General features: G+C 52.8%; 1 protein-coding gene across 5 annotated transcripts; it reads left to right on the top strand.

The window, feature by feature from the left end:
- The first annotated feature begins 8,880 nt into the window (after nucleotides 1-8,880).
- On the top strand, nucleotides 8,881-107,835 carry LOC133340799 (phosphatase and actin regulator 1-like). Of its 5 annotated transcripts, XM_061549206.1 has the most exons (17): nucleotides 8,881-9,142; nucleotides 10,637-10,684; nucleotides 19,556-19,647; nucleotides 19,678-20,005; nucleotides 61,131-61,307; nucleotides 68,036-68,116; nucleotides 73,823-73,975; nucleotides 75,574-75,801; nucleotides 77,407-77,543; nucleotides 79,572-79,858; nucleotides 80,740-80,939; nucleotides 84,998-85,154; nucleotides 97,331-97,386; nucleotides 99,096-99,157; nucleotides 99,589-99,729; nucleotides 101,975-102,051; nucleotides 103,849-107,835. In XM_061549206.1, the coding sequence occupies exons 1-17, from the start codon at nucleotides 9,088-9,090 to the stop codon at nucleotides 103,862-103,864; spliced, it is 2,295 nt and encodes a 764-aa protein (XP_061405190.1). In that variant the 5' UTR covers nucleotides 8,881-9,087; the 3' UTR covers nucleotides 103,865-107,835. The 5 variants fall into 5 exon arrangements, 3 of the variants coding, with proteins under 3 accessions (XP_061405190.1, XP_061405189.1, XP_061405188.1); XR_009754942.1 differs by lacking the exons at nucleotides 8,881-9,142; nucleotides 10,637-10,684; nucleotides 19,556-19,647; nucleotides 19,678-20,005 and adding an exon at nucleotides 42,919-43,172 and having other exon boundaries at nucleotides 103,849-107,654; nucleotides 107,693-107,835; XR_009754943.1 differs by lacking the exons at nucleotides 8,881-9,142; nucleotides 10,637-10,684; nucleotides 19,556-19,647; nucleotides 19,678-20,005 and adding an exon at nucleotides 42,919-43,172 and having other exon boundaries at nucleotides 103,849-107,654; nucleotides 107,731-107,835.
- The last annotated feature ends 9,624 nt before the right edge of the window (nucleotides 107,836-117,459 follow it).

Genomic DNA, 117,459 nt, shown 5'->3' on the forward strand with positions numbered 1-117,459 from the left:
GAATTCGTCCCAAACGCCTCTCAAAGTGTCTTCTTCCACTGAAGTCACCGCTGCCGTGATTCTGTTTTTGAGGTCATCCAGATTAGTCGCTGACGGTGGCACAAAACATGGTCTTTGACGTATCCCCACAAGAAAAAGTCGCAGGGTGAGATGTCTGGGGATGTTGGGGGCCAAGAGTGTAGCGCCAAGTCTTGGGGTCCCGTGCGACCTATCAAAGGTCCTACTCGTCAACAGCACTTGCCCCAGCAGTCTGTTGAAGGCTATACTGTAGGGGGCACCTTTGTCTTTGTAACACGGAGTGAGCAGTGTGGAGCGTGGAGGAGGATCTTACCTGGTTTAAAACAAAAACTGTTTTATTAGTTTAGTTTATGCATACATGTGGATTGAATGCACATATTCTCTCAGCCTTATGCAGACCACCAGCTCACAGGAACTGCAGGCGTGGCTATTTTGTGATTTTAAGACCACCCACCAACTCGTGTCATGGTGTATGCAAAGTTCCCCAGCATTGAATCAAGTCAAGCAAGCGTGGCCCTGTTGATGAAACATCGTATGCCGAAACCGGTCCATAGTTTTGTTCATGTTGGGTTCATGCTGATGGAATGATGCACGCCCAAAAAGGCCACGTGGTGGTGGTGGCTGATGGGATGTAACACACTGGGCTGTTAGAGATGGCAGCAGTGGATTGCTCATGGCCGGTGACTGCCGTTTTAACCGCCCCTCCTAGAGGAGGAGGCCGTGTTGATGCCGTATTGCAATCATCACCAATAATCAGCAACGTTATCGCCGATAACGCGATCACGAAAGTCTCCGTCGTGAGTTAAACCGCCGTGGTGTGAATCTCTCTGCCTCGCAGTAGATGAGGTGGCACTCGTCTCGAAGGGCGGGCGGGCGGTCGCACTCATGACGCACAAAGCGCTCGCCCCGTAACGAACCACACAAGCACCCCGCCGCTCATCTCGACAGGGAGCATCGACCATCATCACGCGACACTCCGGGCATCATCCTCACTGCTGCAGCAGCAGCAGCCGCGGCTTTTGGCGAGCCATCGAAAAACGACAGCGGTGGTTGTGGCGATCTCCGCAAATCGCGCGGCGCATTTCAGATGCGGCCGTCTGGAACGTTCTCCCTTCCCATAGTAGGAGGCCACTGGAACATTGCACTTTTACACCTTCATCATCATCATCGTCGAGATTGACAAACTCGTTTCTTCAGAACTGCTTTTCGTGTTCCGGTTGTTGTCCTTCCCCCCCACCGCCCCCCTGCACCTCCGACTAGCACGGTCGGCTACGTGCGGTGCGAAAGAAGTTCGACACGGGCAACGCGCGGGGAGGGAGACGCGGCGGCGCACGGCGACCCCCCCCGCCCCGCCCCTCCCTGCCCCGCCCCTCCATGCCCCGCCCCGCCCCCCCCCCGCCCCTCCCTGCCCCGCCCCTCCCTGCCCCGCCCCTCCACGCCCCGCCTCTCCATGCCCCGCCCCGCCCCTCCCCGCCCCCCCCCCGCCCCGCCCCTCCCTGCCCCGCCCCTCCCTGCCCCGCCCCGCCCCTCCACGCCCCGCCCCTCCCTGCCCCGCCCCTCCCCTCCACGCTCCTCCCTGCCCCGCCCCTCCATGCCCCGCCCCGCCCCTCCCCGCCCCGCCCCCCCCCGCCCCGCCCCTCCCTGCCCCGCCCCTCCCTGCCCCGCCTCCTGCCGCCTCGCGCCCTGCTGGGGGGGGGGCGCTGGGAGGGGGCCTCTGTAGGGGGCGGGGCTCTGAGGGGGGAGGGGCGCTGTGGGGGGCGGGAATCTGAGGGGAGGGGGCTATCGGGGGCGGGGGGCGCTGGGGGGGGAGTGCTGTGGGGGGTGGGGGGCGCTGGGAGGAGGTGTGGGGGGCGGGGCTCTGAGGGGGGGCGTTGGGGGGGGGTTCTGTGGGGGCGGGGGGCGCTGGGTGGAGGGGGCGCTGGAGAGGGGGTCACTGCGGGGGGCTCTGTGGGGGGGGGGGGGCCTTGGAGGGGGGGGGGGGCACGTCCCCCCGCTCGCCGTCGTCACGAGGCTTGTAATTGCAGCGGGCGGCAGAGCGGCAGCGGGCTGGGATTATTGTTATTATATGCGAGTCCACATTTAGATTGTCTTTGTTAATTACATATTACTTTTAATGAGACGTTATAAATGTAGCTGAGTGAGAGCATCTCTGTGTGTGTGTGGCACGCATCTTGGGACATTGAGTAAAATGTGTGTGGCGTGAGAGTGTATGGGGTGAGGACGTGAGGAGTGAGGGGTGAGGGGGTGAGGGGGTGGGGGGTGAGGGGGTGAGGGGGTGGGGGGTGAGGGGGTGGGGGGTGGAGGGTGAGGGGGTGGGGGGTGAAGGGTGAGGGGGTGAGGGGGTGAGGGGTGGGGGTGAGGGGGTGGGGGGTGAGGGTGTGAGGGGTGAGGTGGTGAGGGGGTGAGGGGTGGGGGGTGAGGGGGTGGGGGGTGGGGGGTGAGGGGGTGGGGGGTGGGGGGTGAGGGGGTGAGGGGTGAGGGGGTGAGGGGTGAGGGGGTGAGGGGGTGAGGGGTGGGGGGTGAGGGGGTGGGGGGTGGGGGTGAGGGGGTGAAGGGTGAGGGGGCGAGAGTGTGAGGTGGTGAGGGGGTGAGGGGTGGGGGGTGAGGGGTGAGGGGTGGGGGGTGAGGGGGTGGGGGGTGGGGGGTGAGGGGGTGAGGGGTGGGGGGTGAGGGGTGGGGGTGAGGGGGTGAGGGGGTGAGGGGGCGAGAGTGTGAGGGGGTGGGGGGTGGGGGTGAGGGGGTGGGGGGTGAGGGGGCGAGAGTGTGAGGGGGTGGGGGGTGAGGGGGTGAAGGGGTGGGGGGTGAGGGGGCGAGAGTGTGAGGGGGTGGGGGGTGAGGGGGTGAGGGGGTGGGGGGTGAGGGGTGGGGGGTGAGGGGGTGGGGGGTGGGGGGTGAGGGGGTGGGGGGTGAGGGGGCGAGAGTGTGAGGGGGTGGGGGGTGTCTGTCTCCACGTGTGGCAGCTCGCTTTGCCACCCCCGCGGTCACGTGATCACGATGCTAATTGCTCAGTTCCCATGGCGACCCCCCGTGCAGGGATGTCGTGCGCGCGCGTGATTGTGTGTGATTGTGTGTGTGATTGTGTGTGTGTGTGATTGTGTGTGATTGTGTGTGTGATTGTGTGATTGTGTGTGATTGTGTGTGTGATTGTGTGTGTGTGTGATTGTGTGTGATTGTGTGTGTGATTGTGTGTGTGATTGTGTGTGATTGTGTGTGTGTGTGATTGTTTAATTCGTGGTTTAGTGGTAATGAATTGGCCTGGCACAAGCATCGTGGTGACGTCACCGCCACTTAGTGGCGAATGGCGGTTGTTGTTGTTGTTGTTGTGTGATTGTGTGTGTGTGATTGTGTGTGTGATTGTGTGTGTGTGATTGTGTGTGTGATTGTGTGTGTGTGATTGTGTGTGTGTGTGATTGTGTGTGATTGTGTGTGTGATTGTGTGTGTGATTGTGTGTGGTTTAGTGGTAATGAATTGAAGGTGGAGGGGTTACCAGCCCCTCACACCCGTCCAGAGCCCCCGTTTAGCCACTGTGGTGGTCACAGACGCCATGAGGGGAGAGGCCAATGGGCATTGGCCCTCCCCCCACAGCACTGCCCACGACAGTGTTGCCCGTCCGGCACCGCGAGGAGGTAGGAGGTTGTTTTGCCGGACCTCCTGTCACAGGTGCTGGCTAAAGTGGCCACTCGGGACAGAGTCATCTTGTTGGGTGACTTCAATGCCCGAGTTGGTCATGATGCTGACACCTGGTCTGGAGTGATTGGAAGGCATGGGCCAGATCAGCTCAATAATAACGGTAGGAGGCTGCTAGATTTTTGTGCAGCCCATGGGCTTGTAATTACCAACACGCTCTTCCGGCATCGGCGCATCCACACAACATCATGGATACATGCCGGGTCCAAGCAAGAACATCTGCTGGACTACATAGTGACGGACCAGCGGATGCGAACCCATGTCCTTGACACCAGGACCTACCGTGGAGCTGATCTGTCCTCTGACCATCGACTAGTCATCTGTAAGATGCGCCTGCCTTTCTTCCACTCCGGTGGTGGGTGTACACCCAGGATCCCATTCCAACCAAAAGTGGCCTGGTCTCAGTTAGCTGATGAAAGTTGCAAGCGAGAATTTCATCATCGCTTGCAGCTGGGGTTGGCATCGTCCCCCACTCCACCTGATGTCGAGGGTAAATGGGCGAGGTTTAGGACTGTGACTCATGCAGCTGCAATGGCTGCTTTGGGTACGCGGTCCAGACCTCCCCAGAAACCCTGGCTGACAGAGGAGGTGTTCAGGTTAATTGAGAAAAAGCGACAGGCCCACTCTCATCGCCTACAGCATCCCACGTCAGAGAATGAGGAGGTTTACCGCAGCCTTCGCTCGGAAGTTCGGAGAGCCGTAAGGCGTTGTAAGGATGGGTGGTGGTCGCGGGTTGCTGAGGAGATGGAGTCTGCCTCAGTGGCCCGTGATCACAAATCACTATTTAACTCCATCAAAAAAGTAACCTGCAGCGCCACACCTATTACCATCATTAGAGGAAAAAACGGTGATCCAATCTCCGACCCCCAGGAACAGGTTTGCAGATTTGCTGAGCATTTCTGTGAGGTCCTGGGGGAGGGAAATTCTCTCAGCCAGGAAAACATCATGGCACAAAGTGGGGATAACCCTGCTGAGGCTGCGGTGCCTCAAATATTGGAAGAGGTCATCCCCTGTGAGTGGCTGGCTGAGGTTCCAGCTGTTGAGGAAGTACTGAGGGCGATCCGGAGTCTGAGACCAGGGAAGGCACCGGGCAGAGATGATCTCCCAAGCGAAATGCTGAGGGAGGGTGGCGTTTGTGCACAGACTGCCCTATATGACATCATAACAACAGTCTGGACCACTGGACGGGTTCCGCAGGACTGGAAGGATGCCCTGGTGGTCCCCCTCTTTAAGAAGGGGGACCGCACAGACTGTAACAACTACAGGGGCATCTCACTCCTCAGTGTGCCGGGTAAGGTCCTGGCAAGGATTATTCAACATCGCCTTGCTAGGCACGCTGAGGAGGGGCTTGCGGAGCCACAATGCGGTTTCAGGAAAGGGCGGTCCTGCACAGATGCCATATTTTCTGTCCGTCTGCTACAGCAGAGGTGTAGGGAATTCCAAAAAGACCTACATCTCTGCTTTATTGACCTGGTCAAGGCCTATGATACCATCAGTAGGACTGGACTCTGGGTTGTTCTTCGTGCTTTCGGAGTCCCTGACCCTCTGCTCACGATCATTAAGGACCTTCATGATGGTGAGCGGGCCCGGGTAAAACTACGTGGCCGGGAGTCGGAGCCTTTCCCTGTACACCTTGGGGTGCGACAGGGATGTCCTCTGGCTCCCACATTATTTAACATCTATTTTGACCGCGTAGTTCGTGAAGCCTTCAATAGCTGTACCGGGGGAATTTCCGTTTGGTACAGATATAATGGGAGGCTGATCGACGCCCGGGTGCGATCAAGGGATGGCTCCCTATTGGTCAACCACGTTATGTATGCCGATGATTTGGTAATAGCTGCTCATTCAGAAGAGGAGTTGGAGGCGCTGCTGCTGAGACTGGAGCGTGCCACTAAGAGGTGGGGCCTTACCATCAGCCCCACCAAAACCAAGCACCTGCCTGGGTATTTTGTACCATCGGACACTCCACCCCCACAACTCCCAATTGGTGATGGGGCAGTTGTGGAGAGAGTGGAGAGTTTCCCATACCTGGGCAGTGTGCTTATGACCGGCTCCAGTCTATCAGCAGAGGTCTCACTCCGAATCAGTCGAGCGGCAATATCTTTTCATCGGTTGCGTAACGCTGTGTGGAAGCTACCTGGTCTGTCGCTCCGCACGAAGCTTCAGGTCTTCTCGGCCACGGTCATTCCCTCCCTTCTCTACGCTTGCGAGACGTGGACCCCCCTGGTGGAGCATCTTCGCCGGTTGGAAACATTTAGGCTGGCCTGCCTACGATCCATCCTGGGTTTAACCAGGCTGGATTGTGTGAGGAGCTCACAAATCCTTGAAAGATCTGGGCAAAGTCCCATCAGTGAGCTCCTCCGGCAGGCAAGGCTGCGTTGGCTGGGTCATGTAGCCCGCATGCCCAGCCACCGCATGCCTAAACAGCTTTTGTTCGGCCGGATCGAGGGGGCTAGACGGGCGCGGCACGGGCTGGAGAAGAGATGGAGTGATGTGGTACAGGAGGACGTGGAGCTGAGTGGACTTGCCGATGACTGGTACCAGCGGTGTCAAGATCGGCCTCAGTGGAGGAGGCTCGTGAAGGACGCTACTGGGCAGTTGGAGGCAGTCGCCCTCCAACAACAACGGAGGGCGGAGGAGCGACGCTCACAACAACGAGCGGAGCGCCGGGTGGCTAAAGCACAGCAAGTTGGCACAGTAGGGGGCACAGGTGGTGCATCAGCCAGTCATCTCGGTCATCTCGGTCAGTCGACCAGTGGCACCTGGGTCTGCCCCGTGACCTCCTGCCAGCGGGCTTTCGACACTTCACGTGGCCTCAAGGTGCACTTGGCCTGGCACAAGCATCGTGGTGACGTCACCGCCACTTAGTGGCGAATGGCGGTTGTTGTTGTTGTTGTGATTGTGTGTGATTGTGTGTGTGTGTGATTGTGTGTGTGATTGTGTGTGTGTGATTGTGTGTCATTGTGTGTGATTGTGTGATTGTGTGTGATTGTGTGTGTGTGATTGTGTGTGTGATTGTGTGTGTGATTGTGTGTGATTGTGTGTGTGTGTGATTGTGTGTGTGATTGTGTGTGTGATTGTGTGTGATTGTGTGTGTGTGATTGTGTGTGATTGTGTGTGATTGTGTGTGTGTGTGATTGTGTGTGTGTGATTGTGTGTGTGATTGTGTGTGATTGTGTGTGTGATTGTGTGTGATTGTGTGTGTGTGATTGTGTGTGTGATTGTGTGTGTGTGATTGTGTGTGTGTGTGATTGTGTGTGTGTGTGATTGTGTGTGTGTGATTGTGTGTGATTGTGTGTGATTGTGTGTGTGTGATTGTGTGTGTGATTGTGTGTGATTGTGTGTGATTGTGTGTGTGATTGTGTGATTGTGTGTGATTGTGTGATTGTGTGTGTGATTGTGTGATTGTGTGTGATTATGTGTGTGTGATTGTGTGTGATTGTGTGTGTGATTGCGTGTGTGTGATTGTGTGTGATTGTGTGTGTGTGATTGTGTGTGTGATTGTGTTCGTGATTGTGTGTGTGATTGTGTGTGTGATTGATTGTGTGATTGTATGTGTGTGATTGTGTGTGTGATTGTGTGTGTGATTGCGTGTGTGTGATTGTGTGTGTGATTGTGTGTGTGTGAGTGCGTGTGTGTGATTGTGTGTGTCTGATTGTATGTGTGTGTGTGATTGTGTGATTGTATGTGTGTGATTGTGTGTGTGTGATTGTGTGTGTGATCTTCTCCGGTTGGAAACATTCAGGCTGGCCTGCCTACGATCCATTCTGGGTTTAACCAGGCTGGATTGTGTGAGGAGCTCACAAATCCTTGAAAGATCTGGGCAAAGTCCCATCGGTGAGCTCCTCCGGCAGGCAAGGTTGCATTTGCTGGGTCATGTAGCCCGCATGCCCAGCCACCGCATGCCTAAACAGCTTTTGTTCGGCCGGATCGAGGGGGCTAAACGGGCACGGCACGGGCTAGAGAAGAGATGGAGTGATGTGGTACAGGAGGACGTGGGGATGAGTGGACTTGCCGATGACTGGTACCAGCGGTGTCAAGATCGGCCTCTGTGGAGGAGGCTCGTGAAGGACGCTACTGGGCAGTTGGAGGCAGTCGCCCTCCAACAACAACGGAGGGCGGAGGAGCGACGCTCACAACAACGAGCGGAGCGCCGGGTGGCTAAAGCACAGCAAGTTGGTACAGTAGGGGGCACAGGTGGTGCATCAGCCAGTCATCTCGGTCATATCGGTCAGTCGACCCGTGGTACCTGCTGGGTCTGCCCCGTGACCTCCTGCCAGCGGGCGTTCGACACTTCACGTGGCCTCAAGGTGCACTTGGCCTGGCACAAGCGTCGTGGTGACGTCACCGCCACTTAGTGGTGAATGGCGGTTGTTGTTGTTGTTGTGTGTGATTGTGTGTGTGTGATTGTGTAGGTGCTCGCTACAGCACTTGCCCCTCCAGCCTGTTGCAGGCTATACAGGGGATCTTTGTAAGTGTGTGTATGTGCGCGTATGTGTTTGTGTGTTTGTGGAGCGGTCGTGTAGTGGTGAGCGCTACGCCAGTCACGATTATTTGAACCGGTCCGCTAGGTCGACTCAGCCGTAAATGAGCACCTGGTGCGCGCGTGTAAAACATCGCCACTCGGGAGACAAAGGCGGCCGGGCGGGGCCCTGGCCACCCACCCCCCCTTGTCCATAGGTGCTCGTTGCCAGCACCTGCCACAACAGGCTGTCATGGTTATACGGGCATCTTTATCATTGTGGTGAGTGCCCGCGTGTGTGTGCGTGTGTGTGTGCGTGTGTGTGCGTGCGTGTGTGTGCGCGTGTGTCTACGTGTTTGCGTGTTTGCGTGCGTGTGTGCGTGTGTGTGTGCGTGTGTGTGCGTGTGTGTGTGCGTGTGTCTACGTGTGTGCGTGCGTGTGTGCGTGTGTGTGCGTGTGTGTGTGTGTCTGTGCGTGTGTGTGCCACACTGCCCTGGGGAATATGGCAGGTCGCCGTCAAAGTTCCTTCGTTTATAGACGTCTCCGCGCGCCCCCCGTGTCTGCCCCCCCCCCCCGGTGCCTCTGAGTCACCGCATTCAAAGCGACTCCGAGTTCACCATCGGCAGCATCAGTCGCTCGTGCCGGCAGCGTCTCGAGCAGCGAGCGGCAACCACGCGCCCTGTATTTCTTGTTGAGATAACAACAATCATCATCATCGCTACATCATCATTATTGCTGCATGATCATCATTTTCATCATCGCTTCATCATCACCGCTGCATGATCATTATCATCATCGCTGCATGATCATCATCATCATCATCGCTGCATCGTCATCATCATCACTGCATCATGATCACCATCGTTGCATGATCACCATCGCATTGAGGAACTGAGCGTCAGCGAAAGGCACCGTGGAGATGGAGCCGAGGAATCGCCCTGAACCTGACGACGTCGAGACGACTCGCGCTGCAGGTACTGGCGCCGTGACGCTAAACGATCCTCCCCCGGCACTCCGGCGAGCGGCGACATCACGCCGCCCGCACCTCTCGCTTGCAAGGAATCGCTTGCCCGCCGCGTCTGAATGTATCAGGCTGGGCACATGGCAGGGCACGGTCGGCGCGCGCTGCGCTCTGCGTCACGCTCCGTGCGCACATTGTCAGGGAGATCACATTGTCAGGGAGATCACATTGTCAGGGAGATCACATTGTCAGGGAGATCACATTGTCAGGGAGATCACATTGTCAGGGAGATCACATTGTCAGGGAGATCGCATTGTCAGGGAGATCGCATTGTCAGGGAGATCGCATTGTCAGGGAGATCACATTGTCAGGGAGATCGCATTGTCAGGGAGATCACATTGTCAGGGAGATCACATTGTCAGGGAGATCGCATTGTCAGGGAGATCACATTGTCAGGGAGATCACATTGTCAGGGAGATCACATTGTCAGGGAGATCACATTGTCAGGGAGATCACATTGTCAGGGAGATCACATTGTCAGGGAGATCGCATTGTCAGGGAGATCACATTGTCAGGGAGATCGCATTGTCAGGGAGATCACATTGTCAGGGAGATCGCATTGTCAGGGAGATCACATTGTCAGGGAGATCACATTGTCAGGGAGATCACATTGTCAGGGAGATCACATTGTCAGGGAGATCACATTGTCAGGGAGATCGCATTGTCAGGGAGATCACATTGTCAGGGAGATCGCATTGTCAGGGAGATCACATTGTCAGGGAGATCACATTGTCAGGGAGATCGCATTGTCAGGGAGATCACATTGTCAGGGAGATCGCACATTGTCAGGGAGATCACATTGTCAGGGAGATCGGACACCGTCAAAGGAGTTGTGGATTTTTTTATTTAAAGTTTTCGTGACTGCAGGGATTCATCTTCTTGGTTCTTTCATTCAGACGCTGTCTTTCCGACAGACCTGTTCTTCACCTGAGGACGGCTGCTTGCGTTGTGGCCGAAACGTCGTGAGAATTGTATTTTATTGTGTTTTATTTTTATTATTTTATTATTTCCCTTCTACGTGACTTTACCGAAAGAACCAAGAAGAGTTGTGGAATGTCCACTCACGGCCAGACGGAGATTGGCATCGCTCCAAGTTGCGACGTCACAGCTCTTGTCAATCCACTGCTGGATGGGATATTCAGCCATACTTCACCACGCCGGTCCTCGAGATTTGCTGGAGGCGGGCAGCGTAGACGCAGGTGATGTTTCTATTTTATTTTATGGAGGAGCTCAGCCGCTTGTGCTGCTCGCCACGTCCGCCCCCGGAGCCTGACGACGGCTGCTCTTACTCAAGCTGCTCGCCCAGCCGAGCACCATCCAGACTCGAGGCCGCTTAGCTTCGGAGATCGGCGACGGCGTCTGCCCGACACGTGGCGCGCGAGGTGCCGTCTCACGGTGTCCACATGCTGCCGGCAAACATGTCCCCCCCCTCTCATCTCCCTTGCAGCAGACACGACGGACGAATTCCTCCAGCGCTTCGGACTGCGCCTGCAAGGTGAGCTTGCGCCCGCTTAACGCGACACCACAACCGTCGGCCGTGGTCCATCCACTGCTGGGTGAAAGCCGGGTGACTGCTCCTCGCCGTCCGTCGCTCACGGCCCAGAGCCGCCGCCAACCATCTCCCTCGCTGGCTGTGCGCAGATTCGGATTTACTTATGACTGGGGGAGATCAGCGCTTTGTTTACAGATGTCCAGTAGGGGCACGGGGTAAGCAGGTTACAACAACAACAGGCACGCGATAGGGGTGCAAAGTACAAGAGAGGTAAACAGATCACCCAACACACAAATACAACACTGAACCATCACCACACTGAGCCCACATCGTCACTACATCCCCCGCGGTGCTCCTCCCGCTGGACGCGTCCCCCCCTCCTTGGGCTGCCATTCCATCGCCGCTCTCGTGCCGTCGGTCGCAGCGGTGGCACTCGCGCCTCGCAGCTCGAAGCGCCTGGGTGAGATTCCCGACTCGATCGCCTCTCAGTTTGCACACTCTCCCGCTTGGTGTGCGCTTGGGTTGACCTCCGCGTTCTCGCCTCAACAAATGAAATCTTAACGCTGTCATTGGGCAAAACGGCATCGCAAGTGCTGAAAATATCACCTGCGAATCACTCATCTGGGTAACACACACACATACAGCAGCAGCAGCAACATCGCTGCTGCCACGCCACTCGATGTGCATCCGTGACTCGCGCTTTGTGAGGAGCGGTGGTGCAATGGTTAGCGCAGTGCGCTAGGATCGAGGAAAAACCTTGAGTGCGATTCGAGGCCACGGCTAAGACGAGAGGCGAGCGAGGAATGAACCGGTTCTGACTACCCTCCCCCTACTCCACCGACATTAACCAACCCGCACTGACTGGCGTGGTGAAGTATGGTCAAACAACACCCACGACCGGCACGGCGTAGGAAGGCATTCAGCCAAGAATGTTGGGCAAAACGCTGCGCTTGATGACAGCATTTTTACACTCACAGCGCGGACATTTCAGGGACTACACCAGTCAGTTGACTACCTGGTGTCTCACCCCGTGAGTCACTAAGTCACCTGACCACCTGGTGTCTCACCCCGTGAGTCACTAAGTCAGCTGACTACCTGGTGTCTCACCCCGTGAGTCACTAAGTCACCTGACTACCTGGTGTCTCACCCCGTGAGTCACTAAGTCAGCTGACTACCTGGTGTCTCACCCCGTGAGTCACTAAGTCACCTGACTACCTGGTGTCTCACCCCGTGAGTCACTAAGTCAGCTGACTACCTGGTGTCTCACCCCGTGAGTCACTAAGTCAGCTGACTACCTGGTGTCTCACCCCGTGAGTCACTAAGTCACCTGACTACCTGGTGTCTCATCCCGTGAGTCACTAAGTCAGCTGACTACCTGGTGTCTCACCCCGTGAGTCACTAAGTCACCTGACTACCTGGTGTCTCATCCCGTGAGTCACTAAGTCAGCTGACTACCTGGTGTCTCACCCCGTGAGTCACTAAGTCACCTGACTACCTGGTGTCTCAACCCGTGAGTCACTAAGTCAGCTGACTACCTGGTGTCTCACCCCGTGACGTCACTAAGTCAGCTGACTACCTGGTGTCTCACCCCGTGAGTCACTAAGTCACCTGACTACCTGGTGTCTCACCCCGTGTGTCACTAAGTCACCTGACTACCTGGTGTCTCACCCCGTGAGTCACTAAGTCACCTGACTACCTGGTGTCTCACCCAGTGAGTCACTAAGTCACCTGACTACCTGGTGTCTCACCCCGTGAGTCACTAAGTCACCTGACTACCTGGTGTCTCACCCCGTGAGTCACTAAGTCACCTGACTACCTGGTGTCTCACCCCGTGAGTGACTGAGTCAGCTGACTACCTGGTGTCTCACCTCGTGATGTCACTAAGTAACCTGACTACCTGGTGTCTCACCCCGTGAGTCACTAAGTCAGCTGACTACCTGGTGTCTCACCCCGTGAGTCACTAAGTCAGCTGACTACCTGGTGTCTCACCCCGTGTGTCATTAAGTCACCTGACTACCTGGTGTCTCACCCCGTGTGTCATTAAGTCACCTGACTACCTGGTGTCTCACCCCGTGTGTCACTAAGTCACCTGACCACCTGGTGTCTCACCCCGTGTGTCATTAAGTCACCTGACTACCTGGTGTCTCAACCCGTGAGTCACTAAGTCAGCTGACTACCTGGTGTCTCACCCCGTGACGTCACTAAGTCAGCTGACTACCTGGTGTCTCACCTCGTGATGTCACTAAGTCAGCTGACTACCTGGTGTCTCACCCCGTGAGTCACTAAGTCACCTGACTACCTAGTGTCTCACCCCGTGTGTCACTAAGTCACCTGACTACCTGGTGTCTCACCCCGTGAGTCACTAAGTCACCTGACTACCTGGTGTCTCACCCCGTGAGTCACTAAGTCACCTGACTACCTGGTGTCTCACCCCGTGAGTCACTAAGTCACCTGACTACCTGGTGTCTCACCCCGTGAGTCACTAAGTCACCTGACTACCTGGTGTCTCACCCCGTGAGTGACTGAGTCAGCTGACTACCTGGTGTCTCACCTCGTGATGTCACTAAGTAACCTGACTACCTGGTGTCTCACCCCGTGAGTCACTAAGTCAGCTGACTACCTGGTGTCTCACCCCGTGAGTCACTAAGTCAGCTGACTACCTGGTGTCTCACCCCGTGTGTCATTAAGTCACCTGCCTACCTGGTGTCTCACCCCGTGTGTCATTAAGTCACCTGACTACCTGGTGGTCACCCCATGTGTCACTAAGTCACCTGACCACCTGGTGTCTCACCCCGTGTGTCATTAAGTCACCTGACTACCTGGTGTCTCACCCCGTGTGTCACTAAGTCAGCTGACTACCTGGTGTCTCACCCCGTGAGTCACTAAGTCACCTGACCACCTGGTGTCTCACCCCGTGTGTCATTAAGTCAGCTGACTACCTGGTGTCTCACCCCGTGAGTCACTAAGTCACCTGACTACCTGGTGTCTCATCCCGTGAGTCACTAAGTCAGCTGACTACCTGGTGTCTCAACCCGTGAGTCACTAAGTCAGCTGACTACCTGGTGTCTCACCCCGTGACGTCACCAAGTCAGCTGACTACCTGGTGTCTCACCTCGTGATGTCACTAAGTCAGCTGACTACCTGGTGTCTCACCCCATGAGTCACTAAGTCACCTGACTACCTGGTGTCTCACCCCGTGTGTCACTAAGTCACCTGACTACCTGGTGTCTCACCCCGTGAGTCACTGAGTCATCTGACTACCTGGTGTCTCACCCCGTGAGTCACTAAGTCACCTGACTACCTGGTGTCTCACCCCGTGTGTCATTAAGTCACCTGACTACCTGGTGTCTCACCCCGTGAGTCACTAAGTCATCTGACTACCTGGTGTCTCACCCCGTGAGTGACTGAGTCCAGCTGACTACCTGGTGTCTCACCTCGTGATGTCACTAGTAACCTGACTACCTGGTGTCTCACCCCGTGAGTCACTAAGTCAGCTGACTACCTGGTGTCTCACCCCGGAGTCACTAAGTCAGCTGACTACCTGGTGTCTCACCCCGTGTGTCATTAAGTCACCTGACTACCTGGTGTCTCACCCCGTGTGTCATTAAGTCACCTGACTACCTGGTGTCTCACCTCGTGATGTCACTAAGTAACCTGACTACCTGGTGTCTCACCCCGTGAGTCACTAAGTCAGCTGACTACCTGGTGTCTCACCCCGTGAGTCACTAAGTCACCTGACTACCTGGTGTCTCACCCCGTGAGTCACTAAGTCAGCTGACTACCTGGTGTCTCACCCCGTGAGTCACTAAGTCACCTGACTACCTGGTGTCTCACCCCGTGAGTCACTAAGTCAGCTGACTACCTGGTGTCTCACCCCGTGAGTCACTAAGTCAGCTGACTACCTGGTGTCTCACCCCGTGAGTCACTAGTCACCTGACTACCTGGTGTCTCATCCCGTGAGTCACTAAGTCAGCTGACTACCTGGTGTCTCACCCCGTGAGTCACTAAGTCACCTGACTACCTGGTGTCCTCATCCCGTGAGTCACTAAGTCAGCTGACTACCTGGTGTCTCACCCCGTGAGTCACTAAGTCACCTGACTACCTGGTGTCTCAACCCGTGAGTCACTAAGTCAGCTGACTACCTGTTGTCTCACCCCGTGACGTCACTAAGTCAGCTGACTACCTGGTGTCTCACCCCGTGAGTCACTAAGTCACCTGACTACCTGGTGTCTCACCCCGTGTGTCACTAAGTCACCTGACTACCTGGTGTCTCACCCCGTGAGTCACTAAGTCACCTGACTACCTGGTGTCTCACCCAGTGAGTCACTAAGTCACCTGACTACCTGGTGTCTCACCCGTGAGTCACTAAGTCACCTGACTACCTGGTGTCTCACCCCGTGAGTCACTAAGTCACCTGACTACCTGGTGTCTCACCCCGTGAGTGACTGAGTCAGCTGACTACCTGGTGTCTCACCTCGTGATGTCACTAAGTAACCTGACTACCTGGTGTCTCACCCCGTGAGTCACTAAGTCAGCTGACTACCTGGTGTCTCACCCCGTGAGTCACTAAGTCAGCTGACTACCTGGTGTCTCACCCCGTGTGTCATTAAGTCACCTGACTACCTGGTGTCTCACCCCGTGTGTCATTAAGTCACCTGACTACCTGGTGTCTCACCCCGTGTGTCACTAAGTCACCTGACCACCTGGTGTCTCACCCCGTGTGTCATTAAGTCACCTGACTACCTGGTGTCTCAACCCGTGAGTCACTAAGTCAGCTGACTACCTGGTGTCTCACCCCGTGACGTCACTAAGTCAGCTGACTACCTGGTGTCTCACCTCGTGATGTCACTAAGTCAGCTGACTACCTGGTGTCTCACCCCGTGAGTCACTAAGTCACCTGACTACCTAGTGTCTCACCCCGTGTGTCACTAAGTCACCTGACTACCTGGTGTCTCACCCCGTGAGTCACTAAGTCACCTGACTACCTGGTGTCTCACCCCGTGAGTCACTAAGTCACCTGACTACCTGGTGTCTCACCCCGTGAGTCACTAAGTCACCTGACTACCTGGTGTCTCACCCCGTGAGTCACTAAGTCACCTGACTACCTGGTGTCTCACCCCGTGAGTGACTGAGTCAGCTGACTACCTGGTGTCTCACCTCGTGATGTCACTAAGTAACCTGACTACCTGGTGTCTCACCCCGTGAGTCACTAAGTCAGCTGACCACCTGGTGTCTCACCCCGTGAGTCACTAAGTCAGCTGACTACCTGGTGTCTCACCCCGTGTGTCATTAAGTCACCTGACTACCTGGTGTCTCACCCCGTGTGTCATTAAGTCACCTGACTACCTGGTGTCTCACCCCGTGTGTCACTAAGTCACCTGACCACCTGGTGTCTCACCCGTGTGTCATTAAGTCACCTGACTACCTGGTGTCTCACCCCGTGTGTCACTAAGTCAGCTGACTACCTGGTGTCTCACCCCGTGAGTCACTAAGTCACCTGACCACCTGGTGTCTCACCCCGTGTGTCATTAAGTCAGCTGACTACCTGGTGTCTCACCCCGTGAGTCACTAAGTCACCTGACTACCTGGTGTCTCATCCCGTGAGTCACTAAGTCAGCTGACTACCTGGTGTCTCAACCCGTGAGTCACTAAGTCAGCTGACTACCTGGTGTCTCACCCCGTGACGTCACCAAGTCAGCTGACTACCTGGTGTCTCACCTCGTGATGTCACTAAGTCAGCTGACTACCTGGTGTCTCACCCCGTGAGTCACTAAGTCACCTGACTACCTGGTGTCTCACCCCGTGTGTCACTAAGTCACCTGACTACCTGGTGTCTCACCCCGTGAGTCACTGAGTCATCTGACTACCTGGTGTCTCACCCCGTGAGTCACTAAGTCACCTGACTACCTGGTGTCTCACCCCGTGAGTGACTGAGTCAGCTGACTATCTGGTGTCTCACCTCGTGATGTCACTAAGTAACCTGACTACCTGGTGTCTCACCCCGTGAGTCACTAAGTCAGCTGACTACCTGGTGTCTCACCCCGTGAGTCACTAAGTCAGCTGACTACCTGGTGTCTCACCCCGTGTGTCATTAAGTCACCTGACTACCTGGTGTCTCACCCCGTGTGTCATTAAGTCACCTGACTACCTGGTGTCTCACCCCGTGTGTCACTAAGTCACCTGACCACCTAGTGTCTCACCCCGTGTGTCATTAAGTCACCTGACTACCTGGTGTCTCACCCCGTGTGTCACTAAGTCAGCTGACTACCTGGTGTCTCACCCCGTGAGTCACTAAGTCACCTGACCACCTGGTGTCTCACCCCGTGTGTCATTAAGTCACCTGACTACCTGGTGTCTCACCCCGTGTGTCACTAAGTCAGCTGACTACCTGGTGTCTCACCCAGTGTGTCACTAAGTCACCTGACCACCTGGTGTCTCACCCCGTGTGTCATTAAGTCACCTGACCACCTGGTGTCTCACCCCGTGAGTCACTAAGTCAGCTGACTACCTGGTGTCTCACCTCGTGATGTCACTAAGTCACCTGACTACCTGGTGTCTCACCTCGTGATGTTACTAAGTCGCCTGACTACCTGGTGTCTCACCCCGTGTGTCACTAAGTCAGCTGACTACCTGGTGTCTCACCCCGTATGTCACTAAGTCACCTGACTACCTGGTGTCTCACCCCGTGAGTCACTAAGTCAGCTGACTACCTGGTGTCTCACCCCGTGAGTCACTAAGTCAGCTGACTACCTGGTGTCTCACCCCGTGACGTCACTAAGTCACCTGACTACCTGGTGTCTCACCTCGTGATGTTACTAAGTCACCTGACTACCTGGTGTCTCACCCCGTGTGTCACTAAGTCAGCTGACCACCTGGTGTCTCACCCCGTGTGTCACTAAGTCACCTGACTACCTGGTGTCTCACCCCGTGTGTCACTAAGTCAGCTGACTACCTGGTGTCTCACCCCGTGAGTCACTAAGTCACCTGACCACCTGGTGTCTCACCCCGTGTGTCACTAAGTCACCTGACTACCTGGTGTCTCACCCCGTGAGTCACTAAGTCAGCTGACTACCTGGTGTCTCACCCCGTGACGTCACTAAGTCACCTGACTACCTGGTGTCTCACCTCGTGAGTCACTAAGTCACCTGACTACCTGGTGTCTCACCCCGTGAGTCACTAAGTCAGCTGACTACCTGGTGTCTCACCTCGTGATGTTACTAAGTCACCTGACTACCTGGTGTCTCACCCCGTGTGTCACTAAGTCAGCTGACCACCTGGTGTCTCACCCCGTGTGTCACTAAGTCACCTGACTACCTGGTGTCTCACCCCGTGTGTCACTAAGTCAGCTGACTACCTGGTGTCTCACCCCGTGAGTCACTAAGTCACCTGACCACCTGGTGTATCTCCCCGTGTGTCACTAAGTCACCTGACTACCTGGTGTCTCACCCCGTGAGTCACTAAGTCAGCTGACTACCTGGTGTCTCACCCCGTGACGTCACTAAGTCACCTGACTACCTGGTGTCTCACCTCGTGATGTTACTAAGTCACCTGACTACCTGGTGTCTCACCCCGTATGTCACTAAGTCACCTGACTACCTGGTGTCTCACCCCGTGAGTCACTAAGTCAGCTGACTACCTGGTGTCTCACCCCGTGAGTCACTAAGTCAGCTGACTACCTGGTGTCTCACCCCGTGACGTCACTAAGTCACCTGACTACCTGGTGTCTCACCTCGTGATGTTACTAAGTCACCTGACTACCTGGTGTCTCACCCCGTGTGTCACTAAGTCAGCTGACCACCTGGTGTCTCACCCCGTGTGTCACTAAGTCACCTGACTACCTGGTGTCTCACCCCGTGTGTCACTAAGTCAGCTGACTACCTGGTGTCTCACCCCGTGAGTCACTAAGTCACCTGACCACCTGGTGTCTCACCCCGTGTGTCACTAAGTCACCTGACTACCTGGTGTCTCACCCCGTGAGTCACTAAGTCAGCTGACTACCTGGTGTCTCACCCCGTGACGTCACTAAGTCACCTGACTACCTGGTGTCTCACCTCGTGAGTCACTAAGTCACCTGACTACCTGGTGTCTCACCCCGTGAGTCACTAAGTCAGCTGACTACCTGGTGTCTCACCTCGTGATGTTACTAAGTCACCTGACTACCTGGTGTCTCACCCCGTGTGTCACTAAGTCAGCTGACCACCTGGTGTCTCACCCCGTGTGTCACTAAGTCACCTGACTACCTGGTGTCTCACCCCGTGTGTCACTAAGTCAGCTGACTACCTGGTGTCTCACCCCGTGAGTCACTAAGTCACCTGACCACCTGGTGTCTCACCCCGTGTGTCACTAAGTCACCTGACTACCTGGTGTCTCACCCCGTGAGTCACTAAGTCAGCTGACTACCTGGTGTCTCACCCCGTGACGTCACTAAGTCACCTGACTACCTGGTGTCTCACCTCGTGATGTTACTAAGTCACCTGACTACCTGGTGTCTCACCCCGTGTGTCACTAAGTCAGCTGACCACCTGGTGTCTCACCCCGTGTGTCACTAAGTCACCTGACTACCTGGTGTCTCACCCCGTGTGTCACTAAGTCAGCAGACTACCTGGTGTCTCACCCCGTGAGTCACTAAGTCACCTGACCACCTGGTGTCTCACCCCGTGTGTCACTAAGTCACCTGACTACCTGGTGTCTCACCCCGTGTGTCACTAAGTCAGCTGACTACCTGGTGTCTCACCCAGTGTGTCACTAAGTCACCTGACCACCTGGTGTCTCACCCCGTGAGTCACTAAGTCACCTGACTACCTGGTGTCTCACCCCGTGACGTCACTAAGTCACCTGACTACCTGGTGTCTCACCGCGTGTCGCCCCACGCAGCGCGCAGACCCAGCCACGTGGCGCTGATGGCGACCGCGGGGTCCAAGCGCGACTCGCGACGATACGCAGGCGACGACGACGAGGAGGAGGAGGTGGAGGAGGAGGAGGTGGTGGAGGGGGAGGAGGAGGTGGAGGAGGAGGGGGAGGAGTGGTCCAGCCACGATCGGCACCGCGCGTCGAGCCGTGACGCGGACGAGGAGGAGGCGATCCCGCAGCGCCAGCAGGCGGCGCCCAAGCCGCGTGTGGAGAGCGACCGTGAAGAGGAGAGCCCCAGCACCATCACCACCACCATCAGCCCCACCACCATCACCACCACCATCACCACCAGCAGCAGCAGGAGCAGCAGCAGCAGGAGCAGCAGCAGGGGCTGGAGCAGGACGCGAGCGCGCAGCGACACGCCGAGCCTGGCCGAGCTCCGCTCCGCGCTCAAGCTGGACGCGCAGACCGCCGGTAACACGACGACGACGCTGCTGCTGCTGTCCTGCTTGCTGTGCTGTCCTGCTTGCTGTGCTGCTTGCTGTGATGTCCTGCTTGCTGTCCTGCTTGCTGCGCTGTGCTGCTTGCTGGGCTGTCCTGCTTGCTGGGCTGTCCTGCTTGCTGCGCTGTCCTGCTTCCTGCGCTGTCCTGCTTGCTGGGCTGTCCTGCTTGCTGTGCTGTCCGCGGTGTTCAGCTGCCCTCCCTGTCAGCTCTGTGCTGCTGCTGCTGCTGTCTGACAGCCCCGCCTCTCCGTGCGCTCCGTGCAGCGCGGGCGGTGATGGCGGTGATGGTGATGATGGGAGCGCCGCTAGCTCGTGTCTGTCTGTGTGCCACCGCGTGCGTGTGCAGACCTGTGTGTGTGTGTGTGTAGACCCGCGTGTGTGTGTAGACCCGTGTGTGTGCATCCTCCTGTGTGTGTAGACCTGTGTGTGTGTATGTATGCGTCCGTGTGCGTGTCTGTGCGGATCCTCCTGTGTGTGTGAATCCGCGTGTGTGTGAATCCGCGTGTGTGTGCAGACCTGTGTGTGTAGACCTGTGTGTGTGCATCCTCCTGTGTGTGTGCAGACCTGTGCGTGTGTAGACCTGTGTGTGTGCATCCTCTTGTGTGTTTGCAGACCTGTGTGTGTGTCTATATGTATGTGTCCGTGTGCGTGTCTGTGCGGATCCTCCTGTGTGTATACCTGTGTGTGTGTATACATGTGTGTGTGTATACCTGTGTGTGTGTGTATACCCGTGTGTGTGTGTATACCCGTGTGTGTATTCTCGCGTGTGTTGTTCGTAGTACCGTGTAGGATTCTCAATGGGGGTGCTCGTGTGCTGAACGCATGCACACTGCGATGTTGCTGTTCTTGCTGTTGTTAACGTGAGTGCGGGTTATTGCGAATAACGGGATGCATCATGGGGTGGGGGCGGTGTCATTTCACGATTTCATTCGAGGGCCCATGCCAGCCGCGCTGCCCGATGCCGTGCCCCACATGCCCTGACGTGGGTCGCTGTGTCGGGGGGTGCGCTCCAGTACGAACCTCGAGCGGTTAACAATTCTCTGTGCGCGTGTGTGGGGGGGGGGGGGTAACGATGAGAGGAAACCGATGCACACAGGGGGAGAGAACTAACTGCCCAGGTGTCAACTATCTCGCCAGATATGCAGGAGATCGGGGGTTTGATCTCGACCCCGACGATAGCTGCTGTATATTTGGAGTTTACGATGTCGCGCTCTCGCTCTCTCTCTCGTCGATTTTCCTCCTCCACGTTCAGCTCGAGCAGACACTTCGTTGAGCTGTCATTCGCTTTTGAGAAACAGCTACGCAGCTCAGTCGGGGAAGGGGGCTTACCTGGTACAACATAAAACACAAATTGAGTTTCAGCTTCGTAATAAAGCTCCAGGTAGAAATGCACCCGAGTCTGGAATCGAACCCAGTTCCCCCCCCCCCCTCTTGAAACTCGTGGAGAGGAACACGTCCTCCCTCTCTGCCGCCCGTCACGGGTGTGCTGGGTCGCAAATCCACTGCTGGATGAGAGCCTGCCCACGTTGGCCGTGGTGGTTATTTGACCATACTTCACCACGCTGGTGCGTGCGGCTGTGCGCGTAGACGTCGTGGTGGTTATTTGACCATACTTCACCACGCTGGTGCGTGCGGCTGTGCGCGTAGACGTCGTGGTGGTTATTTGACCATACTTCACCACGCTGGTGCGTGCGGCTGTGCGTGTAGACGTCGTGGTGGTTATTTGACCATACTTCACCACGCTGGTGCGTGCGGGCCGGTGAAAGGTGGCTGTGCGCGTAGACGCCGTGGGGGAGGGAGGGGGCGCGCGGGGGGTGGGGGTGTATCGAAGTACGGTACAACAACGATCATAGCCGCCTCCAGCGACACGTGTTCTGTGCAAAGGTGGGGGGCGTCCTTCCAGCAGAGCGCCGTCCAGGCTCGGGAACCCAGGTTCGCTCCCGTGCTGTGGCGGGACGATGGGGAGAACACCATCGCTAAAGTCGGTGGTGAGTTTTGTTTGTTGTTGTTGTTTTCACGCGGACTTAAGTTGCGACGTGATTGTCAACGGGTTCTTTCGTCCGCGGGGAAGAAAGAGAAGCCGAGGCTGTACGATCTAGCAACGCGAGGCGGTCGGGGGGGGGGGGGTACGCAGATCTTCAAACTAAAGCGGAAGTATTACATCTCACACAGGGTCGTCGAAGCGCGTGGACCCCCAAACCGCGGGGCCCGGGGCAGTCGTACCCCCTGATTCGCCACCGTACCCGCGATGTCACAAACCCCAATGGTGTTTCAAATGAGTGCAGCAGCCCTCACACGGATTATGTCTTGCTGGCGAATGTGGTGCCATCCCCCCCCCCTCCCCGCCTCTCTCTGAAAATGAGTGAAGAACACTGCTCTGAGCGTGTAACGTGGATTCTAATTGTGGGAGGGGCAAGAAAAACCCGGAGGGCCCGGAGAAAAATCCACGCAACCGCTTCGGGGAGAGAGCGAGAGAGACACGCAAACGGGAAATATACAGCAGGCGTCAGGGTCGGGATCGAACCAACGGACCTCCTGCAACACCAGACGAGCTCGCCTGATCCCTGATCATCCCCACTGACAATTTGCTAATTCCCCACCCTTAACTGAATGTTTCCTGCGCGTATCGTAGAGAAACCATTGGCCGTGTCGTGCGCACGTACGTACGCGTGTATGTTGCACGTGTGTAAGTTCCATGTATGGATGTTGAACTTCTGTCGCAGCGTGTGGAGCCAAGCGCGCTAATCGTTGGCGTTGTTCACATCCCATTCCACCGCCCTCTGATACTGGGGACGTTTTGAAAATTCTCGATGTGGGTCTCACGCGACTCGTGCCAATTTCGCGTCGTTTGCTATTCTGCCTCCACACCCAACTCCCAACTCCATCTCTCTTCTCCACACCCACCGCCGCCGCTCGTTCGCCCACCGTGCATCTCCCACGGATAGCCACGCGAGTTGTCTGGAGTGAAACATTGTGAGATGCGCATCCGGATGAGAGAGGGGGCGGGGGATGTCTGCAGCTCACACCGAGGTTTGGGAAATTGAGTCCCGGTGATAATTGGAGTGGCAGGATGGTGACGCGGTGGTGAGAATCGCGCCGTACACAGGCGACAAGGGCCTTGGTTCGGTTCCCGACGCAGCCATATCTCTTGGGTGGAGTTTGTATTTTCTCCCCTTATTCTGTATGGGTTTCTTTCCGGCTTATCCTGTTTCCGCCCATAGCTAAACAAAACAATACGAGGCCATTGGTATTGGCCAGGCCTGAAAATTACTCCGTTGCAATAAGGAGCCCAGTTCGGTTCAAGAGGCCTCAGGTATTTTTTTTAATCACTGAAATCGCACGCAATTATCCGCGTGAAGACGCGCAGAGACGACGGCGTTGAGGCTGCGTGGCTGCGTTGTGTTGCGTTGCCCACCGCCAGCGCGAGCATTGAGCGCGTCCGTAGCCCCGCGCCTGGCCCTGCTTGGCCCCGAGCAAGATTCAGGCGCCTTGTGAGGCCAACTTAGCACGGTTTGGTTCAGGCATAACAAATCGCCAGCAGGAAAACCACCCGTACCGTGATGGTCTGGTACTAGCACGGCTCGGATGTGCCAGTGGAAAAGGAATTTGATAGGCATTGTTTAATTGTGCAGAGAAGGTGGACTTCCTACATGCCTATCTGAGCACACGATTTTGGCAAGATGGATTTATTTTCGCTGATCCGGTTGAGTGAACACTGAGAAACGCCGTCCCGCTCGATTTGAAAACAAAAACAATTATCCAAAATAATTCGACACGCTTGACCGAGCCACACTCGCCAGCCGGCCCCACGTGGTCCCAGCGCCAGAGCGAGCAGCTGGCAATATGAAGGGCACCGAGATGGCTAGGAGATGTTCACGACCTCGTCTGGTCTACAGGAGGTCGTGGGTTCGATCCCGGCCCTGACGCCTGCTGCTGTATATTTGGAGTTTGCGGTGTCTCTCTCTCTCTCCCCGTGGTCGCGTGGATTTTTCTCCGCGTCTTCCGGGGTTTCCCTCCACATTTAGAATCAACATCACACGATGATGACGATGATGAGCCACTTCGTTGAGCTATCATTTATGGCCAGGTCCTTCTGAAAAAAGAGCTACACAACTCAGTGGGTCTTACCTGGTAAAATATAGTTTAGTTTTTAGGTCACGAGTTAAACTTCCTAGTTGGGGGGGGGGGGGGGGAATTAACTCAGCCCATCATCCCTCCGGGGTTGATAAAACGAGTACCACTCTGTGGGGAAATCAACGATGGTTGCCCTTTGAATATACTCTTGTCCTCGCCATAAGAATGTGGAATTTCCACCACTGCCTCTGCAGAGCTGTACACAGCTGAGCACCACCAATGCCAGCAAGGGCATCACTTTGACTCTACGGTACCTGAAACCCTCCTACGCAAAAGCCCCAGAAGCCCTCTATTTTGTCCCGAGTCCCATCGGCGGAGTGCGACATCGCTTCCCACGTCTCCAGCAGCAATCCGACGAGTGTCACCAATCGGCGTCGCGCTCCCTACTCAGGGATTTATGAGTCGGCGTCACGTGCCCTCCTCCTGCGGGGCCGCGCAAAGTGGGTCACACAAACGGAGCGGATGAATCTGAGGCTATTCAGATTGGGCCAGAACTGATGGGTATTGCCAGGTGGAACAGGAATATTCCAGGAAGGTGCAGTTATTGCTGTGGGGAGATGTTGGCTACCTCGGCTGGTATACAGGAAGTCGTGGGTTCGATCCCGACCCTGACGCCTGCTGTATATTTCTAGTTTGCGTGTCTCTCTCTCCATGGTCGTGTGAATTTTTCTCCGGGCCCGCCGGTAAATTTCCACGTGATAAGCCACTTAGTTGAGCTACCATTTGTGATAGTCGGGTGGCTTCTGAAAAATAACTCTTTAGCTCAGTGTTCAAATAATAAATAGAACGTTGTCCGTGGGCATTCGCAGCGAAGCTCGTGACCATTTCACGCCACGAAGACCTATAACTACAGACCTATAACTACAAACCTATAACTACAGACCTATAATTACAAACCTATAACTACAGACCCATAACTACAGACCTATAACTACAGACCTATAACTATAGACCTATCACTCTCGACTTGGCTGGGTCTCCGCTGAGGCCTCTCAACTTGAATGATTCCTCGAGTGCAGTGGCGCGGCCGCCAGTGGAGACCCACCGGGTGGAGTCGCCGGTCCTCTACTCCGGGCGAGCCGGGGGTCATCGGCAGGTTCGTTCACATCGGGGTGCCCTGGGAGAAGGCAGTCACCTCCGACACAAAGACAAAGATCCCCCGTATAGCCTTAACAGACTGCTAGGGCAAGTGCTGTTAGCGAATAGAACCTATGAAGGTCGGCACGGCACACGCCCGGCCGCCTTTGTCTCCTCGGTGATGATGTTTACACACCGCACCAGGTACTCATTTGAGGCTGAGTCAACCTATGGGAGGCCCAGGACTGGTTCAGATAACTCGTCACTGGTTTTGTCCGTGAGCGGGAATCGAACTCGGGTCGTCGGGTTCGTAGCGCAGCGTGGCGCTAATCGTTGCTCCACCACTCCCCGACACCCACACTTCGCTCTCGTCTCTCCACAGGTTTTCAGTTTTCAGGTTCATTGATTAGGTATAACCCTGTGAGCCATGCGGCTCTTGACTCGGGGGCAACCGTAACAAACAAAAACATGAACAAGAAGCATCTTAAAGTGACTACACGCAACAGAAAAAAATATTGGAAAAAACAGCAAAGTCTTCCAGAAAAAACACCGCATTTTAACGCTGTGTGCAAAAATCCCAGTGGGATGCAAGTCAAACAATAACAACCATAAGACAATGTAGATTAAAGTTATCAGGCCAACTCTGTACTACAACAAACAAACATGGCCAGACCAAACCGTTCTCAAAATCACCAAAATAAAGCCACAAAAACAATGCAACAGTGATCATAGGAACTGTGATTCAAATCCAACAACAAACGACATACAAAACATGTACGACCAAACCCCGCAGCCATCGCTGGCTGCATGAGTCACTCCATAACAGCAGGTTTCTAGAACTCACTCCAAACGCCTGTGTCCAGCCAGCAGTAATCAGAACACGTGTGCATCTGCTCGCGTGTCAAGGCCAGTGTGGAAGAGTAGGCCAAATATTCTCCAGAGTGGGGCTCGCTGCTGGAGCTCCCTCGATCGGGGGCTTTCGCGACCAATCATATTTCGGTAAACTTTGAAAAACAGGAAGAGGTTTAACCCTTTGCTGGAAACAACAGCTGTGTTGAGATCCATATTAGAGGTCTTTTTGGGGGGGGGGGTTAGATCGCGTAAATATATAAATGTGTCGTGAAACCCGCCACCACCCGACACAGCCAATTAGTAAGGTTTGTCACGTGAACAAAACGTGTCGATTCGTTACTAATTCAGCACACACCGGTTGCGTGTTGGAGAGTGAACCCACCACAACATTTACAATTCGAGTAGCGTGACGTTTCGCCAGTAATTACAACAACAAGCAGCAGCATCATCGGTCGGACAGCCGCAGAGTCGTGGAGAAATCCTCCTCCTGCTGCTTCGGTCCTAAATAGAGGCCCCTTCCGACAGTAATTGCAGGGCCGCACCTTTAACTTTGCGTTTGCCCTCCCAGATGGCCACCCCATGAACTTAATGAGCCACAGTTGTCGTCCACTTAACGTGGCTTCTCTCAACGAGTGCCGCCTGCTCTCTGGACAACTCGACTGTGCCGATTATGATCAGATGTCTCCAGAACGCCCCTCCATCCATCTCACGGAGATGTTTCCAGTGATGCTCCCAGCAAGCACGCTTGCCTGTGTCTGCGGCGTGTGCTCGCTTGCGTGTGTGTCAGTGACGATTATCCGAACCGGTCATGGGCCTCCCCTAGGTCGCCTCAGTCTAAAATGAGTACCTGGGGCGGTGCGCAAACATCGCGCCACCGGGGAGACAAAGGCGGCACGGGCGTGGTGCTGGCCACCCACCCCCTCGCGTGCCGTGCCGGCCTTCGTAGGCGCTGCTCGCTCGCGGCACTTGCCCCAACACTCCGGTAGGGCTACACAGGGGATCTTTGTCTTTGTGATGTGGGTCACGCGCCGCGGACGGCGGCTGTTGTTGAGACAGGAGCGGCGGCTGGGGGCTGAGCGCGCGTGTGTTTGTCTTTGCGCCACCATCTCAAAAGTGACACCGGCGCGTCAATTAATTACCACACCCCCCAAACACCCCCAGCCCCCCACACACCCCCCCAGCCCCCCACACACCCCCAGCCCTCCACACACCCCCAGCCCCCCACATTGCTCCGTGCAGGGCAGCGCTGTGGCGGCCACGCCCCCCCCGCGTGAGTAGCCCCGGACTCGGGGGGGGGGGGGGTCCCACGTGGGGGGGGGGGGGGGGTCTCACGTGGGGGGGGGGGGTCACGTGGAGGTGGCTGCTAGCGAGCTGCGGACGGACACTCGTTCGTGTCGCGTGTTCTGGCAAACTGCAACTGTTGGTCACGATGATGATGATACTAGCAGTAGTGATAGCAATACAGGCACGTGGAGAGACACACACTGAGAGACATACACGGGGAGAGACACGGGGACAGATGAGACGCTGGGTTCAAACACAATACTGCAGGCCATAGCAACACACCCACTCACTCATCCACTCACTCACCCACCCGCTCACTCACCTGCTCACTCACCCGCTCACTCATCCACTCACTTACCCACACGCTCACTCACCCGCTCACTCACTCGCTCACTCGCCCGCTCACTCATCACCCGCTCACCCACTCACTCACTTACCCACCCGCTCACCCATCTGCTCACCCACTCACTTACCCACCTGCTCACCCACCCGCTCACCCACCCACTCACTTACCCACCCGCTCACCCACTCACTCACCCACCCGCTCACCCACCTGCTCACTTACCCACCCGCTTACTCACTCGCTCATTCACTCTCCTGCTCACCCACCCGCTCATCCACCCACTCGCCCACCCGCTCACTCACTCATTCACTCACTCGCTCACTCATCTGCTTACTCACTTGCTCATTCACTCTCCCGCTCACCCACCTGCTCATCCACCCACTCGCCCACCCACTCACCACACTGCTTCTTCCCTCGTACCGCTCTACTTAGCAATCCATTTCCACCGTTTCCTCTCTCAATTCAAGACAAGTCTTAAATCGTGGCTCGTTCTCCTTCAATGGTGAGGAGTGAATTCGGGCTCCGTCTGAAAACACAAAGCGTTCAGATGATTTAAGAAGTGGCTATTTACCCCAGAGGCAGACATGTCGCACGTTCAGATTCTAGAGGGGAAACCGCTGATGCTCTCCATAATAGTTTTTTTTTTTGGGCTTAGACCGCGTAAATATAAATGTGTCGTTAAACCCGCCACCACCCGACACGGCCAAGGTTTGTCACGTAAACAGAACGTGGCCAATTCCTTGGTAGTCATCATACCGGTTGTATGTTGGAGATGAAAACCCTCTACAACATTTACAATTCGAGTCCCGTGACGTTTCGCCCGTAATTACAACAACAACAACCAGCATCATCAGGCGACAGTCAGAGTGGTGGAGACATCCCCCCCCTCCCCCTGCTGCTGCGAGGTAAGTGTGATGACGTCACTCGTGAGCCAATCAGGAGCCTGGACCAGGAGAGGGTGCTATTCATAATAATTACAATGGGTATATTTTATTTAGTTTAACACGTAGGATTTCGCGACCAATATTATCTTCTATATATATAAAAAGCAAATTTGTGATTATGTGTGTCTGTTCAAATTTTTTTAGCGTACTTCTCGACATGCAACAAACTTGAAATTTGCCATGTGGGTACTTTCCAGACTGTACACCATGCAAACATTAGAAAAATATATACTTTGGTATTTTTTTTGGGGGGGGGGGAGCTCAATAATGCATATATTTTTTGCACAGCAAGTGAGCTGTGACGTCACATCTGTCATGTGACTGGAGCATGTGGAAGCGTAACGCATTGTAGTGTAGTCGTTCGCGCGCTGCGTAGTGGTTCGATTCCCCCTCACGGCCACCACCGGTGACGATTATTTGAACCGGTCCTGGGCCTCTCCTAGGTCGACTCAGCCTCAAACGAGTAACTGCTGTGGTGTGTGAACATCGCCACTGGGGAGACAAAGGCGGCCGGGCGTGGTGAATCCAAGTGCCGAGCGAAGCCGGGTAGTAAAGCTAGTGTGTAATATATCGGCATTTTGCGACCCCCACTGCCGCTGTGTAGCATATTATGACGTGCCAGGGACTCGATGAGATGATAGGACAATAGTCTGAGTCCATAATTGGCAATAAGGAACGGCAAAGCAGTTATAAGTGACTCACAGAATTGTGCGCAGTTGCGTATACAGTACAACAGTCCACGACTTTTTTGAAGGCATTCACCTCCAGCGAGCGCGATGCCGATCACACAACGCGGTTCGAATTCGACCCTCGATCGATGGCTGCGCCATCGCCGCACACGCGTCGAATAAAAAGCAAGTGACAACTCCTTACTTACTAACAACTCCTTACTCACTAACAAGTCCTTACTCATCTTCTTGGTTCTTTCGGTAAAGTCACGTAGAAGGGAAGTAATAAAATAATAAAAATAAAACATAATAAAACAATTCTCACGACGTTTCGGCCACAACACAAGCAGCCGTCCTCAGGTGAAAACCAGGTCTGTCGAGGCGACAGCGTCTGAATGAAACAGCACACGTGCTTGGAGCATATATATAAGCTGGGTTGGAAGGGGGGAAAAGGGCGCCTTGACAAAAAAATATGCATATCAAGAGGCATTTAGCATATTTATGGGAAATGCAGGTATGCGATTAGTACTACTTATGCCCGTGAGGACGGCTGCTTGTGTTGTGGCCGAAACGTCGTGAGAATTGTTTTATGTTTTAATTTTATTATTGTATTACTTCCCTTCTACGTGACTTTACCGAAAGAACCAAGAAGATGAATCCCTGCAGTCACGAAAGCTTTACATCGAAAAGTCCTTACTCACTAACAAGTCCTTACTCACTAACAACTCCTTACTTACTAACAACTCCTCTATCATTTTTCATTGCTGGAGGGGATGCCCCCCCCCTCTACCTGAAAATCCTGGCTCCGCCATTGGGGCTGCGCGCTCCGTGGAATGAAACCAAAACGCGAAGCACCGCAAGCTGCCCGCGTGCGTGGAGTATCGTGGGACGATGCTGGCAGAGAGGGGCGAGTGGGCCAGAGGGTGCTGCGGCGCCTTACAGCGAGTCCGTGAGGTATGGATGGGGATCATGCAGCATGGGATCGAGCGGTTACGGGGTTGAGCATTGAATCTAAGATGGGATGAAGTGGTTACGGGGTTGAGCATTGAATCTAAGATGGGATGAAGTGGTTACGGGGTTGAGCATTGAATCTAAGATGGGATGAAGTGGTTACGGGGTTGAGCATTGAATATAAGATGGGATGAAGTGGTTACGGGGTTGAGCATTGAATCTAAGATGGGATGAAGTGGTTACGGGTTGAGCATTGAATCTAAGATGGGATGAAGTGGTTACGGGTTTGAGCATTGAATCTAAGATGGGATGAAGTGGTTACGGGCTTGAGCATTGAATCTAAGATGGGATGAAGTGGTTACGGGCTTGAGCATTAAATCTAAGATGGGATGAAGTGGTTACGGGGTTGAGCATTGAATCTAAGATGGGATGAAGTGGTTACGGGCTTGAGCATTGAATCTAAGATGGGATGAAGTGGTTACGGGCTTGAGCATTAAATCTAAGATGGGATGAAGTGGTTACGGGGTTGAGCATTGAATCTAAGATGGGATGAAGTGGTTATGGGGTTGAGCATTGAATCTAAGATGGGATGAAGTGGTTACGGGGTTGAGCATTGAATCTAAGATGGGATGAAGTGGTTACGGGGTTGAGCATTGAATCTAAGATGGGATGAAGTGGTTACGGGGTTGAGCATTGAATCTAAGATGGGATGAAGTGGTTACGGGTTTGAGCATTGAATCTAAGATGGGATGAAGTGGTTACGGGGTTGAGCATGGCTCACGGCCTGGGATTCGAGCGTGGGTTCGAGGTGTCGCGCGAGCTGGAGCACTGTGATTCGGCACGGCGTCGAGCGTGGAACAGGCCTCGCCGCTAGTTCTGTCGATTCCTCTTCCGCAACTCGTCGTGCGGGCAACCCCCGCGCCCAGGGGCGCGGGGGTTGCCCGCTACAATTATTAGCATCGACGCCATCAGGGTGGCTCAGTGCCGTGGCAAGCCGCTGCCGCGATCGCCACTCACATCGTCGTCAACGTCGTCGTCGGCCATGGTCAGTCCACTGCTGGATGAAGGCCTCGCGACCCTGCGATGGTATCACAATGCAGCTTCTCTGCTGCACGAGAGCTGATTTGACGGCACGATTTCTAAAGGAGGCGACCGTCTCTCGTGGCACGTGTTTGTCCTTGGGCTGACGTTCGTCTCGGCCGTCCGGGTCGTCGTCCCTCGCAAATTAAACAATGTTCGAACGTGAAACTTTGTTTTGTTTTGTTGTTGTTGTAAACAATTTAAAATGAATAGATACCAAGAAAAAACAACGCCGCGCCTCAATATCATCTCTGGGCTGCAAAGAAGGCGTCGTCGGCGCGACGTGCAGCGCAGGTTGCGAGGCAGGGGGAGACACTGGCGAACGATTCCAGCTGAAGGCCACAGGCGTGTCTGTGCGTGTCTGTGTATGTGCGTGTGTATGTGTGTGTGCGTGTGTGTGTATGTGCGTGTGTACGTGTGTGTGTGTGCGTGTGTACGTGTGTGTGCGTGTGTACGTGTGCACGTGTGTGTGTGTACGTGTGTGTGTGTGTGCGTGTGTGTGTGTACGTGTGTGTGTGTACGTGTGCACGTGTGTGTGTACGTGTGTGTGTGTGCATGTGTGTATGTGTGTGTACGTGCGTACGTGTGTGTGTGCGTGTGTGTACGTGTGTATGTACGTGTGTGTACGTGTGTACGTGTGTGTGTGTACGTGTGGCCTCAAGGTGCACACGGCCTGGCACAAGCGTCTTGGTGACATCACCACCACTTAGTGGCGAATGCGGTTGTTGTTGTGTGTGTGTGTACGTGTGTGTGTGTAAGTGTGTGGGGGGAGCGGTAGTGTAGTGGTTAGCGCTACGCTGCGCTACGACCCCCCCGCGACACGAGTTCGATTCCCGCTCACGGCCATCACCGGTGACGATTATCAGAACCGGTCCTGGGCCTCCCCTAGGTCGACTCAGACTCCAATAAGTACCTGGTGCGGTGTGTAGTAAACATCGCCACTGGGGAGAAAAAGGCGGTCGGGCGTGGTGCTGTCCACCCACCTCCTCCGTATGCCGTGCCGGCCTTCATAGGTGCTCACGAACAGCACTTGCCCCAACAGTGTGTCAAGGCCACGGGGGATCTTTGTCTTTGTTGTTGTATCTGCCCTCCTCCTAGAGGGCGGCAATAATCCGATTTTGTGTCTCACTGGTACAGGCTCCAGTTTAATGGCGTGGGGAGCGGTGGCGCAGTGATTAGCGCACTGTGAGTTCGATTTTCGCTCACGACCAAGATCAGTGGTGAATATCTAAATCGTTCCTGGGTCTCCCCAAGGTTGATTCAGACTAAACATCAGCACTGAGAAGAGAAAAGTGACCGGGCGTGATGCTGGTCACCACCCACAGCCTCGTCTGCCGTGGCGGCCTTAATAGGTGCTCACTAACAGCACTTGCCCCAAAGTTTGTTCAAGGCTATTTGGGCGATCTTTGCGTTGGGTTTATATCTTTCCTCCTGCGAGAGGGTGACAACAATCAGATGGAACGTCTTACTGGGTTCATCTTAGTGGTGTGAGAATGTTAGGAAAATTGTCAGCTGAGAAACTCGCGAATTAAATCACCATCATGATCAAGTCACCAATACTTTTGGCTTTCGCTCTATCATTCTTATAGCGCAAGGTCGTACTAAGGAAGCCGCCGCGTTTCACAGACACCGCCTGCAGTAGTTGCGTGGTGTGTGCACGTACGGTGAACGTCTTTCGCACCGTACGTTGCCGACCGCGCTAATCGGAGGTGCGAACTTGCGGCGTTAAAAAATCCCAGATGAGGATGTTTTGCGGGCTTAGTTTCGAATTTGGGCCATGAAGTCGGCACAAAACGGCGTGACTCTTTTTGAATGTCATGCAAGCATCTGTGGCCGCGTGGCATTTTACGGCTTATACACCGGAAGTTTACGAGGGCGGCCTGACGGGTTCGAACCGCGCTGACCTCCGCAACGCGCCTCACTGCTGGGGCGTGTCACCCCCCCCCCCCCCCCCCATGTACCGATTCCGCTGTCGCGCGAGATGGGAGCAGCAGGAGCAGTAAAACGATCAGGAGCTCAATGCCATTGCTCGCCACGGCGAGACGGCTACGACACACACAGAGAGAGCGAGAGTTTGTGTTCGTGTCGTTTTGCTGTTGCTCCTCCTCCTCTGTCGTAAGGCCGCAGACGACAGCGGCGTTTCCTCTCTGCCGTCCGTAGCTACCGGCGCGCTGAGGCTGCCTGGTAGTAGGTAGCGCATTCGCCGTTTGTTAGAATCTGGGTCGGCACCCAGCGAGATGCTGGGTCAGAGCCCCGAGGTGAAAGATACTTTTGACTTTTAAACAACTTTTATTGCCGCCAGAAGCAAAAGCACTGGAGGCGATTTCAATATGAAATAAAGTCACCAGCAAACAATAGCAAACAAACGCTACAAATCGACGCGCTGTGGCGCTGAAAGCACCGCGCACAACACAAAAGAAAAGTCACGTGGTGGTGGTGGTCATCGCGCACGCCACGGTGACGAGCGAGCGCTTCAGCAGGTGAACACCACGAGGGTGCCGTCCACGCTGGTGCAGAGAGGGGCTTGTCCGGAGATCAAGACAGAGCGAGCGCCGCTGCCGCACGTCTCCTCCTGCGTCCCACGAGCCTCAGTGACCACGCACGCACAATGGCCCTCACGCGACGGCCGACCGCGTGCGTGCGCTGTCGACCAGCGGGGGGTGGGAGGGAGGGGGCGCCTTGATCCAGCAGTGGATAGATTGTGGCTGACGGTGATGACGACGATGATGATGCTGTTTACAAATGAGGTCACGGCTAAGGCAGTGCCGGATTAAGCTAGTGCGGGGCCTGTGGCATATGATGTTATGAAGGGGCCCTAAATTTAACAACAACAAAAAACACCTAAATATTAAAACAAATTTTCACTTGCATAGTCAAGTAATTGTATGTTTTCATTCGCTATACAGCCAGATAATACGAGCGATGGGGCACGCGGTCCAAGACACTCTGACATTTGCCGCCTTCACATGGCAGTCAAACCGATACCTTAATATCGACTGAAATCACCCAGGAATGTCTGTCCTGAACGCTCGTGACGCCACTCCACATCGACCAGCCCCCCTCATTACTATTCATGAGCAGGTGACGTCCTCCAAATGGACACCCTCCACCCCTCCTCAATAATCATGAGAGGGTGACGTCACTCAATATGGAGTACTCCCCCCCCCTCACTAATAATCATGCGCAAGTGACGTCACTCCACATCGAACAGCCCCCCTCATTAATAACCATGAGCAGGTGACGTACTCCGTATGGACACCCCCCCCCCCCCCATTATTATTAGCTACTATAATGAGCCAAGAATGTCAGTGTGCAACGCTCGTGACGTCACTCCACGTCGACCAGCCCCCCTCAATAATCATGAAAGGTGACGTCCTCCAAATGGGCACCCCCCCCTCATTAATAATAATTAGCAGCTGACGTCACTCCACATGGGGGGGCGAGGCGCCTCCTCCCCCCTCCTCGGCGTCAACTCACAACCCTCACTGCAAAGGCAGAACCCTCACGTCACGCGATCTCCGTAACGCTGTTGAGACATAGAAGTAAAAAGGACGTCGTGATGAACAAGGGATTATAACCTTTAAATGTCTGTGTCACCGCGGCCTTACAAATTGCACGCGAATCGATGCAATGGATATCACGTCGCGGTCTGCTCTTCGCTTGCAAGTTTCACATTTACTCCAATACACCCGTCCTTGGGCGGGCAAAAGGCGAGTTATCTATATTTAACCAACTTAAATATACAAAAAAACACAAATTTTATTGTGCTTTGTTCTGTAATGATCGCCGATTAGGCTGAGACCATCAACTCTAAACTAAAACTAAAGACTAAACAAATGTATTTTTCATTTTACCGTGTAAGGCCAACTAAGCTACAGAGCTCTTTTTCAGAAGCGACCTGGCCACAAAGTATAGCGCTACGAGTCTACGAAGTGGCTTGTCATGCGGAAATGTATAGCAGCCAAATGCTCTAAAAGCACGTTTCTAGATGTGGACGGAAAAAAACGGAGGACCGCGAGAAAAATCCACGCGACCAAATAATACACAGCAGGCATCAGGGTTGGCATCGTACCCACGACCTCCTGCATACCAGGCGAGGTAGTTAACATCTCGTGAACGCGGCGCCCCTCGCGATGAAACCGAGAATCCGGTTTCATCCTGGACTGGAACCCCGAGTGACCCGACCTCATAAACCATCCCGCGAGTGTGTCCCCTTGCCACTGCTGCCAATCTGGAGCCATGGCACAATCCCTCCCATCCCATCGGGCACGACCTCCCCACGCCTCTACCGTTTGCTCTCTTCTTCGTGCGCTTTCCTCGTCACCGCGCGTGTACACCGCTATCGCGTGTCGCCGCGCGTGCTTTTGTTACGAGGGCTTTGTCCAGGACAAGGACTCGGCACTTGAATCCCCGTCGCTGGAGGCGATGGGTGAGAAAGCTTACGCGGTGCGCTCGTGCCGTGCCACTGCCGGCTGACCCTGGCCGTGGTTGAGTTCGTCACTCGTCGTTTGGTTCAAATCAGTTGCCCTTTGGTTATAGCGGTTTGTCCTCTCTGAAAGGGCGCCACGGTGGCGAGATGTTATTTCCCTCGCCTGGTGTGCAAGAGGTCGTGGGTTCGGTCCGCTGTATATTTGGAGTTTGCGTGGATTGTTTTCTCCGGGTCCTCCGGTTTATCCCCTCCACATTTAGGAACATGGTTTTAGAGCATTTGGCTGATATACATTTCCACATGATGAGCCACTTTGTTGAGCTATCATTTGTGGCCAGGTCGCTTCCGGTGAAATTGGCTTTATACACATATATGCCAACACACACACACAGCCAACACACACACACGCACACACACGCACACACACGCACACACACGCACACACACGCACACACACGCACACACACGCACACACACGCACACACACACAGCCAACACGCACACACACAGCCAACACAGGACCGATGAAGACTGACACAGCACACGAGGGGGCGGGTGGCCGGCACCACTCCCGGCCGCCTTTTTCTCCCCAGTAGCGATGTTTACACACCGCACCAGGTACTCATTTGAGGCTGAGTCGACCTTAGGGGAGGCCCAGGACCGATTCAGTGAATCGTCACTCGGTGTTGGTAGCCGTGAGCGGGAATCGAACTCGGGTCACTGGGTTCGTAGCGCAGCGCGCTAACCGCTACACTACCGCTCCCCTCCCCACACGCGCGGCGATGATGATGATGATGCTGGTGAGCGGTTTAAGAGTGGGGGGATGTTCCGGACTCAGCGAACGGACAGGAGAACAACAGCCCAGAGACATCGCAGCTCTGGCGCAGCGCTGCGTGGCTCGATCTCGACGTCCCCGTGCCACCTCGGGCACTGCCCGCCGGCCGACAAGGTCAAACGACGGGCGAGCACATTGGGCACCATTTACCGATGCTCCTCCGTCTAACAATGTAAAATATCTACATCCGTTGAGATGAATTGACTCTTTCTGCGCGTTTAGAGAGAGAGAGATAATCCGCACCCACGATCAGCACGGTTGGTGACGTATGGTGCGGAAGAAGTCCAACACGCATTCAAAATAACACCCGTGCAACCATCGTCACACAGGCCTCTGTTCATTTTGTTTTTTATGATGATGAATGAACGCCTGCCCACAACGTGCCGATTGCGGAGAATGTTTTTAACCATACTTCACCACGCCGGTCACTCCGGGTTGACGATGCGGTGCCAGGACCGGTCCGGGTGTCGTCAGCCGTGCCAGGGAATCAAACTCAGGTCGTCGCGTTCATCGCGCGGTGCGCTAACCACTGCGCCACCGCTCTCGCAGAGCGTATCGACCGTGGGTCGTGTTAAACGCAGGGATTTGCACTTTGACTGTAAGGACACAGTGACGTCATCCGCAGACAGATGATGATGATGATGATGTCACGGGGTCTTCGCCATCCACTTTCGCGAGGACTCGGGCACTTTGGTAATTGCACAATTGACTTGCCGGGCGGCTGTGAAGAGAATTGAGCCACTCTGTGCCAAGTGGCTCCGTTGCGAGGGGGCAGTCGCCGCTGGACAACTCAGCTGCTGAGTGTTGCAGATGACGACTGCGCCACCACCTCCCCTCCCACGCACTTAACATCTCACCAGGGACGGCTAGGAGATGTTAACTACCTCGCCGGGTTTGCAGGAGAGGGTCGTGGGTTCGATCCCGAACGCTGACACCTGCTGTATATTTGGAATTTGCGGTGTCTCTCTCATCATCATCACGGTGGCTTGGAAATGTTAACTACCTCGCCTGGTGTACAGGAGGTCGTGGGTTCGATCCTAACCCTGACACCTGCTGTATATTTGAAATTTGCGGTGTTTTTCTCTCAATCATCACAGTGGCTAGGAGATGTTAACTACCTCGCCTGGTATACAGGAGGGTCGTGGGATCGCTCCCGACGCTGACGCATGCTGCTGTATATTTGGCGTTTGCGTGTCTCCCTCTCTCTCCCCGTGGTGGTCGCGTGGATGTTTCGCCCGGGCTCCTGCGGTTTCTCCCTCCACGCTGAGAATCAACATCACGCTTTGGGAGTATTTGGCTGCTTGCTGTACATTTCCACGCGCTGAGCCACTTCGTTGGGCCATCATTTGTGATCGCCAGGTCGCTCCTACGGAAGAGCTACACAGTGGGCCCGTACCTGGTCAAATAGAAATGAAAAAGTTTCGTTCCTACTTTACACCAGCGGCGCCACGACATCACACGCCGTGGCGTCATCTCGTTGCGTGCCTTGAAACGTCACGCCGACACCGCTAATTGAACACCTCCCAAGTCAAAAGACAAAGATCCCCCGTGCAGCCTTAACAGACTGTTGGGGCAAGTGCTGTTAGCGAGTCGCACCTGTGAATGCGGGCACGGCACATGAGGGGGTGGGTGGCCAGCACCACGCCCGGCTGCCTTTGTTTCCCCAGCGGCGATATTTACACACCGCACCAGGTACTCATTTGAGGCTGAGTCGACCTGGGGGATGCCCAGGACGGGTTCAGATAATCGTCACCGCTGTTGGACAGACACACGTGTCTGTCTGTCTGTGTGAACACACACACACACACAGACACACGTGTGTCTGTGTGTGTGTGTGTGTCTGTGTGTGTGACTGTGTGTGTGTGTGTCTGTGTGTGTGTCTGTGTGTGTGTGTGACTGTGTGTGTGACTGTGTGTGTGTGACTGTGTGTGTGTGTCTGTGTGTGTGACTGTGTGTGTCTGTGTGTGTCTGTGTGTGTGACTGTGTGTGTGTGTGTCTGTGTGTGTGTGACTGTGTGTGTGTGTGTGTGACTGTGTGTCTGTGTGTGTGTGACTGTGTGTGTGTGTCTGTGTGTGTGTCTGTGTGTGTGTCTGTGTGTGTGACTGTGTGTGTGTCTGTGTGTGTGTGACTGTGTGTGTGTGTCTGTGTGTGTGTCTGTGTGTGTGTCTGTGTGTGTGTCTGTGTGTGTGTGACTGTGTGTGTGTGTTGACACACACACAGACACACGTGTGTCTGTCTGTGTGAACACACAGACAGACACACGTGTGTGTGTGTTGACACACGTGTGTCTGTGTGTGTGTGTCTGTGTGTGTGTGACTGTGTGTGTGTGACTGTGTGTGTGTGTGACTGTGTGTGTGTGTGTGACTGTGTGTGTGTGTGACTGTGTGTGTGTGTGACTGTGTGTGTGTCTGTGTGTGTCTGTGTGTGTGCTGGGAGCGTCATCGCGAACGGGCGGTGGCCCCGCGTCACCCCGTGCGAAGCGCGTGCGGCCATGTGGACGAGCCCCGCCTCAACCCTGCAGCACGCGGGCTGCTTGTAGCTGCTGCTGCTGCTGCTTAGTGGTGCTGCTGGTGCTGGTGCATCTACCGGTCATCTCAGTCAGCCAACCCATGGCACCTGCTGGGTCTGTCCCGAGACCTCCTCCTGTCAGCAGCGAGGCCTTTGACACTTCACGTGGCAGCCTCAAAATGCACCTGGCCTGGCACAGACGCCGTTGTGACGTCACCGTCACTTGGTGGCGAATGGCCTGGTGATTGTTATTGCGTATGTGGGCTGTGTATGTGTGGGCTGTGTGTGTGTGAGCTGTGTGTGTGTGAGCTGTGTGTGTGTGGGCTGTGTGTGTGTGGGCTGTGTGTGTGTGTTGGGCTGTGTGTGTGTGGGCTGTGTGTGTGTGGGCTGTATGTGTGTGTTGGGCTGTGTGTGTGTGGGATGTGTGTGTGTGTTGGGCTGTGTGTGTGTGGGCTGTGTGTGTGTGGGCTGTGTGTGTGGGCTGTGTGTGTGTGGGCTGTGTGTGTGTGGGCTGTGTGTGTGTGGGCTGTGTGTGTGTGTGGGCTGTGTGTGTGGGGGCTATGTGTGTGAGCTGTGTGTGTGTTGGGCTGTGTGTGTGTGGGCTGTGTGTGTGTTGGGCTGTGTGTGTGTGTTGGGCTGTGTGTGTGGGCTGTGTGTGTGTGGGCTGTGTGTGTGTGGGCTGTGTGTGTGTGAGCTGTGTGTGTGTGCTGTGTGTGTGTGGGCTGTGTGTGAGTGGGCTGTGTGTGTGTGGGCTGTGTGTGTGGACTGTGTGTGTGTTGGGCTGTGTGTGTGTGTGGGCTGTGTGTGTGTGGGCTGTGTGTGTGTGGGCTGTGTGTGTGTGAGCTGTGTGTGTGTGGGCTGTGTGTGTGTGGGCTGTGTGTGTGTGGGCTGTGTGTGTGTGTTGGGCTGTGTGTGTGTGGGCTGTGTGTGTTGGGCTGTGTGTGTGTGCTGTGTGTGAGTGTGAGCTGTGTGTGTGTGGGCTGTGTGTGTGTTGGGCTGTGTGTGTGGGCTGTGTGTGTGTGTGGACTGTGTGTGTGTGTGGGCTGTGTGTGTGTGCTGTGTGTGTGTGGGCTGTGTGTGTGTGGGCTGTGTGTGTGTGAGCTGTGTGTGTGTGTGAGCTGTGTGTGTGTGGGCTGTGTGTGTGTGTTGGGCTGTGTGTGTGTGGGCTGTGTGTGTGTGTGAGCTGTGTGTGTGTGTGGGCTGTGTGTGTGTGGGCTGTGTGTGTGTGCTGTGTGTGTGTGGGCTGTGTGTGTATGTGGGCTGTGTGTGTGTGTGTGGGCTGTGTGTGTGTGGGCTGTGTGTGTGTGAGCTGTGTGTGTGGGCTGTGTGTGTGTTGGGCTGTGTGTGTGTGAGCTGTGTGTGTGTGGGCTGTGTGTGTGTGGGCTGTGTGTGTGTGGGCTGTGTGTGTGTGGGCTGTGTGTGTGTGGGCTGTGTGTGTGTGTTGGGCTGTGTGTGTGTGGGCTGTGTGTGTGTGGGCTGTGTGTGTGTGGGCTGTGTGTGTGTGGGCTGTGTGTGTGTGGGCGGTGTGTGTGTGTGCTGCGCTGTAAAATAAGATCGGCAGGGTCATCAATATCGCGCTCGGCGGTCAGAGCAGCCGCCGCCATCCGCCGGAGCGCTCCGTGGCAATCGTTTTAGAGAGAGGGGGGGGCGGGTTGAGAGAGCGGGGGGAGGGGGGACGAAGGGCAGGGAAGGCCAGGGAGGGGCCGGGAGAGGAGGGAAGGTCAAGGGAAGGGCAGGGAGAGAAGGGAGGGGCAGGGTATGGGCAGGGAGAGAAGGGAGGGGCAGGGAAGGACAGCAGCAGTGGAGGAGGAGGAGGAGAGAGCCGTGCGGGGAGCGGCTCTCTCCGCGTGGCGGGACGTTCCGAGACGCGCCGCAGCTAAACGAGACCCCCCCCAACCCCGTCCCGCGCGCTGCAGTCCGTCGAACGCGGCCGCGTGCGATCGCTCGCGACGACGAGGGCGACGAGGGCGGCGGCGGCGGCAGGGAGCGAGCGGCGCTCTGTAGCAGCGGCAGCAGCAGCGGCGGTGGCGCGTTACCACGGCGGGCGAATCGTCGTCAATCGGCGTCGTGAAACGTGGCCCGTTGCTTTGGCCCCCCCGCGAGCAAGCAGAGCCCCCCCCCCCCTCGAGCAAGCAGAGCCCCCCCCCCTCTCGAGAAATCGGAGCCCCCCCCCTCGAGCAAGCAGAGCCCCCCCCCTCTCGATAAATCGGAGCCCCCCCCCCCTCGAGCAACAGAGCCTTCCCCCCTCTCGAGAAATCGGAGCCCCCCCCCCCCCCCCCTCGAGCAACAGAGCCCCCCCCCCCCCCCCGCGAGCTGCCGTCGTATCGCGCGAGTATTAAAGTTGGAGGCGTGAGAGACGGAATCCATCCCGTGGTTTGTTTTACGCGATCCGTTGTTGGCTGCCGAGGAAGAGGAGAGGGGGGTGAGGGGAGGGAGGAGGAGAGGGAGGGAGGGGAGAGAGGGGGGAGGGAGGGGAGGGAGGGAGGGGAGGGATGAGGAGGAAGGGCACAACGGGACGCGCGCTGCCCCAGGGGCTCTGAGTAAGAATTATTCGGCGCCGTGTCATCTGTGGGGAGCGCGGCGGGGACTCTCTCACGCACGTGCCGCCAACAACCCATAGCCCATCACCACCACCACAGCCACCACCACCACAACAGCCACCACCATCACCACCACCACAGCCACAGCCACCACCACTACCACAGCCACCACCATCACCACCACAGCCACCACCATCACCACCATCACCACCACAGCCACCACCATCACCACCATCACCACCACCACAGCCACCACCATCACCACCACAGCTACCACCATCATCACCACAGCCACCACCATCACCACCACAGCCACCACCGCCACCACAGCCATCACCACCACCACAGCCATCACCACCACCACCACCACAGCCATCACCACCACCACAGCCACCACCACCACCACAGCCACCACCACCACCGCCACCACAGCCACCACCACAGCCATCACCACCACCACAGCCACCACCACCACCACAGCCACCACCACCACAGCCACCACCACCACCACAGCCACCACCACCACCACAGCCAACACCACCACCACCGCCACCACAGCCACCACCACAGCCACCACCACCACAGCCACCACCACCACCACAGCCATCACCACCACCACAGCCACCACCACCACAGCCACCACCACAGCTACCACCACCGTCACCACCGCCGCTGCGTCAGGATGCGCGGTGCCCTGGGGAGGCATAAAAGTCTCTTCGTCCCGTGCGCATCTGTGGGCTGGGCTGGGTGAGGAGGATGTAGCTGGGAGGAGGAGGTAGCTGAGAGGGCACGAGCCCAGACACACAATGACACACACACTGACACACACACTGACACACACACACTGACACACACACACATTGACACACACACACACTGACACACTCTCTGCCGTCACCTTTATTTATTTTTCGCTGTTGCCCAAGAACTGAACGCGGCGGTGGCTGTCGCGGATCAGCCGCGGTGACCTTGAAGGGGTCCCAGGGAGACAACACATCGTAGGGGCTGAGTGGACGGCAATTATCATCATCAACAACAACAACATCATCATCATCGCCATCGTGCTCCCCGCAAACATCGCCACCCGCGGCAGGGAGAGAGGCTGGGTCTCTGGGACGACACTGAGAGAGAGAGGGGGGGGGCGAGAGAGAGGCGGGAGGAGGAGGAGGGAGTGGCGGAGGAGAGAGAGGAGAGAGAACAGCGGCAGCAGCAGCAGGAGGAGAAGAGAGATATATCGAGAGGAGAAACAGCGGCAGCAGCAGCAGCAGGAGAGAGATCGAGAGGAGAAACAGCGGCAGCAGCAGCAGCAGGATAAGAAGAGAGAGAGATCGAGAGGAGAAACAGCAGCAGCGGCAGGAGAAGGAGGAGAGGGATACGCGTGTGAGAGGAGGAGGAGGGGGGCGGGGTGAGGATGCCCACTCGGAATCCGCCCTCGTCGCGCTCACCTCGTCGCGGCAGCGGACTCCGACTCAAACGCGCCGCCACTCTCAAAGGCAGGTGGCACACACGGTGGCACACGGTGACACAGTGGCACACGCAGTGACACAGTGGCACACGCAGCGACACACGGCGACACACGCAGCGACACACGGTGACACACAGTGACACAGTGGCACACGGTGACACAGTGGCACACGGTGACACACAGCGACACAGTGGCACACGGTGACACACGGTGACACACAGCGACACAGTGGCACACGGTAACACACGGCACAGCGACACACAGCGACACACAGTGATACAGTGGCACACGCAGTGACACACACAGTGACACACAGTGACACACGGCACGGGGACACAGTGACACAGTGACACACAGTGACACACGGCACGGTGACACACAGTGACACAGTGACACACAGTGACACACGGCACAGCGACACACAGCGACACACAGTGATGCAGTGACACACACAGTGACACACACAGTGACACACAGTGACACACACAGTGACACACGCAGTGACACACACAGTGACACACGCAGTGACACAGTGACACGCGCAGTGGCACACACAGTGACACACACACACAGTGACACACGCAGTGACACACACACACAGTGACACACAGTGACACACACAGTGACACAGTGACACGCACAGTGACACACAGTGACACACACAGTGACACACAGTGACACACGCAGTGACACAGTGACACGTACAGTAACACACAGTGACACACACACAGTGACACACGCAGTGACACACACACACAGTGACACACAGTGACACACACACACAGTGACACACAGTGACACACACAGTGACACACACACACAGTGACACACAGTGACACACGCAGTGACACAATGACACGCACAGTGGCACACACAGTGACACACACACACAGTGACACACGCAGTGACACACACACACAGTGACACACAGTGACACACACAGTGACACAGTGACACGCACAGTGACACACAGTGACACACACAGTGACACACAGTGACACACGCAGTGACACAGTGACACGTACAGTAACACACACAGTGACACACACACAGTGACACACGCAGTGACACACACACACAGTGACACACAGTGACACACACACACAGTGACACACAGTGACACACACAGTGACACACACACACACAGTGACACACACAGTGACACACACACACAGTGACACACAGTGACACACACACACAGTGACACACAGTGACACACACACAGTGACACACACACACACAGTGACACACACAGTGACACACACACAGTGACACACGGCACGGTGACACACATCGGGGTGCAGCGGCTGTGTGCCACTGGCACTGCGGGGACGTCGTGTGACCTGCAAGGAAGGAGCGAGCCACTCATGGTCGCCACCCTCCCGCCTTCTGCTGTATCGAGGTCGCCACGTGGGGGGTGGTGTGGGGGGTGTGGTGTGTGTGTGGGGTGTGTGTGGGGGGGGGGGGGTGTGTGTGGTGTGTGGTGGCGGTGTGTGTGTGGTGTGTGGGGTGGCTGTGGTGTGTGAAGTGTGTGGTGTGAGTGTGGTGTATGTGTGGGGTGTGGTGTGTGAAGTGTGGGGTGTGTGGTGTGTTTAATGTGTGTGGTGTGTGTAATGGAGAGCGGTAGTGTAGCGGTTAGCACGCTGCGTTACAAACCTGACTACCCGAGTTCGATTCCCGCTCACGGCCACAATCTGTGACGGCAATCTGATCCGATCCTGTGCCTCCCCAAGGTTGACTCAGCCTCAAATAAGTACCTGGTGCTGTGTAAACGTCACCACTCGGGAGACGAACGCGGCCGGGCGTGGTACTGACCACCCACCCCCTCGTGTGCCGTGCCGGCCTTCATAGGCGCTACTCGCTAACAGCACTTGCCCCAACAGTCTGTTGAGGCTACACGGGGCATCTTCGTCTTGTGCGCTGTTGACAATGGGCAGCACAGCGAGTGCATAATCCTGTTGGCCTAATCCAGGGGGGGGGGGCAGGAGGCCCTCTCCTTACTGGGGGGCCGAACAAGCAGGGTCAACACACCCATTTTGGTGGCCACCACACATTGACACCACCGCCCTACAGCACGCCACCCCTCCACTTGCTCCATCTCCGTGCTTTTGTTTTTCTCGCTCTGATTTCGGTGGCCCAACGTGACCCATGACGCCTCTTGCCGCCTTGCCGGACAAAGTGAACTTTGATGTGAGCCGACTCGTGTCACTGCAAGAGGCTCGCGCAATGACGCAGCGTTCTTGTTGTTGTTGTCGCTTCTGCTGCTGCTGCTGTTACCAAGGCACAACATATTCCCCTTCGCCCGGTGCCCGATTAACTTCGTATGATCGCCAGCGGTGGATGAAGATGATTTTCGGGAACATTGAGTGGTGATGTTTGAACTTTATTCCGCACCGAACGTCACCAACCGTGCTACTGCGAAGTGGTAGGCCTCGTGGGACCGGTGGGCCTTTGTGAAACGGGGTCACCGTTCGGATACGGCCACCCACCCACACAGCCCCTGGCTCTGACCGATGACTTCGTGCCAAACGGCCTTCACGTGCACCTAGCCTGGTGCAGACTAACGCGGCTGCATCACGGGCGGTTCGGTCCAAGCGCTCGCTGCGATTGTGCATCGTGTTGTTATTTATTTTTCTTTCCATGTTGAGCAGTGCTGTGTGCTGAGGCTGCCCTTGTATGATCCTGCCACCACTGAGGTCAACTCTGCCTCACACGAGCAGGCCTAGCTAGTGCGCTGTGTGTCTTGTTTAAACGGAGCGCCCCGACAGCGTTCAGTGTTGGAGACCGTGAGCGTAACGATGTGACGAGGGCAAGACCAGCCGCGATATCCAAGAGCCACGAGGTGCGACCGTGCGACCGTGCGAGTCAAATCACAAAATGTGGGCCCCACCTGACCGATTTACGCGCAGCTCTGAGCTGATAACGTCGCGACTACGCCACCGGTGCCCGCGACCACACGGGCAGAGCAGCTTCGTCCCCTTTTAGTCTCCCCGCTCTGGGGATTCAACGCCCATTGCCAACGGGGGGGGGGGGGGGGGAGATTCAGCAGGTGCATAAAGCCATTCCACATTTGACCAGTTGACTCTTCACTCGGTGAAGTTCATCTTGCACGCACGCAGCACGTGTCCAGACGATTGGCTCCATCGATGATCACTAATCGAGGCCGGTCCACGTCACCTTCAACATTGGGATTAAATCAGCGATCGCTTTTGGCATTCACCGGAAGCCCCGTCTTATGCCGTGGGTGTGTCTTGAATGTTCGCGGTTGAAGTGTGCAAAAACTTGCCTCGCGAAGAGGATTTGGCGATGGAATGTTCCGCGAACCCAAATTTCATCGGGGTGGTCAGTCGCTGTGGTGATAACGCAGCCCGTGCATAATAACAACAGTTCGCTTATTTAGTGATGTGTGTGCGCAATACGCGTTTGTCCGCTGGGTCAATACACGCAACCGAAGCTAAATTGTCAACGCATTTAGATATTACAGGTAGGAACAACAGGTTCCACACTGCCCACCAGGGATTATTTGTCTGCCTGTCGTGCATATTTGTCTGTCGTGCACGAATGCGCTGTCCAACCAAGTTCCTACCTGTCCACTCCGAAGGAACGTGTTTTCAGACTTAGTGGAAAGTACTCAACACTCACTCAGCTGTTCAGACTTCGGCATATTGACAGTAACGATCATTTACGGCCCTGCTCGTGCTGTGACAGTGACGGGAGTCGGTTGTCCATACTTCACCACGCATATGCGTTCACGTGTTGCTGAAGAGGAGTTGTATCACTCACGATTCCCGTTTCTCAATGAGCAACGCCGCAATAGCGTCTCGAGAAATCTCGCGGTACTGACGGACATTTCAAAGCAGTGGGCGGCGCTCCTCGTCCAGAATGCGCGTTCTTCTCCATGGCGGGTGGGATACAATCGAAGATGGTCTTTAGTTTTATGAGCAAGGCTGTGTATATGGCCAGGGGCATGGCTGTGCATAATACCTAGGGCAAGACTGTGTATGGGACCTAGGGCAAGGCTGTGTATAGGACCTAGGGCAAGGTTGTGTATGGGACCTAGGGCAAGGCTATGTATAGGACCTAGGGCAAGACTGTGTATGGGACCTAGGGCAAGGCTGTGTGTAGGACCTAGGGCAAGGCTGTGTGTAGGACCTAGGGCAAGGCTGTGTATGGGACCTAGGGCAAGGCTGTGTGTAGGACCTAGGGCAAGGCTGTGTATGGGACCTAGGGCAAGGCTGTGTATGGGACCTAGGGCAAGGCTGTGTATGGGACCTAGGGCAAGGCTGTGTATGGGACCTAGGGCAAGGCTGTGTATGAGACCTAGGGCAAGGCTGTGTGTAGGACCTAGTTTTGCGTGGTCCCATTCAGTATCAGAATATTTATTGAAAATTGGAGGAATCCGATGAGCTATGAAGCTCTTTTTTCACAGATGTCCAGTAGGGGCGGGTAGGAACATTACAACAACAACAAACAGTACAAAAACACGATAGTCGTGCAAAGTACAAGAACGGTAAACAAATCGCCCAAAGACATAGAGATACAACACTGAACCATCCCCATCCTACCAGGCAAAGCCCACTGAGGCATTCACTTTTTTTTGTCAGAAGCTACCTGGCCACAAATGGTAGCTCAACAAAGTGGCCCATCATTTGGACATTTATAGCAGCAAAATAATCTAAATAATCTCAATGCATGTTTCTAAATGTGGAGGGGAAACTCGGAGGACCCAGAGAAAAAAATCCACGCGACCACGGGGAGAGAAACCCCGCAAACTCCAAATATACAGCAGGCGTCAGGGTCGGGATGGAACCCCCGACCTCCTGTATACCAGGCGAGGTAGTCAACATCTCACCACCGTAGTTACCCTTAAATAAATAATATTTTTTATTAATCTTTGGTTCTTTCGGTAAAGTCACGTAGAAATAAATTAAATAATAATAGAACTTCGATTGCGACACAAGCAACCATCATCGGGTACAAATGAATGAGAAAACAAACATAGTAAACTTGGAAATATAATGCAATACAGCACAGAGAGTCGGCCAACAAAACAGTCAACACCCCGCCTGGTTGATTACGTTCTTCCAAAGATTGCTAAATTTGAAAGAGAGACAAAACATAGACACATAGACACACAGACAGACACGCAAGCAGAGAGAGAGACTCACACAGAGACACACAGAGACACACACAGAGACACAGAGAGACACACAGAGAGAGACTTACAACTTAGACACACAGACAGACACACAAGCAGAGAGAGACACACAGAGACACACACAGAGACACAGAGAGACACACAGAGAGAGACACACACAGAGACAAAGAGAGACACACAGAGAGAGACACACAACATAGACACACAGACAGACACACAAGCAGAGAGAGACTCAAACAGAGACAGACAGAGAGATACACACACAGAGACACAGAGAGACACACAGAGAGAGACACACAACATAGACACACAGACAGACACACAAGCAGAGAGAGACACACACAGAGACACAGAGAGACACACAGAGAGAGACACAACATAGACACACAGACAGACACACAAGCAGAGAGAGACTCACACAGAGACACACAGAGAGATACACACACAGAGATACAGAGAGACACAGAGAGAGAGAGACACACAACATAGACACACAGACAGACGCACAAGCAGAGAGAGACTCACACAGAGACAGACAGAGAGATACACACACAGAGATACAGAGAGACACACAGAGAGAGACACACAACATAGACACACAGACAGACACACAAGCAGAGAGATACACACACAGAGACACACACAGAGACACAGAGAGAGAGACACACAACATAGACACACAGACAGACGCACAAGCAGAGAGAGACTCACACAGACACACAAACAGAGAGAGACACACAACATAGACACACAGACAGACACACAAGCAGAGAGATACACACACAGAGACACACAGAGAGAGACACACAGAGACAGACAGAGAGATACACACACAGAGACACAGAGAGACACACAGAGAGAGACACACAACATAGACACACAGACAGACACACAAGCAGAGAGAGACTCACACAGAGACAGACAGAGAGATACACACACAGAGACACAGAGAGACACACAGAGAGAGACACACAACATAGACACACAGACAGACACACAAGCAGAGAGAGACTCACACACATCGGCAACGCCGGTCACCCCGCCCCCACTCCTATTGATTTTGCTCCAGGGCGCCGTAATCCCGTTTGGCTCTCCTGTGCCCCCCCCCCCCCCGCATTTTAAGTAGTGAATTTATAGTCGCTGGAAAATCATTAGGGGAGGTCTCCTCCACTCCGGCAAACGATTTCACCACGTGCGGATCCGTCGTCGTGGGCCCACAAAGCGGCTCACGTCACCGCCGCCGCCACCGCCACCGCCACCACCACCACCACTGCCACCACTGCCACCACCGCCACCACCACCACCGCCGCCACTACCACTGCCACCACCGCCACCACCACCACCACCACCGCCGCCACCACCATCGCCACCGCCGCCACCACCGCCACCACCGCCGCCACCACCGCCACCACCACCGCCGCCACCACCGCCACCGCCGCCGCCACCACCACCACCGCCACCACCACCGCCGCCACCACCGCCACCACCACCGCCGCCACCGCTGCCACCACCGCCACCACCACCACCGCCACCACCGCCACCACCGCCACCACCGCCGCCACCGCTGCCACCACCGCCGCCACCACCGCCGCCATCACCGCCGCCACTGAATTTGATCGGATTGCGGTCACGAATTTGCTTTTGTGATTTTGCTTGAACAGAAGTGATGACAGCGGTAGTTACGGATATTTGTATCGGCGTTTTAAGAATATTTGCTCAGACAGGCATCCGATGCGCGAAGCCGCAATAGCGCCTGAAGAAATCTCAAGACGAATGACGGATATCTCAAAGCAGCGGGTGCGCACTCCTCATCCAAGATCAGTGTTTTTCTCCATGGTGGTACAATCGGAAACGGATCCGATACATCGCCATGAGCATGGCTCCTGAGAGGTGCGAGGAGGAACCAGACAAGCGCGGAAGGCCGATGCTGTGCGAGCCAGCACCAAATTCCACCACCTACCCTGCCCCCACCACCCCAAGTTCTGCGTTCCTCTATATATTAAGGTGTTATCTGCCAATTAACGAGTGTTTACATGCGGCAGGAAACCGGAGCACCTGAAGAACTTAATATCTCCTGTAGGCTTATACTGACGGGGGTTAAATTGCTGTTAGCGAGCGACTACTAATGGCTGTCACAGCATGCGATGGAACGGAGGGGGGGTCCACATTGCTGCACCACAGTCCCTGCTGAGCCAAGGCAAGGTAATTCAACGCCCACAAAAAACGGAGTTTCCCAACATGTGTGTATTTATGTATGTACGTAGGTACGCGTGTAGCCAACCATGCTAATCGGAGGTGCGGGGGGAGGGAGACGAAACTAAAATACACAAAGCAGTTCGAAAGAAACGAGTTTGTCAATCTAGATTTGAAAGTGCATCGAATTCAGTGGCTTCCTAATATCGGAAGCAAGAATGTTCCAGACGGCCGCATCATCAACAACATCACCACCATCATGTATGTGTGTGTGTGTGTTGAACTCTTTCGCACCGTACGTAGCCAACCGTGCTAATCGGGGGTGCGGGGGAAGGACAACAAACTCAACACAACAACAACAACAAGCAGCTGTCAAGGAATGAGTTTGTCAATGTAGATGATGATTTAAAAGTTAATAGCTCCCAATGGCTTCCTAATATCGGAAGGAAGAGCATTCCGGTAGATTGGCCAACCCTCGCTGCCTCCTGGATCACCGGCGCGCGTATCCACCGCCCAGATGAGTTTGTGTATAAATCTGGAATTTCTTAGGGGCCGTCCATAAATGACGTCACGCACCTGGAGAGGGGGGGGGGGGTCAGACATTTGTGACGATGTGTGACGAGGAGGGGGGGGGGGTTCAGAAATGTGACGTCACATCAAAATGCGCAACTTTAAATAAATATAGACAACACGTTCTACTTAATTAAATAGACGTTTTAATAAATGTGTTCTCCTACAACATCATAGTGCAGCGCCACATTAAATACGCACTACAATGACAATAGTTTAAAGCGATTTGAAGCGTGTTTTATTTTCATGGGGGGGCAGAGCTTTGTGACGTCATTTATTTGAGTGGGGGGTCTGACTTTTTGTGACGCCGTGTGACGAGGGGGGGAGGTCAAAAATCGTACAAAATCGCGTGACGTCATTTATGGACGGCCCCTAACGTGACTCCAGACGGCATTCCTGCGGCCTCGCCTGCACGAGCCACCGGCCGATCAGAGTTGGTGCTTGAGCAGAGCCCAGTGTGAAGTTGGGCACTTCCAGCGCCAGCCCACTCGGCAACACACTCTGGGCTCAGCATCATAGGCCCCCATCCCTCGCGCCATCGCCCAGTGAGGAAATATCACTACGTAACACGACTTTTGTTCCAGGGTAGTAAGTGTTAGTTTCTAATTGCTATGCATTAAAAGTCTAGAAAATGGCTATTAATCCCCACAAACTTTGCTTTTGTGACCAGGACTTTACGTCAAGGAATGACACAAATGCACACCGCGTTTACTCATTGAAAATAGGTACATTTCAAAATATTACTGGCCTGGTCACAAAAGCAAAGTTTGTGGGGAATAATATCCATTTTCTATACTTTAAATGCATAAGCAATTGGAAAAGGACACTTACTACCCAGGAACAAAAACATTGTTTTGTTACACAGTATAATTTAGTCTTGGGCGACAGTGTTGATCCCAACCCAAGGTCTGAGCAGTGCTGGCTCACAGCAAGCGAGCCTCTGAATACGCCGCGGCTAAGATTGACCCCTGATTGAGCGTGCCAGCACCTCGGTGCTGTGGATCTTCAACGCTTGCTTAGTTGCTATGTTTTTTTTTATAAAATGTTTTTCCCACATCCTTCCCTCACATCATACATTCTGCACGGCATTACCAGTTGCATCGGCGGTATCAGGCACACTGGAGCAGGCGAGGTGGGGGGGATTATATTTGGGGGAGGGGGGGCAGGTCATAATGTAGTGCACATGCAGTTGGGAGTCCTTTGCTGTCGGAAGGCGGGTGAGTGAACGGCGTGCTTGTCACCGTGCCAGTTTGCGTGGTGTGTGAGAGAGTTTTCGGTTCCCAATGCAGCGATCTGGTAAGTTTCTGTTGGGGGTGTTGTAATTGACTAACGTGTACAATCTGCAAAACGGTGATTATTAAATTGATTGTCTATTAACAATTTACCAAAGTAGACTCCTGGGCTCAGTTGTCACGGGCTGAGGCCCAACACTGTTTGTATTGGAGAGTGAAGTTTGCAGAACGTGCACAAACAAACATGCTGCTATAGTGTCAGTCATCATCATCAACCATGGTCAATCCACTGCTTGATGAGGGCCTCCCCAAACCTCCGCCACCTTCCACTATGCCGAGAGATGCAACAATCCACCCAGCACCTGCGCACGAGTGGATTTCGCCTCCCAATTTCCTCCGGTTGACGTCCTCTCAGACGCGTGCCATCCCACGGCTGCCACTCCAAGTTGTTCGTTTCGACCACTGTCCATCACCATCCCTCTGCTCGGGGCAGGGGTGATTGGCACTTTTGCGGACGTGGTACGGACACAGAGGTAAAAGTGCAGCCCTGCAATTGCTCGCTAACGCCGCTGCTCAGGGAAGGGCCTCTGTTGGAGCGAACAGTCGAGGGAGTTTTTTGGGGGCAGCGAGCGGGCACGAAACGTCGCTGGAGTATGTATGTGTGTATGATGAACTTCTTTCGCACCATACGTAGCCAACCGTGCTGATTGGACGTGCGGGGGAAGAACAACAAACTAAAACACAAAATGCAGTTTTAAAGAAATTAGTTTTCAATCTAGATGGCGTAAAAGTGCATAGCTCCAGTGGCTTCCGAATATTTAAAGGAAGAACGTTCCAGACGGCCACAGAAGCACATCCGTAAGCGCGTGGGATGCGGTGACCATCTTTGTTCGACGGCCAACCAGCTTTTTTCAGTTTTGATTTTCATTTATTAGGTATAGCCCTGTGAGCCATTCGGCTCTTGAATCGGGTGCAACCGCAACAAACAAAAAACAAAAACATGAACAAGAAAACATCTTAAAGTGACTATGCGCAAACAGAAAAATCCAGGAAAAAACAGCAAAAATCTTCCAGAAAAAAGCACTGTACACCAACGTTGTGTGCAAAAATCCCAATGGGATGCAAGTCAAACAACAAACAACCACAAGACAACTCAGATTAAAGCCATCATTCTAGCTCCGTGCATGATGATGCTTTATGTGCCTTGACGAGATCAGCAGCGAGGTACTGTGGTTCATTTGTAGCAAGCGCTTTGTGCGTCGTGAGCGCGACCCCTTATGAATAACGTATTCGTTCCGGCAATCGGAAGCCAATGCAGCTTGGCGAGCAATTGACGGACACGGTCGCATCGTGCGGTAGCCGTCACGACAAACCGCGACTCTACACCAACCAAGAGGACTGTTGAGAGAAGAACAGCAAGTCTGGGGGCGGGGGGTTGGGGGGTGAGGACGCGTCCCGTTGAAGGAATGACGCCGACGGTCGAGACTGGCAACGGAGTGATAGCCAAAGGCGGGAAGACTTGGCAGCGACGAGAAACCGGCTCACGCGCAGGTGCCGGTGGGGTGGGCCGTTGCGTCGCAAAAGATCGCGAGAGGTGGCGGGCCGCCGCTTGAGGAGGCCTTCATCCAGGAGTGGATGAATGTCGACGAGGCCACAGAGCGCGTTTCCCGGCCACTTTCACCGCTTTTCCAGGGACACTCCGGAGGGAGCTCGTTTCCACAAAACAACGAGCAGGCCTTCATTCCACGAAATAGATTTTCTTTTTGATTCACGGTGTAATTAACACCCCGAATCACAATAGCGGCAGCGGGTTTTCATCTTAAAACACTTTAAGCGAAAGTGACTATTGGGATGGGGAGGACTGAAAAGCACAGAGAGAGCATTAACCGGGTCTCCTGGTGGAGCTGTTATGAAATTCACAGACAAAGCAAACACCCCCGATTGATTAATTAGCACCAGTGTAGTTTAGTCCGATTAGGACGTTCCCGTGACGATTCCTTGCTTGCCTGAAGTATGGAAACATTTCTGCTGAAGTGGAATGTAATTTTGCCTTTCACCAACTGTTTAATGATAAGTCTAAGGCAGGCTGTTGTCGTCACGCAATAGCTGCGTTTGCAGCTTTCAGCCGATGAGCGGTTTGCGAACACAACCAGCAGCCTCCGTTACCCATGTGCAGGTCTCATCATCATCAGCCATGATCTACCCACTGCTGCATGAACGCCTCTCCTGAGCCGTCATCATCCCTCACGGGCTCGCGGTATCTGTACAATCCACGCAGCGTCTCCGCACTCCATCTCCACTAATGCGTTTCATTAGGCGTGGCTGTCGGTTTTACATCATTCCCCACCTCACATCGCGAGGAATGAACGTTTGATCTTGTTTGGATTTTGATTAATTTAAATCACGATGTCCCATGCAGTATCCATAGCCGTCAACTCCTTATCAGTGCCCTACCTTATTACAGACCAAATCAGACCTTATTGGTCACCCTGTGCCCATATAAATCTCAACGTTCATCCTACAAAGTCCCATCACAAGGGAGAAACGCAAACAAATAGATCCATGTTGTCCGTATTGAAGCGGCTGTATGAATGAGTATTTGTGGACCCGACGTGATTTCATTTCCGGTGGGGGAGATTGCCGAGGCGACGTCAACCAACGTCGCGCGACTTTGTTTCTTCTTATTCCGACTCCTGTCCCGCAAATCGCGAAAAACTTTAATTGTATTTAAATACCTCACCTCTTGCTGTTTTAAAAATAGCGCTGCTGCGCTATGAACCGAGGTCAATTCCCGCTCACAGAGGCGGTCCCGGGCCTCCCCCTAGGTCGACTCAGCCCCAAATGAGTACCCAGTGGTGGTGCGTAGCTAAACATCGCCGCTGGGGAAACAAAGGCGGCCGGGCGTGGTGTTGGCCACCCACCCCCACGCGTGCCCTGCCAGCCTTCATAGGTTGCTACTCGCTAACAGCACTTGCCCAGTGAAACACGCGACGTTGCCCAACGAAACACGCGACGTTGCCCAACGTTGGCACGTGCTTTGAACCGTTGGACCCAACGTTATGTTGGCGCAACGTTCCAAGTGCACATCTGCCCATATGTTGTGGGAGGCAGTCGCCCTCCAGCAACAACGGAGGGCAGTGGAGCGACGCTCACAACAACGAGCAGAGCGCCGGGCGGCTAAAACGCAGCGAGTTGGCACAGCAGGAGGTACAGCTGGTGGTGTATCTACCGGTCATCTCAGTCAGCCGACCCAAGGCACCTGATGGGTCTGTCCCGAGATGACCTCCCGTCAGCAGCGAACCTCCGACACTTCACGTGGCAGCCTCAAAGTGGTGCACTTGGCCTGGCACAGGCCCCGCCGCCATGGTTGACATCACCGTCGTGGCGAATGGCGGCCCGGTGTGTTGGCAATTGGTGGCCACGTCGATCGCGAACCGCAACCCACGCAATCCTCCACACACGAGACAATAACGCGGGGGTGGGGAGGCCCCAGGGGAGGCCCCAGGGGAGGCCTCGGGCCCTGTTGTCCGCCCGCAGTAAGCAGGCCACGCGAGCCTGGCAGCCGCCGCCATGGGCCGGCGTCATCTTTGTCAAAGTGGGGTGCGAGCCGATCGGTGGCCGTGATCGTCACGGACTCTTGTCGCGAGAACGGCGGCCGACAAAGAGGCCAAGCCCGCCACGCTCACGTTGGCGTGGTGGTGGTGGTGGGGTGGCGGGTGGCTGGCCGGCTATTTCGAGCCTAGACCTCCCCCCCTGACGATGGCTGGCGTGTTTTCAACCAAAACGTCGTGTCTCGTTGGCACACCCGACGCGGCAATGCCGGGGGAGAGAAAGAAAAAAAGTAGAAAAGAGCAAGTCCTTTGGGAAGATCGTGTAGTCGTGTCACATACACTTGTTTGTTGTATTTGCTGACCCGCCCATACTGGAGATCTTTAAAAAACAACCTTCATAGCTCATCGGATTCCTCCTCCTGCAGTCTAAATAAAGATTCAGAATTTAATTTGCCGTGGAGAAAGGTTTTAATAATGACGGTGGTGCGATTTGTAACGCGCACGATATTTCACGGACATAAGTTGACGATGACTGAGGTTCCATGTCGCTCTAAAGCCGGGCCAAAGAGATGTTGGGGCCTTTGAGGTAGAGGTGGCCTTCGTGTAGAGGTGGCCTTCATGTCGAGGTGGCCTTCATGTCGAGGTGGCCTTCATGTCGAGGTGGCCTTCATGTCGAGGTGGCCTTCATGTCGAGGTGGCCTTCATGTCGAGGTGGCCTTCATGTAGACGTGGCCTTCATGTAGAGGTGGCCTTCATGTCGAGGTGGCCTTCATGTCGAGGTGGCCTTTATGTAGACGTGGCCTTCATGTAGACGTGGCCTTCATGTCGAGGTGGCCTTCATGTCGAGGTGGCCTTCATGTAGACGTGGCCTTCATGTAGAGGTGGCCTTCATGTCGAGGTGGCCTTCATGTCGAGGTGGCCTTCATGTCGAGGTGGCCTTCATGTAGACGTGGCCTTCATGTAGACGTGGCCTTCATGTCGAGGTGGCCTTCATGTCGAGGTGGCCTTTATGTCGAGGTGGCCTTCATGTCGAGGTGGCCTTCATGTAGACGTGGCCTTCATGTAGAGGTGGCCTTCATGTCGAGGTGGCCTTCATGTCGAGGTGGCCTTTATGTAAAGGTGGCCTTCATGTAGACGTGGCCTTCATGTAGACGTGGCCTTCATGTAGACGTGGCCTTCATGTAGACGTGGCCTTCATGTCGAGGTGGCCTTCATGTAGACGTGGCCTTCATGTAGAGGTGGCCTTCATGTCGAGGTGGCCTTCATGTCGAGGTGGCCTTCATGTCGAGGTGGCCTTCATGTAGACGTGGCCTTCATGTAGACGTGGCCTTCATGTCGAGGTGGCCTTCATGTCGAGGTGGCCTTTATGTCGAGGTGGCCTTCATGTCGAGGTGGCCTTCATGTAGACGTGGCCTTCATGTCGAGGTGGCCTTCATGTCGAGGTGGCCTTCATGTCGAGGTGGCCTTTATGTAAAGGTGGCCTTCATGTCGAGGTGGCCTTCATGTAGACGTGGCCTTCATGTAGACGTGGCCTTCATGTAGAGGTGGCCTTCATGTCGAGGTGGCCTTTATGTAAAGGTGGCCTTCATGTAGACGTGGCCTTCATGTCGAGGTGGCCTTCATGTAGAGGTGGCCTTCATGTAGACGTAGCCTTCATGTAGAGGTGGCCTTCATGTAGACGTGGCCTTCATGTAGACGTGGCCTTCATGTAGACGTGGCCTTCATGTCGAGGTGGCCTTCATGTAGAGGTGGCCTTCATGTAGACGTGGCCTTCATGTCGAGGTGGCCTTCATGTAGAGGTGGCCTTCATGTAGACGTGGCCTTCATGTCGAGGTGGCCTTCATGTAGACGTGGCCTTCATGTAGAGGTGGCCTTTATGTAAAGGTGGCCTTCATGTAGACGTGGCCTTCATGTAGAGGTGGCCTTCATGTAGACGTGGCCTTCATGTAGACGTGGCCTTCATGTAGACGTGGCCTTCATGTAGAGGTGGCCTTCGCAGTAGGAGTGGCCTTTAAGAGGTGGCCTTTAAAATGTGGCCTTTAAGAAAGACATGGACTTCAATAAAGACATGGGGGCCTTTGAGTGCATCTTAAAGGTCGATGTAGAGCGCGCGCTGTTGCGAATGTGCGGCAGCAGCGGGACGACGGTGGCCGCGTCCCAGACGGCCGGGGGCTGCCACAGTCGCTGCCCCCCTTGGTGCGGGAGAGGAGAGGGAGGTTCACGGCTCACTAACGCCCAAGATCATTACGTAGGCCTCACACCGAAAATCAATTACGGAATCGGAGATCGCCTCGATGGCTTGGCGCGCTCGTGTCGCACGCGTCTTTTTGTTGTCGCCGTCGCTGCGATGAGGACCCTGCGGATTCCGCAGGCGCTGGGTCGGGGCTCTGTTGACCTTGAATTGACAAATGCGGGGTGGTGCCGCCGCCTCGCCGCTATGGTGACGGCTAGGTGGTGGTGGGGGGAGGAGGGGAGACCGCTCCCAGCCGTCTGATTTATTCCTTTGCGTCGTAAATAATAATAATAATCTTTTGCGCGTGTAAATTTTATTTTTATATCCCATCTCCAGTTTGAGATTTTATCGCTGCACTTGTGTTAACGGTTTTGATGGCAGCGCAGTTCGTGTTGTTGTGGGTGGGAAACCGGGAGCGTCCCGTGTCGGGAATTGTCACGATATTGGGACTCTGCCGCTCGTGCGGCTGCTGCTCGTGGCGTGGCCAGGTGACTGGGCCCCGTGTGGGAGAGACGTGTGGCCAGGTGACTGGGCCCCGTGTAGGAGAGACGTGTGGCCAGGTGACTGGGCCCCGTGTGGGAGAGACGTGTGGCCAGGTGACTGGGCCCCGTGTGGGAGAGACGTGTGGCCAGGTGACTGGGCCCCGTGTGGGAGAGACGTGTGGCCAGGTGACTGGGCCCCGTGTGGGAGAGACGTGTGGCCAGGTGACTGGGCCCCGTGTGGGAGAGACGTGTGGCCAGGTGACTGGGCCCCGTGTGGGAGAGACGTGTGGCCAGGTGACTGGGCCCCGTGTGGGAGAGACGTGTGGCCAGGTGACTGGGCCCCGTGTGGGAGAGACGTGTGGCCAGGTGACTGGGCCCCGTGTGGGAGAGACGTGTGGCCAGGTGACTGCGCCCCGTGTGGGAGAGACGTGTGGCCAGGTGACTGGGCCCCGTGTGGGAGAGACGTGTGGCCAGGTGACTGGGCCCCGTGTGGGAGAGACGTGTGGCCAGGTGACTGGGCCCCGTGTGGGAGAGACGTGTGGCCAGGTGACTGGGCCCCGTGTGGGAGAGACGTGTGGCCAGGTGACTGCGCCCCGTGTGGGAGAGACGTGTGGCCAGGTGACTGGGCCCCGTGTGGGAGAGACGTGTGGCCAGGTGACTGGGCCCCGTGTGGGAGAGACGCGTGGCCAGGTGACTGCGCCCCGTGTGGGAGAGACGTGTGGCCAGGTGACTGGGCCTCGTGTGGGAGAGACGTGTGGCCAGGTGACTGGGCCCCGTGTGGGAGAGACGTGTGGCCAGGTGACTGGGCCCTGTGTGGGAGAGACGTGTGGCCAGGTGACTGGGCCCTGTGTGGCCAGCGCCGTTGCGTGAGTTCGCGGTCCCCTCGGGCTGATGACGGTGATCCACGACGTGAGCATGGAAGGCTGCCAGAGTTCACAACACGCAGTGGCGGCTGTGTTGCTGCTCACGACTGTGTGTGCACCTGGTGACCACCACGTTGCATCTACCAACCCTCTCAGCCTTGTCCAGACCCACCAGCTCAACAAAGCTGAACGTCCGGTCGTGTAAATGTCGAGGCCACTGATTCAAAAACGAGTTTGGAAACAGGGCCGTCCCAAGAGGCACGTTTAAGATTCACATGTGGGAGGTTGGTGAGTGAGCCGGTCGTCTTGCGCCTCAAAGCAACAAGCGCCAGGGTTCGATTCTCGACTCGGGCACCTCGCTGTGTGGAGTTTGTTCTCCAGATGTTCTACATGGGTTTCCACCAGGTTCTCTGGTTTCTGCCGTGGTGGCGAGATGTTAACTCCCTTGCCTGGTATACATGAGGTCGTGGGTTCGATCCCGACTCTGACGCCTGTGTTTTTGGAGTTTGCATGTTTTCCCTCTGGTCGCATGTATTTTTTTCGGGGTCCTCCCAGTTTTCCCCTCCACATTTAGAAACATGCGTTTAGAGTATTTGACTGTAATACATTTCTACATGATAAGCCACTAAGTTGAACTATCACTTTTGGTAACCAGGTCGCTTGTGAAAAAAAGCTGCATAGCTCAGTGGGCCTTATCTGATAAAATAACAATACTTTATAACAAAGCTTTAAATCGAAAGCTTTAAATCGAAAAATAACAATAGTTTAGTTTGGTTCCTCCCATAGATAATACAACAACAATGCACCTGGTATTGGGCAAACATCCCAATTCTGAGACATTACCTCCAAATTACTCAATTGGGATTACACAGAGAGCAACATCTTCCTCTATTGTTGAAAATGTGGCAGGACCATCCTCAACAAAGTCTTGAGACCGAGTGAGGCTTTCCTGGGTAAACAAGCTCAAATTTTACCAAAAAATAATCGTGTGTCACCTTCTCCCCATGTGTTGAGTGTGCAGCGTTGTGGTATGAACCCGGTGACCCGAGTTTGATTCCCGCCCACTGCCAACACCAGCGACGATTATTTGAACCGGTCCTGGGCCTCCCATAGGTCGACTCGGCCTCAAATGAGTACCTGGTGCGACGTGTAAACATCGCCACGAGGGAGACAAAGGCAGCCCGGCGTGGTGTTGGCCACCCACCACTTCGTGTGCCACAGTGCCGGCCTTCATAGGCGCCGCTGCTCGCTCCTCACAGCACTTGCCCCAACAGTCTGCTAAGCCTACACCGGGGTGGTGGTGGTGGCGGGGATCTTTTTATTATTACACACTTTCTTTTAACTCACTCTGTTGTTGTCGTTGTTGTGGTTTTTGTCTCCTCAAATCTTGTAAATCAATTTTAATCCACTTTCCAATGTGGTATCGACTGCAAACTTGGTATACATATGTCATATTGATGACAATACTATATTCTATTATAAAAAAAATTTAAATATATATTTTTTTACATTATTTTTTATATGTTATGTTTCGGCTTGGGTCTAATTGTCCACGCTCACCACGGTCCCTTACGTTGTGGCAAGCTTCGGGGCCACTTCCTCGAGTTGTGGAGTTCTTCCATTACGAGTACGGTACATTTCATAAAAGCGTGTTTTTTTTAAAGTTTGTTTTAAATATTACTGATATTGTGTTTGTGCGCGCAGTGGATGACCTCACCCGGCTGGCAGCGATGCGCACGGACGCGCTGATGCCGGGCGGCGGGCACACGCCGCCCGCACGCAGGCGCAGCAGTAGCAAGTTCGCGGGCTTCGGGAGGATCTTCAAGCCGTGGAAGTGGCGCAAGAAGAAGAAGAGCGAGAAGTTCCAGCAGACGAGCGCGGGTGAGGAGACGAGCGACGATTGTTGCGGGCGCGGTGTGTGGGGAGGGTGACCGGAGGAGAGGCCGACCGAAACTGAATTTCTAGTTTCATCCGAAACCGAAAGTGAAAAATTGACTATCGGCCAAAACCGAAAGTGAACCGAAAGTGAAAAATTGACTATCGGCCAAAACCGAAAGTGAACCGAAAGTGAAAAATTGACTATCGGCCAAAACCGAAAGTGAACCGAAAGTGAAAAATTGACTATCGGCCAAAACCGAAAGTGAACCGAAAGTGAAAAATTGACTTTCGACCTAAACCGAAACTATGCCGAAAGAGGCCATTTGCCAACTTTCGGCGCCGAAACCGAATTTCGGTCGGCCTCTAGACGGGAGCGATGGGCGCCGGCAGGGAAGTCTCGAGCGCAAAGCCGTCGTCGTCAGCCACGGTCAATTCACCGCTGGATGTCTCCCCATGCCATCTCGTCGGCGGATGCCTTCTATCCCTTGCCGCCATCGAATAGTCTCAGCCCCTCGGGCTGTCATGCCTTCTGGCCGGGACGTGGCCTGCCAAAAGCCCGTTATTTTATAAATAGTTTGATGTCATTCACGTGTGTGTGTGTGCCTTCTATAATGCCTCTCGTACAGTAATAAAATATTAGAAAATACTTTTTTTTAAACACGTTTTAATGAAATGTACTGTCCGAGCTGCCCCTGTCCCTGCCCCCATCGCCCCTCCCCTCCTTCCACACCCCCCGCCCCTGGGCGTGGCTCCCCGAGACTTGCCGTGACGTCAGGGACCACGTGGTGATTTACAGGCAACGTCAGTTGAGCGTGGACAATTAGGGCCGTTAAAATATCGTTTAAAAATATATATATTTTATTTTCAATGATAGAATATAGTATTGTCATCACTATGACAAAGCTATACGAAGTTTGAAGTCGATATGATATTGGGAATACGGTTGAAATTGATTTACAATATTTTTGGATACAACACATACAGTAAGTTAAATAAAAGCGTGTCAAAAGTTTAAAAATATATGTTTTGGATTTTTTATGATAGAATATCGTGTTGTCATCAGTATGACATACCTATACCAAGTGTGCAGTCGATAGCACATTGGGAAGTGGGTAAACATTGAGTTACAAGATTTCTTTTTTGAGGAAATAAAAGCGTGTAAAAAGACAGGGCCCAGTCTGTACTGCGTTGTTTTTACTGTACGTGTCTGTACTGCGTTTTACTGTACGTGTCTGTACTGTGTTATTTTTAGTGTACGTGTCTTTATTTTACTGTACGTGTCTGTACTGTAGTTTTTACTGTACGTGTCTGTACTGTAGTTTTTACTGTACGTGTCTGTACTGTGTTGTTTTTACTGTACGTGTCTACTGTGTTTTTACTGTACGTGTCTGTACTGTGTTCTTACTGTACGTGTCTGTACTGTTGTTTTTGCTGTATGTGTGTACTGTGTTTTTACTGTACGTGTCTGTACTGTGTTGTTTTTACTGTACGTGTCTGCACTGTGTTGTTTTTACTGTACGTGTCTGTATTGTGTTTTTACTGTACGTGTCTGTACTGTGTTTTTACTGTACGTGTCTACTGTGTTGTTTTTACTGTACGTGTCTGTACTGCGTTGTTTTTACTGTACGTGTCTGTACTGTGTTGTTTTTACTGTACGTGTCTGTACTGTGTTGTTTTTACTGTACGTGTCTGTACTGTGTTTTTACTGTACGTGTCTGTACTGTGTTTTTATTGTACGTGTCTACTGTGTTGTTTTTACTGTACGTGTCTGTGCTGTTTTTACTGTACGTTTCTGTACTGTGTTGTTTTTACTGTACGTTTCTGTACTGTGTTGTTTTTACTGTAGTATCTGTACTGTGTTGTTTTTACTGTACGTGTCTGTGCTGTTTTTACTGTACGTTTCTGTACCGTGTTGTTTTTACTGTACGTTTCTGTACTGTGTTGTTTTTACTGTAGTATCTGTACTGTGTTGTTTTTACTGTATGTGTCTGTACTGTGTTGTTTTTGCTGTATGTCTGTACACTGCAGGTGACACCAACTCACTCACCCATCCACTCAGTCACCCACTGACCACACTGCAGGTCACACCAACTCAGTCACTCACCCACTCACCACATTGCAGGTCACAACAACTCACTCAGTCACTCACCCACTCACCACACTGCAGGTCACAACAACTCACTCAGTCACTCACCCACTCACCACACTGCAGGTCACAACAACTCACTCAGTCACCCACTCACCACACTGCAGGTCACAACAACTAACTCACTCAGTCACCCACTCACCAACTTGCAGGTCACAACAACTCACTCACTCACCCACTCACCACACTGCAGGTCACACCAACTCACTCATCCACTCAGTCACCCACTCACCACACTGCAGGTCATACCAACCAACTCAGTCACCCACTCAGTCACCCACTCACCACACTGCAGGTCACAACAACAACTCACTCAGTCACCCACTCATTACACAGCAGGTCACACCAACTCACTCACTCATCCACTCAATCACTCACTCAGTCACCCACTCACCACACTGCAGGTCACAACAACTCACTCAGTCACTAACCCACTCACCACACTGCAGGTCACACCAACCAACTCACTCACCCACTCACCACACTGCAGGTCACAACAACTGAATCACTCACCCACTCACCACACTGCAGGTCACAACAACTCACTCACCCACTCACCACACTGCAGGCCACAACAACAACTCACTCACCCACTCACCACACTGCAGGTCACACCAACTCACCCATCCACTCACTCACCCACTCGCCACACTGCAGGTCACAACGACTGAATCACTCACCCACTCACCACACTGCAGGTCACAACAACTTTCAATGCACAATTATATTGAGGGACTGACTGTGCTTTGTTGTCTTGGTGTGGTCTGGACCTGTTCCTGCTGTTGTTTTGCTGCCTTGCCCAAGGTTGGGAATTGGTGTACTCATGCAATTTGAACTCATATACTTTATCTACTTTACGTATGTTTAGTGATTTGCTTACATAACCTTTACTTTGCACTCCGATCGTGTGTTTTTATCGTTGGTTGTTGTAACTTTGTTGGTTGTTATAACTCTGCTTCGCTCACAATGGGCTTTAAACATACCTTGATGTCATTTCGCCAGAGCAGGCCATTCTGTGCCGGCTACCGTGGTGCAAGTGAAAACAAGAATTACTCCGCAAATTACGCGTTCGGGATCATAGATGGCAGCTATCGCCCCTGTGCCTGTGAAAACCTGGCAGGACCCTCCTGACAGAGAGTCGTGAGACTCGGCGAGGCTTTCCTGGGAAATCAAAATGTCATAATAAATAGTAACAATCGCCGTTGCTCTGTCCAGTGGCGCTCCCAACCAAACACTTGGGAGGCTGCTAGGATTGCTTTCCTGCAGAGGGTACTGCCGTACGCTGTTTTAATTTCCATTATTGATTAAGGATTGCAGCGTCGCAGCACCACGAGTATTGGTCGATGACTCGAAAGAGGCCTACATCCAGCAGTGGGTAGAGAATGACTAACCATTGCACAGTATATATTTCCACAAGTTTTTTTCTTTGCCCGTGACCGTTAATGATCAGGTGCCCGTTCTATTTTGCAGCACATTTTGTCCCAATTCGATTGAGGTTGTGCCTCTGCAAAAAAGAAAAAAAAGCGCATTTCTGCTGGGCTCCCAGCTCGTGATAAATAAACAATTGGATTTTCCCATTTTATGGAGGGAATTACCCAGGCGCTCCAGCGGCTGCGCATCCTGGCGTGGCAGCGGTGGCAGGGGGTGGGAATGCGGATGGTGCTCCCCAGCAGAGACTGCGAATTCTCCGCTGGCTCGTTCTGTGAAACCAAAAGGGGATGCGAGAGTTTCTCACGACGTGCCGTTGCGTTGGTTCGGACTCCGTGTCCGAAAGTTTCGATCCACGTGACGTGCCGGGAATGTTCCTCTCCACGACGTACCGGGAGCTGCTAACCGAAGAAGCCGCCGGCACGTGGACCTCGAACGTCGGACATCGCACCGGACAACAACGCGCCGCGCGGTCCGGCTTGAAAGCTCATCGGAGAGCCGTACGGCAGCAGAGCTGCGAACGCCCAGGGAGGTGGGTGGGAGGGTGCTGGGCTGGAGAGAGCACCGGGGCAGCCTCCCTCCCGTCTGCCCGGCCGGCCGGGGCGCTTCTGCAGAATCGAAAAATCCCACGGATTTTAATTTCTGCCGGGTCGGTGACCCAGAATATATTTCCGCGCCCCGGCACACCACACCCAATGTGCCTCTTGCCATGGGCCGTGGCTACCGCTGGTCACGTGCCAACTTCTCCGGTCTCCCAGCGACCCGGCGAATATTGAAAAATGAAGGACCAACAGATGCCACGATCGCAGTGCAGTTGTGTTGCTGTTGGAAGCCGCACCGAAAGCGAGAGAGCTCATTCGCTCATGCAGGGTGCGGCATTTTTATCGGTAGATTCTATTGTGTCCCCCCCCCCACGCCCGGTCGCGTTGGATTTGCCCAAATGAAATATATTTTATGTGGCCCGCGCGTGTGATCTGAATGCAGAGCTCGTAGCTCGGACACTGGAAAGCGAAAATCTGCAAAAACACCTCTCTTGAGTCTCATCCGATTTACATTGTACACACGGACCATCTGTAGCGCCTGTAGATCCACTGCTGGATGAGGGCCTCTCCACGCCTGCGCCAGTCTGGATAATAAAGAGCCCTTGAAAGAGAAGATCCTCCCCGTTACATTGAAGCCTATTTAACTGAGCTCCGGAGCATCTCCATTGTGAGATTCGTCACACCGTGACCTTTCTCGGATGAAGGTCGGCTCGACTTCAACAGGAAAGCATCTCGTTGAATTCCACGGCATTTGCTTGCATCGAGCTCTGTGAAGGTGAAGCGGGCTCGATTAAGACATACATGTGCCAGTCTTGTGAATACTGTACTCAACAACGGTGGTTCCCAGCCGGTAGATCCATGGCTCCACCGGTGGTCCGCAGGGCCGTGGAAAACGGTCCACAGAACTATGGGAGGATACCATAGAACCTGGAGAAAGCCCACGCAGAACAGGGGGAGAGAACGTGCAAACTCCAGACAGAGAGAGGCCGAGTCTGGAATTGAATTCAGAGCCCTTCTCGCTGTGAGGCACACGGGTGTTAGCACTGCGTCACCCGGCCGCCCCTTAGATTGCACTTTACTGGCGCAGTGGCGCGATGTGGTGGCGGTGGGGGAGATGTAAACCGGGCGGCGCGCTCCGTCTTGCGGGTGCTGAAGGCGAGACCCCGCAAGGGCTTACCCGCCAGGCTGCACGGGTCTCTCCGCCTACTTGCGAATGCCCCCCCCCCCCCCACCACGGATCTAATGGCCAAATTGCTATCACCTTTTATTTATTTTTTCAAGAAACGTTTTATCGGAATTTTTTTTTTTAAATGACCACTCTTTTTATTTTTTAAGCAATAGCGCCAGCGAATTGATTTCCCCGTGGTCCGCGTGGATGGTATCAACTGCCACGCAGTGTCAAGCGTATCACAATTTGTATCGCGGCTGCAGCGCATCATGAGATGGATGCGTGTGTGTTTGTGTGTGAACGGCGACAAATGTCACTAAGTCACCATGTCGGAGAAGTCAAGGAGATTTCCTGCCCAAATGAGCGTTGGGGCGGCGCTGAACGTCGGTTTACAGGCCTGAGTAAGGGGGTGGAGTATTCTGCATTGGTATTGAGGCGTTGAGTCTGTCCACTAAGTGGCACTTGTATTATCGACCTCGGACAGGAGGATAATGGGGCACTGCGGTGGTGATATGTTAGCTGCCTCGCCTGTTATGCAGGAGGTAGTGGGTTCGACTCCGACCCTGACAACACCTGTTGTGTATTTGGAGTTTGCGTGTCTCTCTTCCTGTGGGGGTCACTTGGATTTTTCTCCGGGGCCTCCAGTTTTGTCCTCCACATTTAGATTATTTGGCTGCTATAAATTCCCACATATGTCAAGCCACTTCCATGAGCTATAATGTGTGGCCTGGTCACCTCTTAGAAAATCTGCATAGCTCAGTGGGTACAATAAAAAAAATTGTGATGGTTTTAGTAGTGTTAAGCAAATTAGTTATTTTCCATTTTTTTTTAAAAGTATTTGTCAATTATAATCGTAGAGCTATTCCACACGAGGTAAATGTGCAGCCCTGCAATTAAGTCGCTCATGCCCCTGCTGGCAGAAGATCCTGCACGAGAGGGAGCGGTATATCAGTGGTTCTCAACCTTGTTTGGCTACTGCTGTACCCCTGGTAAATAAAATAGTTTCACTTTAGTTTCGAGTCAGTCCACAACCAGGATTGAACTCGCGACCTTCCGATTGCGAGCCGCTCACCACCGGACGGAAGAAACCAAAATGGAGAAGTACAGAGATGGCGGCGTTCCCTTACGGTGAGCTCGATGTCTTTTCGCGTCGCAGCGACGGGTTGAAACATATCTTTAAAAAAGATTGGTGTTTTTTTTCTTTTCCGTGAACCTCCTCCGCTCACCGGGAAACATTGTAAGCTGCTGGGAGAGTGAACGTCAACCATCCCATAGTTCATTTAACGCTTTAAAATTTTTATTGCGCTAAGCGAGTTTGCGGGGTCGTGCGAGAGGCACCGCCGTCAGCGGCACGTGCAGGCCCTCATCCAGCAGTGAATGGAGCACGCCCGTTAAATGATGTTGATGATGAAAATTTAACTTCCCGATTGTCTTTTAAAATTTGCAGTTCTCGAGAAGAAGATTTCGAGCCGTGCGAGCAGAGAGGAGCTGATTCGGAAAGGAGTCTTGAAGGAGCTCGCCGGGACAGGTGAGCGCCTCCACAGCAGCTGCCATCACCGGCCGGGCACCGCCACCCAAACAGAAAAGTAACAAATACATAAATAAATACACGAATTTGTCACGGTTCCAAATTTTTGGAAATGACACAAAAATTACCCCGCAAAATTACTCAAATTGGGATCGCACGGAGCAGCAATATCGCCCCTACGTACGGTGCAAAAGAAGTTCAACGTACATACCCACCCACTCACCTACCCACTGACCCACACACTCACCCACTCACGCCCGCACCTCCGATTAGCACGGTTGGCTACGTACGGTGCAAAAGAAGTCCAGCATACATTCAGTACATAATTCAGAAAGTTAAAAAAAGAATGAAATCAAGTTGGGCATGGACATCAGAGGACGGCTATGTGAGATTAACGAGAGAATTGAGGCCGATAGAGGGAGGGGGATGGAGAGGGAGACTGGGAATTAAATGATGGGGGCGAGATGAGAAGCCCTTTTCAAAAGTGACAAAAATTGATAGCTCAACGAAGCGGCTTATCACGTGGAAATTTATAGCAGCCAAATACTCCAGCGCCGTCGTTCGTGACGATCGCCATGCGCCAGACGAACGGCGCGGACACCAAATGTGACTCGACTATTATTATTATTACTCTGCTGACTACGAGCATTCGGGAAGGACATTCCCCTAACAACCTCGTGAAAATAACTCTTGAGAGCGGCACAATCGGGACGTGACCGTGACGTATTTATTAAACGACCAAAAAAAGCACCGCCGCTCTGAAGGTCGTGCGGACGCGAACGTGAGCAGGCGGCGAGAGCGTTGCTGCAGCAGGGCGAGGGATACGCCCGGCGCCACGCCGTGCGTATCATCCGCCCGTCGTCCTTTACCGCGTAACGTCGCTTTTACGTAACCGAAGCTAAAAACTGAATCTATTTATTATTTTAACCCCCCACTGAGCTGTGCAGCTCTTTTTCAGAAGCGACCTGGCTATTGCGAATATAGCCCAACGAAGTGGCTTGTTATCATCGCGTGAAAGTTTATAGCAGCGGCCAAAAACTCTGAACGCGTGATGTTGATTCTAAATGCAGAGGGAAAAACTGGAGGGCCCGGTGGAAAATGCACGCCAACACGAGGAGAGAGAGAAAGATGCAAACTGCAAATATACAGCAGCAGGCGTAAGGGTCGGGATCGAACCCACAACCTCCTGCATACCATCCATGAAAGAGTTTTTTTTGTGTTAGATCGTGTAAATATAAATGTGTCGGTAAACCCGCCACCATCCGACGCAGATAATTAGTAAGGTTTGTAACGTAAACAAAACGTGCCAATTAGTTATGAATTCAGCACTCACCGGTTGTGTGTTGGAGGGTAAACCCACTACAACATTTACAATTCGACTACCGTGACGTTTCGCCAGTAATTACAACAACAACAACCAGCCTCGTCACGCGACAACCAGAATTGTGGAGAAATCTTCCTCCTGTTTCAGGTCAGTTAATCAACATACATAATGTATGTACTGTACATTACATATGTACATTCTGCATACCGGGCGAGGGAGTTTAACATCTCACCACCACGGCACCCCAAAGCCGACAATGTGCAGCGGTCCCGCCCCCCCCTTGTTCCATTCACCAGCAAAAATATACAAAGATCCCCTCTATAGCCTTAGCAGACTGTTGGGGCAAGTGCTGCTTCGTGAGCACTTATTTAGTCCGCCACGGCACACGAGGGCATGGTATGGCCTGGACCCACGCCTGGCCGCCTTGGCCTCCCCATGACTTGTATTTACACACCACATCAGATACTAATTTAAGGCTGAGTCGACCGAGGGGAGGCCTAGGACCGGTTCATATATTCGCTGCCACTGTTATTGGTCGTAGCTGGGAATAAAACTGGGGCCGCCACGTTCATTGCGCAGTGCAGTAACCACTACACTCCTGCTCCATGCAGTAGACGTGTGTGTACACACACGCGGAATATGCATTTAATGTCTACTCCCGGGGGTTAAGGCTCATTGAGGATGTCCTTAAAACATAAACAGCATTGCCCTTTAAAAACAAACACATTCAGATCCATATGTGAATGTTTAAATACTGAAAAGTAATGAGTGAATCCAAAGCCTTTAAAACGCAAAATTAGTCAAATTACCAATTGATTGGAAGTTGAGCGATTAAAATAAATCGCCCACAATGTTTTCTCCCCAAAACATCTGAATATTCAGAATCTGGAAGATTCAATATAAACTCATCCCAAACCCCAGCGCGTGCACGTGTGTCCAGGAGAGATCTATGAAGTCTCCGTGCACCCTTGAGAGTGAATATAAACACTTGTCACGAGGATTCTGCTTTGTGCACAACGCACCTTTGTTGCCTCTTGAAATCCCTTTTGTCAGAGCCAGCAGAAGAACACTTATCGGCAGAGGCTATTTTTAGAACGATGATTTGTCGCCTTGCGACCGCACGCGGTACAGGTGCTGCCACCTTGCGAGCCGCGTCTCTCCATCGCAAGGGGCTGGGGAACGGCTCACGGGCTCACGGGCTCATCGTGATTCTCGGCCGCTCGTTGGCTCCGGTGTACGTCTCGTTTCACGTACACGCGACCCGGCGTAACGCAATTACCGTCGGAACACCGGCATCCCGTGTCAGGGCGTCTCGGTTCAAGCATCTCTTCTGAAAGCATTTTCGCTACAATTGGAGGATTCCCATCATCGTGACCTCCTTGACTTGAGTGTCCCATCTTCAGATCGCACGCGGCTCTCAGAGACCCCAGGGGCAGCTGGCGATGAGACGTCAGGCGAATACGTCTCTCAGCAGCTGCGGTGCGTGTGGCCGCTCGGCTGACGTGCCGTGCCCCCTTGCCGTGGCTTTCCGGTGGCCTTCACGTGACGCACCGAGGGACAAAATGAGAAATGAGGACTTGAGAATTAAAAGCAGGGTAACAGATGTTTCCCAGGCAGTGGGCTTTTGGCTGGCCATCGAACAAAGACGGTCACCGCATCGCGCGCTTTCAGGCGCCCTGCGGCCGTCTGGAATCCCCTTCCTTCCGATAATAGGACCCCACTGGAGCTATGCACTTTTAAATATAAATAGAAAACTGATTTCTTTGGAACTCCTTTTTGTGTTTAGTTTGTTGTCCTTCCTCCGCACCTCCGATGAGCACGGTTGGCTACGTACGGTGTGAAAGAAGTTGAGCATACATAATTCACGAAATGAAAACAAGCTGAAATTAGGTTGGGCAAGGACATTGGATGATGAATGTGCAAGAATAACGAGGGAAAGGAGGCCAATAGAGGGAAGGGAATGGAGAGGGAGACAAGAAATGAGATGGTGGGGACGAGATGAGAAGATGCGGAGGAGCGCATTGGATGGAGGTAGCAAGAGACGGTGAAACGAAACTATTTTTATTTTACCAGGTAAGGCCCACTCCATGTTTCTAAATGTGGAGGGGAAAACCGGAGGACCCGGAAAAAAATCAACGCGACCATGGGGAGAGAGACACGCAAACTCCAAATATGCAGCAGGCGTCAGGGTCGGGGTCGCACCCACGACCTCCTGTAGACCAGGCGAGGTAGTGAACATCTAGCCACTGTGAAGAGGAAGGGATTGGGAGTGGCCATTGCCCAGCACTGGGATGTTATCAGCTAAGAGAGAAAATACAGGCGGTCCCAGGGTGACGGAAGAGTTAGGTTCCGGAGAACGATGCATTACCCGAAATTTCCCTGTGTCGGAAACGGAAAAATGTTTCCCCCAAAATCCCATGGCCAGAAATGGTTGTGCCTCCTCTACCGTCTTCTCTCAGTATTGTCTCGCGCTATCGCTACCTGTTCCGTATCGCTGTACATACGCTCTGCACTTTCATTTAATCGAATATCTACCTGAACACTCCCCATTATGAAACTAGTGGAGCATATGCTGTATCCAATTGTTTATGAATACCACGAAACATTGTAATAGTAATTGTTAACAGAAGGCAGTCACTTCCGAATGTTCCTTTACTGGTGCATTAGGCTAGGCCTCGACTTCCCCATTCGCTGTATGCTGAGACCATAAACAATTGAAGTGTAATTGTGTTAAATAAAGCACGTACAGTAAATAACTCATGAAATAAAGTTATTAAGAAAACTAGCAATAGAAACCTGGGAAAAAAGTTCTGAGCATAGAAAACAAACAATTATGTAATGCTCCAAAAGGAAAATAATTACGAAATGCTACTGAAAATTCCATTCAGCTTAATCCGGTGAAACTCGGGCTCGGTGAAGGCGGCGTTTTGGTGGAGTGAGGCGAAAGGTGGCCCAAGTCACGCCTCGCTCCGTGGTATTCATCCGCAACCTCACCGCGCTGCACTACTTGCACTACTTGCACTAACGCACAAACATTCCGCGTATAGATTTTATTTAAACATGACTTATGGAAGAATTTCTGTAAAGTCGTATTTCCGTAAGTCGGGTCTTCCGCAACCCGGGGACTTGCTGTAACGTGTGCGGCGTGCCAATAAGCTGATGTGCCTGGTGTGCAGGAGGTCGTGGGTTCGACCCCGACCCTGACGCCTGCTGTATATTTGGAGTTTGAATGTTCTCACCGTGGTCGCGTGGGTTTCTCTCCGGGTCCTCCGGTTTTTCCCTCCTCACTAAGAAACGCGCGATTAGACTATTTGGCTGCCATAAACTTCCACATTGTAAGCCACTTGCTTTGAGCTGTCATTTGTGAACAGGTCGCTTCTGAAAAAGATCTACACATCTCAGTGAGCCTTAACTGGTAAAATAAAAAAATTGTGGTCGTTTCAGTCGTGTTAAGTATTTACTGTTTAATGTTATTAAATAAGTAAAAATTAATATAGGTTTTTGGGTCAGATCGCGTTATTTATAAATGTGTCGTAACCCTCCACCACCCGACACGGCCAAACAGTAAAAAATATGTCACGTTTACAAAGGACAAAATAATTCACTTCTTTAGCCCACCGGTGTGCTGTAGAGAGAATCAACAGCATTTTTAAATTTAAGTAGTCCGACGTTTCGCTGGTAATTACAATCAGCTTCATCGGGCAAGAATGGTGAAGCTCTCCTGTTGCTTCCGCTCTTAAATAGAGCAGCAGCATCAGGGTGACGTCATCATTTAATTCAATTCAATCTGGTGCAGTGATTCGAGGCAAAGAGGGGGAGGGTATTGTAATTATATAGATTGGTAATCATTCTGAGAAATAAATGCACCAAAGGTGAACGTCAATATTTTAACCGATTGTCCATTTTTGTGAGGTATATCCTAAGTAGCCAGTAACTGCAAGCGAATAAAGAAAATTCAACGGACGCTCTGCACACATGACGTAGATTGTTCGTGCACGCTGGTTCCTCTTGGAAATCACATTGCGAACGATCATTGAGTTTAGAAAGGTCTTTTATATCGTTTTAGCCTACCATATGGATCTACATTTTATCGTAGTTATTTTAAGTTGGCAGATTCATACACGACTATTTACCAATGACTCATGTATTATATAATTTCACGCATTTATAAATCACCCCACGTACCCCCCTGAGACATTACCATGTGTACCCCAAGGGGTCCGCGTACCCCCGGCTGAGAACCACTGCTCTGGAGGGTCCTTCTTGTGGGTATTTGGCCTACTCTTCCATGCTGTCAAAGCATCTTTGGAATGGGTGAGAGTGCCCACACTTCATGCCACCGCTCTGCTGACCGACTTGTTTGCGTCTTTCCCCGGTGCCAGACGACCAGACGCCGTCACCATCCGAAACCTCCGAGGAAGAGGCTCATGGGACTCCTGGAGCGGCCAATCAAGAGGCAGAGGCACAGGAGGGTGCGGAGACTCCTGAGCATAGCCAGTCGGATCCCACAAGTGAGGACCAAGATAAAAGCAAAGGTACATGTGCTTTGCCTGGAAGATGAAAATAAAAGCCTTTGGGTCGGTGTTTGCAGTTGTGTCGCACGGTCGCTGTTGAGACCTGCTGACCCGCCCACATTGGAGATCTATGAGAAAGAGTTTCAGAGCTCCTCGGATTCCTCCGGCAGTCCAAATACATGCTCCGAGGATTCCTTCTGAAGTCCGGTATAGCACCGTTTTAGTTTGGCTAAATTCCAGCTCTGAGAATTAAAAGTATCAGTTTGATGAACAATTTACACTGTGGCAGGGCCGTGTGGAAAAGCGTTGTCCTCTACACTCAACCAGGCATTCCCGGGCAAAATAAACACATTGTCCTGCGGAGGGAGCTGGTAGGAACGTTGGGTTGCTCGGTCAATGGCCAGGGTCAACGGCGGCGTGGTGTATTCCGCAAATATGGCCGACTGTGAGGGCGGGCACAAGCCGGCGTGAGTAGGTTAAACGTTGAGTTTTATCAGGGCACCACGGGGTGACCAGCCCCTCCCCACCCAGCCCCACCCTCCCCTCCCCACCCAGCCCCACCCTCCCCACCCAGCCCCTCCCCAACCAGCCCCTCCCTGCACGACGGACGGACACAATAATCTCCTGTGAGCTGGTGGAACCAGTGGGTTCCTACCAGCATTTCAGAATTCCCTCCTGCTTCACTCACGGCACACACGCACACTGTTTGTTCTTGTAACATTCTGACCCGCCCCGACTGGACATCTGTGATAAAGAGATTTATAGCTGATCGGATTCCTCCCGTATAAATAAATCATCTGAAGAAAAAAAAATATTCTGATTTATATATAGATATTGCTACCACCATGGTTCCTGTTCCCGTGAACTTCACTCTCGTTGATTCCTCCACTTGTGTTGAAGACTCGGTCTCTAGCAGACGCTGACTGCTGCGCCTCATCCATCGAACTGTGTTCAACCACCGCCAACACTGCTGATTACAACACGCTCATGCACTCGCTCACTCACCCACACACAACACACGGGCAGACGTGCACGTAACCAGTCGACTTGGAACGTTGCACCAACGTCGGGTCCAACAGTTCCAAGCACGTGCCAACATTGGGCAACGTCACTTGTTTCACTGGGTATAGATGCAAAGACAAAGATCCCCCGTATAGCCTTAACAGACTGTAGGGGCAAGTGCTGTTAGTGAGCACCTATGAAGGCCGGCACGGCACACGAGGGGGTGGATGGGCAGCACCACCACGCCTGACTGCCTTGCCTCCCTAGTGGCGATGTTTTCACATGGTACTCATTTGAAGCTGGGTCGACCTAGGAGAGTCCAAGAACCGGTTCAGATAATCGTCACTCGTGTTGGCCATGAGTGGGTTAGTAGCGCAGCGCACTAACCGCTGCACTACCACTCCCTCAGCCACCCACTCACCTACTCACGCAAACACCATACTTCAAATCAAAACAACCCACCCACCACACTGCAGGTCAAAACACTTCTCCCTCCCCTTCTTCCCTCGCACCACTCCACTCTGGATTCTCTCTCTGGCCATCTCTTCCCCCCCCCCGCCCCCTCCCCCCCCCCCTAAAGCTCGTCCGATAATACCGGTCCCCGACCCATCCCACAGAAACCAAGGACGCTAGCGGGAGCCAAACAGACGAGCAGGCGCAGCCCGCGTCGCCCGCGCAGCCCAGGAGGTCGGCGGGGCAGGCGCCGGAGGCGGCGGCCGACGCGGCACACCCGACCAAGGAGGCCGCTAGCGGCTGCCCGGCCAAGCAGCCGCCGGCCCTTCCCCCCAAGCCCTCGGCCGCCAGCGGCGGCAGTGGCGCCAAGACGGCCGCCGCTCTAAGCGCAGGTGAGTTCCCTGCCGCCCGTTTAGCCGGTCCGCCGCTGGGCGAGCGCCGTCCCCCACCGTATCCCGCCGGCACGCCGGGTCAGCGCGGGGCTGGCGAGGGCGGGCGAGGGCGGGCGAGGGTGCGTTTGCAGCGACGGGTGTTTGGCTGCGCCGCTCTCTGCCGCGGGAGGGAGTTGCCCCCGCCAATGAAGGGTGATCCTGTCCATGGCTCATTCTGCGGCGGGTTCTCACCTGGCTCTAAAGAAGTTAACATCTCGCCACCACGGCGCCCCAAAAGAAAACCACACAGAGTGGAACCGGTTTTGGCCGAACTTCCCAGTGGTGAAGAATAAGCTGCAAAATGACTCGCCCCCTGACTGCGAACACTTGGCAAGACCCTCCTGAGACTCGGTGAGGCTTTCCTGGGTAAAATAATGTCATAAAATAATAATAACGTAATCATATTTTATGATATAATAAATACTCAATAATAATTTCATATGTAATAATATACTAAAATATTATTAATATAATAGTAATTATGTAATAATGTCATAAAATAACAAGGAGATGCATGCAGTGTTTAACAAACCCAATTGCTAGTGGCTCCCAGTTGTAAAGGTTGCGAGCTCCAATTCTGGCTGGCGGGTGACTTGGACCATCACTCCTCCAAGGTCATTTTAATGAGTACCGCCGTATGTGGGAAGCCAACAGTGGTTTCTCTATGGATAGGGGCACCATGGTGACGAGACGTTATCTACCTCGCCTGGTATGCAGGAGGTCGTGGGTTCGATCCGAACCCTGACATGTTTTGCATATTCTCCCTGTGGTTGTGTGGATTTTTCTCCGGTTTTTCCCTCTACGTTTAGTAATATGCTTTTAGAGTATTTTTGCTGCTATAAATTTCCACGTGATACGCCACTTGGTTGAGCTATCCTTTGTGGCCAGGTCACTTCTGAAAAGAGCTACATAGCTCAGTGGGACCTTGCCTGGTAAAATAGAGTTTCGTTTTTCTTAAAAAAATGTTTGACAGTTTCGTTGTATTGCTGGACCGCCAGCAATGCCCACATCCAGAGAATAAAATAAAAATAGAAAATGCACAAAATCCTTCTTCTACATGACATATGTTAGTTAAACATCGCCAGTGATTAGGAGGACGATGTCGGAGTTCTAATTGAAAGCCACTCATGGTTCCCTGTCTGCACGGAAACGGTTTAGTTGAGATCGACTCACCCCGCCAAATTAACGGGAAATTTCCACCACTGGCTCATGGCCATGACACGGAGATGAGCACCGTCTCATTTGAGCAGCAAATCGCTTTGGACACGGAGGGCGGCGTGAGTCTCGCTGTGCGATCGTGGTAAGTGGACCAGGCGCTTTATGCAAGCAGCTGACAGCGAGTCCCCTGCATTGACATGGAACCTCCAGAGGCAGTGTCGCTGCTGAAGGGCCTCAGTAAAAACTCGATGCTTGTCGACAGGCTCGATGCCTGAATTATTCTGAAGCACAGGCTTGGATGCAGGGTTGCTCAGAGTTGCTCAAGGTTGCTCAAGGTTGCTCAGGGTTGCTCAGGGTTACTCAGGGTTGCTCAGGGTTGCTCGTGGGTTGCTCGTCTCTCCGCTGCAGGCGAGTGCTCGGGGCCACCCCAGAAGGGCCCGGGGCCGACCAGGGCCTCTCCGCCCGCGGCCTACAAGCGCATGGGCGTCTGCTTCGCGCCGGCCTCCATGGAGTCGGCCATCCTGCGCATGCAGCAGCAGCTGGCGGTACGCTGCGTACGCACGACACGCACAGCACCTGCTGCACGCCCGCGCGGTGCCTTGTGCCCTGTGCACACTCACGGCGTTGGGATACTCTGCGCACACACTACACACGGTGCACACACACTACACACGGTGCACACACACTACACGGAACACACCGTGCACACTACATGGCACACGTTCCGCACCTCCGATTGGCACGGTTGGCTATGTATGGTGCGAAAGAAGTTCAACGTACATACATACACACTCACCCACCTACTCACCCACACACTCACCCACTCATCTACCCACTCACCCCCGCAACTCCGATTAGCAACGGTTGGCTACGTACGGTGCGAAAGAAGTTCAACGTACATACACAGTCCACCACTCACTCACCCACACTCACCCCCGTACCTCCTATTAACACCGTCGACTATGTACGGTGCAAAGAGAAACGACGTGCCAACGGGCGGCGACGCAGCCGGAACCCGGCACCAAGCTCTGTGGCCCCTACATTGGGACGTTAGCGAGTGATGAAACGGGTGGGATGACACCAAAGTTCCCCCGGAGAAAACCCATGCGTGCAAAAGAGACTCTATCCCCGTACTGATGGAAACAGTCGGAGATTCACCCACCTGCTGTACCTGGCAGCCAGGATATGTCAACCCGGACGCCCACGGAAAGGGGAATTCGTGACGTGTGTGTGTGTGTGTGTGTGATCCACAGTGCTGGATTGCAGACCGCGTGCGTAGCCACCGCCACCACGACCACTCAACTGAGTACCAGTGAACTTTCAGCGAGCTCTCGCCTGGTTAAACAAAGATACAACAACAAATACATTTCGTTGACAAGTCTATGCAAATTCATAGTTTTCTTGATTGGAAACTGGCTTGCACGTGATAACTTTTACTTGCTGGAAATGGCGATAATTTGAGACAGCAGCATAATCACACTTGCCTTTGTGCACTCGCATGTGTCATTGCAACCTCGTTAATTACGTAACATTCTCTTTCATTCAATGATTCCCCTAACGTGGATAATTGGCCTAAAAGTCACGAGCGTGTCAGACGTTGCATAACGTTTTGATTATTTCGGGTGCCGCTTGTAAAAGCGTTTTATGAAGAGTTATCTTGAAAAGAGCTGGATTATTTTAATTCATGCCTTTAACAATAGAGGCTTTTTAGATTATACTTTTTTTACAACGGCAACTTGGGTGACCGCACTTTCTCAAGGGCAGTTTCAAATACCTTACAATGTAGTTGTGCTTTTCTGCTCCTGGTCTGCCTCCAACACACACGTTTTAGATCATATTTGGCGGTGTTTTTTTATGTTTGGCACAACATTCCCATGCCGCTAGATTTCGGCTGGGTCTTTCCGAGTTCGGTGACCCGTAAAACAATACCGCACACCACATCCAGTGTGACTCTCGCTGTGGCTGGTCCGACACTGGTCTGACACTGGTCTGACACCGGTGAGACAAGGGCATAAAGAAGGCTGCTGCCTCTGGTGTAGGCCAATCAGCTTCAAAGACAAATGCATATATTATCAAAGCATGTTTGTTTGCATGTTCACCACTAGCATGTGTGGTTAATGCAGATTCCTTGCAAGAGGTTTATATTTGCCAGAAAGGGTAAAAGCTATTCTTATATTTTCATACTTTGATACTGGCAAAAAAGTCCCATTTTGTAGCTGCTCACCACGAGCTATAAATGCTCTGAGAGTGGCATTGTCTTTGTACTGTTCACCTTCTGGCGTTCTCTGGTCTGACACTGGTGAGACTAGGCCCTAAAGAAGGCTTTCTCTGGTGTCGGCCAATCAGTTTCAAAGACATTGTATATATTTTCAGAGCTTGTGTGTTTGCATGTTCACCACGCGTACAGTACATGTGGTTAATGCAGGACTTGATTCCTTGAAAGAGGTATGTATTTGGTGTTTGAACATCTTAACAGCTGTTTTATTGCCAGAAAGGGTAAAACCTATTCTTTTTTTTTCATCAAAAATACATCATTACCATTGTGGGGTTATAATCAACATGGTCACCCACAGGCTTCATCGGCCGCAAGGCCCAGCGGGGGCCTGCACTTCCTTTCTCAGCCTGCCAGCTTGCCTGGTTGCCAGCCGACTCAGCAGAGTCCACAGAGCTCGCAGCCCCAGCAGCCTCAGCTCCATCATCAGCCCCATCAGCAGCAGCATCATCAGCAGCAGGCGCCGCCGTCTTCCTTGGCGTCGCAGGCGTTCCTCCTGCAGCCGCCCAGCAGCGTGATTGAGGAGCTGAACCGAGCGCTCGCCAAGGCTGCGCAGAGGATCGAGGGCTACACCGTGGCCATGCCGAGGTGTGGGCTGCCTGCTCCACCATCCCGAGTGGCGGCTCGGTTCAGACTTTTGCGCAGCGTTCGCGTTGCGATGCCGCATTGGTAGTGGCGCACAAATAACAAAAGCTCGCGTTCATCAGTCGTAACGACTGCCCTTGAAGTAAGAGAGATGTAATAATAATGAACGTCGCTTTGGGCGATGGCCCTTCTGTGTAGCGGAGAGATAGAGAGGCCAGAGTGGTTGAGTGAACAATAGAGACTGCACTGTGGGGGCTTTCATAGAAATGTCATTTGAAAGCGTTTCTAGATGAGTAATCGAGAATTGTGCGGAGTCTTTGTGTGTAACCTAAGGCTGTCGTCACATGCCCTGATTTGGCCGGGAATGTCTGGGTTTCAGGTCAGCTGTCCATTGTACTCCTGAAGCATTTGTGTAAGTCCCCGTTTTGTCCCGGGTTAAAAAAAAAATCTGTCCCAGGCAAACATGAGAATTCCACTCACCTCTCCCCGTATTAATCTTGATTTGAAGCTTTCGTGACTGCAGGAATCATACTCTTTGGTTCTTTCGGTAAAGTCACTTAGATAGAAAAATCACTAATAGATCACGACGTTTCGATCGCAACACAAGCAATCGTCTTCAGGTGAAAAAATACAGCAGGTGGACTGCTGAGGCAGGAAGAAATGTAGCGAGAGAGCTACTGCAGCCAAAGGGTATACACGTTTGAGGTGTGTACAACCCAAGGGTAAGTGGGCCGGGCTAGAGATGGAATTTGCAAGTAAATGTAGGAACCGGAACCTCGCCACGGCGATGCCACGTCAGGTGGCCGTGTCACGCGAAGCGCCCCCTGGGCCCCGCGGACTGACGCTCTTCCCCGTGGGCCCCGCTTGCTTCCTCCCCCGCAAAGGTCGACGTCGTCGCTGAGGCTGGAGAAGGAGTGCCCGACGCCGCGGACTACCAACACGGGCCTCGCGGACACGACGGAGGCTCCCCCGTCCGCTCCCGCCTCTGTGGCCTTTCCAGCGGAGGAGAACAAGGAGAACCGGGAGAACGACGGGGGGGGGCCCTGGCTGCACTGGGAGCACGGCGACGAGATCGAGACCTACAGTACGTGGCGCGGCCATCGGCTAACAAACGCGTCGCAGATGACGGGACGCCGCGGTGGCTAGGAGACGTTTATTCCCTCGCCTGGTGTACAGGAGTTTGTGGGTTCGGTCCCGACCCTGACGCCTGCTGTGTATTTGGAGTTTGAATGTTCGCCCTGTGATCACGTGGACTTTTCTCCGGGTCCTCCGGTTTTGCCCTCCACATTTATAAACATGCCTTTAGAGTATTTGGCTGTAATACATTTCCGCATGATGAGCCACTTCATTGAGCTACCATTTGTTATAGCCAGGTCGCTTCTGAAAAAGAGCTCTACAGCTCAGTGGACCTTACCTGGTAAAACAAATTGTTCAGTTAGTTTTAGATCCTAGCCAGTCAGTCACAGCGATCTCCTCCTGCTGTGGAATTGAGCGTTTACAGCCCTGCAGTGGTTGAAATTCCAAGTTCCTTCGGGACAACCACCCTTGATCTCCCCCACAAAGTGGTTCTCAATTTTGTTGACCCCAGAGGGATGATGGACTGAGTTGGCTCCCAGCTAGGATTTGAACTTGATTGGTAAGCGCCTGGTTAAATACGCTGGGCAATTGATGAATTTACAGTCATAAGTTTGTGACCTTCAAACTGGATTGGGTTTCATCAGCATGAACGAAGGGTCGGAGTTTGGCCTCATGAGAGTAACTCGCTCAGGCCGAGTGTCCTGCTTGTGATGCTTCCCTGCTTCCCATCGCCTGCCGTTTACCCTGAGCAACAACGACTGGCTTACTCGCTGACCATTCCCAGTCCCCCATGAATCCTTACGTCCCTCAGGCCTCCATTACATCCCCAACACTTTTACAGCTCTCCACCATTGATCCCTCATGCCAAGCCCAGGATAGCACGCTCGTTGAGTGCACTGAAAGTGATATATCACCGTCTCCTCTACATGCCGAGACATCTTCCTTGATGGCCAAGTCGGCCAACTGCAACCTTGATTATTCTAAACTTGGAAGAAAAAAAATAATCCGTCTCTGCTAATAAGTTATATTTAATAGAAAATGTGTCTTGGTTCGTGAGGTCACAACAGCACTGCTTGCATACAAACATAATTCATGACCTTTGTTTCGTCATTCTGTTCTGTTCAAGTGTGTGAATGGCAGCAATGCGTTCAGGGATAAATTCCAATGTCGAGGTCTGTTAGCCACGCCGAGAGGGTTTCACCAGAGAGAGAGTTCGTGTCGTGTCGCTGCTCCTCTTCCGTTGAAGGAGCGCAGATCCCAGCGGGTTTATTACACGGTCCCTAGTTTGGGTTGCATGGCCAGTCATGTTTTGGCTTGTCTTTAATGCATCTCTATGGGTCTCTATGTGCCTCTGTGTATCTGAATGAGTATTTATACAAGCATGTTGAACTTCTTTCGCACCGTACATAGCCAACCGTGCTAATCGGAGGTGCGCAGGAAGGACTACAAACTAAACACAAAAATCGGTTCTACAGAAATGAGTTTTCAATCTCGATGATTTAAAGGTGGATAGCTCCAGTGGCTTCCTCACATCGGAAGGGAGAGCGTTCCAGACGGCCGCAGAAGCGCATCTGAAAGCGCCGCGCAATACGGTGACCGTCTTTGTTCGATGGCAGCAGCCAAAAGCCGCTACCGCGAGGATGACCAAAGTTTGCATGATGATGGTTAATGTGTGGCAAGCACTTTGTGTGTATTGAGCACGACCTTAACGTGTATTCGTTCGACAACTGGAAGCCAATGCAGCTCGGTGAATACTGGACGGACACGGTCGGATCTACGTACCGTACAGCAATCCCTCGTCAACCGTGGTTTCGAGTATCCACGCATAATCTTACGTATACCGTTTTACTGGTAGGAACCTCCTGGTTACACCAGCCCACAGGGGATTATTGTGTCCGTCCGTCGTGCATTCAAAAATGGGAGGGGTGGGGCTGGGTGGAGAGGAGGGTGGAGAGGGAGGGGGGCTGGGTGGGGAGGGGAGGGTGGGGAGGGGCTGGGTGCGGAGGGGAGGGTGGGGAGGGGCTGGGTGGGGAGGGTGGCGAGCGGCTGGGTGGGGAGGGTGGGGAGGGGCGGGGCTGAGTGGGGAGGGGCTGGTCACCCCATGGTGCCCTTATAAAACTCAACGTTTAACCTACTCACGCCGGCTTGTCCCCGCCCTCACAGTCGGCCATATTTGCGGAATACACCACGCCGCCATTGACCCTGGCCATTGACCGAGCAACCCAACGTTCCTACCAGCTCCCTCCGCAGGAATGTGTTTGCCAACCATGGTACACAGTTTCGCGTAACCACAGTTTGGTTTTCCCCACTCCCCGCGATTTCAAATCTCCAGCCCCGTTCCAGCAATCCGCCACCAGGGGCGCATCAAGTGCGTGTGTAACCCACCACGCTTGCCTTTGCGTGCAGTACAATACTTTGGTTTAACACGAAAGCTTTCACGACCAATATCATCCGTAATATCGATTTTTTTTTGGGGGGGCGGGTTAGATCACGTTAATACAACGCCACTTAATGACACATTTATATTTAGGCGATCTAACCCATAAAACCTGATGTTATGGAGTACGGTACACGTCAGCGTCGTTCAGTTGTTGTGCAGCAGTCTCTCAAATCGTAGAAGTGCTCGAATTTATACCTCGTGAAAGTTACAGCGCAATTACTGCACAATATTACTCACTTTTTAGCCCTTAATCATGGCCCCTAAGCGTCGAGCTGGTGGTAGTGAAGGTGAGCGTAGCGTTGTCTTTAAAGAAACAAGTTCTAAGGAAGGGGGACAGCCCCTACCAACCCTCCCCTAATATCAACATCAACGTCACTGCCATCGTTATCTGGAATTCGCTACAATATGTTTGTTGAACTTCTTTCACACCGTACGTAGCCGACCCGTGCCGATCGGAGTAGCAATGTTAAATGTCATTCAAAAGTATTTGTGTTCAGTATTAATGTGAACATAATTTAGTTCATACAGAGTACGGTATGTTTGACAGTTGCTGTACAAACTAGATCCGAAGCTTTCGTGACCGCAGGAATTACTATTTGGTTCATTCGGTAAAGTCACGTAGAAATAAATTAAATAATAATAGAAGCTTGTGTTGCAATCGAAACGTCGTATTCTATTATTATTTTATTTATTTCTACGTGACTTTACCGAAAGAATCAAATAGTAGTTACTTTACATATTTTTCACGTTTGCTGAATGCATAGGATGTGCTATTTAGGCCATGGAACCTAACCCCCTACTTTCCATAAGCCTTTAGTCTTGCTAACCGCGGCGGTTTGCAGGAAGGGATCGCTGTGTCTATGGGTTTCTTATCGGTCCATAGTTTTGGTGCATGGCCCTCATCACACTGTGGCTCATCTTTAATGCATCTCTATATGTCTCTGCGGGTCTCTATGTATCTATACGTGTCTCTAGGTGTCTCAATGAGTCTCCGTCTATGTGTGTCTCTGTACGGTCCAGGAATCTGGGTTGCATGTCCACGATCGCACGGCGTGTCCGCAATCATGAGGAGTAGACATAGATGATGTGGACATTCAGGTGAAACATTCCCGGGTAAAGGGAACAACATTAGACACCTTCCCTGATGAATTGTTGTTGCCAAATATTGAAACTTGGGGAGTTTTGCCAGTGCTTGATTTTAACCAGAACAGTCCCGTACACCACCAGCCATTATTTTGGCACGCAACTTCCATACTGCCGATCACGTAGGATCACACATCCTAGGGGTAGTGCCTTGTGCGGATAATCCCTGCTTCCAAGACAGCCGAGCAGCGTTCCAGAGAACGTCGAGCGGAAAGTGTAGCCCCCCCCAACTCCCAGTGTGCTGCGACGAGGTTGTCTGGTCACAATAACGAGGTTGTTGTCGCGTCTTTGGGGGGGGGGGGTGGTAATCAAGCTGCTGCTGCGACGTCGCCACCGTCACCTGGAGAGACCCCTCCGCTGGGGGGGGACGCGGCCGCACCGTGGTGCCCGCTCACCGCCGCCGCCACCACGGGGAGTTCACCGTGACCCCGGACGGTGACCTCTCACATCGGGTGGGGTGTGTGCCGCGTGCGCTTTTACAGCAGGCCTGGCGCGGAAGGTGGCCCGGCGCGACTCGCTGGCCGCCAAGCTGCGGAACCGGCCCAGCAAGGAGGAGCTGGAGAGGAAGAACATCTTGCCGCGGCAGTCGTCCGTCGAGCGGCAGGAGCAGCGGCAGCAGATCGGCACGAAGCTGTCGCGGTACGGAAACGCCGCTCGCTCGCGCACTCGCACAAAGACAAGATTCTAACCCCCCCCCCCCCCCCCCCCCCCCGTTATGGTGAGCGCTGTTAGCAAAGCACCGACGAAGGCTGTCGAGGTGCAGTTTGCCAAAAACTCAGTTGCATCAAGACGGCAATTACCGCCCCCCCCCCCCCCCCCAATACTGCGAAACCTTGGCAGGACGCTTCAGAAGAAGAGTCGTGAGACTCGGTTGTGGCTTTCTTGGGTCACGATAATTATTGCCACGGACGAATGTGCCCATATTCTCCAAGTGCTCTCTTTAGCGAGCTAGGAGTGCAGGACGAGTGGGGGTGGGGGGGGGTGTCCCGCACGTGGCGTGAGCTGTAAGCAGCGTCGGCGCCACGGGAATTGGCGGACCGTTTCTCGCGGATTATATCGGCGTCTACGACGGCGGGCGGGGGGTGTGGCTCGCCCGCGGGGTCCGGGGGGTGGTGGACGGGGTCCAACCTCGTTGGGTAAACTCCCTCCGGGTGCTGACGGGGCACAGACCCTGCTGGCAGCGAGCGTGACGGGGAATGTGTTCACCCTCCTATTCAAGGGCGCCCTCGTTCATCTCCACTGCACGCGCGCGCTATCAGGATTTGCGTTTGATTACGCTGCTCAAATGGCCCAACATTGTGTAACACGGAAAGCACATCACAAAACGCGCACGCGCTCACGCAATATTCGCTGGCGGGGAGAGGAAAGGTCGTCATTGACGCTCACGCAACCTCTTCTTGCAAAGAGGTCTGGGGTGCGAACGCGATTGTACGTAGCGCACGTGCAGGGCTACGTGGATTGGTACTAGCAGCGTGATCGCTACACATTTATTTTTTGGACGATTTGCACTTGAAAGAATATGTGGCATGAAATGCCTGTGAAAATTGTAATAGAGTTAGGAGCCATCCATCTGCCCGTGTTGGGGAATGCAAACCACAGAGTAATTTTTGAGGAATTACGCCGTGAGCATTTACGGGCGTTTGTTAGATGTGTATGAAATGTTTAGACCGAGGCCCTGACTCAGCGATTCGCACTTTTGTTGCACCGCTGAGACGCCACCTCCTCGCTGGTTAACCCCTTGCTAGGGGTGATGCACACATCGGCCAGCCAATTTCTGCACCAACATAATGCAACGTGAAGGAAAAATGCAAACTTGTTTGGAGACAATGTGAAGCGTATATAAAAAGTATAAATGAGTAATTGCAATTTTAATATTGATACTCTGGTTTTTTTTGTAAAGTCACATAGGTAAAAAATGTAAATAAATTAAATAACGACGTTTCAGAGGCAACACAAGCCTCCATCTTCAGATGGAACCGTCACAGCAAAATTACTGCCTCCGAAACGTCGTGATTATTATTTTTTTACCTACGTGACTTTACCGAAAAAACCAAAGAGCATGAATCCTTGAAGTCACGAAAACTTAAAATCTAGAATTTAATATTGACGTTGAATTTTCATCATCATCAACCGTGGTCAATCCGCTGCTGAATGCCTTCCCGTGCCTCGGCCTTCTCGTGGTGTGTTGATTGTATTTGTAGTAACATCCCAATGAACGCCTCCCCCTCCTACGTCGTTTCGCAGATACGTCATCGCTTTGTTATTTGTGTCACCTTTTCTCCGCACGTTCACGTCGCTGACGCCATCGTCCGCCCCCCTCTCTCGTTAGCCTTCGCCTCCACCACCAACCACTACTACTACCCTGTACATCGCTTCGATTGACGTCGATTCGATCATCGCCGTCGCACCTTTCAGAAACGCATCCCCGACGTAAAGCGAGGGTGTTGCTGCATTTAATTCATGGGCAGCCCTGCAACATTATATAGCGCGGATCTCCGGTCGCCTCTCGTTACATGAGCTCATTTCATTGCTCCGTCTCCGGCTTGTGCCCTCCTGTGGCTGCTGTTCCACCGCCGGTCTTTGTCCATGGGCCGTCATCCAAGGCGTTCAGCAGCGACGTCTGCCCCTAGCCGACACTTTGTTGAAGTCGAAACGACGCTTCGGATTTACAACTGCTTCCCTGACCCACATTGCTGCCATCCTAATCCGCCCTCAATACGCGCCCCAAGCAGCGCTACGTATTTTGCTGTGTCTCTCCAACAATCATGGTGGCGATGTGGTGGCTTGGAGATGTTCACTACCTCGCCTGGTATACAGGATGTTGTGCGTTTGAACCCTACCCTGATGCCTGCTGTATATTTGGAGTTTACCCGTCTCTCTCCCCATGGTCACGTGGATTTGACTCCAGGCCCTCCAGTTTTTCCCTCCACATTTAGAAACATGCATTTAGAGTATTTTTTTGCTATAAATGTCCACGTGATAAGCCACTTCGTTGGGCTATCATTTGTGATACCCAGGTCACTTCTCAAAAAGAGCTACGTAGCTCAGCGGGGCCTTACCTGGTAAAATATAAATAGTTTAATTTTAATCATTGTGTTTTGTGTAGTTCCGCACAATGATCGTTTTGCTCGTATTTATCTTGAGCCCAACATTGCAGCGATCTTTGTGTAACCCATCGTCACAGCTGGTTGTTGTTTTTGTTATGACAGCTGCACCAGTGTTTGAGTTCAGATTTGGAATTTCCCCGATTTCTGGAAAAACAAGTGGGTCGGTTCGCGTCATCAGATAGAGTCCCAAACAGTTTCTTTCAAGTGCCATCGGAGTTTTAAGTGTTCAGTTACACTGAATGCTTTGAGTTGAATTATAATCGCAGTAATATTATTCATAGCTTACGGTTTATGCAGCGTTCTTCGTGCAAACTGTGCCCAAAACTCTCAGCGTCACAAGGCCCGGGGCCTGGAGCCACAAAAAAATACTTGAAAATTATATAATTCGACATGAGTTGTTGAAAATCATGACAATAGTGTTAAATCTAGAGCAGTATTAATCAGCCTACGTTAACGGTCATGCAATATCGCATTCGGTGGTTCATGTGTTAATAATTCATGATAAAATAAACTCGTAAACCTTTAAAATATTCCAAAGGTCTGCGGCGCTCTGCAGCTGCATGAAGAAAGAGCCTCTTTGAACTTTGCCTCTGATGGGTGATGCAGACTCCTCCCCAACTTCACACGAATTTAAAATCCGTTCGTGCACGTGCACCACGTCATCATCACCGTCAGCCACTATCTATCTACCGCTGGATGAAGGCCTCAACAATGCTGCCTTTGCCGCTTTCATCCGGACAGGAAGAAGACAATATGTAACTATAATATTAAGATAACAAAATGTTGGTTCACGTTATTTCAGAGCACACGTTCTGTTGTCATTTCTCCGCCTAAACGAATCCGGTAGAGAACTGCAATGAGAACTGGATTAAAGCCACTGTTCGAGTTGCCCAGCGATCGGTGTTCTGACGGCCTGGCACGCATCTTAGATGCGCAGGGAAATCGTGGATGTCTGGTGTGTCAACCGATGTTCATGTACTTAACAGGAATTCCAACAACTCCCACGCTGATGCACGAGTATGACACGCTCGGCAACTCGGCAGCTGCTGTGGGTGGATGTCGTGTTCTCCTACAGGAATGTAATTTTCTCCAAGAATCGCGAAGGGAGGTTCCTGACGCTCGAGGGTTAATGTTTTTTCTGCTTTTGCCGACCATGAATCGTCGGTGCTATTTTTGGCAAAGGACGGCTATTTACGGCGCGGCTCGTGCAGAGTGCCGAGGCTGCGGCAATCGAGCCGGCTGCGATGATTAAACGGCAAGAATAGGCACGCTCGGCAGAGTGAGCCCGCCTGCCGTTCCCTGGGGCTCACGTGGTCCTAATGGGCTCGCGCTTTGTATGCGGAGGAGAGTGCCCGTGGGTGTGATGCCGAGGTCAGTGTGTTTGTGGGCTCCACGCTCTGTGGACGGCACCTTGAGACACTCTTGTGTCTGAAGACCCCCAGTGCGACGCAACTTGGCAGCCAATTTGTATCGCAGTGTTCACGTGCTCCAATCACAAGAGGCGACTCAATGCAACAGATTCTCGATTATCCGCGTGCGGTTCATCCGATTGGCGGATGAACCGTGCACCTGAGATTTTGACATTAATTAAAGAACGCGTGGATTTTCCCTGAAGCCCGAATTAATCATCTAAAAACAGTTATGCATTGTTATTCTTGTAAATGTTTACTACAAGCCACCTGATTGAACCGATTAAATGCGTGCTCTGGTTAATCCGAAATCTACATGATGGCCTCTACAGTGCAGTAGTTGCATATCTTCACAACAATGGGCAGAGTTTGATTGATGTTGATTGGCGTGGCTCAGCTATCATCCACTTAGTGGGCTGAGTCTTCTGCGTGGGAGCAGGAAAGTGTTACCACTGAGCACGCGCATTGATCGTTAGTCATTCTAAATCGAAAGAGTAACAATCGAAATAGTCTGCGGAAAATGGATATTTTTGGGTTTTCCGCGATTTCTAATTATCCGCAGCCGTCCTCCCCGTCATTAGCGCGGTTAATCGTGAGTGCACTGCATATATTTCTGTACGTTCATAATTTTTTGTTTTCATCCATCGGCATCATTCCCTCTCAGCTACAACCTGCTTCTCTGCTCAACCCCCGTCTGTCGTTCACCACAATTTTGACAGCCTCAAGCCTGTTCAGTTATTTGCAGACTTACAGGAGGCCCACGGATGGTTCCCATTAATAGTTTCACGGTCCCCTTTGCACGTGTTATGATATGCGTCATCAAGGCTGCCCTGCCCGTAAGGTTCCTTATTCGTTCGTGACGACGACAACAACAACAACAACGAACCAGGCCCACTGTGAGGCCATTCTTTTGCGTGAGGCCCATGGCGGTTTGCCGGTTCCGCAGCTCGGCGGCCCTCCAAGCCGCGCCTCTCCAGCAGGCGCCGTGAATCCCGACCCCAAATTTAGAATCGACACGCGTTTCGAGTATTTGGCTGCTATAAATTTCCACACGATAAGCCACTTGGTTGAGCGATCATTTATGGCCAGCTCACTTCTGAAAAAGAGCTACATAGCTCAGTGGACCTTACCTGGTCAAATAAAAACAGGAAATTTCTCAGTGCCTTCAAGGAAAGTTAAAATGAGGTGTGATGTTCGGTGGAAATCCACGTTGTTCCACTCTGTTCGCCAGTGTACTTACGGATCTGTTTTAGATTCTAGGATGGTGACAGCCGTACGTGGCAAGACCCACCTGTTATTAGTTCCTCCCCTCGACGAGATGAATTGTGCGATGGATTTAGGTCAGTCGTCTGCGAACGCCCACAACGTAGGTCTTGGGTTGTGTTTTTTCACCGTGGGAAAAAAAGGTAAAGCACCCTCGGCATGTGCTCACGCTTGTACGCAAAAAATACAAAGATCCCCCGTGTAGCCTGAACAGACTGTTGGGTCAAGTGCTGTTAGCGAGTGCCTATGAAGGCCGGAACGGTACATGAGGGGGTGGGTGGCCAGCACCACAACCGACCACCTTTGTCTCCCCATTGGCGATGTTTTCACACCACACCAGGCACTTTTGAGGCTGAGTTCACTTAGGAGAGGCCCTGGACCGGTTCAAATCATTGTCACCAATGTTGGCCGTGAGTGGGTATCGAAATCGGTTCCACCGGGTTCGTAGCGTAGAGCGCTAACTGCTACACCACCGCAACACGACAACAACATCACCACGGCGCTTGTGCCAGGCTAAGTGTACTTTAAGGCCACGTGAAGTGTTGAAGGCCTGCTGGCAGGAGATCACGAGACAGACCCAGGTGCCATGGGTTGACTGACTGAGATGACTGGCCGATGCAACACACACACACACAAGCACCACCAAATGTCCCTTTGGCCTACCATGTTCACTTTCCTCCGTGGTAAATCACTGCCACGCCGACCCCCCCCCCCCCCCCAGGTAGCAGGGTGGCTGCCCCCCCTCCCGCCCGACAGAAAGCCAGAGGCGGATGCTGCACGCACACAAGCGTGCGATTATGCGGGGAAAAAAACACATCTCCAACACAAATGAAACACGAAACAGGGACATCCCACGAATCCATCTCTTTAATGCGATCAAAGCTAGTCACGGCATGATGGGAATATCCCACTGGTAACAGGCGTTGCCTATGACCAAAATCACCCAGAATGCGGAATGTTGATTTTGAAAATGAAGCAAGAATGCAGCCTGGATATTTATGAGATGGTCGCAAGCCACTCATAACAGGCGTTCCAGGCTGCATGGCTACACTGTGTGAGAGCAGAGAGCATTGCAGCAGCATACATTGCTGGACTGTTCTACGCTCCCACAGCTATATTCCCCGGCCTTACCAGTCCGCATGGACCCGTGACGTACGTCCAATCCACCCTCAATACCGGCACGGCTTGGGGAGGTCGTAATCCAGCAGTGGATTTATAGCGCTATCACTGTGCGTGCTCAGTGATAACATATTTGTTAGTTTTACTGCACCTGACTTGTAAATAAACATCTCCAAGAATAGTAACGTAGAACTGTTTTTAGATTATTAATTTGGGCTCAAGGGAAAATCCATGAGTGATTAATTTATGTCAAAATCTCAGGTGCGCGGTTAATCTGCAAATCGGATAAACCGCACGCGTATAATCGCGAGTCTGCTGTACGTAGGAGAGGTTTTTGTTTTAGCATATTCGCAGGCTTCTGTGTAGGCCTGGCTTCCCACCCTCTCGGATGGAGGGCCAGTAAACCTGCTGTGTTGGGGAGGGGGCAGCGTCACGGAGATTTAGTTCCGGGCGAGTGACCTTGTGTGGCCCATGGACATTTGGTGGTGCTCATGCGAGTGTCCGGTTCAGGGTGAGCACCTGAAAGTTGAGTCGGTGTGTCGTCGTTTCTCATGCAGTGGTGAGAAACCTAACTAAACATTTTTATTTTAGTAGGTAAGGCCCACTGAGCTATATAGTTTTTCAGAAGCGATCTAGCCATCACAAATGATAGTTCGACGAAGTGGCGTATCACGGTGGAAATGTATAACAGCCAAAAACGCGTGATGTTGATTCCTAAATGTGGAGGGAAAAACCGGAAGACCCGGAGAAAAATCCAGGGGGAGAGAAACGTGCAAACTTCAAATATACAGGCGCCACCGTCGGGATCGAACCCGTGACCTTTGGTGTACCAAGCGAGGTAGTTAACATCTCACCCACACCAATAATCATGGTGGGCTACCAGATTCAACCCACGAGCGTGCTACCACTGGGCCGTGTCACTGCCCCAAAAATATCCACAGGTTAGACCACCACATCCAATCCCCGGATGCAATCACCATTTGGATGGGTCGTTATGCATTTTCCACACAGAGAGCGAGGAAATCAATGGGGGCTTTAACGAAAGGGTGAGCAATGCACGCTTGCTCGTTTAAAAGCGCACACTAATGAAGATGAATAACACGCAGACATGTGTGACCCACACGCACCGCTGTGTCCGAGCGCCGGGGCGCCGTGAATTACACGTAGAGGAGGAGTAGGAACCACGCTGAGCCACGCTCGCCTCGCGCAGCCTGTAGGTGCGGGCCACTGTTAGCCGTCACCTGTAATGGCCTCGGTTGTGAGCGGGCGGCGTGGTGAGCACCCACGCACGCCCTGCCTCGTTCGCCTCGGGCACGTTGGTCACGTTTGGAGCAAAGCGACCGCCACGGGGCTTGGCTCGATTCAGGCCTGAATCGACCCTGACCGTCATCACGATTAAGGCCGGAAACTTAGGCCGGGTTGCCAATATTTGTTGTGAAGCAGACTCGCCGCTCCTTAGTCAAGGGGCATAAACCATCGCCGCACAAACTCCAGTCGTCCCCGCGGCGGCTTTTGGCTGGCCATCGAACAAAGACGGTCACCGCATCAGTGCAGCTAGCAGCACCTGCTGAGACCTTGGGTTGGGATCAACACCGTTGCCCAAGACGAAATTATTTTGTCACTGGGTGCCAGGGGGGTCGATGCTGCTAAACCCAGATTATATTACTCTTTGGTTCTTTCGGTAAAGTCACGTAGGTATGAAAAATAAAATAAATTAAATCACGACGTTTCGGGCACAACACAAGCGTCCGTCATCAGGTGGGACAACCACAGCGAGAAACAATTACACTTCAGCAATTGTTTCTTGCACTTCAGAAATTGCAGTCACGGAAACTTCAAATCCGAATTATATTGCCCAGTGGGCTGGTGCTGGAATTTGCCAAATTTCACACTGGGCCCTGCTCAGACATCAACTTCAATCGGCCAGTGGCTCTGGAGTCACGTAAAGGATTCTAGAGTTATGCACAAACTCATCTGGGCGGTGGCGGTGGCTACGCACGCCTTTGATCCAGCACTGTGGAGGCAGCGAGGGTTGGCGGATCGTCCGGAACGCTCTTCCTTCCGTTATTAGAAAGGCACTGGAGAAATGCACTTTTTAATCATCTAGTTTGAAAACTCATTCCTTTAGAACTGCTTTTTGTGTTTAGTTTGTTGACCTTCCCCCGCACCTACGATTAGCATGGACGGCTGCATACGGTGCGAAAGAAGTTCAACATAAATCCTGGCAGTAATCTGGATTATGATCAGGAATTCAACCCGAGTTGGCAATATTGTTGTGCAGTGGACTCACTGGGCAGCACACTGACAGCTCCCTTCAACACCGACATGAGTGCCGGGAAGTTCCTGCAGGAATCGTACTCGATTTAACAACGCAATGCGCATCATAACCAGAACACTGAAGCTGGCACCATTCCTCTGGCTCCCTGTTCTGGTGATCCAAAAATCTGCAGAGACGAGCAAACTGAAAGTGAGTTTACACGTTTCATTGCCAATGACAACCACCAACAACTATCATCAACCAAGACCTGAACGATGTTCCTCACCGCCGACTCAAATCGCGATCCCATCCCTTCTGGGATCGTGCTGCTGTCACCATCATAGAATCTAAGACAGATCTGTAAGCATGGATTTCCCCCGAACATCACACGTGATTTTAACATTCCTTGAAGGCACTGAGAAATGCACTTTTTTTTATTTGACCAGGCAAGGCCCACTGATCTATGTAGCTCTTTTTCAGAAGCGAGCTGGCCAGAAATTATAGCTCAACGAAGTGGCTTATCGTGTGGAAATGTATAGCAGCCAAATATTTTAAACGCATGTTGATTCTAAATATGGAGGAAGAAAAACGGAGGACTCGGCGGGTTTCCGACAGGGCTCGTGTGTATCAAAGTCGTAATATAGCGGCGATCATAATACAATCGGCAGTTGATGAAGTGGCTTATCATGTGGAAGTGTATTGCAGCCAAATACTCTAAATGCATGTTTCTAAATGTGGAGGGAAAATCCAGAATACCAGGAGAAAAATCCACACGATCACGCGGAGAGAGAGAGAGACAGGTAAACTCCAAATATACAGCGGGCGTCAGAGTCGAACCCAAGACCTCCTGCGTACCGGGCGACGTAGCTAACATCTCGCTACCACGGCGCCCTATTCTTAATCTCTCACATGCGTACCTTGAATAGTGCATGTAAAATTTAACATGCATTACAATGTGTGCAAATAGTTTGGCTTGCTAATGTTGCAATTTGGGCTAATAGAGTGAACAAAGTCTGTGCACAAAAGGAACGCGGGAGAAAGCGATGCAACAGAGGTGAGAAATTAGACAATAAAAATAACCCACTTCTGAATTGCAAACCGTAAACCGTATTTATTTTTAATGTAAAACCACCTCCACTCAAGGGGGTATGAAAACGTTGCACACTAAAATAAAATGCAAAGACAATTAAATAATGTTTAAGTAAAAGCCACGAGAAAATCGTGAGTCTTGCACTCCCTCCTCAACACACTGAGGCCCTGTCACGTGCCGGATCACCGCCGGCAAGGCATTCCAGATTGTTGGGGGGCAGCGCTTGAGAAGACCCAACGTCCCCAGCGTCCAGTGCAAGAGCCGAGGCTGGGAGGGTACTAGGGTCCTGCTCTGAAGAGCGAAGAGTATACATTAAATCGCGACTGTGGATCCTTGCAGTTCAGCGGTGCGTTGGACACGTGAACCGTTGCGTCCCTACGCAAATCGTTTCACGACGAATCCGCCAACGCCCGTTGGGAATCGCAGTTTGTTTTCAGGAATTTCATTGCGATTTGTGAGCTCCGGAGAGTGGGAATCGCCCAACGCCGATAGGACAGTACAGCGATCGCGCTGATCAATCATCGGTGCTTTCCCCGGTTTCTAATGTCATCGTCATAAATTGCTGCTTCTAGGCGCGCTAATAACCTTCAGCGGATATCATGAGGTCAATATTATCTCCTGGCAGTTGTGCAGAATGAGAAAACAATCGTGCCTAAGTGCCACAATTGCCATCGTGTGTGTGACGGTGATGACGATGACAATCCCCTGTTATCTACTGCACGGTGGGAACCACTTAAAAATAGCCTGCAGCATTTATCAGCATAAACAGTCAACGCACATTGAGGGAGAGCACAATTTATACTGTGATGTAGCGAGACAGGAAATTGCATGCCTGAGCGTTTGCGTGTCCGTGTATTGTGTACGGGTGGAGCGGTGGTGCGGTGGTCAGTGCACTGCACTACGAACCCGGCGACACGAGTTCGATTCCCGTTCATGACCAACATCAGTCACGATTATTTGAACCGGTCTTGGGCCTCCCCTAGCTCGACTCAGCCTCAAACAAGCACCTGGTGTGGTGTGTAAACATCGCCACTGGGGAGACAAAGGCGGCCTGACACGGTGCTGGCCACCCACCTCCTCGAGTACCGTGCAGGCCTTCATAGGTGCTACTCGCTAACAGCACTTGCCCCAACAGTCTGACCTGAATTTGATTCCTGGCTGTGGCTATAATCAGTAGAGAATATTTGAACCGGTCCTGAATTGAGTGCCCGGGTGCGCTGTGTGAATATCACTACTGGAGAGACAAAGGCGGCTAAGCATCGTGCTACTAGCTGCACCATCCCATTGTGCACTGTGATAGCCTTAATAGGTGCTCGCTAATATCAACGGTCTGTGTAGGCCATAGGGGAATATCTCCCTTGGAATTTGCATCACCCTATTTACGTAGCATCAGCAAATAATTAGCAAAATCGCACATTCGCTGATAAAATTCACCGTGTTCTCCGGATAGTGTTCGGAGCGCGAGCGTGCACCGTAGTGACGAGATGTTAACTACCTCGCCCGGTATACAGGAGGTCGTGGGTTCGATCCCGTCCCTGACGCCTGCTGCTGCCGCTGCTGTATATTTGAAGGTTGCACGTTCTCCGCTTGTTTACCCCTCCACATTTAGGATCAACATCACGCGTTCAGAGTGTTTGGCTGCCGCTGTAAATGTCCACGCGACAAACCGCTTCGTTGAGCTATCATTGGTGGTGGCCAGGTCACTTCTGTATAGAACATTGGCACATAGCTCAGTGGGTCTTACATGGTAAAAAATAGTTTAAAATAGCACAAAATGCTAAAAATAGCAGTCGGTCTTTGTGCCCAGTGGAGGCATTTCGGATTCTTGCAAAGGGCTCGCCGCTACGCTGTTCCGCGCACGAACGGCGGTGCAGGGATTTCCGCGCGGTGCGAGGGAGCATCTCATTGCGTATGCAGCACGCCACCTCTGAACGTGTCGTACCGCAGAGCCAAAAATAGCATCGGCTTCCCCCGCCTACGAATCTCCCGCGTCCCCCCCCCCGCCCGCGCCCGCCGTGCGTGGGAGGACGCGCGATGTCTATAAATTGCCACCGCCACACAGGGCACTCTCGATCGCGATAGCGCAAAGGGGAAGTCCTCGTCTGCTCATGCAGAGCCCTCCTCTCACGACAAATACCTCTGCGTGAAGCCGCTGCGTTTGCGTGCATTTTGTACTTGGTGAAAGGATTCCTGGGCCCGAACCTGTCCGAAGAGCGGCGTCTCGCTGATTCTCGTCGCTCGCGAGTCGAGTTCGGTGAAGTCTCGATCGGAGTCGGTCTTGGAAGCGAGCCACCGCCTCCCTCATCATCGATTGGGATCTCGCGCAGCATCAGGCGGCGGAGAAGCGGGACAATTGTGCCGCCAGGGCTCGCACGGCTCCTCGTGAATTTAATCAAGGAGCGGCGAGAGGAAAAACATTTTTTTAACATTTTTTTTTTGGCCAACAAAGAGAGAGAGCAGAAGCTGCGTTGTCAGTGGCGGTAGTCGAGGCGGAGGAGGAGCAGAGAGCGGAGCACGTGGAGAGAGCGAGCGAAAATGGTGCACAGCGTCATCTACGTTCTGTTCCGCAGGAGGCTCACCCAGCGGCCGTCCGCGGAGGAGCTCGAGCAGCGCAACATCCTGAAGCGTGAGTGTGGCACGCGGCGCACCTCACACGCACGCATGCCGCACACACACACACACGTGCCTCACACACACACACGCCGCACACACACACGTGCCTCACACACACACACACGTGCCTCACACACACACACGCCGCACACACACACACGTGCCTCACACACACACACACGTGCCTCACACACACACACACACGCCTCACACACGCCTCACACACACACGCCTCACACACACGCGTGCACGCACGCAGCTAGATCACAGCCTCACACACACGCATGCACGCCGCTAGAGCACAGCCTCACACACACACACGCCTCGCACGTGCCTCACACACACACACGCCGCTAGATCACAGCCTCACGCACACGGCTCACACACACGCCTCACTCACGCGCCGCGAGATCACAGCCTCACGCGCCGCGTACGCCAACACCGGGGTGGCGGCAGCGGCAGCAGCGGCAGCGCGCTGGTGACACTCGCCGCGCCTCGCAGCAAGAAGCACCGGGGTTCGATTCCCAACTCGAGTGCCTCTCTGCGTGTAGTCTGGGTGTTCCTCTCTTCCCCCGTGCTCTGCATGCATTTTCTCCCGGTTCTCCGGTTTCCTTCCAGAGATAAACACAAACACACAATGTAACTGGTACTAGCCAAACATCTCAATGCCGAAACATCAATCTGAAATTACTCATTTTAACAGTTGGTTTTAAAATGTTAAATGGAGGATAGTTTTCCATACAGGGGGCCTCGGTTTTAAGAAAGGTGCCTTAAATAAATGTAAACTTTGATTGGTAATTTGCGATTGCATACAGCAGCAGCATTGCTGCCTCCTGCAATATACGTGGCAGGATCCTCCTGGAAAGAGTGTTGAGACTCCGCGAGGATTTCCTGGGTAAACGGCCATCATAGACATATATATAATACCATGCTAGATGGGTGGGCGTGTGCGTTTCTCATGAAGCATAAATGTGAAGAATTAACATTTTCCACAGTGAATCAGAAATTAGCATCAATCAATAACAATCATAATTAATAACAATCAATAAATATAACAGTTAATACTATTAATTAAATCAGTACGAATTTTTATTAAATGTCATATAATTAATAATAACGTAATTAATGATATTTTTTTCTCTCCTCCTGAATCTTTGGCCTGGTACGTCCATGTGTAGAGTACACACACAGCCCTCCACTGTTGGATGGCATCGTGCCTACACCATGCGGGTCGTAGGGGTTGCTTGACCATACTTCTCCATGCTGGTCAGCGTCGTTGGCGAGCACATGGCCACAGTGTGAGTTCAGTGTGCAGTGCGGTTATTCCAAGTGGTTGGAAGCCAAAGTTCCCACGGTGGTGAGATGTTAACTACCTCACCTGGTATACAAGAGGTCGTGCGTTTGATGTGTGTCTCTCTCCGTGGTCGCGTGGATTTTTCTCCGGGTCCTCCGGTTTTACCCTCCACATTTAGAATCAACGTGCATTTCGAGTATTTGGCTCCTTTACATTTCCACATGATAAGCCACCTGTAGCTACATCACTTCTCAAAAAGAGCTACATAGCTCAGTGGGCCTTACATGATAAAATAACAATAGTTCAAACTTTTAGGTTTAATAGTTTGAAGTGAGGGCTAAACCAGGAGCGTTGCAAACCGAAACGCGTGCGTGCGTGTACCTGCTTGGATGTTCATGGATCCCGTGTTGCTGCCACTTTGATTGCAGAGCGAAACACCGACGAGGAGCGAGATGAGAAGAGGGAGATCAAGCAGAGGCTCTCCAGAAAGGTGGGAAGAGATCTCCTTACGAGCCGCGGACATTCACCCCAACCACCCCGTCCCCCCTCGCCCATCGCCCGTTGTTTTCCCCTCCCCCATGGGCACACCGCTCCCAATCGTTACCCCTTACCGCTGTGGAGCACCGAGCCCGGACGTTATCGGTAACAATGGCAACGGGATAACGACACCTGTCACCATTGTTACGTTATCGGTAACAATGGCAACGGGATAATGATCACCTGGCACCATTGTTACATTATCAGATCTTTACCTGGCCTAACCCAAAAACTATGATGAACCACGGCACTGTGCTGCCCGTGCAGACGTCCGCCTTGTGTGTTGCACCTCTGTAATGGTTGTGTGCGCGCAACAGAGCGACGCGACTAACCCAAGTAACCCCGTGCCCTCCTGCCCCCCCCCCCCCCCCCGTCACCTGTCAGCTGAGTCAAAGGCCGACGGTGGAGGAGCTCCGGGAGAAGAGGATTCTGATCCGCTTCAACGACTACGTGGAGGTGTCGGACGCGCAGGACTACGACCGGCGGGCAGACAAGCCCTGGACCCGGCTCACGGCCGCGGACAAAGTGAGTCCTGCTTGGGCAGGGGTTCGCGGACCGGCTGAGGATGGGCAGCTCAGGGCAAGGGAAAGCGGGTGCTTGCAGCGTGGCTATAATGCTTGCGCCGCAAACGTCAGGAATGACCTGGGTTCGACTCCCCACTCGTGCGACTTTCTGCGTGGAGTCTGTGTTCTCTCTCCCCATGTTCTGCGCGGGCTTTCCTCGGGGTTCTCCGGTTTCCTCGCGTGGCTAAAATCGTGCAATGCCGTTGTCGCTGGCCAAACATCCCAACGTAGCGGGGACCCTCCTGAAAATCAGCCTACGGATTCTTTCACGAGTGATTAGGCAATTATTATCATCAGCTGACATTCCAGCAAAAACTCTGTAACAGCTACAGATCTCCGTGGTGTGGGAGATGTGGCCTTTTGTTTCGTGCTCTCTGATCTGAGCCAGCCGAAGGTCGTTGGGCCACCGTCAGTGGCAAGATGGGCATCACTGCGTTGCACCCGGCAGTGGGCACAACGCGCCGAGCCCGAGGTCCAGTGATGTGGATTTCACCTCGATTAGCCGAGAAGAGAAAAGAAATGCCATAGTGGTGATTCTGCGTTGGCAGCGGGTGCACAAGCAAAAATAACAACGGAACATTGCGTTCCGTTTACGTGACAAACTTTAATAATTGGCTGTCAGGTGGGGGCGGGTTTAACGCCACATTTATATTTAGGGAATCTAACCCAAAAAAACCTATATTATGGATAATATTGGTCGCGAAAGCCCTATTACGTGTTAAACCAACAAAAAACTCTAAACATTTGCCAAGAGCACAGTGGCCTGAATGGAAAAGTACGTAACAGGCGATATTTTGGGCCATTGGCCCGACTTCATATCACATAGAGAGGCCAGAGAAACTGAATAACGATAAGATGTTGAGACTGCAACTTAAATTTCGATTTAAAGCTTTCGTGACTGCAGGGATTCATCTTCTTGGTTCTTTCGGTAAAGTCACCGAAAGAACCAAGAAGAAGACTGCAACTTATTTACATCATGGGGCCTGATAAGAATTACATATTGAAATGTCCCCTGTAAAATGTCGGTTAAATAGGCGTACGAAGAGTTAGCTGTTAGTAGCTATCGAGTTACAGTCAAACGACTAAAAAATATGTCCTTCCAATTTTAGGAAGCCACTGGAGCTAAGCGCTTTTAAATGATATAAATTGACAACTCGTTTCTTTAGAACTGCTTCTTGTGTTCAGTTTATTGTCCTTCTCCCGCACCTCCAATTAGCACGCTTGGCTACGTACGGTGTGCGCAAGGAGTTCAACGTACACACGGCAATGATCCACACTGCTTTCAACCGAGGTGGAAATATTCACGTGCCAGCTTTGTCCGTCTGTCTCTCTGAAAAGCAAAGTCTTGCGTAGAGACACGATGACGATCCAACACGAATGAAACTACAGTACAGAATAAAGTTGTTTTCCCTGTGTGGGGCCTTACGTAATAATAGGGAACCGGTAGCATTGATCAAAGAGTTTCTCAAAACTTGGACGCAACACTCAGCGCTAAGAGAAAACTCGCACTCTCCCCGCACTCACACTCGCCGATGACGTCATACCCCGTGGTGCCACACCCTGCAACGTCTTTGGACGTCGCCCGCCATACGAAGTCGTCTCGCGTGGCCTCCGGGCGTGCCGACACTGTCGACAATTGAGTCGACAGTGGACTCACGATTAATCCGCGTGCGGTTTAACCGATTTGCGGATTGACCACGCGCCTGAGATTTTGACAACTTAATAACGTGTGGATTTTCCCTCGAGCCCAAATTAATCACGTAAAAATAGTTATACATTGTTCTTGGAAATGTTTATTGCAGGTCACGTGCTTAAACTGAACAAATTGTGCTCCGGTTAACCCAAAATCCACGTGATCGCCTCTACAGTGCAGTAGTTGCCAGATCTTTACAATAGTCGGGCGGAGTTTGATTGATGTTGATTGGCGTGGCTCTGCTATCATCCACTAAGTGGGCCGAGTCTTCTGTGCGGGAGCAGGAAAGTGTTGTTATTATTACTGAGCACGAGCATCGATCGGTTGATATTTTTGGATTATCCGTGATTTCTAATCATCCGAGGCCATCCCCTCCCCGTCATTAGCACGGATTAAATCGAGAGTCCACTGTACTTCCTCGGGCAAGTGCGCGTCGGGAAGCTTCAACGGAATCCACGCACGAGCGTGATTCTTCATCCCGGCTTTAACGACTGCTTGACTCTTGCGCTCGCAGGCAGCAATACGGAAGGAGCTGAACGAATACAAGAGCCGGGAGATGGAAGTCCACGAGCACAGCAAGCACCTCACACGGTAGAGCCGCACGTCCACCCACCCGGCTGCCCGAGTTTCGCTCAAGGCCAACATCGGCGATGATTATCAGAACCGGTGCTGGGCCTCCCCTAGGTCGACTCAGCCCTAAATGAGGACCTGGTGCAGTGTGTGAACATCAGCACTGGGGAGACAAAGGTAGCCATGGGCGTGGCACTATTCTGATATTTAACGTGAACTGTTGTGAATTTTTGACGACTACAACACAACTGCATGCAGCCGAGGTTGACACGTTAACCCGCACGCCTCTTCAGAGAGTTATGAGCAATAATTGCTGGGACTTTGACGCGATATTGAACCTCGAATTCCTCCGGCAGTCTGAAATCAGATTCAGAATCCGTAATCGTCCCGGAGAAATGCGATGAGATATGAAGTGCAAAGTATAGGAAAGGGACGGTTAGCAAATCACAAAAATTATATATAAATAAAATATATGAAGCAACAAGAACAGTCCCAGACCACAGCAAGACAACACACAGTTGCCCCTCACTGAAATTGCATGTTGAAATGAAACTATCGATACTACGCGGGATAAGGATGAAAGCTACAAATCACATTGGCAAATCCAGTTGTATCCGGCACTAATCTTCTGCTTCAGGATATTTTTCGAAGGAAGATTTACGATGTTAAGGGAGGACGCAAGGTCGTTCCAAAACTGTGGTACTGCAACGGCAAAGGCATTGTCATCGCTTTCAAGTCTTGCTTTTTGGATAGTTAAAAAGCAATTAGGGGTGGACGCTTTAGGGGTCTTGGCCTTGACAATGGGGTTAACGAATGAGCTAAAGTATCGCGCAGATTTGCCAATGAGGATGTTTACGGATGGACATGGCCCCGGTGTAGGTTTCTTCTCGCGTAAAGTGACGTGAGATTGGATTGAAAGTAAACCCTGAAAGTCACCGCTAGCTCCGACTTTCCTAGATCCTCTGAGAATTGCTCCATCCACGACGCACACCTGCCGTGGCATCGTTTACCGGTGCGCGTCTTTAGCTGGGGGTCACGTGGGGTTCGTTGCCGGCAAAGCACCCTGCTTAGGTCTCGGCCACAACATTCCGGAACGCTTCTCCGGGAATTATTTTATGGCGCTCCTTCTCGCCTTACTTTACCCTATTATTATTTTTAAGAACAGTTAATAGTATTATAGGAATATAGGGCACAATAATATAGGGTTATTATGGATAGGCGGTACCTTTTTTTAACAACACGTTAATAGGATTGTACGACTATAGGGCACAGTAATATAGGGTTATTATGGATAGGGGGGACCGTGTGCTCTAGTGGTAGTGGTAGTGCCTTACGCCGTTAATATGTAGAAACGTTCTGGAGAATAGCAAGGGGAGAAGTGGAGCCCTGGCAAAGCAGTTCCCTGATCGCAGAGAGCAAGAGTTTGAAGCAATAATCCTGCACTGTGCAAGTGGCTGGGGTCAGACTGTGGTTGTATTCGCAAGCCCGCTGACGTGTGTGGCAGAGTTCACTTCACGGCCGTTTGCTTCACCGAGTGGAACATTGTGGGTGCATACGTGCAATCCGTTTAACTGCGTATGCATTCACTGTATCCACGCATCGTGTTCAAGTTAGTAACAGTTGAATGCATGATTAAATGTGTGTGTTTCTGAATGTGTATTCATTCATCAGTGACGGCTACAGATTAAGCGAGTTGATACAAGTCCAAAGCTCACCTCTGCTGATGTGATGGTTTTTGTGTTTTTTAAAGGGGGTTTGTTTGTATCTGTTGGCGATCGTGCGCTCACTAAACTGCCAACGTGTCTTTCCTTCGTGCAGGTTCCACCGGCCATAATCGCCGTTCGCCGCCATACTCCTGGCCGGAATTCTGTTTCTCTCTCCTCTCTGCGGACCCCAACCTGGTGTCCACAGGCAGCCTCACAAGTGCCTGATGAAGAACGAGGAGTTTTTCTTCTAAAGGGTGGGCCAAGCCTTCTGGCACGGAGCGAGCGAGACGTCTCAAACGCAATGCACGGGAAAAGCTTCCAATTTACGATTTAGAAACTTTGAACTCTTGCGGGGAAAAAAGGAAGAATAAGAGAAAAAACACCGAGCAAACGCCGGTGGCAGCTTTCGCTAAAATCTGTGAACGTCGCCAAAGTCTCTTTGTTCGGCGGAGAGAAATCGCTTTGGGATCCTCCTTCTCATTGTGGCGCTGGTGGCTGCCGCACAGCCTCGCGAGGAGCGCGGGAGAGGACGTTTGAGTTTGTTTCTCCTTAACGGCGGCGGTTTCAGTAAATTGCTGTTGTTGTCGATGGATTTGGCTCCGATTAAAAAAAAAAGAAATCACGGCGGCCGAGCGAAGAGAGCGAGCTTGCGGCTGGGTCGGCCCGGGCTGCCCTTCCTGTCGCGAGGAGGGCAACGCGAAGAGGGAGAGAGGGAGGGATGGTGGCACGCGGCACGTTGCGATCCACCGTGGAGGGACAGCCGCAGCTTGGAGGCTCTTCACCGCCCGCCGCCGCCGCCGTCTGCGGTGAACTGGTTCTCGAGTTTGCGGGGGACTGCGCAGGTTGACCCGAGCCGCGTGGCTGCGATGGGTGAGCGGCCGTCAAGCCTTGGCAAGGCCACACACGGGCAGATCTTTAGGACGCGGACGGCGACGTCTACGCGGTCCAGCAGTAGCACAACGCTCATTCTTTGCCGAATGGAATATTATCGATACGCCGGGTCGTTTTGATTTGGCAAGCAATCGAGGTTTATTTATTTTGAACAGAAAAATGTGAGGAGTTAACGTGGCGTAGTGGAAGAGGAAAGCGCTTTGGCGATCGGTCGAGGTTCCAGTTCACGATGTTGTTTCCCGAGGCCATCGGAGTGTCGCGTGCACTCCAAGCACGCGGGCCCAGCAGGTGGGTTCTCCTCCTCCCTTAGCTTTTCATGGAGACACGTCTCTGCACTGTGATAAAAAAAAATACGTAAAACGCAAGGGATGACGATGTGTTATTTTACAGCTGTAAAAAAATATTTTTTACTTGAAAAGGATTTATATCAGTTTTACGTGATGTTATTCATTACTTTAAGAAAAACCCTTTATTATTTTATACGTAATGGTCTTTGCATTTTTGCATAATGGGGAGGACGACCGATACCAGTGCCGATCCCGCTTTGCGTTTTGTATCATCGGTGCAATTCGATTATTTGCAGCCCTCGGAGGACGCGGCGTCGCCCGCCCATCGGCCGCGTGTCGTTGGGGAACGCAAAATGATGGCGAGGTTATTGTGCTACCTTTTTGTTGTTGCTGCTGCTGCGAATTAACCCGTAAAACTTCCCTGGTTGAACCCCACGGTTTACTCCACGCTCGGCACCGCTGCGTGCTTCTCCGATGAGGCCTGGTGCCGGGCAAGGCTTTTTGACGCATGGCCTCGGAAACGCGGAAGCAAGCCGTGTTTAAAAAGCGAGGAGGGGGGCGGTGTTTGGGCGAGTTTTCAAAAGCACTGCGACCACGATGCAGTCGCCGTTTTCGTCACTGTTCACGTGCCAATTCTCACACGAGGGGTCGTCAGTGCTTTGCTACTGAAGGAGGGAGGGGGAGGGCCTTTTCTCCCAGTTTGTAATCTCGTGCTGTGCTCACTGCCAGGGGTATGTCTGCCACGTATTTACACTCTCGATTTCTCACACCGCTGCCAACGTAGTCTCTGTGACTTGTCTCGAAATTGGAACGTGCATTGCTACAAAGGACTGAAGTAATTTCGAAGCAACACTCGTGCGCTCGACACGTGCGGTAATTATCATGGTGATCATTATCGTCGGCCTCAATCAATCCACCGCTGGGTGAAGGCCAGCGCGGGCTGCCGACGGATAGGCCACGGTCAACGCATTCAGTTGTTGATGTCGGAAAAGTTCGTCTCCATATCGCCAAGCGTGTTGAGCGGCCGCACGCGCGGTGCCGGTGTGCCAAGGGAGAGCGCCGCAACGTGACCTGTGACCTGTGACCCGCGTGCTGCCCGCTCCGGCGTGGCGTTACCCGACCCCACGCACCGCGCGAGAACAGCAGCCGAACCTCCACGGCTGTAGGGCGCTGGAGGACTGCGGTTGAATGTCGGCTGTGCTCTCCCGGCAGAACAGGTCACATATTGCGAATGTAGAGCACGTTGCACATTCAAACCCTACACTTAGTTTTTTTTATTGCGGTGCATATACACGCTTCAATTATCCTGCCCTGAGAACGTGGAATTTCCTGCATTAAACAGATAAGGTACCACCAAATGCGCATTTAAACACGGGGATTCTTTCATTTCTTTTCCAACTTCCATGAAAGTGTTAAGATCCTCAGATTTAGTCACGAAATCATCCACTGCGTTATGATCCCTTGCACTGTTTGTAAGGAAGCTGTGCGCACGTGTTCCGATCGTCAGGTGTCAAATGTTGGTGCTTCCACAAGTCACATCCCACATTTATAGTTTTTTTTACTTCGACAGACATATCGGCGGGGAGGATTTTTGTTCCTTTATTTCCGGAGCCGCAACAAATTCGACCGTCCCTGCATACGCACGCGGGCCTGCAGTTTCGCAACGGACCTGTGTTTTGCGCGTACATTTAGTGTCGTCGGTTTGTTTGCCGAGGCCATCCCGAGCAGCACGCTGGAGACCGGTCCGCCTCAAATGTAAACGCACCCCCCCCCCCCACCCTCCAGACCTGTCAGCCTCACGGGATCCGAGTGCGAATCAAGAAAACCCAACGTGGCTCCTCGTTCATTCCCTCTTCGCACATCGCGAACTTGGTCCGCTTTTGTTTTGGAACACCGCGGGTGTCTGCCGGGTGTCTGCCGGGTGTCTGCCGGATGGCCGCGGCTTGTGGAGATTCATCTGTGAGCAGCAGTTGGGGTTGGTGGTGCGACTCCCGTCTGTCCAGCGGGGGGGCGGGGGGCTGAGAGCACTGACGGGGGGGGGGGCACGCCCAGGGGGGGGGGGAGCATGGGCCACCGGGGTTGGTGGTTTGGCGGCGTCTCTCCGCACAGCTCTCGCTGAACCGCGCTCGCCTCCAAATGCACCAGGCCCTCTCGAGGGCGTGCGCCCGTTGCGACCGGAGGGCCATCGCTCATTGTTATCCGCGGCCACGATTTGTGTGATCATCACCCGTCTGGTGTCCACAGCCATTGCGTCGGTGGACATTCGCTGGTCGTCACGGTCACCGGTCGCATTCCTCGCGGCCAAAAAATTGGTGACCAAACACATCCGTGCATGTGTGTGCGCGTGTGCGCGTTATGTTAATGTAGTGCAGCGGTTAGCCGCTACGCTGCGCTACGAACCCGGCCATCCGGGTTCGATCCCCTCTCACGGACAACACCGGGGACGATTATCTGAACCGGTCCTGGGGCCTCCCCTAGGTCGCCTCAGCCTTAAATGAGTACCGGGTGCGGTGTGTAAACATGGCCACTCGGGAGACGAAGGCGGCCGGGCGTGGTGCTGGCCACCCACGCCCTAGAGTGCCGTGCCAGCCTTCGTAGGTGCTCGCTAACAGCACTTGCCCCAACAGTCTGTCAAGGCTAACATGCGGTGGGACCTTTGTCTTGTGTGTCCCGGCGAGTCGTTGTTCACTTGCTGCTTTGCAATGAGGCGGCAAGCCGGCGGCGTGGGGCCCTTTGCCAGGTTGGTGTCCAAGCCGGCGGCGTGGGGCCCTTTGCCAGGTTGGTGTCCAAGCCGGCGGCGTGGGGCCCTTTGCCAGGTTGGTGTCCAAGCCGGCGGCGTGGGGCCCTTTGCCAGGTTAGAACTCCGTCAATGATATTTTGGTGTCCAAGCCTGGACCCCGAAATCCTACCCCCCCCCCCCCCACATCAACCCCCACTTGGCGATTGTGAGATCGACGGATTTGAATGCGGGCCGCGGGGGGGGGGGAAAGATTTAAAAAATCGTCCAGATTTTGTGCCAACGAGCAATGCCAGCGGACGGCGTTAGCTGGCAGAACTAGTGCCAACCGTTAAGAGGAGGCGTGAAGGTGTCACCCTGTGTGTGTGTGTGAAGGTGTCACCCCGTGTGTGCGTGTGAGGGGGCAGCTGTAGCGGAGTGGTTAGCGCGCTGCACTATAATCCCGGCGACCCGAGTTCGATTCCCGCTCACGGTCAACACCCAGTGACGATTATTTGAACCGGTCCCGGGTCTGCCCGAGGTCGACTCAGCTTCAGATGAGTACCTGGTACGGTGTGTAAACATCGCCACTGGGGAGACAAAGGCGGCCTGGCGTGGTGTTGGCCACCCATTCCCTCGTGTGCCGTGCCGGCCTTCATAGGTGCTCGCTAGCAGCACTTGCCCCAACAGTCTGTTAAGGCTACACACGGGCGGATATTTGTCTTGGTATGTCTGCGTCTCGCTGGTCTATGTGATTGTTCAGAACGTGTGGAAAAATACCCCTTCAAATGTGTTAAAAATTATTGCGTGCGTCGTTTTAAATCGCCGAAAGGAAGTAAAAGACGCACACGTCTTTGTTCGCGACGCCAGCGAGAGCAATAGGAGCTGGGGGTCACGCGAGTGGGGTGGAACCCGAGCGGGTTTGCATGCGACAGGTCGTGGACGAGAGGGCGAAGGGGATTCCTGTATCGGTTCGCGGTGTTGTGTACAGATGGACCACGAGTCTTGCCGGCTCGTTTTAATAAAAAGGCCCTCTCTCTCCAACTCAGCGACCGCCTCTTTCTCGTTTTTTTACGATCAGAGGAAACAAGAAGATGCTCGGTGTAGTCGCCACTTTGCTTCGTTCATCATTTAGTTTTTTTTGTAATGCTTTGCTTTATGTAACCCCCCCCCCCTTTTTAACGAAAGATTTCACAATAGATCTCACGCTCTGCTCTCCTTACCCCTTCAATATCTCTATCTACCCCCTATCTCTCTACCCCCCTCTCTCTCTACCCCCTCTCTCTCTCTACCCCCTTTCTCTCTACCCCCTCTCTCTCTACCCCCTCTCTCTCTACCCCCTCTCTCCCTACTCCCTCTCTCCCGACTCCATGTCTATGCTCCCCTCTCTCTGTCCGCACGATCCGCGTGGCAACGAATTATTTGGAGTGGCTGACTGGGTTTGGAATTCCGTCTCGGGGCTGTTACTGAAAGGGGACTGGGAATACAAAGATGATGATGATGAGGAGGGCGGGAGCAGACTGGAGTGCTGACATCCCACTCTCACGTAATGTTAAGGAGCTGAAAGTGTCGAGGTCCGCTCGCCACGATGACGCGGCTTCAACAGAGTCGTTTTGTTCTTCCTGCGTTGGAGGAGTGTGATGCCGCCGCCGCGAAGCCGCTCGGCGGGCGCCCCATCTACGACCTCGCCACCACCAAGCGACGGGGCCGACCCCGCTTCCCCCTCACCGCCCCCCACATAAACACACCCTCACACATTTCCCCCCCATAGAGCTCCAAGGGGAGGTCACCTGGCCAGCAGGTTTTCACCCGAAAGCCCTCATAGGGATAATCTTCACGGTTTCCTGCGGCCAGGGAATTGGGCGACCTCCCCTGATGCTAATTCGCACCGCGGCGCTGTGACCTGGGTTGAGATTGTATGGTCACGGCGGGGGCTGTCCAGCCACCACGGTTGAAAGGCACCCCCCACACACACGTATCGGCAAGGCAGGCAGGAGTCCGCAGCCACGAAGGAAGGGAGAAGCCAAGGGGTGGGCGGCTGATTGGCGTAGCGGGTGTGCTCGGGGACCGCCGCCGCGCAGCAGCCCGCGGCGAGCCTTTGTTACGGAAACCGCGGCTGATTAGCACAGCAAAGGTGCCCGTGGACCACCGCCGGCACCGCAGTCAGCGGGGGGACCCATTGTTAGGGACACCGAGAATGCGGCTGAACAGGCGCGGCGACTTGATTGGCCGAGAAGGCCCTCGAATCGGCTTCCTTTGATGTAGGTTAACGATAAAAGGGGGGCGCAGACAGGTAGAGCGCTCTCTTGCTCCAAAAGTCTGCCCTCGGGACGGTCTCCAGTTCGGCCACTCGAACGTCCGTGTGACGCGTCGAGGTGCGCAGCGAGGACGAGACCACTGGAATGCCGTAAGCATCTAACTGTGAGTAAGAGGAGAGAGAGTGTTAGGATTGAGCCTCGGGAAACCAACATCGCTTAGAGTCCATCAAATTAGATCAATCGGGTACAGACCCTCGGGCGGTAGTGTAGGCCTGCCTTGTCGATCCTTACTGACTTAAAAGCGAATCGCAGTCGGCCGGTAATAAATCATTAATAACTAATCGTAGCCTCGTGTGGTTTCGACGAGCGTGTGAAAGCGCGTGGTGCTGTGTGTTCGTGCGCTCACAGCGGGTGTAGTCAGCGCTCCACGGGTGTACGCTCCCTCTGGCTGCTGCGGACCCCGCACCGCGTACGGACTAACCCCTCCTTACGCACGCCGTCTCGCAGCCCTTTAAACCTCCCGTAACGAAAACACCAATCGGCAACGCGGACGCGAGCGAAGTCATTCGCCCTCCGACCCCTGACCCCCCGTTCAGAGCGTGTGATTGCTGCGCGGGGCTGTGTGAGGGGAGGCGTCGCGTTTGATTGGCGAAGAGGCAACGCAGTGTTTAGAGGCGCCCGAGAGCCGGCGACGAGCCATGCCTCTCGCGAACTCGCGGGGGTGCGACCCAGGGAGGGGAGCCGTCGGGCGACAGCCCTTACCCCGCGAGCGATGAGCCCAGCGGCGGCAGCGGCTGTTCGCACACCAGCGAGGGGTCGGGAAGCGGCGGGACCCCTGCAGTCGGCGCCCAGCAGGGAGAGACCTCGGGGGCCAGCGGCCCCAACAGGAGCACAGACCACAGCGGCTTACGACAACGATGACTCGTTTTGGGTTGCATTGCCACACGATCGCACCACTGTGGCTTTGCCTTTTTCATTTTTTCACGCATGAGGGAGGTGTGCCCATCGACCTGCTGATGTTCTTGTGTTACCGATGCTCGTACACACACAGAACACATTCCTGCGGAGGGAGCTGGTAGGAACGTTGGGTTGCTCGGTCAATGGCCAGGGTCAACGGCGGCGTGGTGTATTTCGCAAATATGGACGACTGTGAGGGCGGGCACAAGCCGGCGTGAGTAGGTTAAACTTTGAGTTTTATAAGGGCACCACGGGGTGACCAGCCCCTCCCTCCCCACCCAGCCCCACCCCTCCCACCCCCCACCCAGCCCCTCCCCACCCTCCCCATCCAGCCCCTCCCCACCCTCCCCTCTCCACCCAGCACCACCCCTCCCATTTTTGGATGCACGACGGACGGACGGACACAATAATCCCCTGTGGGCTGATGCAACCAGGAGGTTCCTACCAGTATAATTCTGCATTAACGATTCCATGACTTCAGGGCATTCAATTGCACCGAGGTTTGTTCCAGATGCTGCAGTGCACTTCACGATGCTATCAGCAGGTGGCGGTGCGGCATTGCTGTCACGCTGCTGGGCAAGGCCATTCCATCATCACCGTCCGCTCCTCCACAGGCGGGCCCAACAATCTCACTCGGAAGTTTTGATTTCCAGTGGATATTTTTTTGAGGGGGGGGGGGGGGGTTAGATTGCGTAAATAAAATGCGTGTCCTAAATCCTCCACCTGACACGGTCACTTACAACACGCTGCGCTGGCGAGATGTTAACTGCCTCGCCTGCTATGCCGGAGATCCATGGGTTCGATCCCCAAGCTCACGCCTGTATATTTGGAGTTTGCGTGTGTCTCTCCCCGTGATCGCGTGGATTTTTTTCCGTGTCCGGCCCCCCCCCCCACACACATTTAGAAACACGCGTTTCGAGTATTTGGCTTAAATATAATTTCCACAATGACAAGCCACTTCGTTGAGCTATCGTTTGTGATAACCAGGTCGATTCTGAACTCAGTGGGACCTTACTTGGTAAAATAGAAAAAAAACATGGTTTAAAATGGGGTTTTTTGATAATTGGTTTTTTACCCTTTTATCTGACACATTTTTTTACAAGGAGTCATGTTTGCATTGACCACAATACCTGCAGTCAGAATGCAAACAAAAACACAACTCTGATAATGTATGCACTATCCTTGAAATTGATTGGTCCACACCCAAGACAGCTTTTCTTAGAGCCTCGTCTCACATGGTGTTGGACCAGATGACGCCAAAAGGAGGTTCCAATGATGTTTTTTTATTAATAAAGTTGACACCTGAATAAACGCGCTATTGCTGCTTCAGCACAGCGGTGTATTGGGGAGTGATCTCACATTCTCACAACATTTACATCGGGGAAAAGGTGCAGCCGGGCACATTCGAGTTTTGGGCCATTCCGATTTAAAAAAAGTTGGTAAAAAAGCGTCCACACACAGTGCGCGTTGCAATTTGTGAGCGGACAGCACATAAACTAAACCCCTGCGATGTAGGCCCCACTTGTCTTTACACAGTATTCCCTCGTTATTATAATCAGATTACGAAATTCCCGCGAATCGCATCTGAAACTCGACACCACGACTGCTGCATCGAGAAAGAGAGAGGGAACGCGATGAGATGAAGAGATGAGAGATGAAGCGATGAGAGATAAAGTGATGCGATAGATGTAAGTTCGTTTACGGATTATAACTCAATATACATTCACTTTATGTTTATTATAACCGATTAAAATGTTTCGTGTTATGATAATTTTCACATCAAATAGCTTATTTATTTGTTTAAGGTAATTCATTGCAAAGGATAGGTTTTGTCGTTGGCCAATCTCATTAGGGGCTGTCCATAAATGACGTCACGCACCTGGGGGGGGGGGGGGTCAGACATTTGTGACGATGTGTGACGAGGGGGTGTTTGAGAAATGTGACGTCACATCAAAATGCGCAACTTTAAATTAATATAGACAACACGTTCTACTTAACTAAATATACTTTTTTATACATTTTTTCTCCTACAACATCAGAGTGCAGCGGCACATTAAATACGCACTAGCAATGACAACAGTTTAAAGCGATTTGAAGCATGTTTTATTTTTGGGGGGGGCAGAGCTTTGTGACGTCATAGTTGAGGGGGGGGGGTCTGACTTTTTGTGACGAGGGGGGGGGGGTCAAAAATCGTCCAAAATCGCGTGACGTCATTTATGGACGGCCCCGAACTACCTCGCCTGGTTTACCAGAGGTCGTGGGCTGGTTGGGTTCGATCCCGACCCTGACGTCTGCTGTATATTTGGAGTTGGAATGTCTCTCTTTCTCTCTCTCCTCGTGGTCGCGTGTATTTTTCTCCGGGTCCTCTGATTGTTCCCTCCACATTTAGAATCAACATCACGCATTTGCAGTATTTGGCTGATATATATATTTATACGCGATAAGCCACTTCGTTGAGCTACGTAGTTCAGTGGGCATTACCTGGTAAAATAAAACACAGTTTGATTTATCCCGTAGGCTTTCGAGTTTAATATATATTACATTTAGGCGATCTAACCCCAAAAAACGCTCTATTATGGATAAAACAAATAGTTTCGCGTGAGCGTGGTACTCGGCTATGCTACGCAAATAGACATAAGGTGACCGAAGAATGTTTGCTTTGATGAGGCTGAAGAATGTTGCTAACATGAGCCTCAGAAGTACGACCAGAGTCAAGCCAGACGCCTCGTGGCTCTGGGACACGCTGGTGGCAGTTCTGTGCATCGACGCGCGCACATCCGCACTCCGATAACCCTTCGTCCCAATGACGGAGAGGATGCTTTCCTTTACGTGAAGTTAAAGCCACCGTGCGATTAAAAAACACATTTTTTCACAGAAATCGCGACTGACTCCACCGCTGGACAAAGGCTTCTTCACCCAAGCCGTTACCATCTCCCACAGATACTGTGATCGAGTCGTCCACACGGCAACCCGCTCTGCACACGAGATTATTTAATAGATCCGTCTCCTCTCAGACGCTTCCCATTCCTCGGATGCCACTCACTCATTATTGTTGACCGTCGGCCGTGAGGCCTGACCCTGAGGCCTGCTGTATATTTGGAGTTTGTGTGTGTCTCTCTCTCTCGCTCATTATCATCACGGTGGCTATGATATGTTAACTACCTCGCCTGGTATACAGGAGGTCGGGGGTTCCATTCCGACCCTGACGCCTGCTCTATATTTGCAGTATGCGGTGTCTCTCTCTCCGTGGTCGCGTGGATTTTTTTTCCGGCTCCTCCGATTTTCCCCTTCCACATTTAGAAACATCCGTCGAGATTATTTAGATAATTTTGCTGCTATAAACTTCCACGTGATGATAAGCCACTTCGTTGAGCTATCATTTGTGGCCAGGTTACTTTTGAAACAGAAGCTAATAGCTCAGTGGGCCTTACCTGGTAAGATATAAAAAAAATGTTTAGTTTTATTTGTATATATTTTAAAAGGATTTGTTGACCTTTCCTATACTTTACACTCCGACCGAGTTTGTGTACTGTTTGTTGTTACGTTCTGACCCGCCCCTACTGGACATCTGTGAAAAAGAGCTTAAAGCTCATCGGATTCCTCCTTCAGGATCAATAAAGATTCTGATGATAACAAAATGATCTGCCCCAGGCCACCGTCTCAGTGACCATGATCAAGCCGCTCGAATCCCGTGGATCGATCATTGGCTGGAGTTGAGAAAGGATGCAGAGTCGAGCCCGAATATGGTAGTGGCGTGTTTGGTGTGTCAACTTGAACGCTTCGTGCTCTGACACGCAACTCAAATGTCCGATAATTCGCAATGTGCTTCATTTGGGTGAGGTGGCGTGAGAAAAAAATGTGTGTAGAAAACCCTCCTCCACGCGGCACGAAAGCGTCACGTGAATCAGACATTAAATGTGTGACTGCTTCATCAACACCAGCATTGTTGTTGTTGGAGAGCGAGTTCACAATGTTTTAATTGGTGCGACGTTTCGTAGCATCACCCGCTTGTTAACAGGAGCTCAGATCTCGAGATCACATCCTAACCGAATCCAAACCAATTACACTGCTCAACACACTTTTTCTGGCATAAGGTATTCCAACGGTTTTAAGGTAATTTTGGGGTGCTGATTCCAAATTTGGCATCAGTTTTTGTCTATCACATCAGGTTTTTGAGATATCAAATATTGCATTTTCAATAAAAACTGCAGAAGAAAAATATTAAATAAATGTGGATATCTACATAAAATGATATTATAAACACACTATCCTAAAAATACAGCACCATATTTTAACACTAAAGCAGTCACTGACTCGCAACAACTTGCAATCATAAGTGACAGAGTTAATTTCAGGTAAAATAAATGAAAATGGGGTATGCCGATAGCATAAAAATGAGATGTGATAGAGCAAATCTGAGATCAGATTTGGAATCAGCACCCTGAAATTAGTCTAAAACAGCTGCAAAAGTCCAAGCCAGAAAAAAATGTTTTTTTTGTTGACCAGTGTTATGAACCATAATATCGGTTTTGTGGAAGCTTTCATGTGAACTTAACAAATGTCTGATATTCATTCCCCTTTAAAGGAACTCAAAATTCGCCTATTGCGCACGCGTCTCCCGCGAATATTTTTCGTACATTTCTGCACGCACATCACTTCATTATTTATTTATTTACTTATTTAAGTTCTTTACAAGAAATCCAGAGAGCAGGTGTGTTCACGTACATCGCATGGGAGCATGTTTGCGCGGACAAGTTCCAACATCCGCAGTAACAACTTCAGCGTGTGTTTGCGTGTGTGTCTCTTTGCTGTGGGGCGTGTGGAAATGTGTTCGTGCTGTTTTACGGGGAGCAGGTGGTGCAGCGGTTAGCGCTACGCTGCGCTACGAACCCGGCGACCCGAGCACGATTCCCGCTCACGGCCGCCAACACCGGCAACGATGATCTGAACTGGTCCTGGGTCTCCCCTAGGTCGACTCGGCACCTCCGATTCCCCGCGGTGAGGTCAATGGAAACCAGTGACGTGCAGTGAGGTCAATGGCTGGGGAGGCACTGGCTCGTGTCAGAGCCAGATTCACACACTCAGGGGGCGTGTCCTCACGGAGGGGGGCGTGCTAGACACGTCTCACTCAGTGAGGCAGATGTGATAGCTGCCTCCCCTGGTGCTTTTTCATTGCAGTTTCATGACGAGACCAGCGAGCCTAAATATCTGTATACACATACGTGAAATAAGTTACTTGGAGTATGGAAGGCGAGGACATTGAAATGAAGGGGTCTACAAACATTACATTGGTGACATACTGAGATAGTAACAGGCACGCACTTATTGCCCGCTCTCCAGCTCTCCATCCAGTTACTGAGGGGTTGCGCAATCAGAGGGGAGGCTGAGCTCGTCGCTGCCTCACCTCTCGTCTCTTCCTGTGTTTGCAGCGGAGCTCCGCAAATTTGGCGATTTTGACTATAAAAATTATTGGAATCGTATAGAAATGACATTTATAACACAGATCAGTGGGAAAATCTTAATATATATTTAATTTGATTATTTTATTTACTTTTCGTAACAGCTATTTTCATTGGAGTATGACAGGCGAGGCTCAGCCTCCCCTGCCTCCCCTGACCGCACGTCCCTAAAGGAAAAGAGTGCCTGGTGCGGTGTGTAGACATCGTCACTGGGGAGACAAAGGCGGTCGGCCGTGGTGCTGGCCACTCACCCCTCGTGTGCCGTGCCGGCCTTCACAGGTGCTGCGCGCCGACACGGGGGAGTTTTTGCTCTTCGTTGTATTGTCGTTGTGCTTTTGCAAGTGCCCGTGTTTATTGTGGTGGCGAGTATCCATGCGTCGTGACTGACTTGCAGACGCAAATTCTTGGAGGCAGTTTTTTTTGTTAAATCGAGCACCCTCTGGGTTTGCCAACTGATTGATTGGGTAGTTCTGTGGATTCATTGGTTGGTTGGTTGATTGGTTGGTGAGGTGACAGTTTGAGAGGGTGATTATTTTTTGTTGTTGTGGTTGATAGGTTGATGGATAAGAGGTTCTGTGGGGTTGTGAGTTGGTTGAATTGCTGGGCTGGGTTGCTAACGCGACAGATCGGTGGGCAGGAGGGCTTCACAATTGGGGTTATCAAGTGAATGCTTAAACATGCGGTGCCTGCGATGTATGTGTCACCCCGGGGGTTGATAGTGACGGCAGTTACCACCGCCGCCGAGTGTTCGATGCACGTGGATTCAGATGACGCACGCACCGCCTGCGTGCACTTTGAGTTATCTTTCCCGAAGGGTATATGCCCGAATTCTTCACTTGACAACTTTCTTTTTTATATCAGAGGGGTTTTTCTTCGCTTTTTGGAATTCATCCAAACGTGTCGTTGGTAAGTGAAAACGTACTTGCTTCTTTGCACCACGCACGGACCCGCCTCACCAGGCACCGTGCCCTTCTTTTCACATCCGTACGTTCAGTGCTGTCAACCGCCAAAAAATGCCCAGAATGAGACCCACGCGGAGTGGAGGACTTCCAGTGACATCGAGTCTCGTCGAGTCTCGCTCTCTCCCAGTCTCTCGTGGCCAGCGTGTAGCAACAACACAGGGAAGGCCTCCTCCAGTGACGTAGCTGCCGTGTG

This window comes from Lethenteron reissneri, chromosome 10, assembly GCF_015708825.2.
Source record: "Lethenteron reissneri isolate LAM-NWPU_2019-01 chromosome 10, ASM1570882v1, whole genome shotgun sequence".
NCBI lineage: Eukaryota > Metazoa > Chordata > Hyperoartia > Petromyzontiformes > Petromyzontidae > Lethenteron > Lethenteron reissneri.

Bases quoted from the DNA above. Each gene is read 5' to 3' on its own strand.
- LOC133340799 (XM_061549206.1), top strand. From the start codon at position 9,088: ATGGAGCCGAGGAATCGCCCTGAACCTGACGACGTCGAGACGACTCGC. The intron at 9,143-10,636 runs GTACTGGCGCCG...TCTCCCTTGCAG, and splicing joins CGAGACGACTCGCGCTGCAG to CAGACACGACGGACGAATTC. The intron at 79,859-80,739 runs GTGTGGGCTGCC...TCCCCCGCAAAG, and splicing joins TACACCGTGGCCATGCCGAG to GTCGACGTCGTCGCTGAGGC.